Raw genomic sequence first — 144,179 nt, 5'->3', positions numbered from 1 at the left:
CTTTATTGACTGGTAGAACATCAAAGACAGAATGTTGTCTCTGTTTGAGCAAGAAAAGCAGCGAAGATGCAGATGATGACTGGCAGTATAGGGAATATGGGGTTGCCATAGCGGCCATTAATACCAAATTTGCTGATAGAGTTCCAATAACAGGACCTAATTCATCTAGATCAATCTAGATATTCTGGAGAGGTTGAACGTTATTGAAGCTTACTAAGTAACTTCACAGAGAAAATGCTTGAGGGGTAAATGTAAGTAGATCTGTGCGTGATGCCCTCAGGTGTTCAAGAAAAGGAACCCAACTGTGCGTTTAAAGGGGAAAGCTAAACCCCAGTGCTGTATACAGTAACACAGGTGGGCTTTGAAACAAATCTGGATTTCTCTTATTTTGTTCCAATAAACATTTATCTAGAGGCCGCCATTGTTGTTTCCCGTGTGATATTTTTTGGTGGCTTTCCCTGCTTAGACACCGCACTGTGCTTACTATTCACAGCCAAGCTAATAATGTCCGTTCCTTCATAGGCTTTCATTACTCAGAATGTCTGTTAGGGTTATTAACACTGAGCCATTCAATTGTTTATGAAAGGCAGTATCTTATACGGAATACTTCGTCTAGTAACTCGGGCTCAGATAAGAGAGCTAAAGCGCGTACAAACGGTTAATATGCAGCTGCCTGAAAACATTATATTATACAAAAACAAAAAAAAATATGCTACAATGTAATGATTTAGGACTACAGTTTAGCAGCTGTCACGGGGTTAATCTCTCTGTAGGTTACAGCACGGCATTTTGCATGTATTCACACTTCTTAACACCCTAATTTCGATTATATATTTTGTTTCCTGTGAACTATGTATGAGGCCATTTCCAAGCTGTGGTTTTCCCTGTGATCACCATAATGTCAACTACTACTTAAATTATAATCAGGAAGGTCTGAGCTGACATGTGTTGAAAGGTTTATGTTAACAAAAAAAAAAAATCAAACATGAAATTGAATCTGTACGCTGGCGGACGCGCTGGAAAAAGGAACATTTTATGTCCTAAATCGTTAATAACATTGTGTCGTTTTTAATCAAAATAGTCTGAAATGTGCTGTAGAATTCATGCAGACCTTCGTACAACTAGAATACCTGACATTGGAGTCTTTAGTTAAAGCTGATGAGATACATTTTATTGGAAAACATAAAAAAAAAACTTTCGAGACCTCTGAGGTTTCTTCTTCAGATGAGAAAGGCCCTTTCCGGAGAGCAGGGATTGTCTACCAGTCATGCATATTGTATGTCTAAACGCAAATGTATTTACTACTTGAACTTCAGGAACTGTTGGGATGAACAGATGTTATTGAGAAAGCTATTGTACGCGTAAATACTGTTACCGGGGCGAGCGATATATTAAGGAAGCGGGTCTAGGATGCTTGAAATCCTATGGCTGGTCCTGATGACAAAACTTCCAAGATGGTGCAAGAAGACCATTTGGCCCATCTGGCAAATAACGTGCTGGCCTTTACTGCTGCTCTAGCTGCAGACCCGGTCCTTTGGTGTCCATACACTTACTCTAAAGTATCCAAGAAGCGCTTTTGATCCCCGCACCAGCTCTGAGTGTTAATAAAAGCCTTTTATTCCCTTTTTTTATCTCGCTTCCATTGTTGTTTCCGTTACGGTTGATTTGCTTACACAAACACCTTTATGTCATTATGAATAACATTAAACAGACTCTAACGTAATGTTATTTCTAAGTACATAATCCCTGGTAATGGCATTGGAATCTTCCAAATCAAGCGACTGTGCGGCACATATGCGGATAGCGCCCAGTGACATCACTCAGCTATATCTACAGTAGGCCTTGAAAGAGAATATTTTTGTAGCGTTTGTAGCATTTTGACCTCAATTCACTCAATTAAGCTGTTATATTCAAGTATTAACAGTTTCCTGCTTTACATGGATCACATATTTCAGATATGAATATTGGTTTGTTAGTTAATCACCCTTGTAGGCTTGGTCCATAGTCCATCCATAGCATCAAGCCCAGACTGGCCTTCAGGCACCCCGGGCAAATGCCCAGTGGGCAGCTGGCCAATAGAGCCCCATACTTAATTGCATACACGTAACAACACACAGTCGCACATATGTGATGTTACCGTCGCATGTTGGCAGCATGCAGTCATCCCCAATCGGGCCCTGAATACGTAAAGATATGTAAAGTGTTTTTTTTTTTTCTTTCTTTCTTAAGTCTTTGATTTAACGCTTCAAAATAAGAGGTGGTGAATTTAAAGAGAGCTCAGTTCAAAGCTTTAGCTTTCAGCATTTGTACCAGAAAAAGAAATGCATTCTTCACGAAGCAGCAGATTTTAGTAGATGCTCTTTTATAGTCGCTCAGAAGATTCCGGTTCATTTTCAAAGACCACGTGGGCCTTCATGGTTATCAAGACATGTTTTCCTTGTACAACATTAATGACAAGAATAATGGTTTTATCGTTAAGTGAGAACGTTAAAAACAGATGCTTTGGGGAAAGGGGTAATCCTAAAAGGGGGACTGCTATATTCTTAGTTATCTTCCGTTGTAACGCTAATAAAGTAATTTTTTTTCTTATTTTCATTTATGAATTAATATAAAATATCCCTTTTTGTGCTGTAGCTGTTTTCTTATCATCTTAACGCGTTTTAGATTGCAGTCCTGTTGTAAAATGCATGTGACATTAACTAGCGCTAGAAATGAAATCATCCCCAGCACTAGATCCTTAATCATACAGTCTTCTGAATCAACGCTGATGGAGTCCAGGAAATGTTTAGCAACTCCTTAGACCGGCTGACATTAACGTTCCAAAGCAATAATCATGAAAGGAATCATGGGAAACTAAAGCTATTTGCATGAAAAAAAAAAAAAATAATAATAATATATATATAATATACATTTGCTCCTTCTACTGCCCTCAACCATCTTCTGAGCACATGATATACTAACCGCCAGTCAGCTTACGCACTGCCTCAATGAACGCCATACATGGGAACTTGTGGGCTCTGTTTACCCGGAGCCTACCCTAGTGGGAAATGGCCAAGACTGCCCATTACCATTGCGGGAAACACCCCCATTTAAAGAGGAAAAGGGCGGGGAGTGGGGCGTCTCGGGGTGGCGCTACCCAAAAGATTCAGGTGTGGACCCAGAGAAGTGGAGCTTCTCCCAGTGTTCTCCTCGGGCCAAACCCAGAGAGTTCCCAGGCATGGTGAACACTGGTGGGGGTCTAACATGAATTGGGGTCTAAAGATAAATTAATATAGCTTCCTGGGACATTAATCTGTCCCTTTAAAGTAAAAATATCTCTCTATCTATCTGTATATACATTGGTCACTACTGCTAGTGGAGAAAGATGGGTTATCGGCCATCTTGGTGTATGAGCTTACGTTATAAGCTCATACCCCATAAATACCAACTGCAAATGTCTTCCTTAAAATGTAGCCCTACCTGTTAAAACACATTTCTGTCCGGGATGCTCGTATTTAAAGAACCATAGACGCTATTTAGAAATGTGTCTGTGTATTATTAACAAAGAAAAGTATACCATTGGCAATGAATCTATCAATTGATATGACAGTTTCAAGATTACATTCTTACACCGTCCATGACATTTTGAAGTAGATCATCTTTGTTGTGAGAAGAAGGGGAAGGAAAAGGTCATAGCTTCCTTATCAGACAGTCATATTTTCCCGTAAAATAGAAATGTCTGTTTAATGTCACTGAACAGCGTGGTTGAGTATTCATGGGTGATTGGCTTCGAACATGGTGTCTCTATCTTCTTCCAAACTGCATGCTTCATTATGGACCATGCCAAACAATTAAAAAACTAATGAACTTGGCCAACTTTAATTTCTCAAAACGTTAGCTTGCAATTTTATCTTAAATCTTATCTAGAAAGGACCTAGACTTTATTTTTTTGTAACCCCTTAAGGACAATGGGTTAATGACAATGCATTGTGAGCCTGTACATGTACAGACTTTGTCATGAAGAGGTTAAAAGATAAAAATTTAGAGTTCACGAAATATAATGCAATGTAAAGAAAAATTGAATTCACACAATTTAGAAATGTGTTAATTCAAGAAAAAAATATGAATATATTATTTTATATACTAATCAACAAGAAAATTCATTTTAGAACATTTTATTTTGGAAAATGTTTAAAGAAACATAGAATTTGGTAGCAGATAAGAGTCATTTGGTCCATCTAGTCTGCCCATTTTTCTGATGTAAAGATGTTAATCAGTCGTTGGTCATTTTTTTTTTTTATCCTAGCATTGTTTCCATTATTAGCTGTACCCTTTTAGAACATTTTTGTGTAATCTATTCTATTCCCGTAGGTTTTGAAATTAATTTTTTCTCTTTCTCCTTTTTGAAGTCATATCTAATCTGTTGCCGTAAACAATAATAGGTAGTGCTACGATGATTGATGACCCTTAACCATAGGGATAGGGGTTCTTCGGGGCTTGCAGAGTTACACTGGGAAATTTTCCAGCAAAGCATCATTTTGATGTTTTAACCCTTTAACATTTAACAAAACAACATGAGAACTACATGCCTGTAAAACTACTACTGGTCATTTTGCCAAATTAATTTTGCAAATTTTAATTAATTTTAATTTTACTATTATAATATTATTTAATATTTTATTAAATATTATTTTTTTTTCATTGACCTAATACAAATATGTTTATTTTTTTTATTATTTTTTACCATAATTTTATCAATTGCTTTAACATAATATCTCATTAACATGATTACTTTAGGACCTCTACTAAATTGGGCAATGACACATGGCAGTGACATGTTTATCAAAAGAGAGATTATTAGCACAAATGTTTATGAAAACAAGTGCTACGGGGATAAATGAGATATCCTGTTCCTGGCAGGCAGTTTGTTGGTCGTACAACGTGCTACCTGTTGTGCCTTAGAAAGACGCGTGGAAAAAAAACCGCTTCAACCGATCAATATGGGATCCGGGATAGAAACGGTTGAAAATGAAACAATTTCCTGTTTGTTAACATTCCACGTCTATAAACAATGGTCACAAAAGAACATAAAATTAAAGCGTAAAGTGTAAAGATTGCTTTTTATGCCACCCCCTGTAAAGTTCTGCCCTAGATCTAGTCATCCTAGGCCGAGACACATCCCTGCATATACCTATTCATATTAAAATACATCTTAGCAGTAGCAATTCATAACATTTTACCTTCATCTGAAATGAAAGAATCCACCCCTTACGAAGAAATTACTGCAGTTTTTCTGAAGTAATACTGCAGTTTTTTGGACATGAAAAAACTGCAATACTGCACTTTTACTGCAGTATTACTGCACATTTACTGCAGTTTTACTGCATTTGTACTTCACTGTACTGCAGTTTTACTGCAGTTATTTTTGTAAGGAAGTACAAATGCAATAAAGCTGCAGTACATTGAAGCACAACTGTAGGTTTGCAATATAAAAAAAAAGTGCAGTAAATGTGCAGTAAAAGTGCAGTACAGTGAAGTACAAATGCAGTAAAACTGCAGTAAATGTGCAGTAATACTGCAGTAAAAGTGCAGTATTGCAGTTTTTTCATGTCCAAAAAACTGCAGTATTACTTCAGAAAAACTGCAGTAATTTTTTTGTAAGGGACACTGAAGATAAAATGATTAGCACAGCCATTTTGTCCTCCCTGTGCGATTTCCACTTTAAAATCGCATTCAATTATCAATAAGCTACGTCTTGCAGTAGCAACACTGCCATAACAATCAATATAAATTATGAATAGTCTAGATAGCCTTACCTAAATTTGAATTATAAATGACATCTACAGACAGAGCCAATATTATTATTACATCCATAAAAATGGATTAACACAAATAATGTTCTGGATATACAGTAACTTGTACATCAAAGTTATATTGGTTTTGATTATAGATAGGATGCTAAGAAAGGAATCCAATTTAAAAAAATATATATATTAGTGCTAAAAAGTGTGTTATAGTGACCGTTCATCATTGCTTTTCTTTGGATGTATGGCAAGGTGAGCCAGATGCCTGGCTTTGTCCGGCTTGGTCCAGCCACACTATGGAGGGCTGTGGCAGAAGAGGGCGTACTTGAGGTGGCCTTTCCTGGAAAGTTGATGACCACCTAAATACAATCTCGTCATTATAAACAAAGCTGAGTTATTGCTTGTATGAGGGAGCTTCCCATTTGCTGTCACATTACATGTTCTAAACTGCTATCTTGCCTCAAAACAGATGTACAAAAAATCACAATTTGTGGAGGCGCCTTAGTCTCCTTATCAATACACACAGAGAACTTCTTGTTTTGGCCGACAGCGGGAAATTTACATGAAGTGCCTTTGACTGTCCTACCGTGGATGCAGATATGATGTCAGAGCTGGAAAATGTACACCTGAATATAATTAAACCTTTGTTTTGTTATTAAATAAGATTCAAAAACAACAGCACAATGGGTGGTTTTCAGTACAATGCAATTATGGTTTTATCTCGGATGTGCAGTTCCACTTTAATAATGCGTGTGTTGTTTAGGCTCTCGGAGTACACATTTCACCCAGTGGTAAGCCCATCTATGACAATATTAGAATATTTTGACCTTGTTGCGAGTGTGATTTATACTAAATAAACTTATTAGGTTGGCTTAAGTGAAAAAGTGGCTGGTAAGCATAAAAAAAAAAAAAAAAAAAAATATTATATATATATATATATATATATATATATATATATATATATATATATATATATATATATATATATATATATATATATATATATATATATAGTTTATATATATATATATATAGTTTATATATATATATATATATATATAAATAATAACAATACCAGCGCTGACACTGAGTTCATTTCCATGCGGCTGCCTAAAACATGCATTATTACGGAAATTAATACCGGCTGTATTCACGTAGATGGTGATACATACAGTGCAAATCTGTAAAAAAAGGGGCAATGTAAGATCTGAAAGGCATTCATAATCAGTATGTATGTAATGTATAGAAAATTTACTTAAATCTAAAACTTGTAGCGTACTTAAAAATGCTAAAATAAAATGTCATTGGTTAATATGTACGAGGAGTGATTCTGGTATAAAGTCTGATAAGAAGTCTTATCACCATAGCAGCTTTTGGGAGCCATGGCAACCACCTTAGGGCTGACTGGACCATTCCATTGGTTGCTATAGTGATAAGAACATCGTACAAGCATTACTTTCTATACACAACTCTGAGTATGTGTCTAATGTAAATGTTGTAAACATAAAGTTAATTTTCTATACATTCTCCAATGTTATTTAACAAATCAATTACTATTAATAATAATAATTTAATATTATTAAAAAAAAAAAGACATGGAAGGACGTGCTTCAAAACCCTTCATGGCTTCTCCAGAACCTACTCAGAATAATATGTGCAGGTGTTGTAAGTTGACATTAAATTGTAAGCAAGTTGAGGAAAATTCACACGCTTGTTTATCTCGCTAAGAAGTCGGGGTCCAATGCATTTCATCACTTGCAGTTATTCATGCAACACATTGCTAAGCCCTATAAAAACCGTTCTTACAGCATTTGGAATGGCTTAACTGAAATGCTCCTCGTTAAATTCATCGTCAACACGATCATTCGAACAGGCCTTGATAACTACTTCATATACCCTGCAGCATCGATACAAAACAGTACAAGAAAATAGAAGAAAACGATCTTCTAAGAACATATTACTTTTAAGAAGGCGCAATACAGGGTAAGACTTTTAACCAAAGTGTATATTTAGAATCAAGCGAAAATAGAAATCTAAAACGTAACATTTAATCAGTTAAATCTTAAAAGTGGGAAATAATTAAATCAAAAAAGAAAATACCAAAATACACTTCTCCTATCACCTCTCACTCATAGAATATAAGAGGCAAAATAGGGGTGACCAAGAAAACATTGGAAACTTGGGGTAGGATCTGCTAATACATGGGCATTCAACCCAAAAAGCCCTACCTACCCTTCCTAAAAAAAAACAAAGCTGTATTGAAGGCTGTGCCGCTAATTAAACAAGATGGTAGCGGTACAGTTTCTTAATAGTACAGACAATTTTTCCCTAAATGATCATAAAACCAAATAATTGGTAGATCCTCGGTAGTCAGGACCTAAGTCAAAAACTGTATGCCAAAAAAAAAGATTGTCACATATCCTATTAGTTCTTCCAGATACTTGGATCTATCAAGATGTCCTCGGGTTCTCTAAGTAGAAGCAGTAGAGGTTGATATACTATGCTGAATCTAAGTTGAGACCAACGACTGATTAGGGTTTGAGTCTTTACAGGAGGAAAAGCAGGCCGAATGGGTCTTATCTGACCTGCCGTCAGATTCTATGTTTCCATTCCCTGGAGCTATTTGGATTTTTTATGGAAATAGTCCCAGCAGAATTGTGTATCTTTCTCTTGACCAGGTTTTCGATTTAATTGAGCGACAGAATAACTCCTGTTGTGCCTCTTAATTAGCACCAAGATAACTTTCCGCTACAGTGATTTAGAAAAAAATAAAAAAGGCTTCTGAGTATGTGATGTAAACAGGAATCCCTTAGGGTTGGAATAATTACTTCTCAATGCCTTGAATTTCAACTTCTTATTTTCAACACTAAACTTTCTGTATATGCAATCTGGCAATAAAGTTTAAATATGAAATGAATTGCATTTTATATTTTAATATGGAATGCATTAAAGGGAAATTTTAGCAACTTTAATATTTAGTGGGAAGAGGGTAGAAATCGTTGAATTATTATAGAATATTTGAGATTGCCAGACCGCCGCCATAATGCAAATTAATGAAATGGGGAACACAGTCTTACCCACATCTCCAGGTGAAACTCTGCTTTATTGGGTTCCGGGTCAATTTCTTCCTTTTTTTATACATAAAAAAGTTAATGAAACACTTTTTTGGTGCAAAAATACTGCCTAGTCTGACTTGGTGGTGTCGCAGTTCAAAACCAGAATGTAAAAAAGAAACTCAGCTGCTTTTATAAATTTGAATCTGGCTGCTAAAAGGCAGCATCTCATGAAGTTCAACACCCCCGCACCCCCAAAAAATAATCTTGGAGATAGATATAGGACGATATAAAACACAGACTAAGGTGGCAGTTGATATAAAAACACTTACAGGTTTGTGACTTTATTATATTTTTTGTATTGTTTTTTTTGGTTGGTTTGGGACTTTGGGTGGATAAGGTCCGGAGGAACAACAGTGATTGCAAACTTCTGTACTCCTATTCTCCTAAAGTCCTAAAGTGCAACATGGAAACCTTAATAAAATAAAATTTAAAAAAAGAAAAGAATCTTGAGGGTATGGAATTATGTTTCATAGAAGGTCGGGTAAAGCTTCTTGTTCTCTTTCAGTTCCAGTTCCCTATTTAGGAGAACGTCGGAATTCTCGGCTGCACTTTCTTTTTGTTAATAATGATTCAATCCCCACATATTTTAAACTAGTTTGGATATTGGAATAGAGGTAGGATTTACTAGGACATTGTTTTTTACTTATTTTACACTGTAATAAATGAATAAAGTTCTCGGCCCCAGCACATAGACTTGGAATTATACCTGTAGGCTGATATCAGAACCGATCAGAAGCACTTCTTGTAATAATTTAGTTATTAGTTGAAAAAGAAAAAAAACACTAAAGGCAACGTGCTCTTGATAAAGCTTGTGCATTTATGTTGTCACCTATTTGGGGTAACTCACTTCTGCGATCAGATTTGATTTGTGTGAAGCCGTGTCATCACGAGGCAGAACCACGAGTGGGAGCTTGCACTAAAAATTGGAAGTGACACATTAGGCAGCCGTACTGCTTCATGCCTTGGGCAGACAGCGCTTGTTTGTCTTTTTAGTTTGCTTGCCTTCTGTACTATGAAAAAAATAATCGTTTTAGAAAACAATTTGGAAGCTTTATCTCACTGTGTGTTGTGGGCTGTTTATGCAATGTATATGTTTACATTAAGACGGAGAATAAAAGAGAGATGGATGGATGGATGTAGGGCTGCAACTAACGATTATTTTAATAATCGATTAATCGGCCGATTATTTTTTCGATTAATCGATTAATCGGATAAAAAAAACAATATGCAAATTTTTCGTTTATTTAAAAGAATTTAATGAACTGGATGTTAAAAAACAACTTAAAATTTACATTAACATTCTTATTTTGTTATGATGTAATAAAAAACAATATTTTCAAAGTACAAGAACCCAAACACAATATTTATGAAACAAAATAACCCCAAACATTCTGAAAAGAGGTGGACTATTACTGTTCAAGAAACTTTGCCCCAGCACTTTGCACTTTGCACCCAGCACTTTGCACCCAGCCCTGGCACTTTGCACCCAGCACTTTGCCCCCAGCACTTTGCCCCAGCCCTGGCACTTTGCATCCAGCACTTTGCACCAGCACTTTGCACCCAGCCCTGGCACTTTGCACCCAGCACTTTGTACCCAGCACTCAGCACCCAGCACTTTGCCCCAGCCCTGGCACTTTGCATCCAGCACTTTGCACCCAGCACTTTGCACCAGCACTTTGCACTTTGCACCCAGCACTTTGTACCCAGCACTCAGCACTTTGCGCCCAGCACTTTGCCCCAGCCCTGGCACTTTGCACCCAGCCCTGGCACTTTGCACCCAGCACTGGCACTTTGCACCCAGCACTTTGCACTGTGCCCCTGCACCCAGTCTCCAACTCTGCCCTGCACCCAGCCCTGCCCCCACATTCTGCCCTGCCCCCACACTCACACTCTGCCCTGCACCCACTCTGCCCTGCACCCACTCTGCCCTGCACCCACACTCACACCCTGCCCTGCATCCCCACCCCCACTCTGCCCTGCACCCAGTCTCCCACTCTGCTCTGCACCCACACTCACACCCTGCATCCCCACCCCCACTCTGCCCTGCACCCAGTCTCCTGCCCTGCACCCCCCACCCCCACTCTGCCCTGCACCCCCACCCTGCCCTGCACCCCCACCCCCACTCTGCCCTGCACCCCCACCCCCACTCTGCCCTGCACCCACACTCACACCCTGCCCTGCATCCCCTGAAACCCCACTCCCACCCCGCCGTGGACCCCCACCCCCGCGAATCGCTCTGTGCGAATGGAGCCACTCGCACAGAGCGAACCGCTCTGTGCGAATGGAGCCACTCGCACAGAGCGAACCGCTCTGTGCGAATGGAGCAACTCGCACAGAGCGAACCGCTCTGTGCGAATGGAGCCACTCGCACAGAGCGAACCGCTCTGTGCGAATGGAGCCACTCGCACAGAGCGAACCGCTCTGTGCGAATGGAGCCACTCGCACAGAGCGAACCGCTCTGTGCGAGTGGAGCCACTCGCACAGAGCGAACCGCTCTGTGCGAGTGGAGCCACTCGCACAGAGCGAACCGGAACACGTCACATCCGTCACGTAGCTAGAAGAAGGCGGAGACTGCAGAGCGTGTAGGAGAAGCGGGGAACGCTCGCGGAGGTAAGTAAAAGGAGCCGAGTGCTCCAACAACGAATTGATCACTCGATTAATCGATAACGGAAATCGTTATCGATGATTTCCGTTATCGATTATTATCGATTTTATCGATTCGTTGTTTCAGCTCTAGATGGATGGATGAATGAATGAATGGATGAATGGATGGATGGATGGATGGATAGATAGATAGATAGATAGATGTATGGATGGATAGATGGATAGATAGATAGATAGATAGATAGATAGATAGATAGATAGATAGATAGATAGATAGATAGATAGATAGACAGACAGACAGGCAGACATAGCATGGGGCCAGTGAATCCAGCTGGCGCCGTCAGCCAGTGGCTCACTGGTCATTTGTTTGGTGTGCTAGATGGCCAGTCCGGCACTAGAGAAATGTCCCAACCAGTAATTTTGTGGGTGCAGACAAAAGCAGATATAAACCAACAGTTCGTCAGTTACAAAAAAACTTGACAAAGTGACTACTTAATTACGTTGCATTTATGCTCTAAGTAAAACATTTTTATTTGTTTTCCGATTTACTTACCTCACCTTTCCTTTTCAATAGACGTCTTCAATCCCCAAACCCACTTTCTGAAGATTTCTATACAAAGTTGGCATTTGTGGCACTATTAGTCATATTTCTATCACGCGGCTGAGCCTATTTTTATCTCACGGCTGTAAAAATGTAGCCTCTCTTTTCATGATTGCATTTTATGTATGGATCATGGAGACCTAGATGATTCGGTCTTAATTGTAATGGTTGTTGTGATGGACATTTTTCTTTGCAGAAGACTCAGCTCATTAGTTGCAGCACCTCTCTTATAGAATTCTCACAAAGCCGCTTGAAACGTTATTGATTGCTGGCTCATATCTTTCTTTATTAGTCCTAATGATCATTTTATGGCTGGGCTGTGGATTGGAAAACAGCACTTTTAGTTTTGGTTTAAACAAAAGGCTCAAAAACCTGAATCACACTTCATAAGCTTCTCTTTCAAAGACATTTTTTTCCCCAAATGCAACAGGGACTTCAATGTAAGCTTGTTAAGCAATACAAAGTGTCCGTGAGACTGTGTTTTTGAAACTTTAGAGGCATTTTGATATGTTGTTTTTTTAGGGCTAGAATACATTTTATTGAGGTGTTCAAATCTCAAATTGGTATCAATAAAAAACCTAAAATAGAGGGTTTTAGGCAACGAGCACAAGTCATCAACGACCCAACTATTCCCCCCTTCTTCTGCCTCAAGGAACTGGAATGACTTAGAGTTTATGGACTGGATGCAGGTGTAATCTATTGCTTTTATTCCTGTTTTTTATACCCCTCCGGGATCCAGTGGCAGACTAAACAGGACAAAAGATTATTGGAGAGGCAAAAACAAATATACAAAACATTTTGTGGTTGCACTGCAGGACAGACTATTAGGTGGCTGTCCATCTCAAACTTGGCTTGTATGGTATTTTGTCCTTTGGAGATCTCTTGGGCTCACACCAAGTAAAAAGTTGTGTCCACACTTGAACCTCCTTGCTCTCTTCTGCCTAGCAGAATAGTTACTGGTTCCCATTGCCCAGGCCTATAAAGTTTGAGGAGGGACTATTATTGTTGTTATTCTTTATTATTGGGGTTGTTGGCTTGCTTCTGCACTGTCCTTGTGGCAGGATCACACCGAGAAAAAAAAACCTTGAGATGCTCCCAAACAGAGAAGCCCTGTGGGACACTTTATTAAGCAACCGTCCATCCTTTGTGAGTTAATCTCAAACTTGCTTGGTATGGTTAATTTTACTAATCTAACCACCCACCCTTCTGTGCATGTGTGCGTGTTACACTGCCACCCAGTGGACAGTATATGAACTCCTGTGGCTCATGCAAGTGGATGTTGATCAACATGGAGCCAAGGATTCTATATACTTATGGTGAGTGAAAAGTAACAAGGAGCCTTCACAGTTTAAAACATCCACACTGCATACCCTGGCCAAACTTTAAAGTTGCTTAGGCTTGCATGTAAAAACAACTTGTAAATAAGTGAATATCAGCAGCAGGCTTTATTAACTCAGTTGCATTCATCACCGTTTATTGCCTACACATACTTAAATATTTTATACGGAATAGGATGCAAGTTATACATGTAGCACACGAAATAGCATGTGATCTTGCTTGGCACAGAACCAACACTATGTATTACTGTCTGTAACAATCTGCAAAAGCAAAATGAGATCATGGCTGTGTTCTGTACAAAGATTATGTAAGGTTGTTTGAGCAGACCAAGTTTTATCTTCTCGCATTGTTCTTAGACATAATTACTTTCAATGTTGTAGACAGCAATAACGTGAATAAAAAAGTATGACAGAATATTAACGTTTATATGTTTTACATTTGGGATGTATATGGTATATTAAATACAATTTTTAAACTTAAAACATGGAGAAGGGGGGGGCAGATGTCTTGAGTAAAGACCACAAAGAAACAAACATCAGTGGAAAGGTTTGTACCAACAATAAGATTGGGGGGGCCATAGGACAAGAGGGGCCGGACTCACATATTTCAATTTACATTATGTATCTGTCTTTTATTTAAGTTAATGCCAAACGTGGTTATGCAAAAAAAAATATATAAAAATCAAATAAAAATCAACTATAATTGCTTTAATTATCTACTTGATTTAATAGGACAGAATAACAATCATATTAAATTGTTCAGCATAAATCAAATCTTACAAAATGTATTCAATCAATGAACTGTGCATGTTAATTTTTCAGAGAAGCTCAATGCAGCAAAACAATGCAGGAGACAAAGCACCCATTTAAAGAACAAGGACCTCAAATGATATACACCGATGGTACAGAGATATCAATACGCATGTGACATATACAGTAGCTCTATGCAAAAGATCATTATCTCCCTTAAACACCTTATTTCCCCTACATCTGATGTTCTGTTATTTTATTATTCACCTGCCATTCTTTGACCTCAAGGAATCCTTACATCTTATTAAAAGTGAATATGAGGCGTATTGGGAATTCGTAGAATAATATATAATTATATAATTCCATCATTATTATCATATATTCCATCTTTATAATAACCCTACCAGGTATAAGATTAAATAAACCGCGCATGTATGTCACATATCATCGAGCAGCAAATAGATTTCCATAATGATCACATAGATATGTTTTCTTACAAAAATAAATAATGCTATCACAATAGGAGAAGCTTGTGTGTGGTATGTATTGTGTTTAAAGATATAATAAAATATCTTATTAATACTTTTTCTTTAAAAAAAACAAAACAAAAGATCAGCTATGACACACCTTTCAGCATTACTCAACATTTAACTAAGAAGAAAATAAAATGTTTTTGGTGGCTTAGTTCCTCCCATGGTGCACCTTATACATATACCTTCCACAAGTCCTTCATATTGTAGCTTTGTTATGAAACCTTAATCTAGAATGTATTGGGACCCCAAAGTAAATTTATCGTAGAACAGCGATAGGTTCTTCATTACGTACAAGATATTCTTAATCTGACTTTGAACTGAATAATAGAACAAAAGAGGCAGGTCTAGTTTTGATATTCAAAGGAGAACATTAATGTATCTGGAAAAAACTAAATAATACACTTGTCAACCAATGAGTTTAGACAAATGCCATTTCCAAAAGTATAATAACAGCAAAATTTATGATTATTTTGAGGTATAGGATTATTGTACTGATTTTGTGTTCTTTTGTATCGTGCATTTCTTGAAGACACTAAAATAAGTGACTTGAAGTTGGTTGTTGTTCTTGGTGAGTCAAAGACTAAGTATGTGTATTGACCCATAAATATGCCATGACCTTAATCTGGAAAGTAACATCTCCATGAAAAGTTCTGTCTTCCGTACCAATTAAATATTTGGCCTCTATTCTATGGCAATCAGCTAACATGCCAATTGTGATAGTAGCTTTACCCTAATTGCCGGCATGTGTGTTGGCCTGAAACCACAAACCATTTAGCTTCAGTACTCTGTATCCAAACGCATTTAATCTCATTGACTGAGACTTTTAACTTCTCCGGTGTATTTTGTTACAATGGCTTCACACAATACAAACTGTTTCTCGTGAAAGCGTTTTAACATTCAAATGAACAACACAAAAATGTCTAGTTAATTCCTGCAAGAAAATACGAAAGAATATAAAAAAAAATAAAAATTGAAATAGTTATGCTTTCTGGGAGAATGAAGATTTAAATCTCTTCATTTTCTCAGTAAACAACATTTTGAATTCTACCGAAATAATAAATTAAAAAAATTCAATAAGCAAATAGAAATTAGATTGAACTGAACCTGATAAAGGAAAAAAAGCTTACGGCGGTTTAAATGGTCATGCTGAAAAAAAGTGTATTGTATCAAGGTTCTTAGTGCATACTCTCTTGAAATCAACTGTATATAATAAAAATAATAATAACGATAATTTATGTGTTTGGTATTAACACTAATTAATATTAATTACATTATTGATGAAATATTAATTCAACAATGCAATGATTTTTTTAAATTGGAAATATAGAATATATACAAAATTATTGTATATTATTTTAACACAATACTTTCATGTAGGTACCATATTTTCCATTTACATCATCTTTATTGTTTAACCCCTTAAGGACAATGGGCGGCCCCTAAACCCATTCAAAACAATGCATTTTGACCCCGTACATGTACGGGCTTTGGAAGCTGGAGACTTCTTCAGAGACCTTCCTCAAGGTCATATGCAAATAAGTAAATAAGGTATTAAAGTATTTTAGGACATATTAGAGGTTCTGTTTCACCTACTGTGCTGAGGTTAACTCTTAAGACTAAACGCCGCTTTAGAGACCTCATTCCTATAATAATATTAAAGGTGCTATTACACGTACTGTGCTGAATTTAATACCTATATAACTAAAATGTAATTTCTACTACCGTTGGAAGCCCCAACCCCCTTTAATTATGTAAAGCTTTTTCTGTGTTCATAATTTGTTCAGGGAATGCTTAACTGTCATGTGACTCAAATTTAGGGCCTGATAGACTGTTTGTGTACAAACAAGAAAAGCTTCCTAAATATTTCTGTTTATATTTTTAGTGATTAAAACTTTTTTTTTAAAGCCCAAATATGTTATTTTTTGGCTTACCATGGTATTGGGCTCAACTAATAAATTATCTAAGTGAAACAGTACCTCAACTACCCCCACCTATTCTCCATGCAGGACATGTAGCCTGACACGTGATATACTTACTGGTAGTCTGCTCCAGAGCTGCTTGGTGGGTGTCCTGGGAGGTCTCTAATGAGACCCTCTGTTGCGCATTTGTCGAAAGCTTTGTGATTTCCTGTCGCTGATTGGCTGTTTCAAGCAGCCAATCAGTGGCAAGAATGATCAAACCACAGAGTATTTTAATCTTTAGAATGGCCACCTGGCCTACTACACTGTCTCTTTAAGATGGGCATGCATTTCTCGCTATTAAATCTCATGCTTTTCTTTCCTGCCCAAAAGCCAACCACAGATGGTATGACTGACCAAATGTTAGAGCCATGTGTGCAGAGCAAATTGCAATAAAAAATTATTTTTTCTAATACAGTCCATGTGTGTAAAACTTACATTGCAGAAACCATCATCCTGCATACTGAACCCAATAAACATAACATTTTGGGGTATGAGTCCCCCATTTACCCCAGGGCTGCTTAATTACATTTTATACAATTAAGTGTTTATTCTCTCTCTCTATCTCTTTGTTTTTCAGCTTAAAAAAAAAGCAGTTTTGCATACCAAGAAACATTTCTATTAACTTACGTTATGAAGTATTTTTTGCTGGTTGCAATTTCATTTCACGTTCACCCAGTGCTTAGCAAAGTTCTAGAATTATACCGCTAGGAATAAAAGTTGTCTGTTAATTCACTGAACAGGAACAGAATGGTCAGAGCATGTAGTAAAGAGGTTTCCAATTCTTTTTCACTCAGTCCTTGGCCTTGATTCATTTTAGAAACACTCTAGAATGTCAGAATGGAAATTTCCATTATTTCAAATACCTTTTACGACAAAGAAATACATCAGCATAATTTTTCTTACATATTTTGATATGCCATGTTTTGGTCTGTATTACATTAAAAACACAATAACATTTAAAATTGTGGTAAAGAACAAAAAAATATTAAAAGGATACCATTTTATGCTTAATAAAAACTATGTATTTATTTTAAAACATTACTATTCCACTAAATAAACAAAGCCATCGAGAACTTAAGTAAATTATTAGATTCAAGGCCAAAAACAAAAGCTATATATACAATGACAAGTCAGTGTTAATGCATTCATCAAAACATTGTTATCATCTATGCAGTGTAGGTAATACAGATTTTCTATTAAAATCATTTTTTACATTTTTTTTATAGTATGTCTAAACCAATTAGGAAATATGTTGACATTTAAGATTACAATATTTTATCTGTACATTTGCTCCAAAGGTGCAAAGAATGAGGGTGACTAAAAGGCTCTTTAAGGCCAGAGGTCTCCATATGACGTAAGTGTGGATGAATGTTGCGGTTTTACACTCTGGTTGTGCGCGGTCACGAGTATCGAGCTGGAGCAGCTTTATCAGTGATTCATAGATTCATACTAATTTTAATGTTAATAAAGTTTACAATTGGAGGGGCGCCAAAGAAACAAATGAAAACGAAGCAGAGAGCTCTGAATTTTTGCTTGTATCTCATTCTTTTTTCATTCTCTCACCCTCTACCCCAACCACTTCCATGTCCCCCGTGGCAATGCACCAGGACACTATAAGCACCTACCTGCTCCCTACCAAGATGTTTTAACCCAAAACATATGTTTGATCTATACATGCACTCTAATAGGCTGAGATCAAACAGTATGGTCTTCCATTAGAAGACTATGCAATGGTTTGGATGGCAGGTTAAATTTAAAGAGCATACATAGAAGATATTTACTTATAATTGAAAACTGAGCTTCTTGCATAAATTTTGAATTTGGAAGCTCCAAAAGGTTTAATGATTGTTCTGCTTGCAATCAGCGTAATTTTCAAATTGTTGTTTGAAAAAAAATAATAACAATAAAAACTAATAATGATAATAAAGGCAATAAAATGTCCTTTTGTTGCAGTTTGGACGTACTAACATCCTGGAAATCAATTAACTACATTATTTGGCATAGAATCTGGCTAATTAAAAATGGTAATTTTCTAAGAATGTAAGTAGCAGATGGAAAGTAAATGTTGTATATTCTGGAAATACACGTTCTACAGAGGGTATGTGGGCTGCATGAATAGGTTTTTTTTGTATCCCCTTTGCTGGTGCATGATGACGATCACTTTCTTTTTAAACATTTAGGCTTTTAAGCTACAAAATAGCAATACATATGCAACAGTTCTTCTAATATATATATATTTTTTTACATAGAATTGTATTTCTTTTTCTTCCGTGTCAAGAACAGCAGGTGAAATAACATTTGAGTCCAGAATTCTGGTTCTCGTGAGTAGTGGGGGGAAATAATAATTGCCTACCACAGTCTTTTAACTCCTTAAAGAGATCAGCGGTGTAGCAGAAGGCATGGCTGTGGTTTGAATATGCCCAAATGCTGCCAGCGGCTTCATGCTGTGCCCAAGGAGGCCGGTTGAACATTAATACCGGTTGAAGAAAGTGCTTATCTATAGAAACGCACCAGGGTTGAAATAACTGTAGCCTTTTCACACTTCTGCAGGTAAAGTGCCAGTAGTGCTTCATATTTTAAGTAGCAGCTATTTTATTTTTCCATATAATATAAACTCATCTTTAAAATAAAATGTGCTCGGTCTGGAAATCACGTATTGAAAGTCAATATATGTAAATCAGAATCATACTAGTTGTCATGACAGTTACTTACACGGTTTTACACATAAAAAGACATTAAATCCCCAGAAATAAATCTAACAAGGCCATATACTATATTTATATCTGTATGTGTATACATACATATATATATATATATATATATATATATATATATATATATATATATATACATATATACCCTTCCACTTAAATTTAAGGGGTAGTAGAAGTATTATTAAACACTCATCTACAGACACCAGACAAGCCAGAAGGCTTGTTTTCCCCTCAGAAATCGCTTGGTGCTTCCACAACCACAAGGGATTCTGGGTAGGTATATGCAAATAAGATTAACACAATTATCACCTTGTCTGGTGTCTGTAGATGTGCGTTTAATCATTTATTAGCTACCCCAAGAAATGCATTTATGTATGTATTATATATGTAAGATCCAAGGGTGTGCTGGCTCAGGGCAGAGGGGCAATGTATGATAAAATTTTATCAGCTTAGGAGACTAAAGAACCCTCACTGATTTAACTATACATTATACAGGGCCAAACATGCTCTTCCTGCAGCAGAAGCCCACTAGGGATGGGCCTTCTTAACCTATGGCGAGGTCATGGAATATGTTAATGTTATAATACAACAGAATATACATCTTGCCATGTGTGATAGAGAATGCAACTTTAAAAACAAGGTATATCCAAGGTAAACAAGGTAAATCTAGAAGCCGACACCACAACGCCTATGCCAACTCGCCGAAAGAGTTACATCACATACCAAAAAGTCCAAGAACAACTCAACTGAGCATGAGCTAAAACCTTAGACTCTCCCAAACAGGCATGCAGTGTAGGGCAGGCTATTAAGTTGAGGTCTGTTCCATGAGTTGAACGCAAACCTTTTTTTGCATGGTATTTCACCCTTTGAGGATCTCTTGGTCGCTCACCCCAACTTTTAACGAGTCCAGATGTAGACCTCCTTGCTCATTTGACATGTAGATCTGGGGTTGTTGGTCTCTTTCCAATGGATTTTGCCTTGTGTTTATTTTTTTTTAGATACCAAAAACTACAAAAACATATAAATGCTTCGTGGCATTTCTATCAACCATAGCATGTCTTAGCTAATAAAGACTCGTCCAGTCTGTCCATTTTCTTGTTGTAAAGACGTAAACTTTAATCAGTCGTTGATCTCACTTTAGATTCAGGAGCCATATGCCTATCCCATGCATGTTTAAGTTCCCTCACTCTATGAACCTCTACCACTTCCGCTGGGATACCGCTCAACTTATCTATCACCATCTCATGCGATGTGACAACAGCGCTGGAAACTAAAAGTCAGATTAATTTAAAAAGAGTGAGTAACTACACGTGTACACTTTAAGTGAAGCTTTTTTATTCCTACATGTGACAGTTCTTCTTTAAACCTGACTTTAAGCTACAGCAGCGTCATCCGTAATGAGTTCTGTCAAAGCTCATTTTTGCTCTGAGAGATACAATATGTGACTATTAAACAATTAAAAAGGGAATTGATAAGTCTTTCTCATCTGGGCCGATTTATATTTTAGAAGCAGTCAAACAACATGTTAATGTATCTGGGCATATATTATATATTTCCTTCTTTTATGTACCTTTTACTTTAATAGGATTTTTTTAACAACCAAGTTGGCACATATTTAACATAAGGTGACATCTTTCCGAAGCCTAATGAAATGGCGGGGCTGTTTACTGGTTTTCATATTAAATTCTCTCTTTAGTCCTTATAATATTATGTCTTTTATGATTAGTATGAAAGATGAAATTTTAATTGGTAGTTGTTGTCAGAGAGAAAAAAAAAAAATTCTGATGAACACATCACACGTAGACCTAAAATGTTCCCGGGACCCGTCTCTATCTTTGTGTGTGCATAAGATAGGGGGAACGCTTTAATCAAATAGTTTTCCTTTTTGACATGGCAACATTTGCAGTATGGTTTAGTCTGCTTTTGAATAAAGATCTTTTGAACTTTATACTGCTGCTGAAATTTGATTAATTCATTTTTTTTAATATTTAACCACACGTCTTGAAATATATGACTTAAAATGAGTTGATGTGTTACTCCTTATTTGAGATGCTGTCCCAAAGCTTATCAAGGGCGAACTGGACACAGACACAGACAGACCCACCAACCAACGTGGTTGTTTAATTTTCTTTTTTGTACATTGTATAGAAAAAGAGCTGTTTTTCAGCGTTTACCCCTTGGTACCAAGCAAGGGTTGCAGTTAAAGAACATCATGGTCATCACCTAAAACCCACCTAGACCTTCAAGTGTGGGCTTCAGAGTTCATTAGATGTTGCTGAGCGTTGGACACCAATGAGCAAGTCAAAGACACATCATGCACAAGGCATCCTTCTGGGGTCTTCTGGGGATGTATCTATATGTATGTATATGTAGGCATATTTTGGTTGGCTCAGGAGTCTGGGACCACTATTCATGTATACGATGCCCAGCAAGATCTCCTTGTAGGCCAAAAGTGCCGATCCCTGCCCAGCATGCGACCAGAAGCTTAAAGTCTGGTTAAAAGCAAACTTTAAAAACAGTTAATGAAACTTAGTGTAGTGAAAATCTATAAATGTATAAATCACACAGAACGAAAGAAAAAAAAAGTATCCATGAGATGGTATTTGGGTCCAACCAGGCTGCATGAGATGTTCCCCTGGGTTGATGGAGAAACTGCATCATGAATGGTTCCGTCTTAAATATTTGGTGGCAATCTCTAAAGGTATGTTTGATGTTTGGGCTGTGGTTGGAAAAATTACCCACCCTACAAGTGGTCAAAATGTGAAATCATTGCTTAGCTTTACTATTTCCCCATAATCTCTTTATAATAAATATATAAATCAATTAAAAATGGTAAATACAGCTTTGGCTACTTTAAAAAAAAAAATAAAAAAATAAAACTGATTGTAACAAATAAGGTTTATGCAACAAATTAAATCTATAGGACGTATCTTCGTTAATACTTTTTAAGATTTCCTAATATATAGGCAGCCGCTTAGGGTCTTACGTCTAAAAGCCACTTTCCAAGCTATGAAATACAAGTTTTTAAGATTTATGCTACTTAACATTACTATTATCAGAGCCTAATTATTGCAATAAAAGATAGAACTTTGAGTGTCTGGAAGCTTTGATCCTTCATTTCAACATGAATAATAAAAAAATTAAAAAAAAGGGCTTTCTTTTACCCGCCAATTGTACGCGATCCCTGCGGGGCAAATACTGCTTTGCAAATTGTAGTCATCCCAATGGCTGCCTGCTCGCACCTAGAAACTGTGATGGCGCTTGGGGGCATTTCTGCAAGCGAAAGATGGTTTCCTTTAATTGTGCAAAGCAGCATGTTATAAAAGCACTAAATGTGTCAAAGACATTTTCCTTAACGAAGAACACATTTCTCTCTAGGTTTCCTTTGTGAGATTTTAAAGGGGCCAAGGTTTCACACAGTGTTCAGTTAAGGTGGATGGTACTCTGCGGTATACAAGTATTTTTTGTTTTAATTACTTAAAAATGGTGCACATACAGTAAGCCATTAATTCATAATGTAAAAGTTTCTGAAAGTATTAAAGTTCTCTTAAGTTAGTAGCCCCGATATGTTTTGTTTCCTGATACAGAAACATAGAATTTGACAGCAGGCCTCACACTACTCTTACACCTTTTTAGGGGGTTATGGAATATACCGTATACAGCCAGTGACCACACATGGGATCTGCATCAAAAGAGGTAGTAAGGGTATGTAGAAGGCACCGCTGGGCACCAACACTCCCGGCATTTACCCAGTTTGGCCAATGGACAGTCCAGGCCTGGTTTCCATATTCCTTCACTGGAATTTCTAAAACGAGGCAGATTCAAACTTCTTAGAGCAGTCCATGAAAAATGTGGGGTTAATTCAACAATCCATGATTTAAAAGTATGTTAAAAAGAGATGGAAACATTCGTTAGCTATGCTTTATGAAGTGCCAGGATGGATAACTCTTGATAGACGAAGGGCTTAACTGGCCCTGCATAAATACTTAAATCTTCATTGGACTCTCATTTATTTGACTATGCAAAGAAACTTTCGCAACGCATATTATAGCCATCAAGCTCAAATCCTTCATCTTCCTTACATCCAGGGCAAGACTGGCGATGAGACATGCTCGCTGATCGCCAGTCTGGCCCTGGTTGTAAGGAACATAAAGGCCAGTGCTCCCCTGATGTTAGTGTGACTGACAGGGGGATATGACAGACCTCACACTGCACTTTTACGCGCATGTAGCATATCCAGCCGACAGGGCACACTGCAGCACAAGTGGCAGATCAGGTGAGTATTGAGAGCTGTCGGCCAGTGGCCCGCTGGGCATTTGCCAGGTGTGCCAGACGGCCAGTATTTAGTGAATAAAATCTGCTATAAAACAGTTTAGCAGAAAGGAACAGCTCATCAGGACACTTAGCTTATAAACCGATCTCTATACACAGCAGAACAACAATATTTTATTCTAATGACTTTTTTTTGTTATCATTTTTTTTCCTGTTACATTTATGAAAGTGCTTTTTGGGACATGTAACCATGGAAACAAAAACAATGAATCTATCTAGTTTAATTTCCTGATTGACAGTTTTTAGACAGTAATTAATCAGATCTTCAGAGCTGACTCTATTGAAAATACATTTATCAACAATATAACTTAATCAAATTGAATTCTTGTATTCACACCTACTGGCTTCTCTCCATGGGATTAATTCCCCCTAGGAGACTGCCAGAGTAAATCCTCAAATATGTTGGAATTTTAACTACATGTGCTGTGAAATGAAATGCCGGAAGGTATACTTATCAGCAAAATGTGACAAAACAAGGACTCGTTTAGTTAACTCTCCGGTAAGAGGCTGATTCCAGATGTTTACTAAAATGTGTTTAAGTGGAAATTATTAAATGGCTGTCAATAGGCATATAGGCCGCCATGACAGAAAATAATCAAGCAGCTCATCCAATCCACCCTTTTTTGAGTTGCTGTTACTTATTTAAGTTGCTGCACCAGCATGGCAGCCTCACGGCCAGACAACGATCTTCTCCTGCAGGACTTCAAGAGCCACAAGTCATATACACCCTGTCATGGAAGGAGTGGTAAGGTGGACCAGCTGCACTGTGGTGATCAGGCTCGAACTGGCCATCTGCCACATCAGGCAAATGCCCAGTGAGCCACTGGCTGACAGTGCCACACACTTACCCAACAGAGTGGCCTTAGGGTCCAGGGAAGCCCCATTGTCAGTTCGGCCCTGGTGGGATGTAGCCCATTGGCAACATGGGTCACCGTGACCTACTCAGGGCTGATGGTGTCAAACTTTCAAATAGGTGGACCAGATTTGAATGAATCTTTATTGAAGAATAACGTTTGAAATTGCTAAGCTTTGCAAGACTACTCTTAGGACTTAGGTAGAAGAGGAGATTTTGATGTTGTGGAAGACAGACCTCCTACTCAGCTCTGTCTTGTGCTTCTCTCCTAGTTTGAGCCAACCATGGCTAAATCAGGCTTATAGGCAGTAACGTGAGTCTGCTCAGTGGCCCTAGCAAAGTATAATGATTAATATACCATTTGAAGATCATTATTCTATGAAGGGCTGACAAACTGCGTGTGAATCCCTAATGCCATCATGGCCTTAATACCACCTTTAATGCACCCTTCCCTGCTTCATAACTACCATTAATATAAATGAGTCCTTTACATTTTGCTTAATTGTAGTTTGTCATAGAAATCGTATTAGGTAATATGGATGTAGATGACACAGTGTAATTATGGATGTTGTGGATCATGTAAGAGTCTCAACTGATTACTCTCCAATGTAAAGATACGTTAAGAATGTATGATGGATTAATTGTTGATGCATAATATATATATATATATATATATATATATATATATATATATATATATATATATATATATATATTACAACTTTAATTGTTAAGAGGTAGAGAATGAATGGTAGATATGGGACAAGAAGTAGGATTTAGTCTCACATCTCTGCTGATAGATAGATAGATAGATAGATAGATAGATAGATAGATAGATAGATAGATAGATGGATAGATAGATATCAGGGGCAGCTGCCTGACCAATGTTCCGGCACCCACTTCCAAAAGTAAAAAATGGACTGTATCCTTCTCTTACTATCTAATTTGCTTCTGAAGCTGTTTTCCTGCACAAAAAAGATGCTAAAAGATTCTAAGGATCATAATCAGGTTGCGAACATATAATTCAAGACTCCAAGAGGATCTGCGGTACAAAAGTTGAGACAATCATCTTTTTCATTAACAATAACATTGCAGCAATAAAAATATTCTACCAATTTATTGCTGGGAATTGCTCCATTAATGCTTTCAACTTTAGTGGATTTCGAATATCATTCCGAGTAATATTTCACAGTAATACCTATGGACGTTAGAATACAGAGAATGTTTTTTTTTGCCTTTTTTTAACTCTTTAATATTTAAATGTCGTTTGCCTTTTGAATATACCAGAAAAATGGAAAAATAAAAAAAAAAAATTTTTTTACAACTATCCTTGTTAAAGGTAAATTACCATTGAATTCAATAATGAAAACTATCACTTTTTAAAATTATTTTTATGACCTGTTTTTAACACCTTCATGACCATAAGGCATACCATTCCATCCTAAGGAAATGTGTCCCAAACAACCATTTTAAACATATATTCTTTTATTTACATGTTTGTTTACAACCCCCTACGTTTTATTATAATATTACCATAGACTAAGTTAGTTATCATTACCCTCGGAGACGGATTTTTTTTACTTTAAACCTTTGTGCTTAAAAATAAACTTGAACATCGGGAAGAAAATGTAAATTCTGGGTAAGGTGCGTAAAATCATTTAAAAAATGAAATAAGAATTCAAGTGGTTATTAGCACGTAGTGTGCACAAAGACACGCATGTACATAGCTCAGCTTGAATTGGCTTTTTTGGCTGACAACCAGTAAGAGGTGCCATAAGCCTGCTGGGCTTGATTTCTCCGGAATTCCCTGTTACATCTCCAGTTTCATAAAAGTCAAATTACTTTTGAAAGACATATGTAATATAGCTAAACTTTAGCACTACCGAGAGGCCGCTCGACTTCCATATTCTCACTTTAATTGCCCTAGACTATAGCTAGTGGGTGGAGGAGCATTTTTATGACGCTTGGTTTACTTGCTTGCTTTTTAGTTTGTTTTGTGCATGTGTGAATTGAATTGATTTTAGTCATTGCTGAAAAACACCACAGTGCCAATAGATTTGTTTTTTGGTGGGTTGGTTGGTGGGGTGGACTGTCTTTTGGCCACTGTCCTCCCTTGAAGACCTCAGTGGGTCTCTCCTTCAGGAGACACTAGACGATCCGGTCCTCCCTTGTTTTTGGCCAAGGAGGAAAGAGGTTTCATTACCTCCCTTTGGGGAGTGTAGCCTCAGTAGAAGAATCCCGGGATCCTTTATCCACTGTGTCCCTATAACTTTGGAGCACCATGTTTGACTTTTTTTTTAATCTATGAGCTGAAAACACCTCTGGAACTCTTACGGAATAAATAAAAAAAAATATATGAGGCTGTTGGTAAACTCTCGTAAATAAAATTTTATGCTATTTATCATAATATCTGTACAGAGGAAGGGGAGACAGTAAAAATCTCTATTGCAAATCCAAGCTTCTAACTTGGTACTCTCGCAACAGAGTGATGGCGTTAGCACTTCCTATGTGTTTTTAACTCCTTAAGGACAATGGGCGGTCCCTAAACCCATTGAAAACAATGCATTTTGAGTCCGTACATGTACGGGCTTTGTCATTAAGGGGTTAAAATAGTTTTCCAATGAAACTTGTGCTGAGGAGTCATGGGATATTAATGGAGATATGCATGGAATATTGTGACCATGTCTTTGGTTGGAAAATATAAATCTGAAAAACTGAAAGAAGAAACAATAAACAAAATAATCACAACGGAAGTGATCCCAAAAAGACCCCTAAAATGAAAAAATAGAATTTTTAATATTATAATATTCAACACCAAACGTGTGATGAATTCATTGTTCTCTCTTTTTTGGTATTGAATTTACCTTTCTTCTGAGTTACTATCTGAATATAATAAGACCTTCCATTGGGGTTTTATATGAATATCTGAGTGACGGAAAGCTAATCTTTGGTGAAAGTTTTTATTTTGTATCACGCATTGTAACTTTTATAACATGGAAAAGTTTCCCGTTAGGTGAAACCGGCTAGGCGAACCACTTACACATAACAGCCTGAAATTGTGCCCTTCTGATGAGAATGTTAATGTGTCCTCACCAGATAGCTGTAATAATACATTTCCTAAATTGGCTGCATTAAGCAATTACTCAAATGACTGTTGAAATCATGTCATTTTCTCTTCTCCCTGCAGTCCCAACGCCGCGTCACATTTCACCTCCCGGATGGTTCCCAAGAAAGTTGCAGTGACAGCGGATTAGGAGATCAAGAACCTAGCGGTCCTACAAACGCTTCCCATCCTCTCCCCCTTGGCTTTGCGCAAGAAGAATACTATGAACAATCTTCAGCAAACAGCAGGACGGAAGGTGATGGGAACTCTGATCCAGAATCTAGTAAGTCATTCCTTCATGCATGTGGTTTTTTTTACAGATTTGTTATGTTTTTTTATACTTGTAAACAGAGGGAGATACTGTTATCAGCTACAACTCACACTAAGCCAGTAGACCATAGAAGATACGGTTCTTTTCCAGGAAACAACGCTAGCCTTTGCAATTGTAATGATATATAATAAATATAATAAAGGAAACATCTGAATAACGTCTTAATAAAGACGTACAGACATAAGAGAGAGTTGGCATCTTCTACTGTGACTCAACATGGTCCTTTAAAACGAAATACTGAGGCTGGATGTCTCTTACAAGACATGGATGCATGTTAGAGGGAGGAGAAGGAAAGTACGGTACATAGCGTGACACCGCCTTCAATATAAGAGCAATTTGTGTATTTATGATGCACTCGCAAAATGAATGGCCCTTGGACCAGCAGAAACAGCGCATAGCGAATGGGGTGGAATATCAGGGATTGTCAATATACAGGAGTGTAAACATAGACGTAACAGTACGTTGGAGAAAAAGGCCTGTTTTACTGAGGTTAACTGCTTCTAAGAGCCCCAGATGTGTGTCATCCTCATTATTAAGCTACACCTTTCCTGCTCCCACTCCGAGTGACGCATTAGTGGCCCATTTCAGTCAATGTCTCCTGCAGTTCCAATCAATCTGCTTCTATTAGGTGTTTTTGTTTAATTGAACAACGCCGTAGGTGTCCTTTCACTAACACGGTATATTAGATTTGCAATTATTGGTAATTCTATACATGTAAGAGAAATGGATTTTAGGTATAAGTTTTATTATTTAGCGACATTCGGTGTCCCTTTATCCCACAGGGGCTGCGGGGTCCTCTATGGCACCCATATGTCCCTGCATCAATTACACACAAATTAAATATAACAGGGACACTTACATTTCTAGAAAAAGAAAGAATGCGTATATAATAGATTTCCCTGATAGATATGATAGATATCTGATGTCTATCATCATGTCCATATCATACTAGCCAACAGTCCCGACATGCCATATGCACTGTTTGATCCTCCCCTTCCACAGCGATATGGACTGTCAAAGATAGGAAGCCAGCAGTGGTCTGCGGTAAGGTAATTAAAATAAAGTCGGATATAATTCTTATCTATAGAAAAAATCTTCCCTTAAAGAGTTTTTTTAGCTCTCCACTTTATAAATCATTCTAGATTGTCCCGCAAGGAATAATGAGCATTTATGGAGAGAATTAGCAGAGTGATATTCTATCATCAATACTGTTCCAAATATTTAAAGCTACTTTAGTTTAAAGTTTAAGTAATAAACATAATCCGAATACATAAACCACGTTTAACGTTATTTACATTATAATTAAAATGCAGTGATTTATATATCGGAGGACCCATTTATGTACACGATAGACGAAAAGCAACAGAATCTAACCCCGCTTTTATGTGGTAAGACTAGCTTATTAAAATGGATACCTCGTCTTGTAGATTGATGACCCAGACCTACGGTGCAATATAGTAAGGCATTTTATTTATCTTACACGGGTTAAGGTACGGTTGATGAATTGGCCCCTATGTTTTATGAACAGCATTTGTTTAGTTATTGATATCGCATACCGAGACATTTCTTGCAACAGGTTTTAAAGAACTCAAACGTTTGCAGGTCCCAGAGACACTAAAACTTCCAGGTAATAGTTTGGATTGTTGAATGGAGCAAAGGGAAGGGCACCATTTCTAATGACTGAAGGTAGTCGTCTGGTGGATCCAATCAGCCTTTCAAACTCATGTGGACCTTTGGGACCCATGGGTGCCTGTGCATTTACACATACATTTCACACTCGTACATATAGTCAAAGAAAAAGTAAACATAGAAAAAGTTGATTCAATCTCAAGAAGACCACTGAGGTCCTGAAAGCTGCTGTAACTTTGTCTTTTTCTATGTTGGTCCAATACAAGGGCTAATACAACCATATCCATGGAGGTGGCAGGTTTATTCTTTAAAGCATTGGGTGGCCCTCGGATCCTAAAGTGCCTTATGGAGGATCTAACACTGTCATCTCAGGTTCTAAATGAAAAGGGCTCTCAATGAGCATCTAATTTAAGAGGTTTTTTTTTTGGGGGGGGGAATTGGTATGTTAAATACAGGAAAATATTTTAGGTTAGATTTGATTGAATAGATGATTGTTAAAATGAGGGATCCTACTATAGTAGGGTGACTACATGGCCCCATTTTCAGGTTTCTGTCCATACTATTTGTCTCCCGATCTCCCTTGAATTTAAAGAATATTTTTTCAAAAGAAACTTTGTCTTTTAATATAAACACAACAAGATAAAAAAAAGATTAACTTGGTTATTGCCATAATAACACTCACCATAGATCAAATTATGTTATTTAATAAAATAAAAACACATCTAAGCTACATTTCTATCTCTGTTAAATAACACTTTATTACAAAATACTTTCTCTTTCTGCTGTCCAATACAGTTCCCATCTGATAGATGCTGGCCCATAAGGTTTATGTATGGCTAGAAGTAAGCGCCTCTGACACAGGACAATCAGACGCCGGTTCAGCTGCTCCCGTGTTAGCTCTATCGCAGTATACCTTTGCCCTATTTAGTTTAGAAGCCCGATTCAGAGCACAATCTGAATTGTTACTTTACAGAGCCTCTTACAGTTGTGCGGAGGCGCACGCTGATGGAACATTGTATGTCAATTGACATCGGGAACTAGATCAAAGGTTTTCTGGAGACAAATAGAGTCAGCTCGCATAGCTTAGAATTTTAACATCAATATGGCAAATTTAAAAAATATGGACAAGTAGATGAGGCCTCATAAGAAAGTTTCCGACGTCTTTGTGCTTTGAAATCCGCTTGAAATGAGCCTACATGTTTTCAGAATGATCTAACTGAACATTAAAGATTGTACGTTATATAACTTTGCTGCTTCTGCGGAGGATATTTTGTCAGTATTGAAAAGGAGAAGGAAAAACAGCAACTGTCTCGTCTCTATTTTACATACCGTATTAACAACATACAGAAAGGTAGAGGTGGTTATTGTTTAACTTGGTTCTTTTGTTCATTTCTATTCTTGTAATCTGTTCAGCCCCCAGATGTATTCATTTGGAGTTAATAATGTTTTCTATCTAGAAAGGTAACCATTAAAAATCACCCAAAAGACTGTAAAATGTGACTTAAAATGTGAGCTAAAACTGGAGTTCAATAATCCAAAAAAAATATTGGAGTAATTAAAGAAAGAGAAAAAAGAATTGTTTCATTTCTCAATTAATCAGAATCTAAAACTAGCGTGTAAGAGGCTTAGATGTAATGTAAGGAAATTTTACTTTCGATGAAAGGGTTGTAGAAGTGGAACAGCCTAAATATAAGACGGGACTGAGGACTGATGAAAGTTTTAGTATTTATACTAGGAAAATGGGCTGACTAGATGGGCTAAATGGTTCTTATCTGCAGTCAGATTTGATGTTTCTATGTTAAATACATGGCTACATTGTTCTAGGCATTCCTACATTCCCTGAAAGTTAACGAAGATCCGTTTTTAAGATCTCATGAGATTTAAGGAGTGAACATAAAGGTTATTCTATCCTTGGAACTGTGCCCAGTTGGTTGTTTTTTTTAGTTTTATTTTAAATCAGTGTTTGTCTTGATGTGAGTCCATGGTTTATATGTTATGCTATTTAGTGTATGCCACAAAGGTAAAAGAAAGAATACAGAATTCACCATAAACTCATGACACTCTCAGCTTCTGCCTAATTCCTGGCTCATTAATGCTTCTGAGAAAGCTTTTCATACTAACCTGTGGGATATTTTTATTTTTATTTTATTTGGTTTCAATAGAAACCAAATAGTTCAAGTAGAAACCCCTAAACAACCCTGGAGTTGAAAATTTTTGATGTAAAGAAAACCTTTTTACGATGCTTTTTTGGATTAATTAAATTGTTTTCATGATACATCAATATTTAGCTCCTTGGTATAGACAGTGCCTTCAAAATGATGGCAAAGATCCTGCAAGAGCTGATATATGATTATTATTATTATTATTATTATTATTATTATTATTATTTTTATTTCATTTTGTTTTGACTTTTTTTCTACCATAAGTGACAGAATTATGTGTAAAAGGATTGTCCATCCCTATGGCTGAATTAGGCGACCAGCCAGGGAGCCAGCCTAGGGGCCAATGGCACAATATTTTGATCACTCACAAACCAAATATAAGGGGTTGTAATCAGCGTGGGAGCAATGGGAGAAAGTTTATTTGTATAAGTTAACAAATGGATACCTAAATATCTATTTCTTTAGATCTTACAGAATAATACACAATATAAAAAAATCATTCCTCCATTAGTTAAGTCTTTTAAAAACCATCTATTCCAAAATCCATTGCTGAAACGCATTAATAATAATTGATCAAGCAAGGCATTTTTAATTACATGTCCCTTTTGGTGATGTAATACAGTAGGTGCCTACAGAACGGGTGATCAAAAATTTATTTCATGTGTATAATTCTAATCTTGGAAGTCCAGCTGTGACATGGGGGGGGCGACCCCATGCTTCATTCATATAAATTAGCTCTTTTTTAATCAGGATCATTTCTTATACTTTTACTTCTGGTCTACTGTAAAAAAAAATGTAATTCTGCTATTTGAATATTTTTTTCTTTAAATGATGGAGGCCTTAATGACTAATTTATTATCAAAGTCTATTTTTGATGTGAAAGTTTTGATAGTGAGTTTGAAGTACAGAGGATAGATTACTGAAATATATCTGCTTGATTAATCCATCTGCTTTTTCTCTCTCTTTTTTTTTCCATCCTAGCTATTTTTACATCATCACCGCTTTTTAGCTCTATATCTGAACACTAATAATTAATACAGTGAGTTCAAAAACCATTAATCTTTCTATAGCAGTACGGTTTGATTGATCTTATACCTTTAATCTAATTAAGCCTACGCAGAGGTGGAAGAATGTAATGGGTGACTACCACACTACACTACTTTGAGAAATGCCAACCTTTCCGATGACCTGCTGTGACTGTTATCATGTATCATGTATTTCCGAAACGGCAGGATAATCATTAACTGGATATTTGAATTAAAAGGTTGGGATTCGGCGAACATCAAAACTAAAGGAGGCTGAACACTCTCAATTAAACACAGGTAGCAGCTCATTGAATGATTAATTATGTAACTTTTATACTTGAATTGATTGGAAGGATACAGGGTCGTTGGTAACGAGAGACAGCTGTATCCAGTCTTACTGCAAAGACTGAGTAAAATATCACGAACGGAAATGTGCGGAACAAAATGCTAATTAGGTACATGAAAACGACATTACATGGGAAAGTATCTTACGTCATTCAATGTTTGATAATACTTTGTCAAAAAAAAAAGACATTGTATTTACCATAAGTTCAGGATTGGACCTGTCTATCAAAAATTTGATCTATGCATTGCGCTAGCTGATTATCTAGCAAATGCGTATCCACTCACTGGGCCACTTTATTAGTTAACCTGTTCAATTGCTTGTTAAGACATCAAGCTAATCAGCCAATCACAAGGCAGCAACTCAATGCATTGAGGCATGTAGACCTGGTCAAGACAACTTGATGAAGTTCATACTGAGCATCAGAATGGGGAAGAAAGGGGATTTAAGTGAACGTGGCATGGTGGTTGTTGGTGGGCTGGTCTGGGTATTTCAGAAACTGCTGATCTACTGGGATTTTTTATCTTCAATGAATAGAGTAAATAAATAATAATGGAAGTCTGACGTAATTAGGGACCTGTTCATCTTTTAACTATAGAATATCTTGAAGAGCCAATACTTGAGAATGGAAGCTATATCTAGAGGAGATTCCGGTATTAGGTCTAAGAATCCTGCATGAGCTCTAGCTGATTTAAACTGAGGTCTGGTTTCGGATGCCCTGTGATAAGCACCCATGTCATCATTTAAACATGAAACGTCCCTCTCTTTTAATATCTGAGGTTTATGAATGTTTTAAAATGCATCACCTAAAGGTAAAAGAAAAAAAAAAAACTGGTCATGGGCTTTCATAATCGCTCTCTGTGATTAACTGTCATAGTTATAATAAATAACCGTGCCAGGCAGTACGGTTGAATAAACAATATCACATTTAAAGCACAAAAGGGATGGAGTAATGGCATCGGGGGGTGATGTAGGAGATAACCTAAGAAGAAAATTAACTATACATATATAAGTCGGGGAATATATGTAATTTATAGAGGCTGCAGACTGATAGAGTTCTGCTCCAATAACAGTTCCCGGTATCTCATATACCTGGAAAGGATTGGATACAATTTTATCACACAGACGCAGACAGGTTAATTTAAAGCCGTTCCTTATCAGGTCCGTTTTGATGTGAAAACGACAAGCTTTGGACTAAAGGAGAAGACCTTCCATTGAGTGATTGTGCCACAAGGTCCATGATTTGACCCAAGTTGAATAACTGCTCTTCCAAGCAGTAAATGGGTGGCCTTCTCGTCACAATAAGCCTTTCTTTACATCTAATTTCTTTATTATGCCACCTTAACCATAAAATAAGGTTCCCTTGACATTTATGTTTCTATTATTTATGAAGCATTCATTTCCTGACCTTCTTCTGTCTTTCAATTGCGTATTTTATATCACAAACTACTTTAGAACTTTACTCAAAGCTTATGGAAATATCCATCCCCCCTCAGCGAGTGTCCCTTTAAAATTCTGTTTGGAGGTGAAGTGGTTACTTAAAAGGTCCGTCAACCCCGATCTGCTATGAAACGACCCAACAACGTTAACCTGCTACGAAGAAAATGATTAAATATATATATTATTAACGGTCAAATCGCATGGCGATAGAAATAAGGCTAAATTGAAGCTTGGATACGTCTATTGATTGCGAAGCTCCTCTTACTAAATATATAACAAAGAGTTCATTTAGTAATGTGCAAAATATAGACTACCTGCCTTAATCATAATTTTGTAGCGTGTTGATTCACGGAGATATTGAACTTTGGAAATTCCCAATAGGCGATCAGATGACAGCGGTTGTGTTTTGCCGAGTCAGCCTTTGCTTGAATCGATGCGCTTGTTATTTCTTTTTCTGGATTATTTTTAATGAGCTGTGAGAAGTGTAGTTGGGATAATTAGAACTGGCAATTTTTAAAGCCCCCTCTTTTAGAATTAGGTTTCGGGCTCCCATATGTTGATAGTCCTGGAAGGCAATTATTACCCCCCGCTCAAGAGTGCTAGGACACGAAGGGGCAGGTCTGAAAATAAGCCAGTGACCACCCCGGGATATATGGATAACTTGCAGAAAGAGGATTTTAGAGAATAAAATTAAATTTTTTGTACTTTTTATTGCCTTATTATCCATTTTTATACAGAAAACAAGTGGGTCAGCTTGCAAGGTCCATCTAACCAAATGGTACCTCAGCTGCCCATATTACACATTGGAAAGGATCAAATGACTTAGTTATAACTTAAACGTACATGTGACCACTACATTCTATCCCAATAAACTAGAATGTTGACAACTCTTAGTGTCCTGGGGTCTTCCGGTTGTCTTAATAAAGGTGATTGATGTAACACACATAGCTGCCAACAGCCCCAGTAGTAGTCACGTCTCCAAAAAGTGTGTAAAAGTTACGTAGAGTTATATAAACATGGCACACTAATAACATACTAAAATAAATAAAAAACAATCTTAAATACTCAATATACTCACATATTTCTTTAGTTGATTTTTATGTTGTTGTCTGTCAGCTGTGTAGAAAAAAAAGCCAAACAAGCAAAATGCTTTATTACGAACTACTTTTGCTTACAAATTAAAACAAGCAGATTCAAAAAAAATCATCTGCTTGTCAAATAAAGATGCTAGAAAGTGGCATGCGTATTGCTGTAAAGAAATGAACAATTGTCTTCTGTATTTAAGAACGTGATACATCATTGATTTCGCCGAGTTTAATAGAAAAAGCCCAAGGTCAGGGTGTCCTTGAAGCATCCTTCCAACAAATGAATACCTGGCCTTTCTATCCTTATGTCAATTTCAATCTCCAACAATCTGTGTCCACTTTATTACTAAATTGGCGGTTAATTTCCTGTAACATCCATAGAGAGACGAAATAAAATAGACATTCTGATGCTAATGCCTTTTGTCCCTGATCCTCTTTTTTTTCCTGCCTTTGATTGACAGAGAGTAACATAAGATAAACGGAGCACATGCCATTAAAATATCATTTACGTGGCCCGAGTCGTTAAGAATCCGCGTTACAAAAAATAAAATACCTTGTAGCTCCTCGATACGACATCCGTTATCCAGAAAGACCTCAGCATGTCCAGAATCTTTAAGACGCCTTGGCCAGTCCCGACGTTTTTGAGACTCGAGGGCAAAAATAATTACCGTATCTGACAGTGATAAAAAGTTCGATATCAGCGAACAGTGTTACCGCTTGGTACCTATTTCACAGATCCCCCGTTTTTTTTGTTTGCCGTTCAAGTAAAGATGTCAGAAAAGTTCCCATCGCTGTCAAAACTGGCATTGACTCTCCTAACTAGTTCTACGAGCAGATCTTATTATAGGAATATTCCGGAGCCAGAGCATATCATCTGACGAAATTAGATCAATGCTCGAGATATAAACGGTTCGGAATCTGCTAATCTGTCAAAGATATACATACAGCTTCTAAAAAATAATTAACTCTTCACAGATAAAACAAATCAGGAGGTCAGCATCGTAATCAAAAATATATATATATATTTTTTTTTAACAAAAAAAATCTTCCTCTAGATTTTTTTTAGTTATTGTTTGTAAATTAAGGAAGCCAACCTTGTTCTAGAGCACAAACGCATCGAATTTAAGCCTACTACTTAAAGTTTAAGATCCTGAAAAAAACCTAATAAATAAAAAAAAAATCTTATTTTCTTTAACCCCGACACTCTGGAGAGTACATATGTCTTACAAGAAAGAGAAATGCAACATTTTACCCATATCTTCCAAAAAAGGAGTGTAAGGATAATGTAATAAATAATTATTTATTTAAAAATATGCATTGGAGACAGTTGAAACACTCTAAAAAAAAGTTTTTCTTCTTATTTAAAAATAACATAACACGCAGACGTACTTTTGTAAAGTTGACGTGTAGAAGCGGCTATCTGCTTCCACCACAATTTTCAGGAGCGATTTAGGATGAAGCATAATTAACAAACAGCATGCATAGGACGAGTATGTGCTAAAAGTTAGCCTGTCCTAATTACACACTCTTCCACGTGTTTTGTTCCCGTGTTCTTGATGGTACGCAGTGAGCAGCACTATGTAGGGCGTAAAGACGTCAAAGTGGTAATTTTGTTGCTTCTCTGGTATGTGCTTCTCTGCTAACGTACACACGAATACCCCCTGTCCTGACCATTGTGTCTAAAACGAGGACCACCTATTACAGATCTGAAATGTTAAATATCTGGTTGCATGTTAACAAAGTCAATGAACGTGTTTACATGCAATGAAAGCCACCGGTAGATCTGTCCTGTGGGGCTGCCGATGAATTATTGAAGTCAGTGTCCTTCTCTTCCCAGGGCAATTTATTGAAAAGCAGGTCCCAGAGACAATTCTTTCAGCAGCCAGAGTGGACCAATTTTAGGCTCTGTTGAATCATGCTTAAATGTGAATGGAAGAGCCATACAGAGGTCATCCACGTGACCTTCTAACCCTCAATCATCACTGCTCAGCAGGCGCTAAGAGAGCCTCGAAAAATTGCTTTTCACCAGCCTGCCAAGTATACTGTGGACCACTGCTGGTTGCAGAATCAACATTTGAGATATTCTGTCCTTTTCCATGCAAGCAAGGACATCAATCAGCGTTAGCAATATCAAATACAAGAGCAGCGACTGGTATCATTTATTTTCACAATATTTCCAAGTGTTATTAATTGGCATTTATTTTTACCTTGCTCTTGATTGAAAATAATACCCCTGAGGTTTTAAGTATCGGTATAATCATAAACATCAAAAACCAACTTTAACAAATGATATATATATATATAATGTATTAATGCACTGCTAATGCAAGGCATTTTCAGCTTATACATTAGCCGTGCCAGGATGTTTAAATCATATAATTACGCTTATTTTATCTGATCTTAATTACACTAAAAAGTGAAGAGTGAAAATAAATAATTGTAGAATTTTATATGCAATCCTTACCAATAGCATGGTATTAAATGTTCATCTAAGCTCCCTTTAAATGGACGGCTGCAGAATTTAAGGTCTATTCACTAAAACTGAAAATTGCCAGATTACTGATTTTAGTTCAGTTTCCCCTGGACTTGTCCTCTATACGATACCCCCAGGTGTCAAAATTGGGGCATCTGTGGTAGTGTGGGGGGGTGTCAGTGGGCAGGCCAACCCTGGAAGTGGGTGGGGTTTCCCTAGAAGTGGGCAGTGTTGAGCGTGGCCACCTCGCAGCATGATTGCCTGAAACAGGATTTTTACTAACGTAAGCCCGTATTAGCACTATTTATTTCTTAAGCGTAACTGTTCCTTTAAAAAACCGTTCACACCGGTCCCTTCGAAGCTACAGAGTATTTTTCTTTTCTCATTAAATGTGTGTCTAATTAATCATGTTAAATATTTTTTTTGGAGAGACCAGATAATCAGTATTCGGCCAAACTCATAGATATCATTTTACTGTACTAACAGCAAAGGTGACCGGTGTTAATGATGTTTCAATATTGAATATTGGACACAGATACAATTAATCCCCCCCAAAGTCACTTATCTGTCAGGTTAGAAAAGAACAGCCATTCTTTTGTTCAGTTCCAGAAATGCAGATGTGCAGTATATATATATATATATATATATATATTTATATATATGTGTGTGTATATATATGTATATATTTATATATATGTATATATATATATATATATATATATATAATATATTATATTATTGTAATGAAGGGCTGTATGATCTCTCGCTACCACGTTTTAAGAGGTTCAATTTTATTTAGTTATTTATTTGTAGATTATAATTTACTAATTAGAAATTTAGAATGAAGCCGGCTAATTCTGCATTCTCTCCTTTTTGATTAATGTTAAAATATAAACGTTTCCCTTAATGCTACAGAAACATAAAAATCTGGTCTAATTAAACCGTAAGGCCACCTAGGTGAGCGTTTTCTATGACACGGTATATTCTATTCATCACCTGAGGCATTAAACTCGCCCCTTTGATCTCAAACTGTGTATTATTACCCTGTTATGATCGGGTTAGGTTAGAGATATTTTGCTCCTGAAAATACCTTCGTAATTTGGCTACAACGGCGTTGTATACAGACACAATTGCGGTTAAAAAAAGAACCTTTTCCTTGTATAGCAAACGATACACTGTTCAGAGCCGCCAACTCCAATATATCCTAAAAGGTCATCTTGGTCAAGTGATGATTAAGAAGTTTTAGAACAATTTCTTGTACGGATATATTCAATTGTCTTTTCCATTTCTCAGCTCCTTTGCGGTTATATTAAACCCTAAATAAGTATATCGTTGGTATTTAGGTGTATTTGGAGAGGTTTTTTTATATATATTCTTTCAGTTTTAGAATGAAGTTGTCCAAAACTTACCACCCCAAGCAGGCCCGGGTTAATGTAAAGATATACAGCTTATTTGAATGTATGTGAACATAGTTCCATGGGTTTATTTGGTGCATCGAACTTTCAAATGTTGGTGTCACGGACTGGGTCCAAGCTGGTGACTGGAAGGACCCAGCGCGCCCGATGGTTGTTTGCAGGAGTCACGATGCAGTAGCGGAGTCTGGGGCAGGGCCTGGTGCAGGGTGACCACACTCATCCAGGAGTTGAGCACCTAGGGAGTGCAGCCAAACACCAGCGCCCTGATACGGCAGCAGATGAAGTCCAGAACAAAACGAATCCTGCAGGCACCCTGGAGCAGGCATGAAGCATATCACATGAATCACAAGCAGGATGCTGCAGGCTGGCAGAATGAAGGCTAAGCAAAGGGTTAATATAGCAGACACACAACAAGCAAGGGAAAGGGAGACCAGGCAAGAAACATGATATAATATATACACGAGAAGTGGCTCGAAACATGACATGAATAACGCAAGGTATAAACAGGCACAAGACAAGGAATAAACATAACCAGACAAGACATACATGTTACAGGGCACAACAAAGGACAGGGAAGAAGGCAAGGAACACAGGGGTAGGAGTGAGGAGCCGGAACCCACGGACGCTTCTCCTAAAAGCAAGGATAGGACATATTAACAGGGACATGGGGAGAGGAGAGAGGAACCGGAATCCTCAGATGATTCAAGGAAGAAGGGCAAAGGTACATAAGAGACAGACAAACATGAATACAGAAACTAGCCTAGGACTACAAGATAACTATTGGAGATTCCGTCACATGATATGGCCATAGTATGCTTAGCCCACCACTACGCCAAAGTACTCCAATGACGGTGGGTCCTAACGCTAATCCCTGCTGACAAAGATACAAAACAACACATGTAAACCAAACACACAGCACTGAGACATACCTTAGACTGCAGACTGCAGAGACAAACAGAACACACAGGTGGGGCACACCTAATAAAGGAAGCAGAGCTGAAGCAAAGAGCCGGAGCAGAAGCAAGGAATGGAAAATAGAACAAAGCAAAAGGAAATCCAGGAATGGATCAAAGCAAAGCAGAGAAACTAAAGCAGGACAGATATGCAGCTCCGCAGCCTGGGCAGACCGTGACAGTTGGATTTGGGAACCATGACAGATCAAGTCCCGTCTTAATTCTAAAACCATCATAAAGCTAAAAAAACTCTACCATATTCTCAAAACCAGTTCTCCAGATTGTCGGATCTAGATGTAAAATGGCCCTTCTAAAAAGATTAGCGAACTAAAAGAATGATCATGTGAAATGATAATGGAAAAAATATATGATGTTGTTACCATATCCTTGGCAACTGAGATGTAACCATATAATATGAGGAAACCATATAATAATTGGCCCTGCTTGGAATAGAATGTCCGACCCTTAACCATCTCTTGTATTTAAATTTTACACCTTCATCACATTGGCAGGAGACATTTTTCCCCCATTAAGGCACTTTTCCAGTTTATAATTGAAAATGACATATGTCCTCCGCGAACATAATTGGATGGAGACCATGTTATGTAACTCAAGCTTTTAATTTCTTATATTTGGCCAACTGTTTTGCAAATAGTAGAGGTCCACACAAAGAAGTGCTAAATGTTGGCAACCAACAACAAAAAAAACATGCTTTTTTGATAGTATTGGAAATAATACTAGACCTGCTGTAGCGCGCACATATGTAAGCTGACAGTGATTGATATTTTAGTTCTAACTAAATATATTATGGTATGAGAAAAAGAGGTAACAAAAATAAATCATATTTGTTTATCTAATTTGATTGTGTAACCCAAAAGGCCTACGGCAGAGTCACATTAAAGATTAAAACAGCTTCAGTTTTGCCAGCGGCTACAGAAATGTGGCTGCTGGAAATCATATCAGTAAATTCATACAGCATAGGATACAAAATGCAAACAAGAAAATACTGAAAATCCACAGAAAAGAGTGAATCTCATTGAGTCTGTAACGCCACTGTTTTAATTTAGACCTTCGTGAAGATGGTAACGTTTGTTGTGTTGTGTTGCTCACGTACAAGAATATTTGTTTCAAAATCCAAGTGCACAGACGTAGGATATGAAAGTATTGTCACGGAATATTGCAAGCAACATTCAATACACTCTTCAACATCCTTCAGCTAAACATCTATGATGTCATTTGTTTCAGTGCTCCGTTGTCTTGGTTCCTCCTGGTGAGGAGAGGACTCAGCATCTTCCTAGCAGCTTAACCTATTGTGATCTTAGCTCAATCACTAGACATTCTGTGAACCTAGCCTTCTGCTTGTCTCCTAGTTAACAGTTGTCATAACCATGCTCTGCTTCTAGAGACTAAGAATCCTTGAGAGTAAACATCTAGATGTGAGCTGGGTTCTCTAGATAACACAGAAAAACAAGGTTCGAGACTTCAGCTTGACAAAGGCATGGCTTACTAGCCTCCTTTCAAAATACAGTAGCTTTAACAGGGTCAAACTGGCCTACTAGGGCACCAATAATGTAAGTCTCTGGAGTATCTAGGCTTCTCTAGGAAGTGGGCATTCAGCGGGGTCATGTAACCTCACTCTACTAGCGCTGCAACACCTTGGGAGTGTGGTGTGTGTGTCTGAATGTAGCGTGCATGATGTGTTTATATGTAGATGTCATGTGTGAACAGTCATGTGAAAAAGAAAGTACACTCTGTTCCTTCGCAGGTCTAAAAATTAGGTAAATCCATCCTCAGATGAACACGATCATATGACATACTGCACCGTGTCATGATCTTTTCTTTTTTTTCTATTTTTCCTTAGAAGGATTTCACACTCACTCTTATTTCTGTTTTTTTTTTTGTTTTGTTTTTAGTGAATTCTGGGCAATAGTCAATTTGAACTTTCACCCATTTCCAGTCTATTACTTTAAAAACCCACATTTCAATAATTTTTCTTCTCTGTAATTGTACCACTTTGCCTTGATAAATATGACTGATCGACTCGCAAGTGAGATAAAAAGGTTGAATAGCACACGCCTTTAAATGGGGGGGGGGAAGACACAAATAAAAAATAGCTGTGATTAGCTGGTACCCTTTTCTTACCTTTTTTTCCAATTCATTACTAGCCACTTAAATCACTTTGACAAATCCTTCCCATTATGTTTACCGCTAAGAATTAAAGACACGCAGCGTGTGTTGAAAGTTTCCATTTATGAAAAAAAGGCACAAGGTGGGCTTGTATTAGTCGTGAGCCGTCACATGCGAAAACTGCATGAAGACGCACAAAAAAAAATGTGAACCACAAAATAGCCTTCACATTGCGGAGGGAGTTGTCATAGCCCTCCTGGCTCTGGGCCTGTATGGTTCTTCTCGCCGTTAGCATTAACAGATGGTAACAAAATGCTGGTACGATAACCACTGAATAAATAAACAAATGATAAACCTGCCCCTTTGATCAGTTCTAATTACACACCGAGTATACCAACGATTCTGTTAGCCATAAATGTGTTTTCTCGGCCATTAAGTTAAACATTTATTCTCGTTTTGTAAGCTTAATTGCTTGCTTTGTTTTGGTAGCAGCTCTGTTGGCCACATTCATGCAGATAGGGAATTTCAGAATGCTCTCAAATAAATTGATGGCAAATAATACAGCCCTAAAGGCCAGAATCTGGTCAAATGTACAAATTCCAAATGTGCTTCCTTGTAGAAAGTTTATTGATGATACATTATTGATACATTTTTAACCTTCCAACTATATTCTATCCACAAAGCTATAATACGAGAGAGACTTCCTTGCCCTGGTCTCCACTCCATACTTCTAAGTCTTCCATAGCCAACCATCTTCCACAAATGAGGTGGCATAGCCATGGCAATCACTGGCAATAAGTTAAGATGACTCCCCTTGGTGGATTTTGGCTATTTACATTGGCTACTAACCATTGCATGGATATTTCAAGCTGAAATATAGAATGTAGAACATATAGAATTTGGGAAAACATCTGATCCATTTTGTGGAAAAGTATTATCTCAGACTTTTAATGTTTAATTATTATATAATGATGTCATAGCTGTCAATCAGCCAGATTGAAACTAAAACTATCACAAGTAATTGAACAGTAATCATGCCATAGACTACGATGGAAAAACTTCAGATAAAAATCTGAAATACATTAAATCTTAGTGAATTTGGGACAACATATTTCTTTTATCTATTTTATTTCTATTTGCAGTCTATTGGAGGATTGTGATTTAATTACTTGTGATTGATTTATTACTAGCATTGAGGAAGACCACCAGTCAAAATACTTGATGACTTCATCGTTGGGATTCCTTGCAAAAAAAGAGGCTTAAGCTATTATTATTTTATTTTTTAAAAACCATCTAACTTTTTTAAAATAAATAAATCAATTTCACTGAAATCATTATATTAAAACTATATAAAATTAGTTTTTTTTAACTTAATGAAATCATATGTAGACATTGTTCATGTTAAAACTCTGAGAGGAACCACTGATTTTTTAATGATTTTTAGGAAGAGGTCACTGTTTGATACTCTTGTTTCATCCTCACAATGCAGCTGTATGAAATGGAATAAATAATAAAAGTTTAAAAGCCAGAAACATATACTTTTCCGAATACAAAAGAAGCTTTTAGGTAATACGTTTCTGAGGACATCAATAACTCACTCGATCTGTTTCCATCTGAGCCAAATTAGTGAATAATTAGCCACTAATTTTGCTCCTCTTGAGTACTAAAGATTGAAGTTATGAATATTCGCTGTGAGTAGATCACAAAACTGTAGAAATCCAACTCATAATCAACATAAAATCTTTATTTATGCCTTCAATGCAAAGCCAACAACAATGTTCTCCTGGAGTGAGCTGAACTAAATAGTTTCATTTACCAAGCGGTTTTGAAATCTGTATTAGTTTTGGGAATAAAATAAGAAAAAAATATCTTGTGGCTTCCAGATAGGAATTTGTAAATAAACATACGATGTTAACTACAAATGCCACAGCTGTTGTGAGTAAATTGTATATTGCCCGCATGGTGCATTTCATCTGCTTTTTTAATTAGTTAATTCACTTGCAATTTTCCATGCCATATATTCTTACATGGCTTGAAATTAGTTTTTTTTTTCCACATTAAACATAACTCAAGAGTTTCATTATCTTAATATTAAACAATAAAGAGCAGCTTCAATTTCTGTAAAAAAAAAAAAGAAGGCTTTGTTCGAAGTTATTACTCAAAAAGTGATATTTTTTAACAAAAATAATCTTGTATTTTTCTTGTTTGTACACTTGATAAAAGTTTTCCTAAATCTTGTTAAAAGTTTTCATAAATCTCACAATATAACCTTTTTTCTAATGTTTTACTAATACTTAATGGTTAAAAGGAAGAACCTTTTTGGGCCTTGTTGTATTTACCTTTTGCGCAGCCCTAGGCCCGACATAGGGCAGCACCTGCAGCCGACCCTTCTGCGACCGGCATTCTCACTGCATTTTTCAGTTAAAAGTTGGTATTTTATTGGTTCCACATACGGATAAAAATACATAGAGAAGGGAATAAGAATCAAGCCATGCAGTGAATTACAGCCCAACCTCTTAATCCCAAACACCGTCTCCTTCATCTGAAGAATACCCCCTCTCATGTAATTTACACCAAAAAAAAGATACTAATGTCTCAAAAAACACCCATCATAGAACACCCGCCGCCCAATTATTGGTCATCATAATTGTGAACAAATAGAATACTCCATCTTGGAGCAATTCTGATGCTTGTTGGTACCAGGGCATTATCGTTTTTATCATTATAGTTTTGTTGTACCCTCTGAATGTACGATATGTAGAAATGCTATTATATGAATAAAAGATAATGGTCATTTTAACATGGCAATCCTTGGGGACTGTGGTTGACTCTTGAAGACAAATATAAGGGAATAACAGCCCATCTAACTATGCTCAATGCCATAAGACATATTGTAGTTTTATTTTGTAGTTTCTCACTAATACTGAAAATTTTAGCAATGAGCGATCAGGATCTACGTTTTCAGTACCTTATTTTCCAGTTGTATCTATTTTCTTAATAGATCCATACTTTAACTGCCAACACACAACAGATCACTGAAGAAACATCTACTTCAATGTAGTAACGACTTTTGCTTATTCAAAACACTTTACTAAATAATGACTCCATAAACATCTGTTCTTTATATGACTAATTTTCCATTCCACAACTTCCCAGCTGCAGGTTTTAAATAAGTGTATGCGAGTGTTAAGCGTTTAACTTAAAGGATATGTAATAGATTCAGACAGGAAGGGGGGTATGTATGTTTATGTCTATGTATAAGTAAGTGTATGGGAGCGTGGATGTCTATGTATAAGTAAGTGTATGGGAACACGGGTGTCTATGTATATATGAGTATGGACATCTTTGTATAAGTGTATGTAAGCATGGAGGTGTATGTATAAGTATGTGAGCATAGATGTTTAAGTGTTTGTATGTGAGCATGTATGTGTAAGTGGTGTGAAATATAGTGTGTGTTAACATGAGTGATGTGAGAGGTAATGTGGGTGTTAGAATGACTTTTACGTGTCTGTTAGTGAGTATGAGTAGGTGTGTGTTTGTGTTAGTGTCAGGGTTCCTTCCTGCCTGCTGGCATCCTGTCTATTGTATAACGTCATGCCTACCTGCAGCCACTAGTGGCCACCCTTCTCCTCTTAGGAGCACCCATGTTACTATTATTCTAGACAGCTGAGGGGGTAAGCCCTGCCCTTAAGTACCCGCTCTGCCCTTCAGTCTGGGCTTTTGCATTTGCAGTCTATACAGCCTACTGCTGTTTTGGTCCTGTGCTGCTGCTAGCAGCTTTCTGTTGGACTCTATTTATTTTGATCCAGTCGTCCTGACCTTGCTCCTGATTTTGCTTTTGTTCGTAGTCTCTTGATATTGACCCAGCCTGTTCTAACCCAATTTAGAGCAGACAACATTTTTTTTTCCTAAGCCCAGACCAAATCTTTACTATTTTCTCAACAAACACGTCATTCTGGTAATGCAGCATCTTTGCTTACCTTTGCCGTGTGCTGTTACTTATCAAAGTAAATAATGGTTTTGATAAGATTATCCCGTTTCTTTTGTTACCTATAGTCCACACAAAGCCTTCTGTTTTTATGACTTTTAACCATAAGCTTCTGTAAATAGGAAACTATATATATAATGTTGATATAGATGAAAAATCTGTTATTACATCAAATGTTTCTGGTCTATTGGCCGCATGGTCAAACAATGTATGTCACGACCCGTGTGTCACTTTAAAGTGACTACGTCAGCAGAAAAACTTTGATTTGCCGGCAACATGGAAACAGGGATATCCAAAATTAGAAGAGATAAAACAGGGCTTGGCAAAGAATTTAGGAGCCATGGCTACCTGGCTTCTGGGATTCGTCAAGCCCTGGTATTAAACATGATCTTTATTCTGACTTTTATTAAAAATGCTTAAAAAAAAGTTGTAGAACAAAAAGAGCCTTAAAGGGAACACTTCAGACAAGTGCAAGGCAGCGTACTCAAGTGTTATATACAAACCGGAATAAAAACGATGTTCGATTCTCCTGAACCACATGACTTTCCTTTAAACTTACATGAGAACTCATTTGTATGTTTGAACGTGTTTTTGTTCTCTACAGAATATAATAAATGTAGTATTGCTCACGGGCAGTTTTTAATAGAAATTGGCGTTAACGTTTACTTGTAAAGTTGTGGATTCTAAGACTATTTTTGCATATGTAAGGGCGCACTCCGCTAATGTTTGACTCATGTTACAGATGCGCACTTCAGAGACATTGAACGGAAAACAAATGTAATTACCGGGCTCGCTACGTATGAATGCATTACTGTTAATGTATTACAAACCGTTCCTTCCTATGTTTACGTTCTTTGATATAGATTTTTGTTTCATGATTCCGAAATGGAATAATAGCACCAAAGCCAATTAAAGTCTAACATCGAAAGCACCTTATAATAAACCTTATAATAAAAGTGCGCACAACTTTAAAGACAAAACACTGGATATCGGTAAAATACTTTATCCCTTTTATTATATATAGAAAACTATATCCAGAAATTATACACCAAATAAAAAAAGCTTTTATAACTTTTATATAATCTGTATATCTGTGTCTTGATGATTCACATTTTTTACAGATCTTGCTTGAGAAAAAAAAATAGAATCAGAATCTAAAAAGTAAAAAAATAGCGTTGAAAAAGTTTTTCAAAGCAACCCCCCCCAATTAAAAAAAACGAACAAACTTAATAAACATAATGCTACTTTCGCCATGCTAGAAGAAGTATGCCATTCCCGGGACTAGTATAATAAAGTTCCAGATTGTTTTCCTTCTTATTAAGTATGCTGCTGGATGATTAATCTCGTCAAATGGTGCCAGATTCCATGGTGACAATAACATAAATCAAGCAGAGGACTAAATGAATGATGACTCACTAAAAATTCTATAATCAAGGCTATATTTTTGGGTCAATAAATACTTTCTTGTCATATATATATATATATATATATATATTTTTTTTTTTTTTCTTAAAACAGCATCATTAAGCAAAATACATTCTAGACTGAGCACCATTTAACAAGGCTTAGAAAGGCTAAGACTTGCCCCAAACGGTGAAGAAGCGGAAGCCTTTGTCTCAATGTATTCCTTTTAAAGCACAGTTTAAAGTTTCATAGACTCCGACAATCTGTTGGTAATTAATTAATTTCTCGCACATCTCCATTAGTGTGATATAGAGAGCATAATTAGCGCTTAAACACTAAGTATGCTTTTGTCTAAGCAGTTAGTGCTAATTCTCTCAAAATCAGCTTCAGTAAACGTGGCATTATACATTTTTTGAGGTCTCCTTGGTTGGTTAGCCACGACGTTGACCACGATAAAATCATTGACATTATCATAATTAAACAGCTAAAATATTGGTGGATTTTGTTTTTTAAAATCACATTAATTACTGAATATTTTATAGGTCTTGTGGAAATGTTACAAATTAATGCACTATGGAAAAAAAAATTTTTGGAATTTTTTTTGGAATTATTAATTATTAAAAATTATTATTATTTTTAATTTCTTAATAAAAAAAATTAAATTTTATAGATTTAATTTATTGTAAATAGCGGAAAGTTTATATTTTGTTAGACTGATGAATATTACATTTAAACATCGAAGAGCATGCCTGCAAATGCTATTTGTTATCTCCGTCCCAAAGGAAAATTCACGTAAAAGTATAAATGTCAGTTTTTTAAATGACAGACAATAAAAGTAACAAGCCTGGAGCTGCGAGCTTTTTAGACATCTTCAGCTCTGTTCTATGCACCGGTCGGGACAAGGAACTGACAAAATGCAAACAGATTACTTTCTAAAGTGTGATAAATTCAAAGTGCCATTTGCTACAAAACACACAAAAAAATTACATTAGAAACTACCTTTTTTATTATTGTTTTGTATAAGGGAACCTCCTGCTATCACATGTACTTGATGCATATGATAGCTGAGAGGTCTAGCGAGACTGCCCGTGTGCATGCTGAGAAAAACGCTCCGTTGATTGGCATTAAGCAACCAATGATTTGTGCGGAACAGGACCAGCCGTCGCTGGCCTTAAAGTGCCAGGGCCACCTGGTCCTACTTGAGTCATGTTAAGCCTGTCCAATTGAAGGTCACAGTTTTCATTGACAGGGGGATTGCTAAAGTTTTTTTAAAACAGCATATGATAAATATGTACATATCTGGGAACTTCCCATGGAAGGCTCCTTGGAGCTCTCCATTTACCGGGGTTTGGACAGCCTTTAGTGGATTAGGAGTGGAAGGGCGTCAGACGTGGGCCAACACCGCTCAGATCTGCCCAGCAAAAGAGAGAAATGATACCTGGGGAAGGAGCAGTTCACCTGGAGACTACAGGTCAAACCTGGAGAGTTCCCAGGTACGATTAATGTCTACCACTCCATCACAGTTTCTTTAAAGAGCCAGTAACAGTTAACAGTTAAGAAAACGGTTAAGCAAACCTTACTCGTATGAACGCTACGAAGTACGACGTTTTTCAAAATCGTTATCTTAGGTGTTTGAGCAAAAAAAAGCGGCACCCCACAGAGTTGCTGCAAAAGTGCGTTATAGACACTGCCAAGTCCTCAGCTGTCGGCAAGAGAAAGCAGGGGGCAGGAAATTATAAACGGCTGGAAAGCGAGCGCAAACACGTACGATAATGATTAGGCAAATCTTAATTTTTATATAAACACTGTTTTGTTAATAATTTTCTTAATCATTTTGTTAAGTGTTAAAAGTTTAGGGGCTCTTTAGTAACACATTTTTTTCTGGCTCTTTACCAAAGATTTACAACTTAGTGGGAATTTATGACTTATTGACAGACACAAAAAACATGTTTTTCACACTGATTATTTGTTATGAACACACATCATTGGTGTACATGTATCCAAATTGTACAACCCACACTATATTTTCACATCCAAGATAAAATCCGTTTCAACCGGTAATATTTGATGACATCATTTCATTTTATACCCTACCGATAAAGCCATCAAAACGTGGGCATAGAAATATTTTTGAATCTACAATTTCCATTTGCCTTTGACATTCAGCAGAGTCCTCTAATTAAAATGACTAAAAGGACAGGCAACTTTTACTCTTTAAGTACGATGGATTCCATTGTACATCGTCTTCCGATGACAAGCCAAGGACAGCTGAAATAAGATTGTAATCTGGCGATGATGAGAGAACTGATGAAAGCCAAAGCTTTGTCTTGTAGATAATATCTGCCGACACAAATATCAAAAGAAAGTTACATTCTCTGGGTTCTTTTGAGAGTTCTAATCTTTATTGTATGAGTTGCCATTAAAAATTGGTGAATAGGACAGGGCAGCCTCATTGATTTTAGGCTTTCTTATTATCTACAGTGATATGATTGAAATGCACCACCATGTCGCCACCATGCTGAACTAGACAGATTCTAACGACATGCTATGCGTGATATTCAACCGGCGTCTCTCAACATTGGTAATTGCAATTAAACAAATATGAACAAGTCCCAAGTTGTTTACTTAGTATATTTTAAAGACCGGATAAACTTATAATATAATTATTGCTATCAACAATCTGGTCTACCGTGGGGCGATTTAATCTGGCACCGCATTTTCCCAACTTCTACGGCTCAGTCAATTTCTAAACATGAAAAAAAACGACATCTTATTTTTCATTATAAGTTTTTGTTATAGTGCTCACCCACCTGCCGTTCATAATCAAAGCTTCGCACACATCAGAGTATCAATCGATAGCAACAGACTAATTCCAGCTGCCTCCTGGGTTGCTATAGAAACAGATATTGGCCTTTTAACTCCTGTAACGCATTTAAATAAATAAAAAAAAAACAATCCCAACAATATGGAAATATTGTTTGCAGTCATAGTTATTAGTAAACAATAGTTGTTCTTGTGAGGTGTTTTTCTAACAAATTATTGATTTTGTGTTGGCCAGCATAGGTTTTGCTCATGTTCGAAGTGATGGACTCCGAACGGGCATCTTAGACTCAAGTTGATAAGGGTTGAGTTGACTCTAACAATAACCCCAGGATCACATTGTTCTTCTACTTGGGCCTTGTGGTGGGAAATGTCACTACGATGCCTTTTTTCCCCCGAAGAATCCCAAGGTAGCAAACTCAGCGGATTCCTAAATTACTCATTAGGTGCCTTTAGTTTCTTGTGAGGAGAGTTCTTCCTGTGAGGAGAGTCTTCCTTGTGCTCAATGGAGACTACATTTGCATCAACTCATGGAAGCCAGACATCAGTTGGTGGTAGTAATAGGAGTAGTAGCAGTAGTAGTAGTAGTTGTATGACTTTTGGGGTTATTTTTAGATATTTACAAAAACTAGAAGGAAATAAGTATATTTGCGAAGGACCCTTATGTTGTGAGGTGCTTAGAATCCACTAAATAAGTCACACATTGGATCATTTAATATTTACTTTTTGTCATTTTTTTGGTCAATTGAGTTACATTTAGGAGTTTTTCCAGCCTCTCTGTGCAATAAGGGTTTCTTATAAAAAGCTGTGCAGAGCCACTGGGAGCCCCCATTTTTTAGCTTGATGAATAGTCTAGTGAGCTAGCATACCATCGGCATGGATTGGTAACAGCAATGTTCCATCATAAATTCTGCTGCTAGGGGTGGACATATTGGAAGGTTGTGTCCATGTCAGTCCTTGTATTCACAACATATGCCCCCCTCAATATTTCTGGTGTCCAATTTGGGACGCTTGTGTTTGCAAGGAGTTGCGAAAGGCATAGAGGGACAGGAGAGGTGGACACGGTGGGAGTAGTCACCCCCCCCACACTTGTTTTAATACTAGATGACATAGAGGTCTGTTCATTGCCCGTAAAAGCAAGACAGTGGGGCAGCTACTCTGGACAGCACGTCGGCGCCCGAAAATTCAGACTGTTGGGAGGTACGTTAGTGACATCTCAAAGCGTACAACACATTTTTGCTTATAATACAACCCTTTAAATATTAATATCAAGCTGCTTCACTGTTGTTGAAGCAACAGGTTTTATTGAACAGGGATACTTATTATTGTTCCGTAATTCCAAATTCATCACAAATTTACAAGATGTCAAAACAAGGGCAATTAATTTAAAATGAGTCCTACAAGAATATGTTTTTTTTCAAAGTATTTTTGAAATAATTAAGAGAAAAATATTGTTATGCCAGAAATTCAGTAGGATAGACGTGCACTTTTGTGTTAAAATGCTTTCCTTTTTAAAGTTCACACTAAATGACGTTAACTAAGGTGGCAATTAATGACAATTTTAACATCCATTAAACACAAACCTATCACTCCTATCCATAATGTATTCCAGCCCTGCTTATTCTGTTAAAGGCAGGGAAAAACCTAGTTAATGTTAAATGCTCTTTTTATTCCCGAGTCTCATGTGAATTATTTTTCATTACATATTTTAAGCATATTCAGAAATCTGACAAATGATTAAGTTAATGCTGACATCTCCGTACATAAGTGTTCTGCTCTGCCATACTTGGGGTAAATCTATTGTGACATTAAAACAGAAAAATAATGTACTTTATGAATATTACGGTTCTCTGTGCTCTTCAATCAACCCACTGCGCTAGCAAATCAATGCTTCTAAGGAATAGTAATTGTAATGCAGCGTTCACCGCTAAAGTGTAGTGCGACTCCTGTTAGGAATTTAAAGGTCCAGATACTCCGGATTTATGGGTTTTTTTTAGACAAATGCCTTCGTTAAGGATTAAATCCAAACACGAGTGTTTAAAATAAATAACTAATTAAATTCATAATTGATCCTGATCCTTTACAGAGAATTTGATATATATATATATATATATATATATATATATATATATTTATATTATTATATATATTATATATATTTATAGATAGATATATGTCATATACAGTATATATATATATATATACTTGATGTTTTTTTAGTTTATGAGTACTAAATTTACTAAACTGGGGTCCACCGGACTCCCTCTAAATTCGGGGGGCAGTGAATTCCCCTTGTTATTACCCAACTCTCTTGCGACTAAATCATCGATATGTAATAAACCATTTATTGGATTATTTGAAGAAATCTCTATAAGGGCTAATGTATCTGGATTCATACATTTAATACTTTTAATAAATCTAAAATAAATGTATTTATAGTTCCAATTTACTTTTTTTGGACTGTTTAAATATAAGAAGCTAAAGAAGTACATTATTTCCTCGAGATTTACCGTAGCGTTATATTTGCTATACATTTTTAGCACAACATGGAAGGAAGTGTCAGAATTCACCTGGGAAATACAAGGGCCGGTGATGATGATTCCTGAAACCGTCCCCACAGACTTCCTTCTTGTATTAGACTGCGTTCAAATAAGTCAAGTATAAAAAAGAACTATTAATTTTTCCTTTAACTCAACAATTTTAAAGTATAAATCTGTAGGGACTGAATTTCTTATCCTGAATTGCAAAGAGTAAAAACCAGTGCCAAAAACTGCTTAAGTCATCTGTATTCCAAATAAACTATTTCCTAGACTCTTACTACTTTTCAGAGCATGAAAAATAGAGGTTTTTATGTAATTAAAGGTGCAATGTGACAATATTAATAAACGCAACAACAGAAAATAAACTATAATTTATTTTAAAAGACTTTAAAGGATATTAGGTTTCTTCGACAACTGTTGAGCAGCTATTGAGATGGATTTCTGGACAAGGTAGAAAAAAGTTAGTTTTCTTAAGAATCTTTCAGAAAACCAATAATCACCATTTCTTTTCTTGTCTCCTAAAGCCTTTTCTATACATATGTATAAATTTCAGCCACATGCATTTAATAACCTTAGTTATGATGTCACATTGCATTGTATAGTGTCCTGGAATGCATCATATTTGGCCATACAGGGGCTACCATATTGTATGGTTGATAAATTCCTTCCAAGGAGAAAATGTGATGTCACAATTATAACACTACGCCATCAAAACCTTTAAATGAATTAGTAAAAAGAACTCTACCGATTTAATCTCATGCTATACCATTGAGTTTTCATTATCGTTTAACGTACGGCGTATACATTGCTAATTGTAGGACCGAAACAAATCCACTGAAAACCTGAAAAAATAGATGATCATACCTGCATTAACAAATAGATAATTATTATTAATTATTTTTTTATGTAAAAGGGGAGAATGTTAAGTAACAAGATATTTAAATAGAATGTTAGACAGCTGGTGCTCATTAAGCCTCTCGTCTGAGAAGACTGACCTATCCCCTTTTTGCCATACCAGGTATAAGAAGAAACCTTAGCTAAATATATTTTATTGACTCTTTCTCCTGTCATATAAGCTGAGCGTGAGCAGCGTTCACAAGGTGATAGTATATGATAACACATCCCATTTACTTACTGATTCCGTAATTGAAAACAGAGTCTTTATATGTTTTTGAATTGGTTTTGCACATTCTTTTAGTTTCAAATGTTTTTTTTTTTTTTTTTTTGGTATAATAATTGAAAAAAATTGGGAAATAATTATTAAATTACAAGTTGTACTTTGTTCTTCTTTTTAATAATTTTTGTAATGTATATTTTATACATGTATATTTGAAAAAAACAGTATTTTTTTCAACAACAACAAAAAAAAAAGTATATACTCCTACCCTTTATTCCCAGCTAACTGTATAAGCTTTGCTCTATATTTAAGTGGCCCATGCAAACATTAAGTCCTGGTACGCAAGGGATTGCTAACATCTAATATACATTAAACGAATATATTTAAATAAAATTTAGATATTCATTTTGGATGGTTTTATTTCATTATATAATCCCACAGACCACTTTTAACAAGTGTATTTTTTTAATGAAAAATTCTAATTTGATCAACTTACTACTTCTGGTGTTATTCCAAAAGTCTATATTATTAAATATTCATCTGTAAAAATCAAATGATTAATTTTTTTAAGCAGATGTTTAATGAGTTTAAATCTCAGCTTTTCTTCTCCGAAATGAAATATATTTTTCTATACGTCCTCCTTCATTTTAATAACCGTATCTTTACTTTATGGTAGAATTTTCTTCTTTTCAAAGCAATATGAACCGAGAACTAATGTTTTATATCTAGATTCTGTAAAAGCTATTTGAGTTGATGAAAATTATTTCCCCAATTAGACAGCTTAATTTTTTTAATAGTTTTCCCCTTTCATTGCTCCATGCTATTTTTGGAATGTTAGTAAAAAAAATATGCAAATTTCCAATAAAAAAACTTCAATGAATATATATATTTCAGAAATCATATGTAGTCGTCTATGTGCGATTAATTACAGTATTACCTAAACAAGAAAATGTACTTTGAGGATTACTTTTTGATTAACATTTTGTGATTTTGGGGGAAGGTCATACATGGCATTTTGGAAAAAGCCATAAATTAATTCTTCGGACAGTTATAAAGTAATTTTATTTACATCTATCTATATACCTATCTATTAATATATATATATATATCTATATCTATATATCTATATCTATATATATATATATATATATATATATACATATATATATATATATATATATATATATATATATATAGATATAGATATTATTTCCCCAATTATATATATATATATATATATATATATATATATATATATATATATATATATATATATTTATACATGTACTTTATTACTGGCCAAATATGTGACCTTTGCATGACTACTTTAAATGGCACTCTATTCCTATAGAAGATTGTTCCCTAGTTAAATGATTATAGTTCAAAACGACCACCTTCTTCTGAAATCCCAGGGGTCAAATCTAAAGAGCTTAAAGGTGAGCAAAATATGCCTTTATTCAGAGATATGGGATACGGTATACTTTAAGGTCTTAAGGGAAAATCGCTCAAGTATTCATATAGCCAAAGGGCAACGGAAAATGTTCTACCACCAAACAGATCCTGTTAAATGTCCAACTTTTTATACATGCTTTAAAGTTCTTTTAAAAACATTATAGATAAGTCTTAAAGTAATGTCACAGTACATATGCTATTAACCTGCTGGCATCAGGGATTTTTTTTACCTTGGGTATTAAGAGCTTTTCCATTTTTTAAAAGCTCAAGTTTTATGGAATTGGATACATCTTCTTGCCGTGATTTGTCTCGGATACAATTTAGTTTCAAACTTTTGCTATAGACTTAATAATGTTGGCTTAGTGTACCACGGCAAAGATAATGATTATTTATGGGATGTTTATACTTCACAGACAAGCTTGACTTATCTGCATATTTCTCATGCTCTTCAAGAGCCTTTTCCCCCCTTCTATAAAAAAATAAAAGAGTGAATTACCTGGCAAACAGTATTTGGGAGATTTAGAAATAGCTTAGGTGCATGCAAATGGTAGGCGCATGCAAATAAGGTTAACAATTATCACCTTTTATTGTCTTGTTTGTTAACCTTATTTGCATGTGCCTACCCAGAATCCCTTGTGGTTTTGGCAGCACCATGAGATTTCTGAGGGAAAAACAAGCCTTCTGGCTTGTCTGGTGTCTGAAGATGAGTGTTTAATAACTACCCCGTTAATTTTAAGTGGAAGGGTTTTTCATCACCTTTACTCACCATAACTTATGTAATGGTTTTTAATATCAATGTCGGACTTAATGGCATGGGCGATATACTAAGTTAGGGAAACCTGCTATCTTTCTTGTTTTGTCAATGTGTAGCATTAATTTTCTTTTCTAAAATTATTAATTTTGCTGAAGTCAGGTATTTTAGTAATGTATGATTTTAAATGTTAGGGAGTGGGCTATACTAAACTTCCAGTTTAGTAGTTTTAATGTTTTTGTAAAAATGCATGATTGTGGAAAAAAGACATGCATAAATTCATAAAATTAAACTTTAGTGCACAGTGTGCACCTTTTATAGTAGCTGGTTACGTGCCATCTCATAAACTTTTTGATAGTATATACACTCTGTGGGTGTATGAATACATTAGAATTGTTTTGTCCTTTACATCTTTTTTTGGCATGTAAATATAAGTGTACTTGTGAGGCTAGACAAGTAGAAATGTGGAAAAATAAAAATTCTATTCTATGGTTATCCATAAAGGGAATGAATACCTTACTGTATATCTCTTTGCACGCCTTCAAGTTAAAGTCATTATGAAGGAAGGTCTGAAGACTTTAACACCCTAAAGCTATCAGCCAAATTCTAAACCTAATACCTCAATCATCATCTTTATTCATAATTCTTACCTTTATTCAAAGAGTGAGCCTTATTCGCCACCTATATCCAAAACTGACTATGAGAGCCAGAAAAGCCAGAAAGTTCCCAGATATGCTTATGATTTAATCATGACTGGTTTCCAAATCTTAATTCTAACCATTATTCCAACACCCAATGCCAATGACCTGCTATCCTCCATAAATTATGCCATAATCCGTACCTTTGTTCAAACAATGAGCTGTATCTTCACCCTGACCTCCTTTATCCTCATATACCTAGGAACTCTCCCGGTTTGACCTGGTGTCTCCAAGTCAAGCCCTATTTTCCTGGGTCTCCGGGTCACCATCTTCTTTCTCCAAACAAGGAAGCAGAAGAAGAAACTAACCCTTAGACCCAGGAAAACATCTTTTTTGGGTAATTTCTTGGATAATTCCCAGAAATGCTTATGATATCATCATGACTATGACCCAGATCTTAATTTATGATTCCTAACTTTATTTAGACTCCCAATGCTATAGTTGTTGCCTCATATGCGAATGCTGATGCAATAATCTCACCATTCCCTAAATATCTGTTTCATCATAGCTTTATTTGAAGCAGTGTGCTGTGCGTGTCCCTTTTATTGTACTAGCCCAAGCCTAAGAGACAGAGAGGGAGAAATGAAGGGACGGAAAGAGATGAAATACATAATAAACATGTATGCAGACATCAAGCTGTTCGTTACAAATATAATATGTGTTTGTGTTTTTCATTACTTTTATAAAATTGTATTTATTTTATTCTAACTTTCAGCAACACTTCCCTTTCCTTCTTACAGTCAATCTCCTGGCAACCTCGGAATGGCCTTTGACTTATGGTATAGATTCATGGTATTTATTAACAGTCCAGCAAAGGCTCTACACAGTAGTAGTGGCAAACATAAAACAAATGAGACCTTTTCTAATATTTGAAGCTGCCAAAACTATGATTAATGTCACAAAGATCCTCAAACTTTTGATTAAAGTCCATTTAAAGTTAGACTCTTGTTCTTTCAACAAACAAGAAAATGCTCTATTGGCTTCCTGTAGCAAAAACATCCAGTTTACAATTGAATTCTAGTCAAAGAATTTTTTTTTGTTCTGTTGGCAATACTGCATTTGTCAAAAATTCATTCTTTTCTTTGCACAGTACTCTTGCTCTTTTGTTGGAATAATTTAATGCAAAAGGCTGGACTCAGCTAAATCAAGACCATCGAAACTACATATTTTTGAAAATAAAAAGCATTTTATTTTAATAAAAAAAATATAAATTTTTAATCAATTATTAATTGTTTTTTTAATCTGTCTTTCAACTAATTTAATTATTAATAATTATTAAAGAACATAAGAAAAAAAAATATATTTGTCAATTTTGTATATGGTGACATTTAATGTCTTTTTTTTACTCTCCCTTATTGTAATAATGCTACAGAATCTGGAAAAATAATCTAATTTATTGGCTATTACTATAGAACATGTTTTCCAACTTTAGAAAATTCTCTATACGTTATTAGCGATCATGTTGTGTTCATGAATACAATGCATATCCACATCACCATCAGTCGTGAGCCTCGAAAGGTTTTAATCTTCGACATCATTATTGGCAAGACACTGATCAGAGTAGGTCTATGGGAGCATTCGCTCTATAAAATCTTATAAAATAACACTGCGGTATATTAGAAATTAGCATTTTCTTGCCGTTCTAACCCAGAAGTCTTCAAAAAAACATCTTAAAATGTCAGCAACTTTATTAAAATTGTATCTCTCAGCTTGCATACTCCTCGCCTCAAGATGGACATATTCACATCAGAGAACTCCTTTGGAAAGACTGGAACCCAGGGAGTCATTCAGCCCGACTTTCATTATGTCTAGCCATATGAGTTAAGATAATAAAAACACAAGGCTATTGTAAAAGACTTGTCATTTTAGTTTTTTGTTTGGATAAGCACCTCAACCTGATTCTTTTCATAAAACCTGGCAATCAGATACCTCAGGGCATTGACATTCAAACACATTTACTGTCATCACAATTGGCATGGAGACGTTCCAAATATCAGCACTTTTAATATTTGTTAGGTTCTCTCATGACTGTAAACGTAAGTGCAAATGACACTTTTATTGAGTTTTATAAAATCTCAGATCCACATTCCTAAATATTGTTTTCAGAAAAGCAGAATTTTATAATTCTTTGGAGATCATGGGAAACCATAGTACGTTTTGATGCTTACAACATCCTTTTTTCTATTTCTTGAACCATATTACTTAAACTGGATAAAGTTTATTTTTATTTTATTTTTTTTAATTATCGTGTCTGATGGTATGTTGGTGAGAGACAAAACATATCTCACAAAGTTTTTGCTTCCAAGTACCATATTCGTATTAATAATTCAAATTACTTTAAAACACTGTTGAAGACATTGACAGATATTTCTGAATACATTCTAGATAAAGTGTGTATCCCAACATGGGCAGATCCAGGGGGCAACGGGGCAATTCATCCCCCACCCCAATAAAGGCCGTGCTATACTAGGGGAGCAGTCTTGAGTCCTGGACTTACCTTTTATCACCCTAATTTCAAGAAGGAGTTAAGCGGGGTTACATTGCGTTGCATGACCCCCACTGTAGTAGCTTACACAACGTGCATTGAAGGTACATGTGTGTCTAAATGTTTAAGTATGTTTGGTTGTGTTAGTGTGAGTGTATGGGTGCATGTTAGTGTCTAGGGGTGTGTGAGAATTTCTGGGGTTCTGTGTATTAGCGTGTGTTAGTGTGAGTGGCTTGTTACGTTAGTGTAGATTGCCGCTCCTGAAGTCAGGCTCTGGATCTGCCCCTGATATCCAAGTGAGTTTTCTAAATATGGGGTAAACACGTAACCTTTCAATTAGTCAGCTCAGTTTTGCATATATAATTCACCATATAATAGGTTGTTTAGATTTTTGTTACTTCAGACCAACCAGAAGCACACAGAAACGGCAGCTACATGCGATTCAAGATTCACTTGCATGAGCAAGACTTGTCTCTATCCGGCACACAACCGAGATTTGTAGGCAGTCTGTCTGTAGGTGAAAAGCTCAGCTCATGTACTTTTATCTCCATGCTGTGCTTAAAGGCTCTGTCTAAAACAATATGCATAGCCCACGTGTTCTGGTGTGTTTCTTATTCTTAGGCCATATCAGCATTATTGTATTTGATTTTGCTTGCTGTGCTGTTGTTATATGCACACGTGCCATAAGAACTACAGCATGTTCAAGACTGGACGACAAAAATTCCATTTAATTGGAAAAATAAAGACAATCTTGGTGGCAATTTCTAAGGTTGATTCGGGACTTAATAAATCCATGGAATGGTAGGAATTTCTCAACCAAGTTAGCCTACGGTTTCTTTTTCTCTAGCCATACAAATTTGGATTCCATTCCATTTGAAATGATGTTAATATGTGGATTTTGATCCCCATAAGAACACTTTTTATTTTGGTCTTGTTTACTTAGGGTTTCCACAGGTTCTCCAAAACTACAAAGTATCTCAAGGTCTAGCAAGTCAACAATAATCTCAATATGGTATCCGTATCTGTTATTTCTTCCTACTGATCAATACTTATTTTGGCTTCCCCACCTACCTTATAGCATTTTCATCATACTTATCATTACCAAGACCATAACATTATCATCGATATCTGATTCCACTTCCAATTACGGAATTCTTTTCCATTGAGAAATTCTACTTTTCCATATTCATAGCAACCCTCTCCTATAACTAATTGCAAAAATATGTCACTTTTTTATTATTATAATTACTATTATAATTATTATTATTACTAAATCACTAATAAGGGCAGGTAACGTTAAAACACGTAAATATAAGTAATGGTGGCCATGGGTAATTAAAAAAAAACAACCTTTTAACCACAAGTCCTGCCTCTAGCTGCCCTATTTATATCACGCTGTGTCTGTAATTATATTGAGATCTCCTACCTTTGTATATTTAATTTCGTATTCCTTTATTGCCTAATAATATTTCTATGTCAGGTTTGATGAGGTATCAGAAGGGAAAACCTCCAGGTTTCAAATTAAATTATAATATTTTATCCTTGAAACATTGCCCTTAAGGTCTAACCACGAGTTGTCTTCAAAGCAAAAATACAAATGATTTTCTTTTGAAAATATATATTGCAATGGATTTAACTTTTTATCTCTTCTTCCCTGTGTGTCACTGTCCTGTGGTGATCTTAAGGGAGGTGATGCCAGGTCAATTTTACACTTGCGTTTAACATCCAGTTACATGTTCTTGTTGTTAGTAAATGTACTCCTTGTGTCATGTAGTAGTTGCATTTTGATGATCTCCTTGTGGACCTTAAAAAACAGCTTGGAAAAGGAAAAAAAATAGTAAATGTGTATGTGTGTGTATATGTGTGTGTGTGTGTGTGTGTGTGTGTGTATATATATATGTATATACATATTTATATAAATATATACATATTTATATAAAGATATATTGATATATATATATTTATATATATATATATATATATATATATATATATCATGCTGTTAAAAATTTTTAGGCAGGTGCGAAAAATTGGTGTAAAGTAAGAATGCTTTCCAAAATAGACATGTTAATAGTTTATTTTTATCATTTCACAAAATGCAAAGTAAACGAACAGAAGAAAATCTAAAACATTGGGGCCGATAAACCGTCTCCCTGGTCGTATCGCATGATGGATAAGTATCTGCCTGTACTTCTCAGCATCTATTCTGACCAAATCCCCAACTCCATTTGTACAAATTCAGCCCCAAACGTGCAAGGAACGTCCACCATACTTCACAAACACTCATGCTTTGTATCAATCAAAAGTACTTGGCCTTTTGGACAAATACTTTAGAAATCAAGAAAATATTTTGTCGCTGACGTTACTAGGAACTGTAAAGTTTTTATTGGAAAGGAACCTGTTATAGAAATTCCTTCTATATAATAATTCAGAATACGTAGAAGCATCGCTGTAGAGAAAAAAAAACCCAGGTATGTTATGGTCACTTAACCTCTTCCATTACAGCAACTCAATGCCATGCACCCGGCACTGAAAGAGTCAGCAATTACTACTGGGAAACACAAGCAGACTGTTCATGGTTGATAAACTGTTATGACTGACATTGCGATTATCCATTCTACTCAGTGTTGTGGCAGCTTAAATGGATTGGGAGTTGGGAGCCAAGTGTCTTTGGTAGATGTTCCACATCATGAACTTGCCTGTTACATTTTGGGGGGTTTGTCATCTGCCACAGCATACAGATCAACCAATACTTCAGAACTTTAGAAAATGATTAATATTATTAAGTATTATTATTATTATTTGCAGAAGAAAAAAACTATTACCTGGCATAGGCACCTTGTAGTTGAAATATTATTTCTCTGAAATAGAAATAAATTGTCCCATAATAAATATTTTTTTTCTCTTTCTTCATAAACCCCAGAGCTGTATACAGTAATTTAGGTCGGCATTGACAAAAGCCTGATTTACTCTCATTTTGTTCCAGTAAGCTCCCTTTATCTGAAGACCTGGGTGCCCCAATTGTCGTCAGTCATGTGATATTTTGGGTGACTTTTCCTGCTCAATCACCACACTGAGCTGATGCTTTATGGCAACGCTAATGAAGTCCATCTCTCCTTAGACTTTTATTAGTCCAGTTGGGTAACTAAGACAGTGACATTCTATTGTTTACCACAAGGCAATATGATAATGAGTGTTGATGTTTGCCTAGTAGACTTATGGGCTAAGATAACAGAGCAGGAACTAATACAAATGGCTAATATGCAGCTACATTAAAACATTACATTATGTAACTAAAAACTAGATGTTTTTGAAAAAAAAAACAGCCTTATATTTTTTCAAATGTATTTTTAATCTTTTACTAGTGAAAAAACAGAGGGCATTCCCCTTTAACGTTACTTAAAGTCAAACAGTGATGTCACTGTTGCAGTCACTGTTGCATTCAACAGTGACATCACTGTTGCATTCAACAGTGACATCATTGTTGCATTCAGCAGTGATGTCGCTGTTGAATGCAACTACATTTCCTGGGGAAAAAATAATCTGAAAGAGGAAAAGTAGTAGATACAGTACCTAAAACAGCCTTCCAGTAAAGGCTAGTACATGAAAATGACGTAACCCCTAAACTTGCCTGTGTTCATGGCAGAGGCTATAAGCTCCATATAGACATTACAAACGAGTTCTTCTACAAAGTGATAAAGGTTGAAGCAATCAACAGGATTATTTGGTTAGTTACTGTGGGGATTGCACCACTTTTTGCAGTTTGCACCACAATCGTTATTATTATCATAGACATCCCCTACTGGCTGCTATCTGCCATTAATTAAAACATTTTGCCAGCTAACATCTCTTTCATGTAATAATGATAATGAGTTTTGTGGCGTGAGCCGATTGCCTTTGTTTTCTGCGTTGATCTCACACTGTGACAGGATGCGATTCCAAGTCGACGGATACTGTGAATGCGCGTCTGCAGCCATTACTGGAAGCCTCACGCGTTGTTGTGAATTAGTTTCGTACGCTGCAGACACGGTAGCTTACAGATATCAAACGTCCAGCTTGCAGTCGGTAATATCTGGCGCTTTCTCATACACGGGCCAGAATGCATGTTTTCATCACGCAACGCCTTGATCCTTTCTGTCTGTATTCGGTAAAGCATGAACGAATCCTTCTATCTTTTCTGAATATTGAATAGGGGACGCTCACTTCAAACGCTCTTACAAAGATTGAACAATGGACAGGTAATATTCTCACTCGACAGCTGAGCCAATATGAAATTAATCTCCGTGAAGGTTCAACAGAACAATGGCGACGTTTCCCTGCTCATCCTACGGTATCATCATTTCGTGCCGATAGGATACAATAGTACCTCATTATTTTATTTAACCCAAATATCCATATATAACACACATATAAACACAAAATGCGTAATTTGGGGAGTAGTCACACCATAGCGATCTAAAATTATTCTAAAAAAAAAAATCAAGATATGTAATATTTATTTCATATAAAATAGTACATCGTGCCAGGGTTGTATTTTTACCCCGAATTACATACAAATTACCCCGAAGTTTATATAAATTAAACGCACACACCTCACAGTCTAGATTACTAGTTGTTTTTGAAAATAATTTCAGAAAAAGTCAAAATGGCCCAAACCATATCGTCTAAACATTCAATAATGGTGATTTCCCAAATTCTAATACAAGCCAATGGAAGAACTTTAAATAATTTAGTAATAACTTTAATATATAGTATTTACTTTTCTATAACACAATTGTTACAAATGTCTGTGGAATACATGGATTAAATGGTTCTATAATTTCCAAATGCTTTTTAATATGTTTATATTAAATATATAATTTTATTTATAATTTTTTTGCCATATTCTTAAGCAAAGTGTGACTATTCAAGGACTCAAGCATATCACTGTACTTCTTCATCATAGTTTGTGAGAGAATCTCACTATATAAATGACCTTGCTTCTAGCAGATATATTGTTCATGCCTCAATGAAGTTTGTGACAAAATCATCACTTAATCAGGAACATTTTATCTCAGAGTTCAGCAGAAGAAAATACCGGTGCAAAGAGTTTTCATCGGGTCACTTTGAAATAGCACTTGTTTTGCCTGTTTATCTACCTGTTTGAGGGCTAAAAGTTCAAATAGTTTCTTGTAAATTGAGCATAATAACTTTCCTTTAATAATTTGAGAACTTCAGTGCTGAGTCTACATTGGACACAGATCTCCATCGGTTTTACAGCAACCTGGGTCGGTCAGGGGACATCTCAGGATCTCTCAAACTGGCGCAAGATCCGCACGGTGAGCCTGGGGCAACTTGTAGGGCCGGGGTCGGAAACTCTCTATTTCTCTCTCTCTCTCTCTCTCTCTATCTCTATCTATCTCTATGATCTTTCTATCTATCTATCTATCTATCTATCTATCTATCTATCTATCTATCTATCTATCTATCTCTATGATCTATCTTTATTTATCTATCTAAGCTATCTCTGTATTCTTCACACTTAACTTCTATAGTGGTCGTGGTAGAGCTACTCTGACTCAATCTATATCACCTCCCAAGGCTGTCAGGTCCTCTCCTTTCCCGAGTATTAGCGTCCTCGCGTGTGTCCTCCAGCGCAGAGGCAGTGCTATCAGTGCTAACTTTTGTGTCACTTGACACATAAGCATTCCTGCCAAAAATCACGAACGGGTTATTTCTGGTATAGGAATGTTTCTAATCCTGTATTTCATTAAATGGTAGCACGGGTAGAACTACAGGCTTTAAGTAGTTGTGCATGCAGACCAGTGAGAATTTGACATAAGAAAGTATGAGTGAGTATTCTGAATTCATACAGCATTGATCAATTTCCAGAATGTGTCAGACTGTCAATCAAAAGCAAGTTCAGTGACTTATTAGGCTTGGATTCGGTGCCCTCTATTTCCCATTCAGATGATATACAGCAAAGGCTACTTGATTGAATTCGAAGAACTGATTGGCCTTAATCTACCCTTCTCGTTTCACTCTAAATGCCTGGCTTGTTCACACTGGCTTATAACACCCATCATTCCCAAGGTATCGTTCCGAGTTTACTCATTCTCCTCTTCCAATTATTTTTCTGTTTTGTTAGTCGCTTGAATCCTGAAAAGCTTCGCTCTGCATAATAGCCTGGGCCGCCTCATCGCGCAGCAGCTCGGCAGATACTGTAAAAGGAAACGCCTGCTATTAAAGTTACTCATTCTCTCTGTCGGAGAGTTATATGTAACCCATAAACCTAAGGCACCTAGGAACCAGCGCAGAACTGGTTAATACTTGGAAAGTGAAATGAATCAGAACCAGTGACCCAGTTTTGTGAATCAAAGGCATGTGGGTTTTTTCCCATTTTTCATTGAAACTTCTGTTAAAAATATTGGAGATGACAAGATAACTGATTTAACTCACATGTGCGAACTTTCCGGGTTTGACCGGGAGTCTCGTGGTGGAGCCAAGCTTCCCCAGGCAAGGACGCAGTGTTTGGCTTTGCCTACTCCTCATCCAATTCATGCCTACTCCCTAACCACTAAAGCCCTACCATACGTAAAGCCTCTACCATGTTAGAGGGAGAGCTCGGGTAGCCTGCCCTGGGAACTTCCCAGATATGCTTATATTGGGAAATCATACTCAACACTGGGGTGCAGGGAGAGCATCAAAGTCTCTTATATTGTAAGGAAGAACGCCTTCTTATCTATTTATTATAGCTCCTTGTACAATGTTGTGGCATCCATTGGCACTGAGTAAAGAAAATATGCTGCAATTGCTAATATAATAATGATAACAAAGCTACAATTATTAGCAGATGTGTGTAGGAGAACTCATACAACATTTTGTTTGCTACTTAGTACAATTATAGTTTGTGGTCATTTTTAATGAATTAAACATAATAAACAGATGTTCTTCCCTCTTGTCCCATCTGCCCCTCGAGAATTAAATTGTTTTATGTTAACACCCTGTCCCTTGATAACACTGAGGCCGGATATTCCATTTAATAAGGATGTGTGAATGGTTGTTTGTTTTTTTTCGTTTTAACTCCATGAGTTTTTTTTTTTTTTTGTTTATCTCTCTTTTTTTTCTATATCATGTACCAAAAAATCCTTGAAACCTGTCTTTTATTTATCACACTAAATAGACTCTTAAAAAAAAACAGTTCTGCTCTTTCTGTTTGTAGAAACTTCAAATAAGTTTTATACAACTTGTTAAATACCTTGATTAATTGAGTTTGGCCAATATACATAATTGGTTGTATCATGTATTACTTATATCCTTATATTATTTATTTTATTTATATATTATATTGTCTTTTTACAGATATTTTCTAAAACGTACCGTATTGGCTCGGATATAGGCCGCCCCCGTATATAGGCCGCACCCTAAAAGTTTGGTGCTTTTTTAAAGAAAAAGTTTTTTTCTTTAAAAAAGCACCAAAAAACATCCTGCCACTCTGTCCTCTCCCCCCGAGATACGCTGCCACTCTGTCATCCCCCCCTCCCCGAGATACGCTGCCACTCTGTCCCCCCCTCGAGATACGCTGCCACTCTATCCTCTCCCCCCCGAGATGTGCTGCCACTCTGTCCTCCCCTCCTCCCGAGATACGCTGCCACTCTGTCCTCCCCCCCTCCCCGAGATACGCTGCCACTCTGTCCTCCCCCCCTCAAGATATGCTGCCACTCTGTCCTCCCCCCCTCCCCGAGATACGCTGCCACTCTGTCCTCCCCCCCCGAGATATGCTGCCACTCTGTCCTCCCCCCCGAGATATGCTGCCACTCTGTCCCCCCCCCTCGAGATACGCTGCCACTCTGTCCTCCCCGCGATATGCTGCCACTCTGTCCTCCCCCCCCCCGACTTACCAGAGCAGACTCCCAGGTGTCTTACGGGGCCGGAGGGGGACATCTATGCACATTGTGTGTACAACTCCCGGTACCGGCACTCAGCGGAAGTGCCGGCACCGGAAGTTGTATACGCGTATTGCGTAGATGTCTTCCGCCGGCCCTGCAAGACACCCGGGAGTCTGCCCTGGTAAGTCGGGGGGGTTAGAATGCATCGTGCGCACGTTCACCGGCGTTGAACGTCCGTGCGATGCGCTTAGACAACCTCCCGTGCCGGTACTCCCCCCATGGGAAGTGCTGGCACGGGAGGCTGTCTGAGCGTATCAGACAGTAGGATACAGGTCCCCTGCACCGCTGCGGGGGATCTGTATCCTAACCCCGCTGCCTGCCCGGCGCCCGGGACTGCATGTCCCGGGCGTCGGGCGCTAGACCACGAATATAGGCCGCACCCCCACTTTAAAGACTTAAAGTGGGGGAAAAAAGTGCGGCCTATATTCGGGCCAATACGGTATATTTTTTTCCAATGTGTTTCATGCAATCTGTGTTTTATGAAGGGTATCGGAGGAACCACAACAAACAGCCATACTAAATCCCTCCTTTTTGTATTTACGTATCCTTAATTGCTATCGTGTTGCGATGAAAAGCTTCATCCTAAACAATTTTTTTTTTTAAAAAAAAGATACCTTTGGATTTGTGAACAAATCAAACAACAAGAAAAGCTGTTCGAATGTGAAGGTCGCTCCCTTCATCTCTCCAGGCATCGTCAGATTACGAGCTGCCTGATGCAGGGAAAATGAAGCTGCTAAGAACATATGTGGATTTTGCAGAATTTGATCATTTCTGCAAAATATAGCTTTAGGCTTGAAAAAAATTCATTAGGATAGCAGAGAGAACGACACATAGCCTGCAAACTCCGAGTCATACAGATTTTTCTTCTAACCGTTCGTGGCCATCTAGTGTCTTAGTTAAAGGGGACCTGTCATGCGACATTATCTCCAATTTTACATCTATACACAACATAAAAAGTACATCTTGTATTTTCTGCAGTTTCATAGGAGCTACTGTTTTGCTTTTGTCAACCAATCAACCAAAATTACAGCCTCATCCAATGATGTGATATTATTTATGATCGTGATGGATGGAGGGGAGTGTGATGGGTACGGGAGTGCTGGCGTCCAACAGGAGAAAAGGCGTCCCAGGATCGGGATCAGGGCTCCACATATAATAAAGGTTAAGGCGAGCTACCTGTGCCGATCACCGTAGCATAACTTGGAGAAAGTAGGGACTTCTCCTATTGGTCGCCATCCTCCCTGGAGAGTGGAGACAATCCTTCCATCAGCCCCCTTATCTCCACCACTAGGGTGCGCCATATACGTATTGTTTTATTTTTATGTAAGTCTCGCTGTTTATTGGAGAACCTGTTGGATAGAAGAGATTCTTATTAGAAGGTCTTCTCAGTGACATATTTACCTTAGGAGGAGAGCCCTCAGCCTTTCTATGGACTTGCTTAAAATACATAATGATGAGCTCTATCAAGTACGCCATGAGTTCCCAGTAGACACTAACAACAAATAATTATTCAAATAAAAGGTTGTCACATTTTCAATTTATTGATATAAAAAAACAGAAAAACTTACTATAATAAATATGAAAAACATCCACAAAAATATCAGAGGTCAAACTTAACCACTAATTAGCAGTTCTGGTGAAAGTTTGTCATGTTTTAGGAAATCATGAAACATGCTTTTATATATATTTTTTTTTACATTAAATGTTATGTTTTAAAAGACATTTTAATAACAAGTGCTTACACGGTTGGCCCATATATTTCATTCATAAAACTCTACTGAACATGCATACAGCTTCAACGTGATCAGTGTACATTGTGCATAGAGGTCTGTAATTATGAAGTTATCATAACCTGTAAAATGCGTTGATTGCTTACATGAAAGAGAATAAAATAGATGTCCTCTTGCCCAATAATCCATTTGGTTACTATTACAAAAACATACATTTCCGCCCTATACCTACCTACATAATTAACATATTAAACAAAATAAATTAAAAAAGTTAAAATAATATTTCTAGATATTTAGACAAAATTCCACACACTGTATGCTTCTTTTTTTCATTTGAAGAATGAACAAAGCTAGTAAACGTAAACATCACTTGAGACCCCGTAGGAGATATTGGTTAGTATTCATCCCATTTTAAAGTTTCATTATTGTCACAGCACTTAACTACTCTATCACTGTATGTATGAAATTATTATTCAGAGAATGCTGGCTTTTATTATTATATGCCATTGTGGTGCTAATCATTATCTCCAGTTATAAATTTAATTTTAGAAGTTAATGATGGTTAAACATATTGATCTACAATTTTATAGAATTGTCTGTATTTTTATTTGTATTTCCCAGACCACAGGAGATACAGTTACTGGTGATATAGGTGAAGGGTTTCACCAAAGTCTAGTGGGGGGAAAAAACGGGAACATTGTAAATTAAATTCAGAAAGTACTTCCATGTCAAAAATCCACTACCAGACTGTTCATAATGGGAGGGGGCAACTTATTTATTTGCAACTGGATGACCTGTTGGATAGAAGAGGTCCTTATAAGAAGATCTTCTCAATGACATATTCACCTTAAAACATAATGATGAGCTCTATCAAGTAGAGTAGCCATGAGTTCCCAGTAGACACTGACACTAACCCAATGGTTGACACGTTTAACAGAGCTGTTTTAGACAAAATTACTCACTCTCATAAATTCCTGTCCTCTATCTACCTATGTTATTAACATAATAAATATGTTATGGCTGCCGTCCCTGCTGTTGATATGGTCCTGGCGCTCTGTGATTTAAAGTCTATGCCTTCATAATATGACTGGGTCGCTTGGGGAGCTCTCCCTTTTAATCACCCATTGGGCGATGGCACTCCTGGAGACCTGGTGGCCCAAGAGGACCATCTGCCTCTGGTTCTACAGCAGGTGAAATGCCCTCCTTCTGGAACCACATTAGACCTACAGTAGCCAGCCTAGGCTAGACTATGTTGCTGGGTCTTCTTTTTAAAACTAATTTTGTTCATGCTGTTCTTCTTAGATTTTTGGACTGTTTATAAAATAGTGTTAGCTATATATATGTAACGCAAACAAACACAACGATTTCCATTGAATTTTTAATATACCCCAGCAGTAACTGTCTGACGTTTGATTACTATTTCACTCCTTCGTAATATTTTTCTTCAAACCCCAAAGAACACAATCTCCACACCGAATCTTGCAAAAAGTTTTACAACCTAGTTCCTTGTCCTTTATAAATATTAATTCTAGGTAAAGGGCAGACAGCTACAGAAAAGAAATCCTTATTGGTAAAATGGATTTAAATCACACATGCCTTAAGGAAATATAAATTTCTGTTTCCAATATTTCTGCATTTTTTTTTATAGCTAGACCCATGCATCAAATCCCTTTTGCAAGTGTGTGTGTGTGTTCATGTCAAAGCAGAGGAAAAGATAAATAGAAAAGAGATGTGTTCTAGCTTGCATACTGTCTGTCTAATGAGAATGAAAAATGTCTTACCCATTTCTTAAAATAATTATTCAAAATAAAGGCAGGGTGTTCAATCCACAAGAGGGGCCGAATTTATAGAAGTCATCAAATGCTATAGCATGCCAATTTGTAAAATTGTTTATGCTGGCGTAAAAACCATTGCTGTAGTATATTTTACGATTCCAAAATATAAAATTTAATTATATTTCTTTTGAATTTATAATAACGCATGAGCAAAAGGTCACATTGTTTTGCTTGGAGTCAAGTTTGAAAATTCAAGATATTTGTTTAGCTCCTGTATGAGAAAAAGAGAATTTTGCATTAAAACAAAAGTATATGACAGAATTCTACATTTAAAAAAAAAAGTATATGACAGGATCACCGTATCAATTGAACTATGCATTATTCAGGGCCCTGTTCAGCCAATCATACAGGGGCAATTAATTAAATCCCAAATGCCTTGAATTAAGTCATCGTTTCCATTTTGTCTCTTGAGTGTAGGCAACGTAAGTTATTCAGTTTAGCTCTACAACTGCTTTTCGTGGAATAGACCGATTTGTCCTCCACTAGCTCCTTTAAAAACATGGAAGTTAAGAGCGAATATGAACATGGCCCATCTAGTCTTCCCGTTTCTCCTGATGTAGAGACTCAAGCCTTAATCATTCCTTGGTCTCATCTTTCCTGAACCATATGTCTATCCCATGCATGGTTAAATTGTATTACCACATTACTAAGACATCTGACGGAAGTCTGTTCCACTTATCTACCACCCTTTCAGTAAAGTAAAACTTCCTTACATTACATCTAAGCATCGGACCCTCTGTTGTGGACAATATCGCTGCGTAACGCCATCAGTAAATGGCATTGTGCCCAACTTCTTCTCATATCTAAAATTCCCCATTCCTTCACTTTCATTCACCATTTTCAAGTTGATCTCAATGGAAATGGTACCCTCGGGTATATTTTATTATCCTGATTTGATTTTTCCTTACTGACCATTTAGTAACACACATTATGCATCTTGAATCTCTACATGTAAAAATGCTCTCTATATATATGATTCTCACAAATCAGCATTCTATGTGTAATCGGGATCCAGGAGCCCCATCTAAATCATTACTATAATATAATAAACCCTAAGGTTTCCATAGACTTTGTAGGACCCAAATCGGTGCCAGAGAACCCACCAACTCAGTTGGCCTGGATTTATAAAGTTTTAAACTCAATTATTGGACATCCTTCTCTCTATATATATTCTGACAATTGTTATTATTCTGCATGATGTGTCATTTTCTTCTTTTACTTATTTCAAGTAAATTCGGCACAAGTGTTGTTACTCAATCGGTATGTAAGAATTGATGTTATTCTGTAGGCAAATTGCTTTTGTGCCGTCTTATTTATGCACACAGCGATATGCATGTTCGTACAGTACAAACATGTAAATATTCCGTAGCCCTTAGCAAGCTGTTCACAAACTCAATTAGTATTCAAAGTACGCATCACAGATGAGAAAAGAAGAAAACTTGGCAGCCCTTCCCTAATACAATTTCATGAAGTTTTTTTTTTTTTTAAGCAAGTATTGACACTCGCATCCAAGTGATTTATTGTATATGTACATAGACAGCATTACCTGCATTAGTAATCAATGTGTGTAACCATTAAATATTCTTATGCATTACTGTGCTAATATATTAACAGCAAGTCCTAAGTTCAAAGGAACAATGTCATAAATCGCCTTGCTTAATGACGGATATTATGGATGGACGAACCATCTTCATTAAGTGCCATCTTAGTAGATCCCTTGCTTTTTTTTGCGAACATTACATTTTTGCATTTAATATACTAAATAAACCCATGTAATTGATAACTGATGTTATATATATATATATATATATATATATATATATATATATATATATATATATATATATATATATATAATATATTATATATATATTATATATTTTATATATTTATATTATCTATACATATTAAATATATAATATATATATATAATATATATATATTATATATTTTATATGTATATATAAAATATATAATATATATATATATATATTTTATATGGATATTATATATATATATATATATATATATATATATATATATATATATATAATATATATATATATATATATAATATATACCGTATATATTATATATATAACATCAGTTACCAATTGCATGGGTCTATTTAGTATATTAAATGCAAAATTGTAATATTCGAAAAAAGCTTAATATTTGAAAAAAGCTTGATAATTCATATGCACGCCAACCTTTTTCCCTCAGTGGTCCCTTTTCCTGTAAACCCAAGATCCTCAAAGATATTGTGCTGACTAAGGGAGTTTTATTTTACGGAGAAGGTGGTATATAAAATGAACAGGCTCCCATTAGAAGTGGTAAAGGCTAATACAGTGAGTGAATTGAAACATGCGTGGGATAGGCACGAAGATATCCTGAATCCGAAACAAGACAAAGGATTGATTAAAGACGTTTGAGTTTTTACATCAGGATCAATGAAATTCTATGTTTTAATGTTTCCATAATTAGAAACCAAAAAGAACCTTTACCCAACTGAAATTGGCTACATTTTTTAATTAAAAGTAAACAAAAAAACCCCTAAAATTCTAGAACGCCCTATTAATGTATCTACGTCGAATCTTATTTCATAGGGCACACGCTTATGATATATTTTACCCCTTTTAAGCTCCAGAAACGATGTATTTCTTAAGATTTCTTAAGTTTCAAATCCGCCAAGTATTAAATATATTTAGTGTATGACACAAACGCTAAATATTGTTCTTCCTCTAAGACCTGCTAGGGTTATGTGTTTTTTTTGCTTTCTTTCTCTTTCTTGTTACAATGTGACCTAAAAGCTAGGAATTGATGCTAATGGAGGGGTCCTTATCTGTTTGCTCAGATGGGAGTGTTTGAAGTCCTGCAAAAGGCTTAGCTTCCAGATAAAGATGACTTATATCAGCCACCCCGCGCTCTGCTCGCCGCTGATTAATTTTTATATGGGTAATCAGATGTTATTTAAAGTTTGATTTTTTTTTTATTGAACTGTCAACTCGGGGCGAAACATAACACACAGCCATGGATTTGCGATAGCAGCTTACTATGGCCGAGCATTAATGTCACTTGCTAAGCATCCATAATGCCTGTATTGTGGAACAGTTAAGAACCTTTACTAAAATTACAGACATTAATGGTCAGAGAAATCCGCTCGCTCTAAGGAAAGTGCTACGTACTCAAAACACTTAATGAACAAGTTTGGCTTTATCCTTGAAGTTACTTAGGGAACGAAAAAATTATTTTTTTAATTCTTTTTTTTAATGCTCAAAAAGTTCCCAGATGGTTGCTAAAAGAATCCAGCTTTAAAAAAAAAATTATGTAATGCACTATGCGATATTTCATATTTTTTCTAATATTTTATATATAAAGTGATACATATGATCACGTTTTAGATTAATTTATGATATTATGATATTATTATTTTTAAGTAGAGTTGGGCAAAAGTTAGAAAAAAATTTCCGTGAGAGTTTTCAGGAAATTTACCCATTTACCCAAGTGCTGGCAAGTTTGTGGTGATGTCATAAGCTGTCACGTGATGCAAACATCCAAGCCACAGGAACATACTTTCATTACAGTTTCCATTGGTCAGAAAGTTCTTGGTAGATGGGCAAAACATTTTGTCCAACCATTTTTTTTTTTTTTTTTTTACTTTTTATTCTCCTGAAGTTAACATTAACGGTTAAATTTAAAATAATGGAATCTATGCGGCGAAAAAAAAAAATATCTTTCAAAAAATGTAAAGTGTGAAAAGTAAAATTCTTTATTCTGGAGACTGAAATTCCTTGTCAGGCTGCCCATTGAATTAAGAAATACAAGACTTGAAAAGTTTGATTGATGCTGCCCTTCCATATTTGCGGCCAAGAGGATTTCGACAGCTTTATTAAAGCTGTTCTGTATGGTGAGGCTAAGTATTAATTCTTAATATGGTTGAGAGCAAGGTCGGAGCATGTCTACAGAGGCTGACTGCTCCTCCTGTTAGATTACCAGATTAAAGCTTACTGTCGGAATTCAGAACAGAGGGTTTTTTTTTTTTTTTTTACAGGCAAAGTGCTCACCATCTAAATGTTAGGAAGAAAAAAAAAATATTTCATCCTATAACCCACAAGGTTTTTTTTTGTACAAGATTTGAAATCATCCCTCTGTGGTTAAAAGTAATAAACACTTGGAGCCGAAATTTTAATCTTCTTTCTTAGAAACGGTCATGCCATTAAAAAGTCAGCTTTTGTCCCATTTTAGAAAAAAAAAAGTGTTTTTTTTTTCAGACCAAAAGGATGGCGATGGTTAAAATACAAAATCAGAAAAACAGCTTTCTTTCACAAACCTAAAATAGTAGAACCCCTGCAATAGGAAAAATAAAAGGCAATAAACGGTACATTTCATAAAATTTTTATTGTTTAGAACTGAGTATGAAGAACCGATGCTTTAAAAATTCACCGAAATTGTAATGAAAACAGTGGAAATAAATGTCATCACTTTCTATAAGCCTGTAATAACCTCATAACATTTTGGTTGATGGAACTATTCATAAAGTTTTTTTCAGTGACAGTCCTGCAGAGTGCAATATCTTTCACAGTTTCTTTTCCACATATATTTTTAAGGAAATTTAAAGGTTTTATTATTAAATTAACTTAATCAAAAAAAAAAGGTTACTTTTTTTATGTCGGAGTAGTAAAGGCGTAAAAAAAATATACATTCAAAGTTTAGTAAAGTGTTCTATAAATATATGAAAACTGTAAAAAACATTATTTTGCGGCAAACTTTCCAAGAGTACAAAAGATAGCAGAGTGATAGAGATATTAACCTCCAAGGAGCCAGCTACGTAGGAGTCATGTCAGGTATGTATCTCCTAGGTAGCCACACTCTGTTCCCTCTAATGAGTCAACTCATTTTGTCTGTGGTGTAGTGGGGCTGTGTTCTACCTCCACTAACTGTTGTTTATTTAAGAGTACACACCAGACTATGGCAACGGAGAAGAGAAGCCTGCTGCTTTAGACAGAGGTTGTCTCAATGGAACAGACAGGAAGGTCTCACCTCCCCAGCACTCAAAAGGTTAAGACACAACCTAGAATGGAGAAATAAGATTTAGAATATTATGCCAGGTTGTTCCACTGCTTACTTGCACAAGGTTGTGTCTAGGGGAAGGTTGGTACCCTTTGGCCTGGGGGACAGGCAAAGCCAAGTGGTCCCATTGGCTCCTTAGTATAGAACTTCTATTCAGTGTTCTAAATTGTCTTATATATTCTAGTATAATAACTCAGTACTGCATGCCTGCATGGGATGACTCTCTATTTAGATGATAAGGGCCCATTTGTTACTTGATCTGTAAAACAATCACCATCAGATCTTTCTAAGCATCCAAAAAAAATTGTCCTTATGCCTCTTCTGTCCATCTCATGACACCTTATAAAAACTGAAATCACTGTATCTTCAAACATCAGGGATCGCCATGACTTAAACTGTCTATGTATTGACAAGGTGTAAAATTAGAACAATTTCTTGCAATGACAGCCAGGCGAGCTTCATTTGTATCCCTTTAGTCTACACCATTCCTGCAAGGGACAGAGATTTGTCATGATAATTCCATTCAAAATCTCTGGCCTGGATTGATGTTTGGACCTGATGCAGAAAGACAGGTTTAACCAGAGAAAACATTGTCCTAGCAGAGAACATTGATCTTTGATCTTGCTGAACATATTTTAATTTATGGAATTATCCTGTAAAGCGTGTTAGAATGTTACAGTGCCAGCATATGTTTGGCGACTCATTGATATATTTTTCATATCAATAGCAAATGCAAAGCCTTCTGGACAGTGATGGACATGTCCAATCACTTGAAGGCTTTCCCTCCGCAAATCCATTTGTTTAATCAGTACGGATGCAGGCTTGAGCATCCCTCTTTATTGTTTAATCATGAATAAAATATAGCTATCTACACTCGCAATGTACGTTATAATCCCAGATGTTGAGAAAAAGGATCCCATGCTCTGCTAATCACTTCTCAAAGGCTGTGAGTCCTTAGTAAATATTCTCCCATGAGGCATACTGTGCCACACAATGAACACGACCTACTACGATATTAGCACGTATTTAAGAGACGTTTATCCAAAAAAAGAGCTTACCAAAAAAGCTTAACAATGCTTAATAGCTTGACCACTGGGATCTCACCAATTTGCGATTGTAAATATTTACATCTTATTACTTATTGTATTTCCTACAAGTGGAATGACCCCTTACGGTATATTTTCAACGTGCATAGAATATTAATATTGCAAAGCATTTTATCACGAACAAATTAAATGTTGTGCTAACCAGAAAGAAAATAAATGCATTAAGCATATGTAATGCTAATAAGATATGTATGTGTGTATATATATATATCTATATACATATGCATCTTATTAACATTTCATACGATTAATGCATTTATTTTCTTTCTGGTTAGCACAACATTTCATTATATATATATATATATATATATATATATATATATATATATATATATATATATATATATATATATATATATATATATATATATATATATATATATATTAGGAGGTAGTAGAAGCATTATTAAACACTCATCTACAGACCCCGGGGATTCTAGGTAGGCACATGCAAATAAGTCTGCCTTATTTGAATGTGCCTACCCAGAATCCCTTGTGGTTGTGGCAGCACCTTGAGATTTCTGAGGGAAAAACAAGCCTCCTGGCTTGTCTGGTGTCTGTAGATGAGTGTTTAATAATGCTTCTAATACCTCGTTAATTTTTAAGTGGAAGGGTTTTCCATCACCTTTACCCACCATAACTTAAGTAATGGCAAGCCACAAGTATTAAGCCAGTGTCATGATTTCTTGCTGATGTGTCTTGTTAACCCCTTAATGACAAAGACCGTACATGTACGGGCTAAAAATGCATTGTTTTCAATGGGTTTAGGGACCGCCCATTGTCCTTAAGGGGTTAAGGCTAAAATGGCTGATTGGGCTACTGCATCTCTCACCTGAGTTTTTTTTTTTTTAATTGAAGTCAATCTTTGGACACAAGCAAAAGTAATAAACTTCGCTGGCTAATGGGTTACTGAAAAATTAAACCTCCCCTAGATTTGAGGGTCATAAGGTCTGTCGACAGACAATGGTTTGCCTGATTGTATCTTCTAATATATGTGAAAACCAGTCATGGCTTAGGGCATATAATGTGCATGTGTTAATTGATTGCTTTTGAACATTGGCAAAATCTTGATTCCTTGAAAACAGTAACAATGGTATATTTTTACTATTCTGAGGTTGTTTTTGACCTTTTAATCATAGCTGCCTTAAACAACAACTTATACAATACCTGCCTCCAAAGGTACTACGAAATACATAAATTAAAAGATATTATCTCACACTTAGCGGCCATTATTATCTTCTTAGATGTCATGACAGTTAATACTAACAATATTTTTACTGCTATGTTACCATTTACAAATATAGACAGGTTTTAGTATTAGAAAGCCTCTGATGACTTTATTGCATTATTATTAATGATGAATTGGCTTTTTGGTAGCAACAGAACAGTTAACACGAGAACAAAAAAATTCCACAACTTTTATGTAACCGAAGCAGTTTTCGACTCCTAAGTAATGTAGATAGAGGTGATGAGAATTTTGTAAAGGCTGTTAAGCAAAGACATTGCAAGACATTTAAAGACCGCAGCCAGCGGGTTTGCTGACTCAACATATCTGGGAGCTGGCCAAGAACTGATTCTTCAAGACTGCACCATAGCCAATCACACCAAGAACCCAAATTCTAATCTGTTTTAAAAAGATTCTCAGGACGATAAAAAATGTCCGATACCTTTTGCTCATATGTTTTGTACTTAAGGAAGAAAGCAATGAGGAGCAGTGGAATGACTGACTACTATGTGTATTGAAGGTGTGCAGCCAACCCTAGGTAGCCATTTTGGATTTGGCCCAGTGTGCTTCATCAATTATTTAAAGCTTATGTCGTTTGGGTAGAATAACATCCCCATCACATGGAATTCATGTGACATGTGTGTGTCTACACTTTAACATGAAGCCATCTTGGAACTGAGTGAAATAGGCCCTGTAAAGGCCTCCATGCATCAGTAGAAGTTGACCAAAAAGTCCTGGTTACTATTGACAATAACTTATAAGACCTGAAGGAAGCTAGTTTGGTTTTTCCACAATTCACAGTCTCGGCCTTACATACTGGCTTATAATTACAATATGTGACCACGATGATGCATACTTCTAGGGAAAAAAGGAGGGAAATTTGTGAGAATTAAGGTCAGGGGAAAGTTAGGGAGGATCTTGTCACATGGGAATTCCAAAAAAAAAAAAAAAAAAAACTTTAGGGAAATGGAATCCTGCTTGTTCTTTACATTATTGTATTTGTGATTAATATCATACTAGTCAGAGGTAGAAAGGAGTCTGATGACAAAAGTGACTATAGAATATGACTTAACCCACTTTGCAACAGAGATTATGATACATTTATGAAGAAAAGTGCCGAACTGGAACCAATTGCCATAGAAACAAATAGAATATTTAGGCAAGTAGTTTGCCAAAAAAATTGACTTGGTGTGATTTTATATATATATCCTTCAGCATTACCTCAAATAAACCGTATTAATTAACAAAATAATACTTGCTTGATTAATGTTGATTAATAATCCTGCACTGGTTTTAATTCAGATTTGCCCGCTCTGTGCCATAACTAACTCATTACATTCAACTTTATATAACATTAATGTGTCTGTGCTTAAAAAAAAAATGGAAAAATGCAGCTTTAAGAAAAAAAATCAATTATTCTAAAACATATAAAGCGTATTAAATTAGACCAGCAAAATAGAGTAAGGCCTCTCTGAATTTATTGCTATAGATTTCTCATTAAAAGCCATAAATAACCACAATTACTGCAAGAAATCACGGGGCACACGCCGTTTACAGTACTCCAATCTTCTTAAATTATATATGAGAATATGATTTATCTATGAGCCCGGCTTATGGGTCATGATATTTTACATCTGTTTCAGCGTTTGTCCTTCCTGTTTAGGGTGACCCAAATGGTTGACTGCACATACTTGCACAACAAAAAAAATCTGTGGTCCCTAAAAAAAGTACATTTACGGCAGGTTGGTGAAAGCAATAAAAAGTAATATACATAATTATCACAAAATAAAGAAAAATTACAAATAATTAAATTAATTAATTAAATTAATTAATTAATTTAGTTCCCAAAATTCAACTGCGTGCTTTAAATGTCATATTAGTTTGAAGGAAACATAAAAACTAACATGGACCATCTGTTTCACATGAAGCACGAACCTTGGGGCTTCAATAAATTTTTTTAAAAAAGGCTGTTCATGATCGGTGATCTGGCTATGGCTCCTCTTACCCGAGTTTTGTCTAAAGGCTGTCTTGTACAGCAGCAATTACTTTCAAGGGATCCATGTATAAAGTGGATATAGAGGCAAAGGTGATAATTGTTGACCTTATTTGCATGTGCCTACCCAGAATCCCTTGTGGTTGTGACAGCACCATGAGATTTCTGAGGGAAATAAGGGTTTTCCATCACCTTTACCCACCATAACTTATGTAATGGTATTTATATACATAGAAACATAGAATTTGAGTGCAGAGAAGATCCATTTGGTCTATCTAGTCTGACTGGTTTTCCTGTTGAGACTTAATCGGTTGATGGTCTTGTCTTAGAATCAGGTGCCATATACCTATCCTGTGCATGCTTACATTCCCTTACTGTCTTAGCCTCTAACACTTATCTACCACCCTCTCAGTAAGGTAAAACTTTCCTCCATTACATCTATATGTCTGATCCTCTAGTTCTAGATCATGACCTCATGTTCTACCATTTCTCCATTTAAAGCAGGTTTTACTTCATTGAGGCTATCGTACCTTGTTAGACCACAGTTGATCAGTTGACGGAATGTGATGCACATCCATTAAAATACTATGTTTGTGGAAGTCAGTCATCTATCCATCTGTCCCTCATGTTTTTCAAATTATAAAAAGCAATATAAAAATATTATTTGGTATTTTAGCCCATTTATACCCTTGAAATTTTTTTCCCCCAACGAATTAAATAAAACAAAACAGAAATAGTAGATATATATAACAGCAAGGCAATATTCTCACAGGTAAATGAACGGATACATATATCTTCGACTTTAAAAATATATATCCTTATCTTTGAGCTTCACAGAAAAAAAAAATGTAAAAGAAAATCAGGCTCACTGATCACTTGGCACTATAAGAGTTCCGGTATCTATGGCAACTTACCCGTTCTGATACTCTGCCATTTCTACTACAAACAAAAACCGCGGAAAGGATTAATGTCACATAGAGATGCAAACATCACAGGAGAGGAAAAAGGAACTGTTGGCAGCCAAACAGAAAAAAAAATAATAAAATGAACATTTTCTAAGACGACTGATTGGAAACGTTTCATTGCCGAAATCTTATTTTGAAATGTAGAATTATATTTCTATAGCTGTGAAACATGAAATATGCATTGATTATAAGATGAAGAGATTTTTTAGAACGCGTGTCCCGTCTCTTTTCTTTTTTTTGTTATCTTTAGGTAGGCATTAAATTGGACTATCATTTCTATTTGCTGTCATAGACGATCTTCCTCCCTATGTTTAGGAAAGTGACCTTAATTATCTTTAGCTTGCCGTGAACCAGTGTAAGAATAATACAAGGATAAGTTATATTTTGACTGCTGAAAATAACTATTTTCAAGGGGTCAGCACTAGTGATTTATTTAAGTTAGGCATTTCCATAGGCATGGCCTAGGGTAGTGCCCATACAGCCCCCTGGGGCTCTGCTGTTCTTACTATTTGGCGCTAGGACATGATTCTATATCACGGTTCTGCTCAGAAGGATGTGCACTCGTCACAGCACACTATGGAAAGTAGATATATTGGGGAGGTCCCTCAGTTTTGGGCCATTGTATAGGCTTACGTTCCTGTTTGCACGAAAGTCTGATTCATATGAACCCCTATCTGATAAATATAGGAACCCCACCAGGTTCCCACAGGAACAATGCAGGGATGCTACACCAACCAAGGGTGAGGCGGAAGTGCTGGTCCAGGGTTAACATAGGCCATCAAGGTGACCCCAGGTCACACTGGGTCATTTGGTGTCATATGAAGGAGATTGCACACTGCCAGGCGGCCTGCAGCATGGGGTAGAGGGAGTGTTGTGTTAACCCCCTACCCCGAAAGGGTGGTGGAGGAGTTCCTTTGAAGACGGCTCCCTCGTCTGAGCAGGAGGACACCGTCGGAGTTCAGTCATTAAAGCTGGGAGCTGTGACTTGGGTCAAACCTAAAACAATGACAAACAGGAAATATACCACCAGGCTGTCAACCTGGCATGGCCCTGCCTGAGGACCAAATAAGATTTAAGGTTTTTATGACAGAAAAAATGAGCAGACTAGATGGACCAAACGGTTCTTATTTGCTGTTTAGGTTATGAAAAAAACAGAAGGAACTCAAGGGCATGAAGAGGTCAAAGCCTTCTTAGCACACATCGCTTATTTTGTTGTTTGACCATTTCGTTCTATTAAAATTATATACATTGAATTCAAAAGTGCAAACATTAGGATAAAATATATTTAACGAGGGAGGATTTAGTTATGATCCTCTGTAAGAAATTTTATTTTTCTAGCATTATGCCCTTATTCTTATATATTATTCCACAGAGTTTATATTCTTCACTGCAGTTGTTGATTTTCCTGGCAGTGGGAAAGCCTGCGTTTACCACTACAATAAGCATTAAACGTGATACGGCATAAATATTACAGTTATATTATAGACTTCTCATTGGGTCGAAATGCTGACCTTATTTCCAAGAATTGTACTTTTTTTTTACTTATGACATGTTCTTTTTCGGAAAACCAATTGAGATGCCATGCACTAAACTGCATCTATTTAGGCCACAGTTGTCTTTTCGCCAAAACTGGTTGGATAAGTAATAATTCTTCATTTATTTACATTTTATTTTTCTCAGATAGTTTTATTTAATAATTGGCCACGATCCACCGATAATGTCTTTATTTTGTCTAGATCTGATACTATGTCTTATCCTGACAGCATTTTTTTCAGTAGTTTTGTTAATTAACGCTCGGAAATTGACAAACAAAAAAATGCAGCTCTGTTTCTATAAAAAGGATTTTAATTTCCTAAAATGTCACCAGATGACATCATGTAACATAATTCTAGTATTGTGTTGAACATTTATGTAATAAATTGTCCCCCTTGAATGCAAGTAATTGAGTAAAGACACCTAAAAAATAAGGCTGGAAATGTCCTGTTAACTTATTTTTTCCATGCTGGAATTTTCTTTTTTTTCTTCAAATTAATTCTGTAAAATGATCTCGGATTCAGATATTTCCTGGAATCTCTCTCCATCTCTACATCCGTCAACTGCCAAAACTACATTTTTTAGAACACTTTCAATTATCTATAGATTCTACCTATTGGTCGCATCTGGTATAGAAAGCGGTGATACACGCATGCTATCTGCTTCTAGACATTTCTTTGTGTCGGTGATAGCGTTTGCCCTTTCGCTGCCTAATCTCTGGTACAATTCATCTAGTCAGTGCTTTCATCTCCTGATGCCATAACAATGCATTTGAATATCTGAGCCATTTGGTGAGAGACGGGATGTCTATTTTCCACGCCAGCCCCGGTACTGCCATTTAACATTCATTTGTGCTGCAAGGGAGTGAGATCTGCAGATGAACTAAACGTCTCCTCCCTGCAGACAAACGATAGCGTTCGAACAAATCACAGAACTTCCGCTTTCAAACAGAACGCAAAGTGATTTCAAAATGATGAAACTGATTAATCCTCTGAACTTAAAATACTATCATCTCACAATGAAGCCGGATCGTAATGTTTGTATGCCTATAATTATTTATCTACCACGGACGCAAGCTGTGAAGCTTGTTGCTCGGCTTCTTTTTATCCTCTGTGCGTGCTTTATCTCCAAATATGCATGCATATATACTTTAAGATAAAATTATACTTAGGGGATAACATGGTTTAAAAGTAATATTACCAAAGCAGATAGGTTCTATAGCAGATGATAAGACGTGATAGTGGGGATACTGTATGTGTACGATTAAGCAACAGGTGCGGCTAGCGGTTTATTTCACCTTCCAGATGTCCTGGTTTTCAAGAGACAGCGCAGAAGCTCCCCCACTGTCTCGTTTTTTCTGGCAACATGGAACATGGGCCAATTGCGGAGGTCCTCTGATTGCCCTGACAAGCCCAGAAGCCCAAAGTCTGTTGGACTTTCATTGTTGCTCCCGTGTGGCCATCTTGTGACACAATGCTGCTGAGCACTGCAGGGGTGGCTCTCAGGTGTAGTTCGCAGATGGTCATGCCAGCTATCTACATTTGTCCCGATTTGGACACTTGAAATGTTTTTGTTTTGGAACACATCTTTTTTTTTTAATTCCCTTTATTTAATCAGCAGTGTATACTGGCCTAGGGTGGCAGGTCCAAGATGGTGGCATTTGGAACACATAGCCCTGTTGGGCAGTTAGGCTTTCCAGTGTAACTGCCTACCCGGAACAGTCTTGATATATCAGTACTTATCTAAGACTCATCGTAGAAAACAGTCATGGTGGTGAATGGTAGGGGGTGGCTGAGGTGTTGCCCATGGTCAGGCCTAGGATGGAGCCCAGCCAAGATATGCAATTTTACCCTATGCTAAACAACCATTTGAGGCTGTGACACTGCTGGGTTCTGGTGTGGATTAGCATCGGATCATTGTACGATTCTCTATAAACATTTTAGTTTTTAGGAGAAGCATCTCAAATATTAATTTCAACTTACAATACACCTTTCTGTTCTTTAGCTCACATTATAGACTGATTTGATAAGTCAATTGCTTCTAGGTAGATATTCTATGTTTTTGAAAACAATATTGAAATATTACTTAAGAATTTTGAAGGGGTTTAAAAGAATAGACAAATAAACAAAAATTAGAGTTTTATTATTATTATTTAATTTAACAGTTACAGTAAACAAGAGTTTACAGTGTCCCTTAAATAGTTCTTGATGGATATTTTAGCTTTGGAGCCACCTGTATACCAGGCTTTTTAATTTTTAAAGGTTTCCCGGTACTTATCGAGTGTGACCAGGTCATTTTTTTTTTACCTTAAACGTGAGCTATTAGTCATAGACCATGTCACGGAAAAATGGATTCACAACCCATGTCTATATACCAAAGTGTGCTGAGCAAGCAACAATGATCTGCAAAGCCACAGCTGGCTACTTATTTGTATTCACTAGCTTTTTAGCAATCTCCCGAGGAAGCTCACGTTATCAAAATTAAAACAGAATCCAGGAAAGCATTTACAGAGGTAAGGCTCGGGAAAGTGAAAGTGACAGTGTTAGAGTAGAAGGCGGCGGATGTTGAAGTTAAGCTCCTCTGTCACGTACTATCAATTGGACCATTATCTGGCACCGAAGGCCTGTAATAAATTGTCAGATTTGCTTCTCCCTTGAAATGATGGGATGGAAATTGGGCTGCAAAGTCTGGGTAGGAGGAAAAAAAAACCCACAGCTTCTCCCCTTACCTGTAACGAAGCTACAGTGATAGATGAAACTGTTGCGTCTACAGCATGGCCAAAATTAGATAATAAAGAAAATGAAAAATCACGCTGCCATGTTGAGAATAAAATATGCTAAATTTGGCCAGAACTTATCTTAAAAATTTTCCAATACGACATACATCTTTATGAATTTATTATATGTTTGTTTTTTTTGTAGACTTTGTCAACAATATGTTTGCTTGCAAATGAGCACTTTTTTTAACACAAATTAGATTTCTTTGAAGATTTGTGTGTCATAGAACTCATAAAATAGTTCAGAATTATTTCATGGATTGTCCACTTTTTTTCTTTGCATGGGCTGTCTATTTTTTTGCACAGATATCTTCGTTTTCACTCCAAATTGGTAATGTAGATCTAGTTAGGATCAATTTGGAATGAAACCGTCAGGGTTTCACTCTTAATCAAGCGGGGCAGAGAAAGAAGCTTGTAAAATTGAAAAGTACAAGCCGCCTTCTAAAAATACATAGGGAAGATTAACCCAGCCGTCTCAGGTTCAAAATCAGGAATAAAATGGACAAAACTACTGTTGATATATTGATACGTGAATGAAAAGGTACGCAAAGTTTTATAAAACGTCCCGGCAAGCAGACCTAGGAAGCGATTCAGGACGAGCTCTAACTGGCCAGTGAAATGGGTAGAAAGGCAGGGGGTTGTATGTGTGTGTGTGTTGCTGTGTGCGTGTATAAATATGTTCCAATCCTGAAGTATAGAAACACAGAAAGTGACGGCAGATAAGAACCATTCGGCCCATCTAGTCCGCCCAACCTCTGTATTGAATGGATTTATTCCTAGCTAAGTCCTCATTTTGGCCAGGAGAACAACCAGACTTTGTGGAGCACCTGTTGCGATAATTAACTAAATTTCTCTGGTTCTGGTAATTGGATGACGTATATCCTGATTAAAAATAAAGCAAAACCCTTTATTATAATGTTCACTTACTGTTAGGAAGGTTGATCAAATCCCTTGACATAGTCAATCACACAGACATATGCCTACTGTAAAGATCAATAGGACATTTATTACCCACATTCCCATTTTCGGTATAACAAAAGTGATGATTAATTCTCTTCACCGTTTGCTTCTTAATGACATGTAATTTCCACCTACCTTATTTCACGTCTCAGACTAAAACCAATTTACTAAGTAGCAAGAAAAAGAAAAATTCAAATTTCAAATCAAATGGAATTTATTTTATAATGAAACTTCAGTGTCAGCTCATAATTACTTTTATGAGCAGTGATATCAGCCACGGCCATGTTTAATTGGTTGTGAGAAATCCAATGTAACAGACAGCTGCGCAATTAAGCCGGGCTCTTGATGCCCCATGGTTGGCGTCTCCCTCAAATCCCCCACCATTGTGGATGATGGACAGTACTATCCTCTATATCCTATTGTTTCTTCATTGAGACCAGTTACAAAAGGCTGATCATTCCAGTAGGGGTAATTATTATGTGCTGGCCTTAGCTGTTGTGTATCTTGAGTTGAACAGATACATCTGGACTGAACTTAATTGTGTGAATAATAATTTATTTCCCCCCAGCATTAAGTGGTTAATACATCGAGGCAATTTTAACATGCATGGAACCGAGAACTGATTAAGGTTTTAGTCTTTACAGCAGAAAAAACACAGGCATACTAGATGGGCTGAATTGTTCTTATCTGCCCTCACATTCCATACCATACTTAGCCAAGTTAGACACATAATGACTATAAGAGCATGCTACTGAATATGTAGTCATATTTATAGCTAAATACGAAAAGTGATTTATCTTTGCATTCAGGAGAATCTCAGATGTTGAATTTCATTTATTCTCACTATTACTGTTTGCTTTTAGCTCAGGTGAAAAAAATAAATAAAAAAATGAAATAACACCTTCAGGAGAAGTTGCAGCTCCAGAATGCCTTCTCCATGGTACGTGAAGCCAATCAGCTGCAAGAAAGCTATCCTATTAGAATCAATAAGAGCACACAGGGGAAAACATTAGACCTGCAGATTCTGCAGCACCTCTTCCATGCGTTTGCCAAGGGGACACCATAGAAATTTAAAGGGACCATAGAGCTATCATATGTATGAAGGCAAATATGACAGCTCCCTTTAACTGAGAATATGAATGTAGCTTGACATGGAACTCGTACAGTTAATGCTATACAATCTTTGTTTTCAGAATACCCTTCACTTTACTCTGACCTTAAGTTTAGTCTTTATGTGAAAAACAACACCCATGGAAATCATGATTCTGCGGCAGAGTATTCACACTGGACACTTGAAGCATATCATGCCATTAGTTATCTAATGCAGTGGCAACAAATAAACCTTTAATCGCTTGGTGCCCATTGCCCTGAAAGAGATTTCACGAACCATCTGCTATGTGTGAAGGACATATTTAAAAGAGTTTTCAATTTCTTCCTTGAGTCAGCACACTCACAAATCCTTACCATACACTTAAGTTAACCCTTTCATGCTCACATTTCACCAACTTGTCTTGGGACTGTGCAATCTTCCTTAGCAGAATAAATCAGAATATTACAAGTTATGGACATTTGATCCACCACCCAGTTTGGTTATCGAGGAGGCAAATTAAGCATCTCTAATCGTTAATATTTTAACAAATTATCTGCTAAGGAAAAAAAAAACACTATTAGAAGAAGTATTGCAATTACACTATTCTTTTATAATTGCCAAAACATGCAATACATGTCAAGGACACTTGCTCTTAGATACTTCAGATATCAACAAATGCATTAAGAGTTGGGCTGGCCCTATGGCTTCTAGAATTTTAGCCATACTATCTGCCCCTGGCACCCCTTCTTGGTCTCTACTTTTTTTTGTAGCGCCCCTTATCAGCTCAGCACCCTAGACAGTGGCCATATTGTGTATCATAGCATTTACAAAAATATTTCAGAACTGATTTATAGCTAAACTACTGTGTAATTTGACAACAAAATCATATTAATAAACATAATTTAGCATTAGTGAAGGGGAGATTAACCCTTTCAGAACATTACAAAATCATCCCTAGGTAATCTATATATACACCCAATACACACACACATATATACAAACAGTAGGCATGAAGATGTTTAAATTTAACATATATTATTTTAATTAATATTGACACTAAAAAAAAACATTAAAAAAGTTTTGTCTTCATCTTAATGTACGGTTTTGCAATGGGTATTTAATCATATAGCATACCTTAAGGACATCTTCCTGAAAGCATTTAGACCTAGTAGTGGCTTCAGACATTTTTTTAATTGATACCCTTATTTTATATACTGTACATGCAAGATATTACACTTCGACATTTGAAATAAACGACTCAAACATAGCGAATGGACGACCCCAGTGAGCGCCTCTTAATAGATAGATCAGGCTGGTTTTGCGTATTGCAATTAATCTAGGGAGATTATCTATGAGTTATGGGCAGGTCAGAGTTTATTGCTGAAGAATTCTGTGGCGGTTGCCCCTTTATAATGCATAGTTAGTCAAATAAATCAGAAGAATGGTCAGGAGTGCAACAGTTTAATGTTGATAAATGTAAAATAATGCATTTGGAGTATTGTGTACAGTTCTGGAGACCACATCTCCAGGAGGATATTAGCATATTGGAATGGGATGGTGTTAATAGTGATAATAAGCAAAAACTGTTCTAAATTGACATTTTGTCCGCTTGCCAATCCCAGAAAAAAATCCAGGTATTATCGAAAATCATAATTTATATTTTCTCCTTCTAAATTCTATTTATTCTGTCTTGTAAGCAGTACATATAAAATTTGATTACCTGTACGCAGAAACCATTATTGAATTAGCTTTCACAAGTAATTGTTAGCCTTGTCGCAGTTTGGCAAGGCACTACTAACTTATTAGCATGAGTTGTCATCTTGGTCTATTAACTGCAATTGTGTTAATCACCTATTATGACAGGTCTTGAGCTAGTCTTCCAGGAATAAGTAGGAGGTCAAATTTAAATCAAATACCTGCTTAATCTAGGTAACCGTAGGAGTATTTTTCAATTTCTTAATTTTTACAAATACTATACAATTATAAATATTTATTTAAAAGAATTTTACAAGATTCCATGAAAAAAATAAAACCTTATAATGACCGGAGTATTTTAACATTTGTATAGAAAAAAATCTTCTAATTAAAATTTACTGGGAAAAACCCATTTCTGTATAGTCCAGTTTTGCTTACCTAATGGAATTAAAAATTGATCATGTTCTGTTTAAGGAATTACATAATAATTACTAAAAAAAAAATGTGCTTATACTGGTTGCCTACCTGCAATTACTTAAATGACGTTTGAGCAGAATTTAAGGGTGCTATGATTGTACTTTTACTGCAGATATGGTTGTTAATTTAGCCTCCCACCAAGAAAAGAACAGAGCTTTCCGTGTTTTGGGAAAAAAAAAGGTGACTCATTAATTTGTAAATGTCACACTTTTTCTGTATTTACTTCATTATTTTATCTTTTTTTACTATGTGTTGACATGACTTGACAAAGTACAAGCTGAGATGTTAGCATATTTAAGTACATTTAGTGTATGAAAGGTGTGTCCTACTGCCTATAATATGACTTGACGACTCTGTCTTATAAGCGTTTCACCTACAAACATTTTTTTATGAAGCTAGTCGAGGGTTGGGTATCAATTTTCAGCCTGGGTGGTAAGCGCAATCAAATGCCCCAGTGAGATAATGACCTAAAACATACTTGGCATACTCAACGCAACTCCATGTAACTCAGTTTCATGAAAAAATAATCAATGGCACACAAAAACAACTGATCGTTTCAGGAGGAGTAAGATGCATACAAAGACCAACAGTCTCTATTGTTATATGTTTGATAGACCTACACTAAAACAAGGAAGCTCTTTTTGACACAGGAGAAACAATAAGCTCAGACCAACAGTTTCTTCTTCAGAGGCTTCATCGTTGACAGAAGGAGACGGAAGCGTCCTCCTAGTAACATGTAAGCAAGTGAAGGTGATTAGTTTGGGCTTTAAATTAAATCACATCTGAGGTTACTTTGCGGAAAGAGAATTTGTGTTGTATTTTGGTTCTAGATTGCTCTTGCAGGCAGCATTAGACTGTTTAAGGTAGATTTTTGGGGGATCTCTGGGAGTTTTTACTTTTTAGTGAGCGTAATGTTGAGGTCATATATGGACCTCCTTGCTCGCTTGTATCAGAGGCATACCAGCCACATCACAGTGATGAGACCCATGAAAGCCTAAATCTGCCTCGCACTTTGGTTCAGGACTGCCGTTGTGGTGGGATCAGATTGATATGCCGGTGGAGATCTGTAATGGCACAAGTGAAATCAAATGAATTACCTTAAGGCGTAGCGGTCTTATCTCCAATCAGCTGGACCATTCCATTCAATGGTATGGTGAGAAGACCTATATTCTTTGGGCCGGCTTCACATTTCCTTTGCTTTCATTATACAGACATACTTTGCTTGATTTATTATGATCAGCTAAAGCCGTTTAGTTTAAAGAAAAGAGCAAAAAATGAAGGAAATAAGCAATTAATCTCTCCATGGCTGTGTAAACATAATTCTGCATATTGAATTCTCCAGGTCTTTAATTCCACACAATCACATTTATACCAATTAAGTTGCAATGGTTTAAACACTTTCAATCACGAGATCCTAAGAAAGCACTCGGTATGCGCTCGGTAAGGGGATAATCCTAACTGAAAGTCATTTTATTTAGAGAAACAGCACACAAGTGCTAAATTAAAATGCTTAACATCAAAAGTAAAAACCACGACTGCACATTTCAAAGCCCCACCTGGAATGTTAAAAAAAAAAAAAATCTGGCATTTTTTTTATATCAGTTAAAATTTGATTTATAGCTTATAGTTCGTTAGCAGAAGTCGAACAGACGGAGATAAGATTTTGTTTTGAAGTAAGCAAAATCTTTTAAATCTACCATGCTGATGTACTTTAATAAAACAGTGACCTTTTTTTTCTGAAAAGTAAAAAATTTGGATTTTTCAGGATAAAAGGGAAAAAAAAGACATGAGTCAGCTCAATGAAAGGAATGGCAGATACAGCATGATCTCTCTGTGAGACAAGCGATAGTCCTTTCATTAATCCTAACCTAAGGCAGAAAAAAGTTATGTGCCATTCAACACATTTCTTGATGAAACATGCACGGAACACAGAATACCGGTTATTAGTACAAGTGATAATTTATTGTGTGTATTTATCTTGATTATTTTGTTTAGAGCCTACCTGGGAATTTGCATTGGAAACAAGTAGTAAAATTTATCATGGGTAATAAAATCTGTGGGGACTTTAAGTTTATTATTTGGTTAACTATCCAGAGCCATGTTCAAGATAATTGCGTCTGGCTTGAGTAAATCATCATTACGTGGCGGCATCTCAAGTCTGTTTTGGTGGCATTCTTGTCGTACAATAATGTTCATGGAACGAGTGAAAATATGAGAAATTGTCCATCAATGCCAAGAGAATTACCAATAACCCCAACTTTGGTTATTTCTGTATTGTCATGTCATGGAACTTCCCAAAGGCGCCGCTTGGACCTCTCCTCTTCCAGGGGAAGTAGCTTCATATAGAGGTTGCGTTAGCCGTGTGTGTGTGGTGGGACTGGCTGTCTTAACCGGGTGGATAAAGAGTAGTGAATACATGTGACCCAGAGAGTTCCTAGGTACCGCATTTCCCAAAGTATAGGACGCTCCCTTGTATAAGATGCACCCCCATTTTTGGGGGCCAAAATGAAAAAAAAAATTACATAAAGTTATTGTACTGGCTGCCTGGGCATGATATGAGTGTAATTGATGTTGGCAGCTAGCAACTGTTAGCAATCGCACTCCTATCATGCTCAGGCAGCCAGTACATGCACATCACTTTCTATGACATTTAGTGCTGACCACATCAAACTGTTTGTATAAAATGTAACTCCAGCCATACTTTATTAAATGCTTTGCTTACATTACGTATTTTCTGATGTGACACTCAATAACATTCAAGTCAGTTCAGCTGTTACTCCAATGACTGTGAATTGTGTGCTTTTAAGGTTCATGGAAACTTTAATATCTGCTGTAAGGGAAGATGACTTTGTTTATAGAAAATAAATTAATTTTAACACAAATAATGAAATAGATATTTACAAGATTCAATTAGCTGCCAAATTTTTACCAATTCCTGCTAAGTTTAATTTACATTGACAGTAATTTCACAATACATTCTGCTGTTTAATTGAACTGTGCTTGACAACTTTTATTTTATATTTCGCTATTACAGTAAACATTCTTTAAAGTAGACTGGATTCTACTGAATAGGTATAGCAGTTGTAGGTCATTTTTAGCTCTGGCACATGCTCTTCATAGAGAGTAGAAACCATACCTGTTGATTTTAATGGGAGTGATTTACTGAAACCGATTGGCTGCTTTAAGAAGCCAATCAGTGGTGTCAAAGTGGGACCACGGAGGGGGCATTGTACTGCTGCTCTGCAGCTTCTCCTAAAGGCAAGTCACTAATTTTCCTTGTTTTCAACAGATTTAATGACTGCATATTAATGTGTTTGTAAGACTGCATTTAACAATAGACAGCCCTTTTAAATAAAAGTCATGCATTTTTTAAAATTCTAACACATTAAAATCTATAGTTTTTTTAAGTTGGTTATTTGTAGCATTTAACAAAAACAAAAACAAATTTAGAGCTGCTGAAATGGACAAGATGTAATTATTTTTTCTTGTAGCTTCACGTCACTTTGAATATTTTCAGATTTAAAATTTTTATTATAGTGAGCTAAATGTTGACCTTATTGTGTATTTTTCAACTGTTCAAGCAGCACAATATTCCTTACGATTTGTGTGGCACATCTAGAATTTAAAAAAGAAGGGAAAATATAATTAAATATAGGGATAAACTCAAATATTTTCAGAGCTAATACACCCTTGGAAATTTAAAATAACTTTAAAATAATGCTTAAAAAAATAAAACCTGTTTTTGCAGCGATCTAAAAATCACGCAAACATGGACATTTTTATTTTAGAACTTGTACATTATACCTCCACATTTTGCCCATAGACTTGCAGTTATGTATTGAGTTAATTCAGGTAGTTTTCTGCTTTATGAAACTCATCTTGCATCTGCCAATCTGTTCCGTTTGCCTTTTTTAGCACGTTCTGTTCATCAGCACAAGCTGTTGCTGACTCAGGCACAGGTGACAGAAGGCACCTCCAAGGGGAACGCAGGTTACCAAATTCCCAATTCACTCGCCAGATGTTATAACAAGGCCATTGCGCAAATCTAACGCTCTTAAATAAAACACCACCCAAGTATGTCCTTTCAAGGAAATTCATTCTACCAGTTATTTATTTTCCATAACATATTTCTAATCATCAATATATTGTTCATATATTTTATGGTATACTAAACACTTTGAGCTCCAAGGAAGTTAGCAAGATATTTAGCAGTTTAGCGTTGCTAAAAGAAGACCGCAAACCGTCTTGTGGCTTGTCTATCGTTTTATATTCAGTTGAGTGCTACAACTGTTACATAAGGGAGGTTTTCTCTCCGTACATTGTCCGGAACAAAACATACTTGATATCAGGCTCGGACTGGCCATCCGGCACACACAGCAAATTCCCAGTAGGCCACTGGCCAACAACACACCTCTCCAGAAGCGGATCCGGTGTTCCATTGTGTGGATATGGCTGTACCTGGGAACTTCCGGGCTCCGGCCTACCCTTGAGGGTGCGGCCTGGACTGTCCACTGACGTCGGTGGGTGGTACCTCTTACGTTGCGGGAAACACCCCCATTTAAAGAGGAAATGGGCATGGAGTGGGGTGTGTCTAGACCCCACTCCCACAACCCAGAGGATTCGGGTATTGGCCCAGAATACTGGAGATGCAACTATGAATATGCCTGGCCGCACGCTACGTGACCATAAACACATACTGTGTAGCCTGTGATGTCCAACCATTGGCTGCACTTACCTCATTAGGCAGCCATGGCCTTAAAGTGCTAGTGCAGCCTGATTATTGTCAATCCGGGCCAGCTTCATATAAATCTCTTTTTAAAAGCATGATTATGCTTTAAAACAGATGTTCAAAAACAAAAAAAGTAAAACAGAGGCAATGAACGGAAATAATCTCTGAATTACCCAACTGATATCGAAAGGCGAAACAGTTGTAATAAAGTCTATGGGTAAGTTATGATCAGATGCGACACTTGTGGAATGCTTTCCGCACCCCCTGCGTGTTAATCAAAGGATACATCAAATAATTTAGCGGAAATTGTAGAAATACCACTATACAAAGGTTCTTAATGGGCCAGTTTAACGTTCAAGGCCGGTACTGTTAAGCATCGTTTTAGTAAATTCTTAGAATGAAGTGCTTTCTGGCTTTGCCTAAAAGCGGAACTACACCCTCTGCTTCAAATATGATTTCAAAATGAAGGGAAAAAAAGCTTTTGAACATTTTTGAAAAGAGGTGTGGAAAAAAAGTAAGTTTCAAAAAAAAAAAATAATGGACATATAGTTCAAGATAAAGTTCAAAAGAACAAACAGCAAAGGATAAAAATGGATCATGATACCATTTGCTAACGGATTTGGCAGTGTGTTACATCAAGAAAGCAGCTTGAAGTAAATAATACCCATGTGCTGTTTGAAAAACCAGGCTTAGGCTTAAGCAATGTTCTGTGTTTAAAGTATCCAACCGCTGGTGCATAGCAACAATTTTCTTTCAATTCAATAATTCCAGAAGCAGCAAATGCAGCTGGGTCAAATATTGGGAAAAAAAATGTTTTTTTTCAGTTTTTCAGTTACGACGTGTCATATCTTCATACTCTCTGTGCGTTTTGATGTCATAAGTGGTCATGTGAAGCATATTTAATTATACCTATGATGTATACGTTGGGTGAAACTTAGATGCAGGAACAAGGTTTTTTTTTTTCCATGATGGTTTCCATGGTTTTCCTCCAGACCTTCACGATTCTGGAGATCAGATCTAACAATGAACAGATTCAGTGCGGACTGGGATCTCCAAAAATTAGAATCCAAATTTTTGGGTTAACGTGGAAATTTTAATCGGGGTTATGAATCTCTGTATAAATTATTAAACTACAGCTTGCATGAAATCACCGTGCTTTTGGCCAGATAAGGGTCACAAAGCATCACAAGAGTCCCAACACCAGTTGCCTTCCTTTGTATAAATGTCCGTCCTTTTGGGTTTTAGATAAAATAAAGTATAAAATAATTATTCCAGCCAAGAACAGTTGAAGATATTTGTATTATCCATGGACTAATGCTTCGTACAAATATAATTGTATGGAATTTGGGAAGCTTGTAAGAACCTGGGTATTGCTAGAAATATCATCTAAGCCACCCAGACAGGACTGATGTCATATATTATTGCATATAAATTCTGAAGGTAAACTATTGATTACTGCGTCTGGCAAAATATTTATTCTGTTCGTGTTTTTGTCTAGTTTCAGTGTTCTATGAGTATAATTTCTCCAAACACCACCAGCATTAGAAAGTTGTCATGCTGTGTGACTACCTAACAGCCCTTGCTACATTACATTTCCCATGTTACTAACGAATGCAAGTTTTCCTACAAGTTCTTTTTTTTTTTCTTGTTTTGTCTTACAAAAGCCAGCAGAGAGAGAAATTATCTGAGCGTCACGATTTTTTACAGACAGGGAAATGTTAAAGCAGGTTTTTCCAACTGGGGGGCATGCATGATCGTGGTCTGCAATTACACAGGTGGATCAATTAGTTGGTGATTTAGATTAGGAATCTCCACCTTGAGTCTAAATCAGTGAGGTCTTTAAAGTTACTTGGGATGGCTCGACGAGCCCCCCTCAGCCCAACTGTAGGTGTCATCATAGACCTCTTTGCTTATGATTTCATGGCTGAGCAGCGGGATATGATGTCATATTCTAGCGCTCTCCAACAGCACATGGCAGGGGCACAGATCGTCACCAGACTATGATGGTTGAGGCATACATATATTTATACCCGCCATCACACATAAATACAACACCCCCCCCACACACACACATACATACAATGCATACCCTCTTGCACAGACATTCATACTACATAACGGAAACATACGGGAACGACACTGGTGTCCTTGAACAGTGGGTCCCCCAAAATGAAGCAGACTGTCAGCCTGGCATATAGACACTAAGTCCCATTCTAGAACGGATTTAAAGGAACAGTTATTAAAAGTGTTTCAGTGATGGACCTCTTAACTTCACAAAGCTTTTGCCTTGCACTTCTACATAAAACACGGTGCTTCTATAAGACATGAGTCTGCATCGACACAATACCACTGGGTTCAGCCCCAAATCAGGCTACAAGAGGAAATTCACTAGAAGTTCTCATATCTGAAGCCACTAGCTGAATGGGTTCGTTAGCTGGAACAGCAGCTCATTTTCTGGATTTTGAGATCTAGAGGCTTAAAGATAAGGGTGTTCATTTTTCATCGAAGCTTTAGCTTTTAGGGGAAGCTGCAGTACTTATTCAGCACCATGCAAGGTGGTGAAGTTACGTTAACCAGGTATCAATGAAACGTTCACATTGAGCAAGACTTAATTCAAAGATTCGTTTAATTACTGCTCTTTCAAGCCTTGTTTTCCAAGCTACCTTAAATAATGTGTAAATGCCAGCCTAATGTAACTGATATGGTAACAATGCTACGGTATCATTATTAATCAATGTCTACTGAAGCAAAATGCAAGTAATAACTGGTTAATTATACACCATCAGCGTCTTATTTTGGTATAACAATTAGTTTTCTTGGAGCGAGTTGGAGAGACGTCGCAAATAAAAGAATGGAAAGCAGCCAGCTTTGCAGATAAAAGGCAGAACGTAATTTCCTAAGCGAGCACGCGTCTTCTGAGTTCATGACTTATTCGGAGATCCCTTTGCCCTGAGCAAGGAAAATGCGGTTCCGTGGTCATTTATATGGCGCCTTTGGATGAGAGATCCAGAACAATGCTTAAGCAATGCCCTTCTCGCTAACCTACAAAGTGCTGCGGCCATCAATACCGCTCAGCAGATAAGCCTCATTACTGACCTACACGATGATTTTCTTAATTTTCATAATGAGAGTTGACATCTTAGCTGCGGCCCCACTAAACCGGTAATGAACTTTGCGATTCAGAGAGAATAATTATAGTGATCATCTTTATTACGGATATCAAGCTCTCTGAGTTCAAAGTTGTCCCTTCATAAGCGATATTGTTAGGGGTCACCAGATTTAATTCATTTCTGCTACAAGTTCATCATACGCAGGAAACGTTCGTATTGAGCCAAGATGCTACATACGTGTTTTGATGTTAAAATTTAGGTTTGTTTGGAACGTGACTGATGGAATCATCTCACGACTTTGAGAAGTTCAGATTCATTTGTTTAACTTTGTCACACCTGATATTGTCTTAGCGTTCCACCTTTGAGGATAATCACTAGAATTCTGCAAGATTAGCAAGCCATATGCGACTAGTTAAGTGATCAGTAATCATGAAAACCATGAATATTTTGTTTTACACTTTTTATGCTCTTTTTTGTGGCTGGGTAAATCCAGCTGCTGGCCACACACTCAGTGGCGGAACTACCGGGGTCGCAGGGGTCACGACTGCGACCGGGCCCTGGAGTTCTGCCAGTCACGGGGGCCCAAGGGGTGCCGATCGGTTGCTGAAAACGACCGCTCGGCAACCCTTAACAGATTCTCGCACCGGGGCCCTGAGGTTTCTAGTTACGCCCCTGCACACACTACAGCACCAGTGCCTGCCTCTAGAGCTGCAGATTGGGTGACTGTATGGCTGTGTTGATCACCGGCCCACCGAACGGTTGCCCTGTGTTTAAGATGGCCAGCCCAGGCCTGTATACTCCATAGAGGGAGCAAGCTATAGGCAAAAACAACATGAGTGAGAAATGAATAGGACAGCGTGAATGAGAAAGTGTTGTAGACACAGTAGGCAGATAGTGGCAGAGAATTTGTGCCGTGGTGAATTAGTTACTTGATAGGCTTCTCTATATAAGAGGGGTTTTAGAGTTTTTTTCATAGCTCCGTAAACAGGGGAGGAGGACATATAAAGGCAAATGGTCCCCTAGGCTCAACCATAACTAAGACACACACACACGCTAACACACATACACTCACCTTGCCACCAGAGCAGCAGTTGCATGGTGGCAGCCGCTGTGCAACTACTGCGAGGTTACATAGTGTTGCGTTGTGTGACTCCAATGAGCCCTGCCTCCATGTACAGAGAACATGGGCAACCATACGCAACAAACTGTAATGCACTGTGATGGAACACCTTTCTATCAGACCCAGCATTAACTTTTTCAGCAATTCAAACTACAGTAGCTTGACTGTATTTGGCCTCACGGGCCAGCCTTCACCCCCCACGTGCATCAATAAGCCTTGGCCACCTATGACCCTGTCGACGGTTCACCGTTTCTCCTTCCTTGGACCACTTTTGATAGGTACCGACCACTACAGGCCGGTAACACCCCACAAGAGCTGCAGTTTTGGAGATGCTCTGACCCTGTCGTCTAGCCATCACAATTTGCCCTTGCCAAAGTCGCTCGGATCCTTACTCTTCTCCATTTTCCCTGCTTCTAACACATCAACTTTGAGGACAAAAGGTTCACTTGCTGTCTAATATATCCCCCCCCAATGACAGGCGCCATGATAACGAGATCATCAGTGCTATTCATTTCACCTTCACTAACCACATATACAAAAAATACTTTTTTCTATACAAGAAAGACTAAAATTTTATTGCCAATTGACTTTCTTAGGCATGATATAGTATACAGGATACACATTAGTGCTTGTAACCACTGTTTGCATGCAATGTTATAATTTGCTGTTTAATGTTGCTGATTAACGGTACACTTTATAAGAACTTGAATGAAAATATATTAGTTAATAGGTTTAGTTCATATTGAAAGTGAAGGCAGTATTCGTGGCTCCTTGAATGGTTCCATCTATTTAGAGACCTGCGGAAATCAAACACAGTAGGCAAATGTCACGCTTCATCATGAAAGCCTACAGTATGACATGGGTTTAAATGACCTAGCCAGGGAATGCAAGGGGTTAAGTTGTTTCCAAAGAGATGTGAGCAAATCCCTGGTATTAATGAAACAAAGGAAGCAATCTAATAGACTTGGTTGACTCGATCATTTAAAAAAATGTTTATTCTTCATTTCAGCTTCCCTTTCAGACAAGCACGGATCTGGCACCAGCCCACCGGGCAATCGATCGGTTTGCCAGGGGGGCCGCCAACCATTAATGCCATCAGAGCAGCAGATCTTGTACTTTAGTGTGTAGCTGTGGTCTGGACACATGCAGCGGCACCCTGTGCGAGCGTTAACAGTATAGCATGTGGTTGCTTGTATTCATTAGGTGGTCATACGATCAGCCATGGCTAATTTAGATCACCAGTCCGCCTTGCCGAGACGTGCAAGTCTTTGGGGTTTTTTCCACCATACAGAGTTTGCAGGTGGCTTAATATGAGAGGATCCAGTTAGGTTATTTTTTCCCCGAAATATGAATATATTAAGAATTTTAATTAGAAAAAAAAATACTTGGTCATCCTTTTAATGACACAACAGAACAGTGTAAAAAGAGAGCTATCAAAGGCGGTAAGTGAAAGTAAAACATTTTAAAATATTTTACATTAACAAGTTATCTAAATCAATTATCACTAAATTATCACTAATTCATTTAAAATTAACTGATTGTGACCCAATATTGTAACTGCAAGATAGAAGATTAAACATTTATGAGTATAGGAGACCAATGTTTGGCTTGTTTTAACATAGGTGGAGAACTATTAGGAAATTGCACCCCCTGCTGGCCATAGTGTGAACTATCTTTTAATAAATATTACTATAAAGCGTATAGTGCTTTATACTTTATTTTAAATGTATAAATATCTTCTAACCATAGCTTAAAAAATGCACTGGAGAGTTTAATGGTCCAGAAAAACATTCTTGATATGCAGGGTAGAGTAAAAAAAAAATAACTTTGTCAGCAACCTTGGTAGAAGGAGCTGAAAGCTAATTTTTTTGGATCTCCAGAGGACCGCTCTTTGATCAATTCTGGTTTAAAGATTAATACTTGCATATGTTATGACCACCACAGCAACATATCTGAGTGATCTCAAGAAAGAAAGAGTCCAGTATTTTAAAAAAGAGAATTAATTGATATTATATTATAAGAATAAATAATCATTCCATTCAACTGTGTTCTTCTATACCATGCTCTACCACTCACTGATAGATTACAAATTAAATCCCTGCTTGAATAAAGGTGACTCAATTCAGAATATCTCCTGATGAATCATAGGTTATATAAAAACAGTTGTTAGAGCCACTTAGATGTCCAAATTGGTTAGCGGCACCATCTTCCATCAATCTTTGTGCTGACGTGGTTCTTAGGTATGGTAAATAGGCATGGATTTGTAAATATAATTTTAGAAGAATTATAGAATAATTGTTTTAAACAACTTTAGAAGAATTAAATTGTGTGTCGTTGGGGTTGTGACAACCTTGGATTTTGGAGAGCTGCAAGGGTGAGCAATGCATCCATTCTTTACTGGTGTGCAAAGGGTTAAGTTACTGATCATACTGGCCTTCTGTAACTATATTATTTGCTACTAGAACCTATGGACGATATACATCAGTCAGCCCGTCTTTATGTCTGTTGGCCAATATCACACACTGTGGAAGCTGATCAATCAGTCTGCCTTTTGATTGTTCAATCAATCAGTCAGTTGATGAATCTGTTTATTGGTTAATTGATCAGTCTGTAGGCCAATCGCTTAATCTGTTGGCTGCCATCTATTAAAGTAACGGACGACGCTAACAAACAGAAAGAGATGGGCGACAGACCAACATGATTGAGAGGGCCCCTCTTGTTAATGGTTTTGGTAGCATTTGGTGGGGGGTCTTGGGAGGTTAGGTGGAGTAAGGAGAGTTATTGGAATGGCCTTTATAAGCAAGGCTACAGGGCTAAGGCCTCTTCTTTAGGATCTCCGTTCTCCATTCTCTGTTCTTACAGCGTTCAACCCTGCCCTCCCCATATATGTTTGTATGCTCTTGACTGACATTCTGCTCTTGTGTGGGGGCTGTTTGTAGGTGTCGCTGGATTGGAGTTATTTGACTTTTATTATGTCTTTTGAGGTTATTCTGGATGACAATTTGGTAAATGATATAGGCATAACTAGGAACTTCTGGGCTACGGCTACCCGGAGCCTACCCTTGCGGGACGCGGCCAGGACTCCCCACTGACGTCAGCGGTAGGCAGTCCCACTGACGTTGGGGCGGTCCAAGTGACGTCAGGGGAGGTCTCGCTGACATCGGGAGGCGTTCCCGCTGATATTGCTGGAAAACACCCCTATTTAAAGAGGGAATGGCTGGGGAGTGGGACTTGTCAAGACCCTGCTCCTGACACTTGGAGGATTCAGATGTTGACCCAGAGAAGCGTCAAAGCCGGGGCGTTCCCAAAAACACTTTGACCTTGTTATCTCCACTAATGCCTCCATGTGGTTATTTGTTGCAAAGGGGTTACCTGAGTTGGCACTTCCCCTTGTCAAGTTTGCTAGTTTGAAAAAGTTAGTAACCAAATTACCATCAACCTCAACACAACCACCACATTTCACACTCACGGTCAAAAACATTTCCAAAAAACTTCAGCTTAGTTTTCCTTAGACACGCGCCTGTGTATAGTCTCCTTTTACAAATAATGGAAAAAGAAATCCCACTTCTTGTGATTTTGCCCTGAATTCATTAATTTTACTTTATCAGAAAACGAACCCTGTATTTTTAACAGGCCAGCGTAATCGTCATTACAAGAAGAAAAAAAAAAGACTAATTCTTTGTGATTTTCGAGCTGGGGTGAAAAAAAAAAACAAAAAAAAAAACCTCACAACAAAATCATTACTACCCACTGGGGTGTATAGTCTGTCAATACACAATGTACAATATTTTAGAAAGGCTCTGTAACAAAGAGATGAATGCCTTCTATGGTTGTGAGTATTGCTTAAACGGTAGAACGCAGCTGTGATTCCCCGCAGTGAAGAAGATAATCACGGTCCATTGCAGTTATCATTTAATGCTGAGGCTGCCTCTCCATGTGCGCCGGGTTAATTCTGTTTCCCTCTCCTTTATTGGTACTCGTGCATTTTGATGAAGTACAGTAGTCATAGTCATGGTGCTGAGATAATAAACAGTAATGGATTCATTGATCAATCGCCTTGTGTTTCGGAGAGTTATTGTACAAAGAGGAAAACAGCCATAAATTGGAATCGCTAAAATTGGATCTTTTGTTAAAGATCGCCTGTAATTCCTTCTTTTTTTTCTCTCTCTTTTCACTCTTCAAAGAACGGCTATATTTCTTCCTTCTCGAAAACCAATTCTCTTCGCATATAAACCCTCCTCCATTGTGTTCATTCCTTTCTTCTTTTTTTTTTTTGTTTCGCTCAACCTTTTTCCTACAACAAGTAATTAAGACCCACAATTACTTCCAAGTTAAACAAAGCACTGACATTTCAATTTGTCCACGAGCATTCTACGCCGCCGAGCCGCGTTTAGCGATTGCTCTGGCAACTCCCATTAACACAGAACAGTATTCTTGAGTGTTACATTTTTTTTTATTTTATTTTTTTTTCGTGGATTTTTTTTGAATATTTTGCTGTATATACACCGTGGCACAGCAGTAAGCCCAGCATGTGTAATATAATAAAATAGAAAGTAGGGTGGCGGATACAAGCTAAATTGGAGGTTGTAAATCAGAGACGGATTGACCACATGATATATTAACCCCTTAAGGACAATGGGCGGTCCCAAAACCCATTGAAAACAATGCATTTTGAGCCCATACATGTACGGGCTGTGTCATTAAGGGGTTAAAGCAGAGAAACAGCAAGTAGACATTGACGGGAGCAGGTATATCGTACCGCTGTTCACAGCTATATGTTTTTTGAGTAAGGGTTCACTACAGAACTGTTAGAAGTCACCTGTGGGGATTTGCAGAATAATGAGCCTGCAAAAAATCTCTCCCTGAGACTTCAACAGCTTGAGAGATTCAGCACTTTATTTTTCTCCAAAACAACCTGTAATTTGTATGCGATTCTGCGTTTTTGGATTTACACCTTTTAGTTTCATTACTGGGGTGGACGGGCAGCGTCCTTGCGTGCCAATTAACGTTCTGTAGCGCTGTTTATTAAATGCTTGCCCATTATTAGCCGGGGGGGGGGATTTATATTAGTATCGATACGGAAAATATTTAAAGAGAAGGTCCACTTTAAAATGTGATCAAAAGGTCCTGATTAGATGCATTGCCGAGAAGAGAGCTGCCCTTTTGTATCTTGCCCCCTTGAAAGAAGGTGCTTCTGGTAGAAAGCTAAGTAGCTGGGGTCCCTTTCTCCATACTACATGCGCGGAAATACCACCATTCATTCCTGCCATGTGTCCTGGGATAAAGTCATACCTCCCAACAGTCTCGAATTTCCCAGGACAGTCCCGTTTTTTGGGTCTGTCCCGGCATGAAACGACTGCCTACGCACAGAGCATTACACCGTGTATGGGCAGCATTGTGTTGTGTATGTCTAAGACACAGCCTAAACACCTGTACATGACCTCCGAACTACCCGATATGACGCTATTGTCGTATAAAATTCTGCTTCGTTCATAATTATCACCCGGGAGCACTTCATTTCCATGTGACACAAAAGCATGCTGTGATAGGTCGTTTCTACAGAAACGGAAAAAGCCTCTTAAAAATGTGTGTTTTTGAAAAATAAAATAACACGTATTCTAAGTTTAATTTACTTAGCATACTAGAGAATTTGATATATAATCATCACAACACATATTACCTCCTTGTGGACACCATTGGACCTGAGAGAGCAGATTATTAGGTCCTCTATAGATCTTTGGGGCTTAATCTAAAAACAGAAAATGGAGATCACGGAATTATTAGACTGGATCGCCATAACATACATAAGAATACAAATATGTGCATTTCTAAAGCTTTCACTTTTGTTTAAAGCCACCACTCTCTTTAAATATTTTGCTGAGGGCCGTAGGGGCTTATTACCTTAAACCCCGCTCCGGGACACCAAAGCCATTTCCCAATTTATCGGTAAAGGCCCTTGTGGAGAAATTGTGAAACATTACACAGATTTCAATTGGCTTTCTGTTTTCTTTTAGGAGTCTGGAATTAAACATGTTAAAAGAGAGATTGTTGCCGCTAACCCAGGCACGATCTCGGCGGCTGATAATTGCCCAAAAGCCGTTCTATTGCGAAATAAAGCGTTTTCATTTACTGCTTCCTCACTCAATTTCAAATGTCCAAATGCAATTTAGATTAATCTGATATATCTGAATTTTATTGACAACAGTCCTAGTTTCGTTATGTTGTTCTGTATTCAGTAGCCATATTTTCTCTTCTTATTTTTACTTTTTTTTTTTTACCCATTTTAATATAATACATTTTTGTGCACTTATCAAACTCCAAAAAAGTGTAAGGCGCTTGCTTTTTTAATAAAAATAGCTATTTAATGTTATTTACAAAATGTAATTTGGTTATGGAATGTTTAGATGTTTTTGAAAAAAAAAAGTGTCTTTTGGTATTAAATTGGCCAAAATTTTGTTTATTTGAAAAATGACAGTTTGTGTCTTTAGAAAACTATGACACTTTTATGCTAATTTGTTATTCTATGTTGTATGTTCACTCCTCCTCATTAAGATATCTCGCCTATATTATGAAGTTGCTGGCTGTTGTTGATTGGCTTAGGCAGCCTTTGTAAGGGGAGGGACTAAGGAAAAGGGAGAACATTCCAGAACAGGAATTTGATTAGATATGATAGTTTTGCCATCTTTCCCTATAAACCTCACCTTCCATTACTTTAGAAAAACACAATGCCACAGATTAAAAAAGTACAAGGTGTGGCTACAATAGCCATGTTGCTTTTTCCTCCTGGGTCAACCGTAATAAATCAAACCAGTGGTTCCAAACTCATTTCTCAAGCCACACCAGCAGTCCACTGGAATAGAATGTGGTTATTTGCCCAATCCTGTCCTGTTACTGTCCCATGAGGACAGAGTTTAAATCACTGGTCTAAACAAACGCACAGCCAACCCTGGGGTGGAAAAGCCATGGAAACAACCTATACAGGGGCAAAATCACTGGTTTACTGATCTCTAGATGACCACCAAAGCTCTGTTGACAAAGGGCCAATAAGTAGACATACCATAAACATATCTACATGGCACAGATAGGCTGAAATAAACATGGAGGAAGATAGATAGATAGATAGATAGATAGATAGATAGATAGATAGATAGATAGATAGATAGACAGACAGACAGACAGACAGACAGACAGACAGATAGACAGACAGACAGACAGATAGACAGACAGACAGATAGATTGGACTATTACTGACAGTGGTTCTATGGAAGGGATTTCTGAATGCTTATGTTTTGGTAATAATAGTCATTTCTACAGTATGAATGTAATATTAGCGTTTAAAATTATCAATATCTTACACCACTGTTAACTTTTAAAATACTATATTAACTTTTTTAGGTCATACAAAACTTTTTTTAGTTCATCCAAAAAAATGAAAGCTTGCACAGTGTATTTAAAGCAACCTATATTTGTTTATGGAACGCTGGTATTACATTCATGTTGTAGAAATGACTATTATTACCAAAATCTAAGCATTCAGCAATCCCTTCCATAGAATCGCTGTCAGTAATAGTCAACGATACAGAATAAATGTTTCTAAGTTGTGAAAAGGTACTTATGATGAATGCCGTAGAAAGCATGGCGGAAATAAGCTTTGATAAATTGTGAGAAGTGATTGTACAATACAAGAGAATCATTGGTTCTGATGAGAGGATCAGATTATATAACACGGAACTAAGCCAACAGCAAGTTTTTTTTTTTCCTGTAAAAAAAAAATATAGCTTGAAGCTTTTGATTGTATTTTGGTAAAATTCTATTTAAATGCAGATTAGAATTCGTACGTTCACACAATATGTTCTTTGTTTAAAAAGAAGCATTGATAAAAAAATGTCCCCTTTCACGTTGACATTGCTAATTATTCCCTTATAACGGTAGCTATCTGTATAAAAAAACTACAATTCCATGAATTATTACCATGTAAAGGTCATTTAAGTTGTTATGTAACAAACATGTATATACATCTTGACGTATAAACGATAAATTATATTTCTGTAATAAAAAATGAAAGTTTTTGCCTCGGCGCAGAATACAGACCTACATAAGGGTAGGACATCAGTAATAGCGTAAAGAGGAGCTATCAAAAGACAACAGGATTAACTGATACCATGGCATCGCCTCATATTATACTATTTAAAATCAATATGTTTTATGAGCCGTGATAAATGGAAATAAAACAGAAAACATGCTATTACTACAGAGTAACATTGTTCTCTTATGCTGTAAAATGAAGGACCACCCTAAGATATACAATATATATATATATATATATATATATATATATATATATATATATATATATATATATATATATATATATATATATATATATATATATATATATATATATATATATATATATATATATATATATATATATATATACCGTGTATATATATATATATATATATATATATATATATATATATATATATATATATGTAAGGTGTGAAAACATGTTGTAAAGTATAAATGCTTTAAAAAAAATAGACATGATCATAGTTTATTTATTTATTTATTTAACAAAATGGAAAGTGAGTGACCAGAATGCAAATCTAAATCAAATCAACATTTGGTGCCTTTGGCCTTTAAGACAGCATCAGTTCTTCTAGGTATGCTTGCACAAAGTTAGGCATTTTGTAGGCATACAGTTAGGTGTACTCACTAGACCTCTGAAGGTGTGCTGCGGTATCCGGCACCAAGACGTTAGCAGCAGATCTTTTAAGTCCTCTGAGTTGCAAGGTGCGGCCTCCATAGATGCTTTCTGGTTCCATATGTTTTCCAGGTAAGCGATGCACACGGACTTGGCCATCCACATGATTCCTCAGACCAGGCTACCTTCTTCCATTGCTCTGTGGTCCAGTTCTTATACTCAGATGCTCATTGGGAAGTGGACAGGGTTCAGCATGGGCACCCTGACTGGTCTGCATCTACGCAGCACCATGCACAACAAACTGAGATGCATTCTGTTTTCTAACACCTTTCTGTCAGAACCAGCTTTAACTTTTTCAGCAATTAAAGCTACAGTAGCTCGTCGGTTGGATTTGCCCACACGGGCCAGCCTTCGCCCCCCACGTGCATCATTAAGCCTTGGTCACCCATGGTCCTGTTGCGCGTCCACTGCTTTTTCCTTTCTTGGACTGCTTTTGATAGGCGCTGGCCACGGCAGACCGGAACAACGTCACAAGAGCTGCAGTTGTGGAGATGCTCTGACCCAGTCGTCTCGCCATCACAATTCGGCCCTTGTCAAATTCACTCAGATCCTTACGCTTGTCCATTTTTCCTGCTTCTAACACATCAATATATATAGGACCAAAAGGGAATAGAAACATTTTCCAGAGAACGAGGAGGCTAGAAGGGCTCACAGATTTAAACTAGAGGAACAAACGGTATGACTATTAAAATGCCATGAATGTTTCTTGAATAAAGAGTTACCCTTTTCCTAGTTCATTATCCTACCCCTGGCAATGTATGGTCTAATAACTTACATAATCAGTTCCTGTGTGCATCTATATCATAAAGGATTAGGGTTGTTGTTGAGTGTGCATTATTCTGTTCACCAAATTAAAGAAATGACATTATTTGCAGCTCCCAAAAAATTGATTCAATAATAAAGAACTGTAATTGCCCACAGTACACAGGAATGATTACCCCCAGTTCGGAATGCCGTGATCATCTTGCCTAATTTGTATTGAACAGTCTCTGTTATGAAAGTGGTTGAGTATCTATCTATTTTTAAGCAGATAATTTGCATTTGAATAAAATATTATTTTCTATCTTCAAAAAAAAAACCCTTGGGCCCAAAACACATAAGTATACCCTTACGAAAAATTACTGCAGTTTTTTCTGAAGTAATACTGCAGTTTCTTGGACATGAAAAAACTGCAATACTGCACTTTTACTGCACATTTACTGCACTTTTACTGCAGTTTTACTGCACGTTTACTGCATTATATTGCAAACCTACAGTTGTGCTTCAATGTGCTGCAACTTTATTGCATTTGTACTTCCGTACAAAAATAACTGCAGTAAAACTGCAGTACAGTGAAGTACAAATGCAGTAAAAGTGCAGTAAATGTGCAGTAATACTGCAGTAAAAGTGCAGTATTGCAGTTTTTCCATGTCCAAAAAACTGCAGTATTACTTCAGAAAAAACTGCAGAAATTTTTCGTAAGGGTATATTTATTGAATAAAAGTATGTTTAGATCACGCTATTTGAAAAAAAATCCCATACTTTATATATATTGTAGAAACAACTTAATAATAGATATTATATTATATAGGTATATATAAAAATAACTGTTAGAAAATATGTATTTTTGACTTTTCCAAATTACAAATTATGGAGAACTATACATTATAGCATAACAAAAAGAAACTTTTCAGGATAATTTACTCTTTTTGTGTAGCTGTTGAACTTTTTTTTTTAACCAAGTGTTTCATACCATTATATTTGTCCACAATATAGGATCCTACGAGGCGCTGTGAGTTTCAAATGAGCTATTGCTTAAAAAAAGTGGTTTATTGTTTTATGAATCATAGGGTGTGTAAAAAAGCACTCAGTTTGTCCTTAAAATTCTAGAATATTTACCGCATTATCGTTTAAACTCTAACAACTAACATCCCTGCAGTTCGCATTTCACAGGGTAACAAAAAAAGACACAGAGAGGAATAATGGCCGTCCCTAAAATAATGTATGTGGGTGGAAACCTTTGAAAGGTAACTCTTTTGTTAAGAGAACAAATGTATTCTACTGCTCAGCATTTACCAATAACACAAAGTATCTAGTGAAAATAATGCATTAACAACATATGTCACTTTAGGCAGGGGACTTAAGAATGTCGCTGCCAAAAATTGCCATCTATTATTGGTGTCCTCTGATCAACTGAGCACAAAATGTTCTGGAAGAAGAAAAATGTAATATAATCTCCATTTTTTGGATTTTGAGGCCAGAAACCATGTTCTCTCTTTCTCTCGACTCCTTCGAGTCTTTAATACTGGATCTCTTGAGCGGCAAGTCATTATATTTTTATCTTGCGACGTTCAACCGGCTCAGTTGGTGGGAGGCTTCATCCTAGCCCCGATAAATTATTCTCCGTCAGAATCCAAATTTGCCTTTTTAAGCCTGCTTCCCTTTGATGAATGTGTTCTGCTGACATGAACCTGAATAGAAGCAGTGAGCTATAATAAATTAACCATAAGCATATTAATAACCATTTTAAGATGAGATAGATGGTGGGAATGGATACAGAGGCGGACAGACAAAATAATAGACAGGTGAGCACTTAATAGACTGCGGAGTCCTCATTTAGGGTCTACTTCTTTATCGTATTCTTTTTAATTCCGCTGGTACAGAACACAGATTCACGCTGTTCTTTTTTTTAAATTTTAAAATTAAATATTGAAGTGATGGAATGTCTTCGATTGGCTTTGGTTTACTCTGGAGATACAACATATCGTCTCGATGTATGTACCTAGATCACAAGGTTACTGCTAAATGAGCGCTATGGAAAGGTCTGTAGGAAAAGATCTGGCAATTATTCCAAGCAATCTTCTGACAATGCATCTCACATCGGAATAGTATAAACATGGTGTAATTTTCGCCTCGATTTAGAATGCGTAATAAGTTATCAGTGACCCCAGAGCTGACTTCTTTATGTCCCTCAGCTACTATTTAACATGAAAAATTTTACGATTGTTTTTAGAAAAAAAGCTTAAGGGAAAGAAACTTTTAAAAGTACATTAGCTTGCACAAAACAGATGATCTTAACACATTCTTTTTTTCCAAAACACAAAAACATTCAGTTCTATTACTTGCAAAGCCAAACTGCATATTGCTTTTGTTATAATAATATACATTATAAATTAAGTATATGAATTATTTTTTTTTTCTTTCGGTGAAAATGACCATATTCTTTTGCTATGGAATATTTGAAATTAGTAGAAAAATGAGTATTCTCTTTATATTGGTTTATAATATTTCTACATGTAAACATTACTTATATAGAATTTGACCATTATTAACAATTAGAAAAGGTTTGAATAAATAAGGTGCCCCTGATTGCTTACTGATGGCAGACTACAGGGGTATCATAAATGTTAAATGCTGTTTCTATATAAATAAAAGGTAATAATAATAATAATAATAATATTAATATAATAAACAACCTTAGAACATAATAGTTTTTTTTCCTGAAAAAGTATCCACTACACATTTTCCCACATATTAGCAATCCAATGATAGTATAGAAGGGAAGCTCTTTGCTGTCCATGGTCCTGAAATGGGTGACATTCTAATGAGTGACATTCTAATCCTCATTCCAGTCGTACAGATTATCTTGGGCCGTAGAGTTAAACAGACCGTGGGGGTTAAAAAGAATATGTGTTCATTTTTGGTCTTCAATACATAACTAGAACTCCTTACAATAATAATACATGGTTTTATGACAATATAGGACAATTACACAAGTGCTTAGTATAAAACAGTTAAAAATGTAAATAAAAACATAGGATTTCAAAAGCTTTTAGGGGTTACTCTTGTTTAATCTCAGCAAATAAAGTAATATAACAGAGAAAATCAGGAAGCTTCATAGCTCTTTATAGTCTACTAATAAAAATAATAAGCATCCATTATTGGCAACCTAATGTAGCAGTCCTTAAACAATCACTTCCAAGGTACTTCAATCATCCGCTCATATTCCAACTGATCTTGGGGAAAAAAAGAAAAAAAAAGTAACCATGTGTAAAAATGACAAATAGAATTGCTGCTTTATGAACTACAATGGCTTCTGCTTTTATATATTAAAAACAAGCTTATTCACGTCACGGGTGAAGATCCCTGTGATCCTTCGCTCCTCTGTACCAAGTCCTCTTGCTGCTCTGATGAAATAGATTTGGTGTGAAGCATCACCTCGGCACATCTGGCACATCCAGCTTCACCAACTACATTAAGTTGCCCATATTATACATCTGTATTTTGAGTAATAGACTATAATAGTGCTAGAGCTTAGCATTTTAGTACAAACTGTGTGTTTGAACAAAGAGCTTAGTTTTACTTTGGCTGACCTTTTTATATTTGACATTGTCTGCCACAGAATATTCAGTAATCTGCAGGTTCATGGAGCAGGAAGCTTAACACGGTTGCTTGCAATAATGACAAGTACTATTTCTAAAACAGTGAAATAATAGCATGTTGACACCTGATTTATTCTGAGATAATGTGTTGATTAAACTCCAACATCCCACCAGGTACATGATGGAGTGAGTAGGGGGCATGGGATGTGTGTCAGTCCTCTAATAGGACAGCATGGTGACATTTGTGCGTTGGGAGTAAACTTGCAATAAATGTTCAAATTGCTTTTTTCAAATTGCATCAACTCAACTCATCTGAATGTGAGTGTATGTGAGCCAAGTATTAATTTACAAATGAGAGTGGCCAATAGTGAATTTGTGGTTTGGACTTCAGTCCAACTTGTGTTGGTTTGCACGCGCTCTCACATTTTCCTGCCTGTGTTTACATTCTATAACAAACTTCAATCCAACTGTAAACTTGTGAGCTGGGCTCCCTTTACCTGAGATAATTCTATCTAATAACCTTTTATATGTATGGACTGTACGAAGAACTGAGTAAATTGTTGGAGCTGTATACATAAAGGACAATCATAATAATTAATATTAATAATCTGTAAATTAGTTAAAAATCTAAATATTAAGCTACAACAGGTCATAGTACCACATTCCTTTCCTCCAATCTATTCTCACCTTTTCTCCTTATCCGTCCTGATCTCGTCTATCTATTTTCATATCGATTCTATTGATATTTCTGTGAAATAGCAGCAATCAATTGCGTAGTCAAATAGTCACAAATCATTTACTGCAATGGACTTCTTTATGCAGGAACCTTTCTATATTTATGATTGTATTATTATTATATTTCGCTAGTGCCGACAATTTACCCAGCACTTATTATCATTATTATTTATTGTTTTATATAGCTCTGTTTTCCACAGCACAGTACAAAGGGTAGACATGGCATAACAATTACTATATAACGTAACGACACTTTTTACAGTTAATATATTAAAAGAGTATGAAAAAAACTAGCCTCAGTCCCTAAGAATATTAAATGTCTTAACAATGCGTCTTCAAATCATTTTACAATCACATTCATCTGGTCACCAGGACGTTAAGCCTATGTAATTATGCAAAGCAGAGCTTGAATATTTTATGCTGATTCTAGGAGGTTCTGTACAAATTATAAGAAACAACCAACAATCTGGATCAAGGATGGGTTCTCATGATGTTCCAGAGCAGAACTGTCAGCTCTATGGGACAGAAATGATCCAGTAGTGGATTATGGATATGTGTTGCCGGCATGTCATAGATGCGAGCCTGGATGTGCATGTATGTTATCAGAATACCAAGAATCCAGAATAGCGAAAACCAGGAAAAACAGACCTTATTATACTGATATTTGTAAATGCATGTTTTTTCCCTTTCCATATACCCATAGGCTAAATGTTTACCATCTCTTATTTGTTCAGCAGAGGTATTAATCCTATATGGGTTAATATTTTGTATAGTACACAGATTTCATGTCCCTGCAGGCAACGGAACTCTCCGAATTGACTAGCAGACTACCCGTTGCTATACTCTATTGCCGTGGCGGTATTGACAGCTTATCAGTAGGTGGAATAAGCCTGCAATTATCCCACCACACAACAGGGTTACTGCATCCCTGGTTTTTTTTTTTCCAAGACGCATATACATTTTCGATGTTTCTGACCGGTACGTGGAAAGTGCTGCCCTGCAGTATTCGGGATGTATAAGTTCACAGAAGGGAACCAATTATTCTTTCCTATAGCCTAGAGTAATTGGTTTCCTTCTGTGAGTTTATACATCCCGCATACTGCAGGGCGGCACTTAACATGTGCCGTTCATCAATAAGAGAAATACCTATGTGTCGTGGGAAAAAAAATGGCCTATGGCAATATGGGAGGAAAATGAATCAAGTTTACTGAAGATATGCAGGTATGTCAGACATAAATGTAACACGGAACCCTACTGATAGAGTAGAAGTTTTAATCTAGAAACGGAGATAATGAAAGAGATTGAGGGTATTATTTGCTAAACATGTGAGATTAAATTATTCCAGCCCACCTCTTCTGTGTATAAAATACAGGGCCCTGTGACCTAATGACCCTCACATAATGCATAGAAGGGACACACGCCGGCCAACATCAGTTCAAGCTTATCATAGTCCTTTTAAATGTATGTGTGGTTGGACGGTGGCGAAAGGGGCAAATGTATAAGGCCCCATTCTCCACCTCCATCTATTTATCATAAAGGAGATGTGGTTGAAGACCTATCCTGGCACGTGGTATACTTAGTTTCGGTCAGCTCCAGCACCGACTCGGCAAATGCTTCAGGGACTCTCGCCCATGGTGGGGTGTGATGAGACCCTCCTCGTAAGCATGTGTGAAAAGCACTGATTTCTATGGTAGTGCTTTCCTACCACTGATTGGCTGCTTCTCATAGCCAATCAGTATTAAGGTTCATCAGACCACGAGGTGGAGAGGAGATAAGTATCCATATCAAACTATCCATAAAGTACTTTTGCATGCATTCTTTTTTGGTGAAGCATCGTGGACATTAAACTGTCCCTGCAAGTTGTTGAGTTGGAATTGTCCAAGTTGCTTCAGCATACCTACATACTCACAGTTTAGTGAATAATCTCCCGTAAAATAAAATAGTGAATGGAAAAAGAAACATGGGTTGCTGTTGAGTTTTCTTCTGCATGTTATTTTTGCTGCATACTCCACGAATACATTAGTCATTAGCCCTCGGATGCTGCAATGCAGTGAGAAAGCGGAAAATTAAAACTGTTGCATTGCTTTCTTGCAGGTCGTGTTTTAAAAACGTTGTCGTCTTTATTTAATAAATAACTTTGACTTAAGAAGAGCCCCAGATGATAAAGATTAATAATAAAAGGTATTTTCTTTCATAATGTGCAAAGGCAGCATAGAACAGATGTCAACCGAAATTGAATAATCGTTGGTATGAATCCAAAAATGGATAAACTAAGAAGATTAGTGGCTCTAAAAAAACATATAAACTGTTTTCCAGAGTTTGCACTGATTTATTAAATTTTATTAGAGTACTCTGCTTACTGATGGTTTTAGTTAGGGTTTTTTTTTTTAGCAGATTAAAGATATGCTGACGTGTTTCTTATACCATTTCAGAACACTTTTAACGCGAGGCTCTGTTTGTCAAACCTAGTTTGGGACTTTATATCATTATCATTTTTAAAATATTGTTTCAGTATGAATGTGCAGGCCAGTTTGTAGAATAAAATATCCTTCTAATGAAGAAATGATGCTGTGGACATGGATGAGGTACACCTGAACGTGTAATTAGGGTATTTATAACACCTGAATGTATAATTAGGGCATTTATAACACCTGAATGTATAATTAGGGCATTTATAACATCTGAATGTATAATTATAGGGCATTTATAAAATCTCCCCACCACATGAAATAATGTGGAAGCCTCCGGAACTTTTTAAATACTTTATTATACATTCAATAATCCTGCAATAAAATAAAATTACATAAATTATGGTGGGTAAAGGTGATGGAAAACCCTTCTGCTAAAATTTAGGGGTAAAATGAAACCAACCACCATAAAATAAAATGAAACCAACCACCTTTAAGAGAAACTGCAGCTCCAGAGCTGCAGTCATAGCGCTCCCACTATGGTCTGATCTTTCACACAGCTGATTGGCTGCTCGAAGCAGCCAATGAGTGTCCGGAAAGTTTTTTCATTGAGGCCCCTCCCCATATGCATTAAAGGGCATCTGATGGCCGGAGTGTCCCTCAACCTAGGCTTAAGCAGCATCTTCTTATGAATTTTGGTGACTGCTCCTTTTTTCCCCCCCAAACCTTCTGCTAGTGGATTCATCATCGAGGTCATAATTAAGCAAATTAGAAGGTTTGTTCACTAAAGTTGGAGTTTGTAAAAAAGTCGTACACTTAAAATTCCTGATATTCTTGCTCATTATAAAGGACTGACCCTTTACATTACCGAAATACTTTGAGTTGTCCACTATCCGTTTTTTCAGCATTATAGACTATTGCAAACTTTTTAAAACAAATGCCCACATGTGAGGAACTCCGGGGATGTTTTTATGCAGCAAGCAAGAAAAGACCAAATAGCAATGAGGGTAAGTGAGGTTTGGTACTTGGCTGATAGAATCCTGATGAGGGCGATTGAACATATATCTCAGTGTGAATTCTGATAACTACCGCAATACTCTCTCTATTTTTTTTTCATGTGGTCTCAAAAAGAACATTTTACGGCATGACTGCTACTTTATACATTTGCAGAGCTTTTGAAATCTATCAGGTTTTGCTTGAAGGCTTTGATCTATTTTGACATTGTCTAACAAATATCTCACTGCTATTAAAGTGCCCTTTCTGTGCACCATTATTACAATGAAAAATCTTTTTTTGTTATATTACCTGCATAAGTGTGTTTTACGTGCTAAAGAAAAGAAAAAGTGGCACTTAGATTTTCTGATGCAGCCCAACACTTCTACACATATGGCAGTGAGCTAAGTAAGGCACACATGGAGGTATATATATATATATCTGTTATTTGAGATTTCTCGCTCTTCCTTATGATGCTCTTCAGACAGGGTCAAGATGGAAGCAATATGGAGAATTTTGGAAGGAGACATGTCCAGTCTAAAGCATAGGGAAGAAAATTAAAGGTGGCAAGGCTAGGTGAGGAGATCAGAGATGCTGTGCATTGAGAGTAAAAGGTCCATGCATACCTTGGCACAGACTTGTAAGCTATGTGCCCATAGTTTTGCATGCCATCTCCTGAGGCCGAGTGCTTTGATCATTATGATGTCATCACACCTAGGAAATCCTTGACCTGGAGTCTCCGGGTGAAGCCCTGCTACCCCGGGTCTCTGGGTCAGTTTCTTTTTTGGCTTTGACGCTGTGCCCTTGAGCTTGAGATGGGCTTCCATTATCAAAATAATACTGCAGCTCCAAAAACTGTTATCTAGTGAGGACCCATGGTGAGCTGTCATTAGCACCATAATATATGCCTGCTAGCAAAAGCTATGTTATTTGAATATATTATTATTATTATTATTATTAGTTGATAAAATTGTACTTTTACAAGGGCTTTTAAAACCACAGAAAATATGTAAACAATTTTCCTAACTTTGCGGGAATACAAGAATTTCTTGATAGCCAGTACTATAACAGCATACTTTTTTTTAACCTTTTGTGGTTACATATGTGTATGCATAGCTGGAAAAAATTGAACTAGGGCTTCATTTCGCCTGCCTGGAAAAATATACATTATTTTGTTTTTCTAGATTTTTTCCCGTTACCAAAAGCATTTGTTTAGAGAGCTGTATTTCTACATTTGTGTAAATATCTATGTACTGTGATTGGGCCTCAAGCAATTTGGACATAGTGTGACCCGCATTGGTTATATTGATAATATTTTTGCATAAAGTTGCAAATAGAAGTTTGATTTTATGAATTAGCTATACTTGAAATTCATAAAATGACTCACATTCTATTCCCAGTGGAATGAAAGGTCAGGGTAAGTAATAAGCTATGCTTGTCACCTCAGTTGCACCCCTTGCTCACTGAAGTGAGGGGTTAAGTCACATCATGTGCCCCTCCAAGGATGGATGGAAGGGATAACAATAAATAAATAAATTCAAGCATACTAAAAATGCCCTACGGCTGTCTGCCATGTAGGTAGTGATGAGGTCCATCTAGATGTTGTTTGTGTGAAATTATGCCGCCAGCTCTTTATTGTCGGGCCATAATAAAACAAAAAGCCCCAAGCAGATTGAAAAATGTCTGCTCCAGTGCACCAGCGCCCCCCCCCAGTGGTTGGAACATGCATTGCAACCTCCTATAATTTGAATGGTGTCATTGGTGCTCAAGTTGTGACAGCCCTGCTTGAAGAATTTGGACCGGCCTTGGGGGGCAATTGTCCCCATGCCCCTCAGACAACACCTGATGGGACAATAAAGGGAACTATTTCTACATGGGACTGCAGTTTAGTACACAAGTCCTTCTGTTTAAATGTCTTACATGGAAGAGGCTACTTTGCACCCAAATCATCACCTTTACAAGTAGAACGTTGAATCCACTTACTTAATTGTAAAATAATCTTAAAGCTGATACTTCTTTAAAAATAAAAAAATAGTTTAAAAAACCCCAAAACACTGGTAGAACTTCAATCTGAAAGTTGCTACACTTTTGAAGCACTAAATGACCTTTTAAGTGTTATTAGCAAGCAGTGGTCTCTTATATCCTGACACAATTGTTTCATTTGCGCTAATGACAAATGACATATTTCTCCTTGCTATGTGCCTGCAGGGTTAAATGACTTTATTATCATTAACGAGTCATTACTCAGCCTGTCTGGATCCAGCAGGGAAAAAACAGCCCACAAGAATTTTGCATATGAGTAATTAGAAAATAAAAACGTTACCTATACCATCACGAAAAACTATTCTCTTACCCCTTTGATTTTATTTCAAACATTCATTATTTTAATTGATATAGCTCAGGGGGGGCCATCGTTTGCTGTGATTGCTTAACAATACTGTGATAGAGAGTTGTAGTGAAGTTAGATCTTATTTGTCTTATTAAAGGATCAAGTTGTAAGAACAAGAATTATTTGGCAAATGCGTTGGGCTGTAAAGAGAAATAAATATAAATGTTTTTAGATACGCTATTTATTTAATGCTAGATAAGGATATTTTCCTCGAAAAAGTAAAGCATCAATATTTAAGATGTACAGGGGTAACTTAGTCATACTTTTTACAAACTGTATAAACAACCTGGTGCTATATAACTAAATGTAATATAATAAGTGCTTTATCAGTACTTTCATATACATTGATTTAACCTACTAAAAGAGAGAAGCTGCAGCTTCAGAGCTGCATCAGAATGCTCCCTCCTTGATCTAATGTTTTGCACCACTGGCTGCCTGCTTGAAATCAATATATGAAATATTGTATGTAAAAAAAGACATTTATATCATTCCCATTTTAAATAAGCTCTAAAATAAATAATAAAGCTCTAAAAAATAATATGATTATTGTAATTATATACTAAAGTAAAAATTAAACAGGTCGCCTGTTTAATTAATGCCAATGTAATGTTAGTTTTTTCTCCATACTAAGAACTTTTAGAAATCATACAGTCATAAAAGGGTCAAAATTATACTCCTAGGTAATAATGTTTAATTATACTTTAATTAAATCTTTTTTTGAAAACCCAAGTTATTACAAATAGAACAAGAGTAAATGCAATGGCCATTTAAATTAAATTATGTGACTTATTAGATATAATCAAGGATAATATACTGTATATACCAATCAACATTGAGCTGCCAATGTGGTCATAACAAAAGAAAAACGTTCTAGAATAAAAATTCTAAGGCAAATTCCCACCGATTTTATTTGTCAATAAGGAATATTTTTTTTAAATTATCATTTACTTTTTGTTGGCGTTAGGAGAGTCCCTGTTTGCATTCTGTGCGTTGCACATTTCAAGGTGGAAAAAAGAATAGTCATTGATTCATCCCTAACTGAAAAAGTCTTCTAGTAACTTGGTGGAACGTTCATGATTGGGTCTATTCACTAAGACCATAGCCACATGCCCTTGGACAAAGCAATTTGTATATTCACCGATATACAAGTTGTTGGTGAGGGCATGAAAAATAAAAGGACAAATGTTTAAAAGTAAATAAATAATTTTAGGAAAATAAAATGGGTATCCCCTGGACAGCCTCTCTTCCGAAGGGGGGTGGGAGTGATATAGCCCCTACATATAACTCCCCTAATTCCCATGCTCAGGTATAATCAGATACCATCGCGTATGTGTAAGATGATCAGAGCAACAGGTGAACGGCGTCTCACTTCACTTAATATACTCAGGTCTGTACTACGGATCAATTATAGCTTTGTTTTTGTTGGAAGGTTCCGCTATGCCTTTAATATCAACATATATATTTTTTTAGCATTTCGTAAACAGCGCTTCACTTTATGAGTTCGCTCGGTGCCGGTATCCCCACATATTGGTCTGACCTCATTTTACGCGGGCAGATTTTATTACTTACATGGTGAATGACCACTGTCGGTTACCTGCGTGTCTGAGGGTACTGATGTCACTTACACCTGTCAGCTGTGAATCATAAAAAAAGTGAGAAGCACAATACTGGAACAGCTCATCCTTATTAAACAAAAAACATAAGTCATAAAAAAATATTAGCATCGCAGTCAGCTGGCTTTTAACTTCTTTAAGTTAAATTAAACACACGTGGCATCACAATTTGCAATAATTGGACTAATTAAAATACAAATGTCTTTTGTTTGTGTTTATTTGCCATTTTATTGCTAGCGTGCCATTTTAAATAGCAGTTTTTTTTATTTTTTTTTATTTTCATTACCATTTTTTATTTCTGATTTTTAATAGAGCTCTAAATATTTCATACCTTCTAAAAAGACGTGTTTTCGTAAAAATACCACGAACAAAGAACTTTCACCTTTTACACTCAATATTATGACGTGAGCATGTGGCATGTGAAGTAGTGTTATTATCATGAGGTAAAAACTGGGCCTATGTTGTTATTTTTGTCTGTTGACTCTAAAGGTAAACCAAGTGTGCCGTATTCCGCTTAAACATCAGTTTTCTTATTATTTTCAAAGTTTCAAAAGCATTTTTGTTTTTCATGCTAACAAACCCTTTCCATTGCTTTTTTTCCCCCCATTTTTTACTGAGAAAATGGTTTCTTGCAGAATTACGCCTGCTTTATTATGTCGCCCAGGCGGCTGGTTATGGTCACCAGGGTAAGTTCTATCAATAATTTCTCCCTATTATGGCTGAATCCCTTGCTTGAGCTAAATTTAATCTCCAGCAGCTAAGAAAAAAACAAAAAAAAAAAAAAACCCATGGCTTACTATCTCTTGGCTGACGCGAACACTTAAAGCTGTCACTCGCATCACTTTTGGCGGGTTCCTGCTGAGACGATGGCACTAGAGGTGGCTCTTAATAAGAAATACTGCAGCAAATGAGAGGAACTTCTGGCTGCCGGTGGAATTTTATTGGACCTGCTAGCTATGTGTTTGCGAATGAGCCGCGTTTGGAAAATATGAATCCTAATTCAGTGGCGGTACGATTAAAGGTAATTTGCTTAATTGTGTGCTAATTGTCGCTTGCTCTCGAATGAAACAAAACTGCGCTGAATGTATTCGTAGCTGGTTAAACATCGAGAAATTGTAACATTCAAGTTTTTTTTTTTTAGTACTCTTAATTTATGCGTTTTACACAACATTGCATATTTTGTGCAAAAAAAAAATATAAACATTCGCACCATTTTTAGGTCTCTGCGGAGCAACTAACTTAAGATTCATTGTTTCATAAGTATCATTGTTTTCTTGTTATAGTTTTACACAATTAGAAAATTGAAAAATTGAAAAAAAGTTTTTTCTTTCTACAATCGTACGAAGATATGTAATAGGAAATCAAAGAATAAAGAGGTTTAGGTACAAAACAAAAGCAGGACTAATCTGAGAGTGCCCCCTAGATAGCTCGCTCCTGCTAAATCCCCGCTCGGGAGAGTCTCAAATGTTAGCTCACTCATACCATTAGAGAAAATGTCAGACTCTTCTTCTTCTGCATTAGTTAGGAGGGGTATCCACACACTTTTGGTCATCTACTGGACGTGTAACACCATGAACAGGGAGAATGAACTTTTTTGGGGGGGTTAAACTACCAATAAAAAGTAATACTTAAAGCTTAAACATTAAGTTTTTCACTATATTTTTAACATGCTCATCGGTTCACAAAGCTAGTAGCTTAACTTCAATTATTTTCATAATATGCCAGAAAACAAAATTGTTTGTGACCTTTTAGTGAGTGTAAACGTTGAAAACGTAATATCAGGTTGAAACATATGCAACATTATTTTTTACTTTAATCGATTTGACATTGTATACCAATATATATATATATAGTACTTTATGATTGGGGACAGTTATATAAGGTAACAGGGGTGGGTTGTCTCTCAGGGTATTTCACATCTACATTCCTCAAAACAGTGCCGGTCCAAATTGGGCCTGCTTGCTCGAAGGGCCTTAGAGGGTAATTGAGGGTGTGCTAACCAATGGTGTTAACGTGAGTGTGTGTTATAAGTGATGTCTGTGGTGTTAGTATGTGGGTGTGTGTTAGTCTGTGTGTAAGCATGTGTGTAGTGTGTGTTTTCTATTAGAGTGGCACTTGGCTTTACTCGACCCTGTGACAGAAGGTGCCATTCCTTCTCTGAAGAGAATCTAAATATATATATGTATGTATATATATATATATATATATATATATATATATATATACCGTATATGGCCTACAAAGCGATACCTCTTGGCTGGACCAAATATTTTTTCTTTAAAAACTAGAAAAAATCTTACACCATATTTAAAGGTAAAAAGACATATTTGAAATAGGATGGTGCTTAGCCTATCAGCAACTGTTTTGGGTGGAAATTTGTTGTGTTTTTTTGTGGCTGTGCATGGGGTTGGAATTTGGGGAAATATATCTTAAACCGAAAGACTGTGGCCGATCTGAAAGTATTCCTGTGCGTGCCGGTTTACATGCCCTTGCATGAGTCCTTACATGTATGTGCAATTTCCAATGATCAGAGGATGCTGCATGTTGCATTATGAAGCATTTTGTCCCGGATAGTAATAGCACTTCGGTAATATACATAATTCCTTTACTTTGATTTAAATAAACTGTGAATGTACAGCTTTGTAACCCTGCCTGACATATTACTGTTCATATTATACAGTTAATACAATCGATGTATATAATTTTGGAGATATTAATATGGGACGAATCAGCATGAGACTTTTAGTGAAAATTTTGATATTTCCATTCAATGGCAATGTTTTGAATGTATGAACGTGGACCGGTCACTCCGTAGTGAATAGATGTAAAGTTAGGCTGAGATAAGAAAAACAGTGTTGTTTTTTCATTGTGTAGCCAACATTCCAAAAAAATTATTGTTCAGGAAATAGCTACCTGAAACTCTTATCCCTGTGGGCCATGAGCATGCGCAGGCACATTCAGAATGTTCTGGTTACGATTCCAGAATTCAATAAGAGCAATTATTGGAACACTTGAAGTATATGGAAAATGGCTAACACAGATAGATCATTTTTCTTATTGAAAGTGCACTTGCGACAAACTCATAACATGCACATGAAATACAAAATACAAATAAAATATTAAATCACTTTTTTAAAAAATATCCCCATACCTTTAACAGATCTCAAGATATTGTAAATGGCATTACACATTGTTAGCAGAGGAAGGGTAGGTGCCTAAGACTATTCCATAAGCACTACCTGAGCCGGGACCTGCCCCAAGGGGTTAAAAAAAATGCAACATAACATACTTGTATGTTAACAACATGTATTTGTTAGCACTACAAAAAGAAAGAATGCTAGTCTAGCAATGTTATCTCTCTAGGACAATTGCATTAATGAACTTAACTAGGCTATTTTTATTTCCCATTCAGAGGATATTGTACGTTTCTCACCAGACCTTTGTTTTTTTCCCCAGCTATTGAAGTCAATCTCCAGAAAGCCCTGGCCGAAGCCTCGGAGACCTGCACTCAGGAATGCCTCATCCTCGGCCATTCTGACAACTGCTGGATGCCACCGTCCTTGACACAATACCAACAGGCCAACCCGCCTTTGCCTTCGTTTGGATTTCAGCAAGGATGGGGAAGAGGAACTAGACCAGATGGAGTGCACACTCTTGGAAGACCGGTCCCCAAGGATGATATTGACAAAGGGTTGTCTCGATCCCAGTTTTACAATACATGCGAAAGACTTTGTAATGTCGAAGATCCAGTGAAAGTCATTCCCTTGGCAAACTTCACCCCATGCCAACAAGCCCCGGGATCAGGGAGCAATTCAATCTTCGTACATGAGCACCAGCTGTAAAGCATATTATCTACTATAGCAGCTATTTCCATGTGTGTGTCAGATGTATATAGTCACTGCTTAACACTCCATCATAAAACATATGTAAAAAGAAAAAAAAAAGTCGGGGGTGTGCATATCCATATAATGCTATAGTCCACAATTCTATAAGGGCTTTAGTGTTATATCCTTCAATTGCTTCATGTAAATTGACGATGTATATGGTAGAAATATGGTCATTTTTTATGGTTCAGATAGACCTGCTTTTCAACGCTAATTACCCAGCAAAGCGCAAAGACTATTGATTCTCTTCGTTGTATCGATGCAAATTAGTAGAACACAGGGCACCATTATGATCCACGTCTTGCTTAGTTTGTATTTTGTATATAGTACATTTAACGATGTTTATTTAGCAGACACAATGAGATGAACTAACTCAACTCACATTATACCGACATAGAGCGTCGACATTAGGCTTCTAGTTCTCGTAGAAGATCTCAGAGTTTTTATAAATGGAAATACATCTTTCACAAGAGGTTTCTTTATTTTTCTTTTTTTTTTTTTTATTCAGGTAATTGATTATCAAATCAATAGCATTGTATGATAAGTAAATATTTTCATTAAAAAAAGAAGCATGCCATTTTTAATGTGATCAATGTGTGTTTTAGCATGTGGCTGTTTTGGCTGCCACCACCCTGATGTACAGTGAATACTTAATATTTTACAAGCCCTCCCTGGTTAAACAGATGGCAAACTAACCACGGGATAGAAATTATTTTGGGTTTTTTTCTAAAAATTCCAACCTCTTTAACGCAGACACTATTTGCGTTAATCATTAGTTGTATACATTATGCATGTCAACACATATTGTCAGACACACGCATTTCTTTTATTTTAGTCATTATTTAAATACTTTTTGTAGAAAATTATCTGTGAAACTAAAAACTAAAAATAATAGTAAGAAATATTCATCTCTGGCGTATGGTGGGTTAGGTTTAGAGGAGGCGCTTAAAAATGAAATGTAGCTGTAATACCACAGGCACACATACCAACATGCAAACTATGTAGGTTATTCATTAATATCTGTTGTAGGCATTATCATCCTTTAAATGGGTCATTTCAGTCCTTGGATGCTTCATGGCACTTGGGTTGACTCCAATGGACCAAGTCCCTGTGATCATTATCAGGTCTACTCACTAAACAGTGACCAGGCCTGGCCTGACCATCTGGCACCACGTTGGGTGCTACATTGTGTGGCCAACTGCTGGATATGTCACAGGCTACATGTCTATAAACACGTAGTATGTGGCTGCGCATATCCTACTGTTGGCCACACTTATGTCATCATGGCTGGCTTTAAAGTGCTAGAGTCAACTTGTCGTTGCCAGTCCGTCCCTGAGAGTGACATCAGTCAAGTTTCTAATGGACTCGACCAATGGCTTGCATTCTTAGTGAATAGACCTGCCTGACTTGGCATTCCCCAAGATAACTTACAACAATGAGGCCTCATTGTTTAAACCCAAGGGTACCCGCTGTGAAGCTACTTTAACCCCTTAAGGACAATGGGCAGTCCCTAAACCCATTGAAAACATGTACGGGCTTTGTCATTAAGGGGTTAAGACAAATGGGAAGGAAGTTGGTATTTTGACATATAAACAAATTATGTCTTGGCTCCTATTTGGCAATCCCAGGTTAAACTCCAAACCTGTATCCCACTGGCTAACCCAAGACAATTTCTTACATGAATCAAACCAAGATTGAAAGAATACAAATTTGGGGATAAATGAATCTATCTTGAAGAATAAAGAAATCTTGTGAATTACAATTGGATAGATTTTTCTGTGAGCTTCTTAACGTAACCTAACAATGTAATTAAGATCAAATCTAGGTGTAGAATGCTGTAATTTATCTGCTTGTCTGCTTTTAGAAATTTCCACTTGTTGAAGGGTCCAAATGAATGCTGAAACAGCTTTGTTCGCTCTGTTGCCAGAAAATATTAGTAGAGTTGCAATTTTGATATTGTCCCCCACTGTAAATTTTTTGGGAAAAAAAAAAATATATTGTTTTCCACGTGCGAAAATGTTTCACTGTATCCTTATGATTATAGTAAGATAAGAAGAAATGAAAAGCTATTTAAATGTGTATTTTTTCTGTTTTCATATATCTACAGTATATATATATATATACTTTTCCTGTGGCACACACTGATTCCAAGTTGCATGTATTTCTTAGAAATAAATGTTAATTCTTAAAGGACTTAAAGACATCATCGGTAGTCTTCACCTCAGATACCATGTTACCTTTCTAACTGTGTTTCTATGTCAGCAATAAATAAATGTTTCAAAATGTTACCTAGAAGTCGCAAAGGGATATTGTCTAACCATATTTATTACTTCTGCGTTAACACTGTAAAGGCGTGTATTGGATGAGTTTATTGTATGAGTCGTAAATAAAATCACTTCAGTAAAACCTTAGTGCATATATATAAAAAACTTTTCTCACTTCGCAGTTTATATTATTAATTATTATTATTATTATTATTATTAGTAGCAGTTTCTTGTAGTGCAAATATTAGGAAACTATATGCCAAAACTAGAATTGACAACAGGTAAAAGGGCCCCGGCTCACACGCTTAAAATCAGTTGTACCTTTATTAGTATTTATATTATTATTTGATCTGATGTGCATTTTTATTGATTAAAAAAATCTTTATTTATAATAAAAAAAGACAAACAATTCCTCTGTAACTCAGCTAAATTAGATCCCTCTTATTTTTACTTTTAAAAAGTAAATTTGTTAAGAAAAAGAAGAGTATGTTACAAACAGAAAATTAAAGGTGCTGTTCCACTTACTGCCAAATTTGTAATTAAATGCTTCTGCTAAAGGTAAATGGGTATTTTTCAGCTAAAACAATGCAAGTACTTTAATGTGCATTCTTCATTGGTGGGGCTCTATGGGAGACCGGGGTCTACCTTTAAACCTTCACAGAAAAGAATAAGAAACACAGATTTGCTCACGACTAATGGGGGACCTCGGTCATGTAAAATGAAATATTTATAAATATTTGCATAAAATAAAGAAAGCAATAAAGAAAATTCATTATGCGATCATTAAAAGCAATGCTGGCCCATTGTGAATGTTCTTTACAACCTCATTCTCAATGAGAAATGGAACAGATTCAAAATTCAAACCACAAGTCAGCAGTCCTGCCTGGATATAATACTTTACAGTCCGGGGTTCGTCCACAATGACGCACTCAGCAATTTGAGACTCTTTTGGTTTCCTGACAGAAATTAATGGCTTTGCTTGTACTGTTAGAAAGCCATTGATCTCGCTAAGCAAACAATGTGTATGTTCTATTGTATTTTTTACTTCTTTGTTTTACTAAATCACAAAAGAATTCCAAACTATTCAAGTATTCAGTACATTATATGAGAAGTTGGGGGGGGGTCTGTCATTATCTGTTTATATATGAAATTCTAGTGGCTTAATTTGTATCGCTATACACCAGAGTAGGTATTTAAACTCTAGGGACACCTGACCATTACACCGACAGATACTTTTATGACATTGCAGTCTAAATACATAGACATTAATATGAAGTTGGTCCACCTTTGCTGCTATAACAGATTACATTCTTCTGGGAAGGATTTCCACACGATTTTGGAGAGTTTCTGTGGGAATTTTCGGCCATTCATCCAGCGTTTGTGAGGTCAGCCACCGATGTTGGATGAGAAGGCCTGGCTCACAATCTCTTTGTTCCAGTTCATCCCAAAGGTGTCCAATGGGGTTGAGGTCAGGGCTCTGTGCGGGCCGGTCAAGTTCTTCCACACCAAACTCATCCAACCATGTATTTATGGATATTGCTTTGTGCGCCGGGGCACAGTCATGCTGGAATAGAGAAGGTCCTTCCCCAAACTGTTCCCACAAAGATGGAAGCAAAGCATTGTCCAAAACGTCTTGGTATGCTGAAGGCGACATACCAAGACATCTTGGACGATGCTGGCTTCCAAATTTGTTGGCTGGATGGGTATACTGAGTATTGGGTCTAAACATACACTTTATGGACAGGGGAACAAATGATAGCAAATAAATACATCCTATAAAATCTTCGTAACAGACCATAATTAATATGAAAATGACAATTAACCATTTCAGTGCCTGTATTCTGTCTTCATAATCCCCTTCATCAAAACTTTCAGACAGATCAGTTCTTGATTTTGTGTTTCGTGGCAATAAAGCATTCTAAAGCTATTAGTGAGATAACATTAAATATCTTTAAATAATTTGTTTTGGGTACGGGGTTTTAATAACACTATGAAATATGATTCCATTGTGGCATTTCATTATAAAAGGGCTAACTACAGGAGTTTGTGTTGAGTAGTACGTCTCTTTTCTTTATTTTCAGGAAGTCATTCTTTAGCGCCTATCCCGATACATTTCCAATTGTGACCTTGTTAACTGTTTCTACATTGCAATCACCCAGCGCAATCACTTTCACTCAGCAAGGCATCCACTGGCAATTTCCAGAAATCGTTCATTCTGTAATTAGCCATGGAAGCTAAACATGTGAAGTGTCTAAGAGACAGCTGAACTTGATACAACCATTTCGATATTCTTCCTTTAAAAAGTCACATACCAACCACCATGGCTATTAAGGCAATTACTGACATGGTCACCAGTAGAATGTATTATGCTACGAAAGGCTCATGATTGCACAACGGCCAAAACGTATAAGGGTAAATTTGTCATTATGTTTTTGCCAAGTAACTTTTTGTACAACACATTTAATTTCCTGGTTTAGTAGTTTGGATTATATTTTGAGACCTTTTTCAGTTGGAGACACAATTTGGTATAATACATTCTCTCTCTGGTCACCTGTGACATTTTTGGAACCACTCCACACACTGATGTCCTCCGTGGACAGCCTGTACTTCACTCTCGCCCTCCTGTGACATTTTCATCCAGTTCTCCCCCACTGTGGAACCGCTCTGCATAGTGATGTCCAATGATCGATAACTTAACTTACTTAACTTTCACAATCAATACTGCAGCATTCTGGCCCGTTCCACTACCCCGGTGGAACTCCACGGAGTCTCAGTGAAACCAACACACAACAACAAGAGCAGGAAGCTGGAGACCGCCACAGGAGCAAATAAAGAATCAAAATCTGCGATGTATGATAATTACTTGTTTATTAGCAATAATCCATCACATTGATATGCAGCTACAAGGTGACACACCCTTTACGTGAGACATGATGAGAACCACCTAACGCATTTCACACTGAACTCAGCGCTTACTCATAGATGCTCAACTTTCCACATCTACCCACAACCTATGTCCCAACTCTGCCACACGTACAACCTTTCTAACCCATCTACCCCAGAAGGCTACCCAAACACAACATTTGGAACTGCCTCCACACAAATTAACACAAACCAGCCTTTAGCAATGTATCATATATGTACTGCCATCATACACTGTGGGCATAACCTGCTAATATATCACATGGGAGATCCACTCCAATTGCTTACTTTTGATTTCCCAGGTTTGGCCTGGGCAAACACAACTAACAAACAAATTAGAAAATTTGGAACAAGAACTTAGAGCTTTCTTGTTCAATTGTGCTTGTTTCATTCAGCATCCGGCCTCATTTGCATAGATTCATATGCACAAATTTGACAAAATTCTTTAAACTTTCATTTTGTACAAATCTGAAAGCACAATTCCCACTATTTGCCATTAAAAGCCAATCATATTATACATTTATTCTGTAAGGGGGTCCCAAAATTTCTGATGGCGGCCCTGACTGGGTATGGAAATCTGTGAAACGATAGCCGTGCAAAGTGTTTAGTCATTGCCTTCATCATCTACTGTATAAGGTAGAAATTCATAATTTTAGTACACAGCTAAAGTACTCAATACTTTAATGAGACGCATATAAAAGCAGACTATTGTCATGTGCAAAAAAATAGGGAGTAAAGTGATTTTTTAACTAATTTAGAATTGATTTCCATTTTCTTCCTCTGCTTGCATTTCAACTAAAATTAGTTATTTTTGATTGTATCGAACAAATGTTTTGTGAAGACAGAAGGTAGCAGCGGATAAAAAGACAAAAAGGGAAAAAAAAAACAAAAAACCCTCAATTTTCGATTCGATTTTCTGCTTGTTCATGACGAGTCGCCAGCACACGTAAGGGTTAATGCTCCGTTAATGCAGTGCGTACAAAGTCTTCGAATATATTTCTCTATATGCTGCAGGCAACAATATCGCAAATCCTTATTGTTCCTCGCCACAAAATTATCCTGGAGATCTATGTACCGCCTAATGTTTGAATTACTGCCGTCTCAAACACAAAAGCAATCTGTGAAATGAGAAATAGCGACAATGCCTGCTTTTTTTCCCATGGAAATAGATGCAATTTTCCTGATCTGGTTAACAAGTCTCTTTCATAACATCTTAATTAGTTTTTCTTCAATATTACCACCAGTAATGGTCATTTCTGCTCTGCTTCCAACTATAAAATGATATTTTTGACATGTGCAATGATAGCAATTTTGTTAGTTCCTTTTTTTTCCAAATTACGTATATATCCAAATATACTCTTTGGGGAAAACTTGGTTTAAACTCTATCTGCAGAAAATATTACCATTCCATGCAATGCTTGCAGAGAGGATTCTAACGTTGAATATATTGCATCTAAGCATATCCTATCTTCATAGAGAAAGACTGTGTAAGGGATCGCAACCGAAAAGGAGAACGGACTCCAAAAGTATAGGCTTTTATTGTTAAAACTCTACTGCATGTATTGTATTGGACTTGATTTTTTCTTTAAAAATCCAAATAACCTCAAATGTACCTTCTATAGGGGTATTCCCATCCTAACCCTTTCACTGCCATGCGCTACTCTTGTCAGTTATAGTGGGTTAATGAGCTGCAGCAGCTTATTAACGTAACATTGTCACAATCGGGTTTTAACCCTGTAATTAGAAACCCTGTTAAAGGCTGACAGTGATGATTCTCGGTACTTACTACAGCTCTAATTGAATGCATAAAAGTAAAATGTGACCTAGACTTTCTTTGTCCAGGTACTTTGTTCTGGCCCAAACAGATCTTAAATGCGATTCTTAAAATATTATCCATGGATATCTTGCTTACAAACAATCCACTGACAAAATATATCTTATAATAAATACTACCAATAAAAAAAGATGAAGAAAGAAATGGACAAGCAATGCTTGGCCAATGAAACACAAGAATAGCATATTTACAAGTGGCAGGCAAGAAGTTCTATATGCCACCAGTCAGTCCCCCACCGCCATGGCATGAACTAAAGCAATAAATAGAAAAATATAATAAAACAAAAACAAAAAAAACTGCATTTAAGTAGGCCTGGTAGACGCTTCTAACATGTAATGCGCCTTACATAACCATGCTTAAAATCACTGAAAATCACCATTCATTCACTTGCCACGAACGGCTCATCCAGTGAGGAAAAAACATCTTCACTTTCAGAAGTCATTGGGCAATGACCCACGAAGCCGTTGCTCTCCATTACAGGAACAATGAGAGGGGCAACCCAAAAAAGATGGCCGCAGCAGAAACGCCAAATGGTAGCAGATTATTAATTAGACACTTATTATGCAGGGTGTCTGTGAGGTCCACACCTGAGAAGAATTGTTTTCACTGGGTAACCATTATAAATGTTTTATCTTCATTGCCAAGATATCAAAAACAAGCAACTAAAGAGCAAAAGGGATTGAATCACTGTCATTTTAACATGTCACATGATTGCTTTCATTTAGAACCACTTGTCTATGTTTCAGACAACACCAAACCTCAACACCAGTTGAACTGGCATATGAGGTAAGGCAAAGGTGACACAATTGCATAGTACAGAAGGATAATCCAAAAAATTATCACAGTCCAAGCCAAAGGTCAAAATCAGTTTAATCGAAATCAGGTGAGGTAGCTATGGCAAAAACAGGAACGTAGACGGAGTCCAAGGCCAGGAGTCAAAACCAGGAAATACGCAGAGCAACCAAAGAGGATCCGCAGCACTGCAGGGCCAGGAAGTACAATTCTTAAGCAACTGGTAGCATCTCTGGTAATAAAGGCCTTTAACTGGATGACAGGCCTCAGGTGTCAGGAACCAGTGAAACACTTTTATTTTACACCCCGTACATACATAAAGATATAAATGCCCAGTGGGCCAGTATCTGATAGGACAGCTTTCTTAACTTTACTGCAGTATGTGGCCACAGGCTGGGTACACTCCGCCGCATAGTGTGAGTATGAGCGTAAAAATGCAACAAGTGTGGTTGCGTGTATCCGGCCGGCAGCTGCACAAATGTAATTTGGCCTTAAAGTGCCAGAGCCTCTTAGTCATCCCTAGCCCTGAATAGAATGAGGAATATTTGCTGAAAAAAATCCACAAAACCAGGAGTGTAAGAAAGTTGGGTATAAAAAAATCACATACACACTAAACCATAAAATGCCGAACTTACTACAAGAGAAAGACAATGATCGAGTGATGATTTCTTTAGTAATTAGTTATCTGATCTTTTGTTTTCAAATATGTGTTGATGCACAGACATATGCGGTGGGTAACCAGCTCAGCATAAAATCCAGCAGAAATTCTAATGTCTTTTCTTATGCAGGACCCCGAAGCTTAGTGTAGCGCAGTGAATAATAGCAGCAAGTCATTAACTTACAGAGAAGCCGGGGTCATCGCTAAACTCTACAATGTAAAAATGTCTATTTCACTCTGTGAAGTTCCAGTTGGGTCACTTAGTAAGTTCAGAAATAAGTCAATGTGTTTATGTTCACCATAATTCAGCATTTTCAGTACTTTAACACGATAGATAGTTTACAATCAACAGATTTTTTTAAGTAAGTAAAGTAAAATGGCATAAAAAAGGAAAATGTTTTTACATGCTCATTGTACACAAACTACTTATTCGCCTCTACAGGGATTCATCTAGTCAATCTAATAGTTTATTTTTATTCCAGAGCTTGATCCACTATATTTATTAAAACGGACACTTTATACAGCTATATAATAACTATTTGGAAACATTTAAAATGTTGACTTTCTTTTATGTTTAATTTCTGACAATTTACAGAAATGCTAAATATGTACAATGTTTCTGTGTGTAATACAATGGAAAAATCTAATCTGACCTAACCTTCTTTTCACAATTTTGTAGATGAGTCATCAGCATTATACTATAGAAAATAGAACATAGAAATATAATATATTTATAATATATTATAAATTATTATTATATATTATATATTATATAAATATTATATATATATTATATAATATTATATATATATTATTATATATATAAAAAATATAAATATTATATATTATTTTTATAATATATAAATATAATATAGAACATAGAAATATCCTTTACTATTATAATGTACTCGACGGTTAAAATTACATCTTTTCATTACAAACATTAGTACAGTTTGTCACTGGACATTTTAAGTAAAATGTCATGCCAAGCCTTTTTTCCCCTTACAAAGGTTTATAATCACCCTTAATCGAGCGTTTCCTCAAGTTTACTGAATTGGCTGAAATAGAGCAACTTGTCTATTAACAAAAACAAACCCAAATGCCTACTTGACTATAGTTCAAGTTGATTCTATAAAACAACAATACTCGAGTTAACTTGCAAATACCTTGTGTTGCTATGAAAAGTCCTTGGGTTGAGTTGGGTGGTAAAGTTGAAACAATAATCTTGATACTTTAAGAGGAATCAAGTAAACCAATGAGGCCTCAAAACGTATTGACAAATTCTCATACCAAAAGACCACTGACTTCCACAATCGACTTAAGAAAACTCTTGTTAAAAAAAAACATGTGAATGATTTTAGTACCAAAAATAAAAAATAATTTTATAATATATATATATATATCTTACAATTTAATTATTTATTTAATTTAACATGAAAAACATTTCGTTTTCTAGGCAGCAACTATAAATTCTGTATTTCCCAGTCTAAGAACTACCAGTCTAAGAAATTGGTAAAACATCAGTGGCGAGCCAGCCAACATTTTTTACTCATTCGAAAGTAAAACTCCGAAAACTTCTACAGGGGAACTGCACTGAACTTTTATAACCCTTCACTTAAATTTCAAGTTGTTTCCATCAGATATATCTGACTTGTCATAGAAAGCTTTGTTCTTTGGGAAGGGTTTTTTTAAACGCAATGGAAAGTCCTCAAGTAAAGACGTGTAACATTCACTATAGTTTAATTTCACATAAAAATTGAACGGGGCCATCTGGAGTCCCAGTCTACCTAGAAAGGATGCCAAGTAAACTTGTCTAACAGATGAATGTTTCTTAAGCTAACTTTTTGGTTCAACATTTATAACAGAAAAGCAACATTAAAAAATACATTCAACAGCAGTTTTATTTTGTATCAAATCATTCTCAAGTCTATAATTATAACATATTTTGGGGCAAATATAAAGGCAAATACTTATCATTATGGTAAAAAAGCTAATACATTTTGAGTACGCTGTTCTAGATTTACTATGTTAACTTTCTTTGGCGCAACAATGGCTGGGATAGTGTAGCAAGACTTGGCCCAAATGTCACTGCATTTGTTCTTTGTATGGAAAATAAAGGGAAGGACCTGGACACATGGTGGAGCTAAAAGGTCTATTCACTAAAATAGAGAACCTGAGATTGCAAAGAATGCGGGTTGGCAGCTGACTACCCTTCATCTCATAAATTATTTTTAGTTGTTTGTTGTCTTGAGTTCATTGTGAGTAGCAAATGTGAGCTGGAAATGAGAATATACACTTCAACACACCAGCGGCCACCAGTGGTCAGAGGAAGTATTGCATTCTCTGTTGACTTCAAGATGATATCTCTATTACTTATAGAGCGCCAGGAGCTTCTCTAATGCTCTTATAACTGGATGAGAGTGAAAATTAACAATAACATTAGACTAGGCAATATACATTTTGCCAATAAAATTAACACATTAAGACTTACTGGTAAAGAAGGAGAAGGTCCTGCTCTTGGGAGCTTAAGATTGATTAAAAGAGGAGGGTAAGGAATATTTGGAACAAAAAAGCCAAATATGTTGGAAGAAAGTTTATCAAGATGATTATGATTATGACTTAGACCAAGATAAAAAAGTATGGGCTAAACCAGCTGATTTTTGCAAAAAGATTTGCAAGAAATTGTTAAACTGACATATACCGTTGAGTGGTAGCATGACACAGTATTCCAAAAAGTATCTGTTTAGCATTGCAAAAATATTTAGTAGAAAACACTATCAGCATGCCATCAATACTCAAGAGATGTTTTCACTTTGCTGAAGTATTTCAGTAAAAGCTTCTATCCCATGCAGTAAGTATTGTGTCTATGACAGTCTTTAGAAAGAAGCGTCTTTGATTACAGTTCGCCATCTGCAAGAGTAGCTACTTGAATAATAATAATGATTAAAGGATTGGATTCATTCTCCATTTTTATATTCCAGGTTTTATATTCATTTAACTACCTATAAAAAAAAAACAGACTTTTTTAAAATTAGTACTTTAATAGCATTTTTCACAATACTTTACTTAGACGTTATGGAAAATAGCTATCAAACGTAATGGAATTTTTACTTATTCCTTTGAGTTATGGGGCGGATTTTGCAGAGATATTTTCTGCTAGCTTTTCACACAACTTAAAATTATTTTATAGAATGCAGGTGAAGAAGCAGCGCATGGACTCAAATATGTAAATAGAACAGAAAGAAAAACGTAAGCTCTAAAAATGTTACCTATGAATTTTGGATGTTTTGGCAATAACCTTTATATTTAATGTCAGTAGGGCAGCAGTAGGACCTCACCAGAAAATTGGGACCAATATCAGTTTAGAAGTTGTGGAAAAAAGGCCTTCCACTATTTCTACATGGTGGATTGATTTAGAAAAGTGCTATTACAGTCCAATGTTAGATCACAGCATATATTGCCCTCTCTTTATGATACAGCCCAACCAGGATGGTGGGCCCTGGCTTATGGTTTGGAGTTTAGGTCTAAGTCCTCTCACGGGTGCAGGCAGTGCTAATACTCACTGGTGGGTGTGATGGCATGACGCTGTATCCACATGGTGTCATGAGCAGTGCAAACATTTCTTGGAGAATGTCAGTGCGCAATAGTGTTTCTCTTATACAATTAGTTTTGATATATATATAATGTCCTGAAATGTGGTTATGTTTTGGGGTAAGTATGGCTTAAGGGAAGTTGACCATTCCACTAGTCATGTCTCCATCACCCTGACATCAACTTGGTCTTCTTTAGTTTTCCAAGCCATATTCCCCCAATCCACCTGAGATATTCTTTGCTGTCCAGATTTCTCCCATTTCTGTCTACTCTCCGTCTATTCCCATCACAATTTACGTGCGTCTATTCCCTTTAAAGTCTAGCTTAGGCCAGCCAAATCCCTATGTGCTTTTTGCCTTACCCTCTGGAGAGAAGTAACTCTGAGTGTCCAACCTTGGGAAGTTCTTGGGGCTCTAGTTTGAGCCCCATTCTTGCTCTTGCCCTGTTTGCCCTTGTTCCTTGTCACGTCTAGTTATCTGAATTATGAACAAACAAGGAGCTGTGGATTCACCTAAGTTGGAGAGCTGGTTATGTTCTAGAACATTCATTAAACTGCAGAACATGCATTAAAATAACGCAAGGCAGAATTCACAGGAAAGCTACATCTGACTTATTAAAGAAAAGCAAAGTTGTTGGTATGAGTTCTTGTTTTTCATTATCATTTTAGCTGCAGGGTATGTTTAGCTAAGTGCTGTGTCATTTTTGTAAATTTATGATGAGTAAAAATAAATCTGTTTTGTCATATTAAAACAGCAAGACTTTTTCTTACTCTTTGTTATTATATTTTTTTTGTCCCACTACTTTCATGTCCTTATAGCCTTGAATATTAAGGCAAAACCACAAGGGAGCTTGAAATCTGTTTCGGAGAAAAAATAAATGATAGAGCCTTTTGCTTCAAGAAGTTTAATATGCAGGTCAATGTATATCATTTTTGTAATATTTAGGCAAAATAATATATATTAATTGTAACGGCATTGATTAACATTGATCATGTTATTATATGTAAAAGACAACTCAGGACTTTTACTTATATATATATATATATATATATATATATATATATAAATGCAAAAAAACAGAATGTTGCAGAATCGTATAATATATAATATATAAACTATAGTATATATATATATATATATATATATATATATATATATATCCATAGAAAAAATAGGAGCACTCGCATGACTTCATATTAAAGTGCAAAAATATTTATTTAGTCTTTTTAGGAATGTCTATGTAAAATAATACGGCAAATATTTATTCCAGAGCCAATATCATTGTAAAGCTAATTGAGTTTGTTTTTCAGATATTCAATGTATCCAGCAATAATAATTTGTCCCTTCAAAGCAGATCTCTGTTGACATATGTTTATCCACATCATATATCTACATGAACATCCCATCTTTGGTTTGATAAAAAAAAAAAATCTACTCACTAAAACAGTTAATTTTTAATGAAAAAGGCATTATTTAATTTTTATTGCATTTATAATAAAGCCACGCTATGCATGAACAGTCTATTTAGGTAGAAGAAAAATGTGAGTTCACAACGAGGTCATTTGCACATTTTTACTAAAAATAATTTTGAGCTAGATCGCATGTGCTATAATTTGATGTTATCTTGCTTGTGCTGTCGCCGTAATGAGAAATTATTCACATGAATAATTGCCAGGAGAAATAATGAAATCAGATATTGATAATTAACTTAATAAACACACCAAGTTCTCAAATATTTATAAAATAATACAAGAGGTAATGTTATGTTACCAAAATATGTTATTTATAACATGAAATCTTAAAACAGTGAACATCTTTCTCATGCAACAGATGGCCGGACCATAGGGAGGAATTCTAAGCTTTGGAAGAAAATGTATGAAAACAATCCGTAAAGGCATTACTGAGTTTATTTTATGTAGCTTATTTTAGCTTTTTTTTTTACCACCAAGTTTGGCTTACGTTCATAGAATTTCTATCACTTTTGGTGTTTGTGTAGTTTAGCTACTGAATGTTATAATTAGGCTATCATTAATAGGTTGGTTGGAATAAATGATTAGCAGTATTCAGTGCTTGCATTTTGCCTCTGTTGATTGCTTCTGTAATAATGTATAAGATGCAAGGTGCTTAACTTACATCTTATACAAAAATATCTTGCTGTGTTTTAGTTTTGTCCAATGACAAGAAAAGTGTGTGTATGCAGAAGGGTGAGGTGCTCCTGCCCATCAAGTCTCTATATGTCTTTCTAGGGCTTCTAGAACAGGGTGAGCTGTGTCAATGACAATATGTATGTTTCATAACTTGACATGTTCCACTTCAACGTGAGTCCTAATTGAGATGGCTGGAAGAAACGTTTACTCAACAGTGTAGAGTGCTGCCTCACCGATGGACCATTGGTCTGAGAAGACTAAATAATCCCCGGGGAGAGAAGGTCCTCAGTCCATTACATTCACATTCTCTTTCAGTTGAGTCTCCAGGTACCATAAACTGGCTGACTAGATGGTCAGAGATGAAACGTAGTGTCTGACCTAAATAATCAAAAAGCCGTAAAAAGCTAGACACGTGAGAGCAATGTGTCGCAAAACCCTGCAAAGAGTGCCATATGCAAATATTAAAATCCCCAAGCAGGGTCGCCCTCAGGCACAGGGGCAGTAAGTCATAACCAGGCAGAAGGATGGTCCATGACGCAAAGTTATGCTAATCTTTGTCAGGCAGTAACTGGGCGTCATCTGTAATGGCTCTGTCTCATATCCTGTGCGATGTCAATCTATCATGAGCGAGCTCTTTGCAACCAGAATTATATTTAAACATTTATACTACAGGTTACCCTCCCCCCGAAAATGTAATCTTTATTTATACGTGGGGTCAGTGACTTGAATCTTTAAGGTTATAAGTATGGAACAAGTAGACTGGGTTTCAACAAAGTTAAGCAAGGGCACTGAGACACGATACAGCCATATCTACTAGGTGTAGTAATTGTGGGTTCCGTTTCCAACCACCCATCTGCTGTTTTGTTGGGTTATCTCAGCAGGGATACATTCTGTCCAAGGCCTAGGGTGGAAAGTCTACAGGGGGTTCTCAGGCACTCAGTGGCAAAACCAAGGGCAGATCACCCTATTGAACAGTCAGGCTCCCTGGTGCTTTACTGCTCAATATGTTCTCTGATCAGCTGGACCATTTACACTATGAAGGACAATGTCCAGCTGATAGAGCCTCTATAGAGTGCTGAGCCTGGGGTCCCATGTTCTTTTGATTAGAAATGCCAGGGTATAACATTATATCCTAGTGCTCAGAAGTGAGGAAGGCAGCCATGGAAATGAGTCAAGCATAGGGCAGCACCCAACAAAAAATCCTTTTCTGCATCTCAGAAACTAGTGGTTAACATAATGGTTTCATCCTTGGCTTGTCCCACATGTGAACCCCTGATGTTATAGTAGCATGATCTCTCTAGACAAAGAAGTTTTCCTAGAAGATTACGAGATCCACAAATTTCACGCATTAAAGGATAATTCGTAGTTTCAAAACCCAGTTCCCAATTATGTGGTTAGTGCTTAAACTAGCACAGTAACAGTATGCATGTCTTACCATATTTGCAACATACACATGGTAGAATACAATTTTCATTTCCTTGATGCAGCTTGGCTTGTTTATCTATAAGCTAAAAAAAATTACTTATCTCAACAAAAACAACACATCTGATCTGATCAGATGTGCTGAAAAGGGAAGTTTTTTGTTTAATTGACAAGTCTGTTGGTGTGAAATCAAACCCATACTTTGGATGTGAAGATTATGAAGCCAGAATATTCTGAATAGTAATTAGCATCCGGATCGGAGACTGGATCGGAATTTCAGATGCTCTCAAAATGCGGAAAGGGTGTCAAGAGGGAGCGGTAAAGGCAAGGACCCCTGTCTATTTTCACTCAACTGAAATAAGAAGGAAAAACTGGTTGATTGAATCTAATCAGCATTTCAATGGTAATGAGGCTCGCTATTGACAAAGGGAGAAAAAAAAATATACATTCTTCAACCTTAGCTCTAGTTTCATATCTCTAGGGCAGTCATTCTTGTTTTCTTCACTGCAGAAGATAAAATGCATGATGAATTACAACATTTTAATGAATTTTTAATGTTTTCAGATCACTCGCTGTCAAACTTAGACCATAAAATCACAAAAAAAAAAAAGAAACTGTTGAAGGAAAGATCTATAGCGCATACAAAAAAAATAATTGCTAGCCCATCTGGCGAAGACTTTTAAATGTTCTATTTGTCTTTATCAAGAAATGTCCTCATGGTCGTAAATGAATTCCGTTGCTGGAACAGAGGACTGGTATGTACAAACAAGTTCATTAAAATTGCAGGAGCCTTTAGCATGTTCATAACAGCTTGCCCGAAGGTTAACATTTATTGTTCTATGCTACCAACATCAAGACTTTATGGAGCATATTTGTATGCTAAATTCTCTATTATGTTAAGCTGTGAGCTCCTATTTAGATATATCAGGGATACGATTTGACTATGGCAGTTTAGATTTTAATAGTCCTCTGCCAGACGTCCTAATAGCCGAACTTCCTACAGGGGAAATGTTAGTTCTTCCGGCATACAAAAGAATTGCTTTTCAGATTCAAATGAATGATAAATTATTAAGTAAAAAAAAATGAATTGTATTTCCAGCATCTGTGCATTAAAAAAGAATCCTAATTAGAGATGTTGATGGCAAAGTTGTAATTCAATCGAGTAGAATTTTAAAGGGGAGGGCTGGTTTCAAAATATGAGATGGGAGATCCTGAGGTTGATTATAGTAATTTGGTCTCGCTGCATGGCGTGATATACAAATTGTATCCAATTAGCAATAAACTTACTGTAGATACATAATAAGCTAGATAAATAATACTTCTCTTAAGAACTTTTGAAAGCAATTCTATCTATGAACCTATCAACCTCTATCTATCTATCTATCTATCTATCTATCTATCTATCTATCTATCTATCTATCTATATTTTAAACATTTTACATTTCAGCCAACAATGCCCACAGCTACAGCCTCCTTTTTACTATCCACATCAGATGGAACAGGCCAGGATAAACATGTGTTATTCTTCAAAGCTATTGAAGTGGGGTTTCCCAAGGAGAAGTTGGCATAGCCTCAAAGTCCATTCACTGGTTAAAAGTCTGATCATTTGTGTACAACTTTTATCCTAATGCCTAGTTTGGATTTTGAGAGCAGTCAAGTGATGGGAAGACTAGAGTAGGTCATTAAACGTCTTCCTTTTAGATGCCACATGTTATATGCTTAATGCAATACTAACTGGAAGCACCTATATTTTATTTGGGGCTTTTTCCATCAAAATATTCGTATAGAAGGGAGGGGATATGATTTCTCCTGTAGACTATACAGAACAAATATCTCTGGAATGATTCATGTGCTTTAATTAAAATTAAAATGTATAATTGTGTTTTAAGTGGATGAGGAGCTCACTCTACTCATAGGCTATCAAAACATATTTTAGAAGCTCGGCCAGTCGTTCATAGCATAAACAGCATTCAATCAACTGAAGCCATTAATGTTCTGTTTCGTATGCAAGAGGCATTAAGAATTAGTTTTCCATTTCTTTGTGAGCTAATAATTTATTTGCCAAAACAATATAATATTTTTAGTCCTTGTTTGTATGATTATATTTAATGAATCTGTGAAACTTTATTATTTAACAAATTAGTCATCAGTATATCAGTGCTTAATAGCGTTGATCTTGCATTTATTTATATACTACTGAAATTAAAATTAATTTTAAGCAGAAACTTACTTAGTTTTACTGTTTTATCATGGATTTGTAATATATATCCAAAGGCAATTGCATTTCAGAGCATTGATCGGAATTTCAGAACACAAACAATCCAGATGAAGTCTTGTCTTCTATGACCAGCACTGGGCATCCTACCAGAGTGTGTTGTTTTATGAGCCGCCATATTGCAAAGTTTACACTTTCAATCAATTTTAAAAATGAAATTTTTAGGATATATTCTAAGACGGAAAGAGTATCAGGTACATGATTATGCCTTGGAACGTTCTAGAGCAGCTTCTCGTTTTTGAAAGAGTGGTTTTGAATGCTATGGGCAGGACTACCTGTGGACAAGGGAGGGAATAGCGTTCTCAAGCATTAAAAGTGTAAGGCATGGGAGGGGACTTGGCTGGGGAGCCTTCCCTTGCGGAACACGCCCAGGACTGCCCGCTGATGTTAGTAGCAGGTCCCACTGACGTAAGTGGGAGGTTCCGTTGAAGCTGGGTTGGGAAACACCCCCACTCAAAGGAAAAATGGGTGGGAAGCCAAGACCCCGCTCCCCCGGAGGATTCAGGTATGATGATATGACTTCATGCGTCTCTTCCTGTCTTCTATTAGTCAGAAGAGAACTAATTTGAAGGCACAATTTAATTTGACATATAGCTTACATTTATCTGATTGTAGATAACCATAACGCCAATTTTGCAAGTGATGAATGCTATAACGCAATAGATAAACCATGACACCAATAAAGGCGAGTGTAAAAGAAATAGCCGTTTTATTTCTAACTCAATGTGTACCCTCGGTGAATTTATTTTACATGTTCCAGTGGTCGATACAGGTGTAAGTAAAATCTATGAGAAAACAAGTAGCTAAAATTAGATCACAAGGGTATAATACGAGCTCTAAACATATTGTGATCATTATGCTTTATAGCAAAAGTAAACATATATACTCCAGAGATTGTCAAGAAATGACTGTTTCTTCTTAAGGAATCGTAACCAAGGGGTATCTAATGTGTCACAAATGCTGCAGACCGAAAAAAAATGCAAATATCCCAAACGGAATATGCTATTAATTCAAACATAGTGCATTGTAAAATAAAATAATTTGTAATGTCTACAGAAGACACTGCAAAAAGGTGCTGCACTTGCTTAAAAGCAACATATGCTCATGGCGGATGAACGATATGTTTTTTCTGCATTTGGTTTTTGGGGTGGACCAAAGGATGCTGGACGGTCGTAAATAAGCACGGAAATGGAAAACAGCAACGCAACTAGAGGGTCTGTTCATTAAATAGTGAGCTTACGGTACCATTTTCAGGATGATTTCAATTTAGGTCCCTGATTTAATTTACATCACAATGGGCTGGTGATCCTTTTACTGCAAGAATAACTTGGCTGGGCCTTTATAAAGCATATTTAAAGACACCCCACTGTAAAAAAAAAACAATGTTAAATAAAGACACCCCACTGAACTATGCGAAAAATTACCCTTTAAAATGCATGGTGGATACAGGGAGTTTAAACCATATGTGACTCTAAGAAAGAGAATTCTATCGGTAAAGGTAGATTGATACATGACATGTTTACATTTTTGGGGATTAGGTATATATTTATAGTGTCAAGTAGAATAGCATTATTTAGAGAGGCAATTGTGTCCATTTTCCCTGCAGGTATCTGTAACACGTCTCAATCATGGCGGACGACATACGTGGTTTCAAAACGGAAGCAGTATAGGGTTTTTTTTTAGGATGACAATCTATATTTCAGTGTTTTCACGGTGCACTAGAGAAAGGTTTTTATTTAAAGTAATAGCGAAAATCTTTTCCGCCTATGATATGTGGGGTTAAGTCAGGTGTGTCCCATTACTGTTGACTGTTGACCAGCTGAACAATTGGTTCAGCTGTCAATATCCATGTTTCAGG

General features: G+C 36.6%; 1 protein-coding gene across 1 annotated transcript; it reads left to right on the top strand.

The window, feature by feature from the left end:
* The first annotated feature begins 24,391 nt into the window (after positions 1–24,391).
* On the top strand, positions 24,392–124,925 carry LOC128503869 (protocadherin-9-like). Its single transcript, XM_053474063.1, has 3 exons — positions 24,392–24,535; positions 27,772–27,970; positions 123,990–124,925. Exons 1-3 carry the CDS (start codon positions 24,392–24,394, stop codon positions 124,373–124,375), a joined length of 729 nt encoding a protein of 242 aa, XP_053330038.1. The 3' UTR covers positions 124,376–124,925.
* The last annotated feature ends 19,254 nt before the right edge of the window (positions 124,926–144,179 follow it).

This window comes from Spea bombifrons, chromosome 8 (genome assembly GCF_027358695.1).
Source record: "Spea bombifrons isolate aSpeBom1 chromosome 8, aSpeBom1.2.pri, whole genome shotgun sequence".
NCBI classification, from domain to species: domain Eukaryota; kingdom Metazoa; phylum Chordata; class Amphibia; order Anura; family Pelobatidae; genus Spea; species Spea bombifrons.
The sequence above is the reverse complement of the archived record's forward strand: the minus strand, read 5'-3'. Positions and strand labels throughout refer to the sequence as shown.

Coding starts and splice junctions, on each gene's coding strand:
- LOC128503869 (XM_053474063.1), top strand. CDS start 24,392: ATGGCAGCCTCACGGCCAGACAACGATCTTCTCCTGCAGGACTTCAAG. Junction 24,536..27,771: donor CTGGCCATCTGCCACATCAG/GCAAATGCCCAG, acceptor TTCTCCCTGCAG/TCCCAACGCCGCGTCACATT. Junction 27,971..123,989: donor GAACTCTGATCCAGAATCTA/GTAAGTCATTCC, acceptor TTTTTTCCCCAG/CTATTGAAGTCAATCTCCAG.